This window comes from Diadema antillarum, unplaced genomic scaffold (assembly GCF_040938485.1).
Source record: "Diadema antillarum isolate AM-2024a unplaced genomic scaffold, OU_Dant_1.0 scf00000077, whole genome shotgun sequence".
Classification (NCBI taxonomy): domain Eukaryota; kingdom Metazoa; phylum Echinodermata; class Echinoidea; order Diadematoida; family Diadematidae; genus Diadema; species Diadema antillarum.
In genome coordinates this window covers 1,100,382-1,244,560 of record NW_027270966.1, presented here as the reverse complement: position 1 = coordinate 1,244,560, position 144,179 = coordinate 1,100,382, and the positions used below count along the sequence as shown (strand labels likewise).

General features: G+C 37.3%; 1 protein-coding gene across 1 annotated transcript; it reads right to left on the bottom strand.

Moving 5' to 3' along the window:
* Positions 1–41,322: 41,322 nt before the first annotated feature.
* On the bottom strand, positions 41,323–123,717 carry LOC139717569 (uncharacterized). Its single transcript, XM_071629075.1, has 27 exons — positions 123,516–123,717; positions 94,822–94,876; positions 91,643–91,815; positions 85,680–85,775; positions 79,227–79,364; positions 77,854–78,028; positions 75,722–75,762; positions 71,828–72,010; positions 71,165–71,230; positions 69,615–69,786; positions 67,868–68,035; positions 67,510–67,600; positions 63,030–63,150; positions 62,363–62,436; positions 61,782–61,899; positions 61,210–61,313; positions 60,237–60,345; positions 59,792–59,893; positions 58,810–58,928; positions 56,862–56,928; positions 56,133–56,218; positions 55,576–55,744; positions 55,043–55,126; positions 52,796–52,844; positions 51,820–51,878; positions 47,627–47,740; positions 41,323–44,060 (listed from the first exon to the last, which is right to left on the bottom strand). Exons 1-27 carry the CDS (start codon positions 123,534–123,536, stop codon positions 43,962–43,964), a joined length of 2,853 nt encoding a protein of 950 aa, XP_071485176.1. The 5' UTR covers positions 123,537–123,717; the 3' UTR covers positions 41,323–43,961.
* Positions 123,718–144,179: the final 20,462 nt, after the last annotated feature.

Below are 144,179 nucleotides of genomic sequence, written 5' to 3'. Positions count from 1 at the left end.
GTCCCTGACAGTCAAGGTACAGTCGACAGTAGCTACATTAAATAAACATAAACATTATGACATATTATATACCTCCGCATCGTTTATCCTTAACAGTGTCCTTCTAGTACGAATGTTTTACGGGAAAGGGCAAGTTGTGTGAACTTCTTCCGGGTCAACCATGTACCGGTTCCGACTGAGTTTACTAGACTTTACCGGCTATGTATGGGGAACGGGCGTCAACGAGGCAACTGATTGCAACAATTCATGTACTCAAACCAAGTGACAGAGTGAAACAATCCTATGATTTTCATAGTAAAAACGTTGTTACATTGAGATGTTGAAGAAGAATACCTATCATATCACAACGAGACTTCGAGATTTGGAATGAGATGACAGTATTAGCTGTTTGTTTGTTTATTATTGTTTATTTTTGTTGGATGTTGGTAACAAACATCATACGTGCCAAATCTGTGTCCATCTATTCTAATCTATACTTATCTTCTTTAAAGCCGCTTCTTTCAGCCTAACCATTGAATTTCAATTGAATTATGGTATAATAAAAGTGCCTTTATTGTTAACGGATGTATAAACTGTATTAAACTAATGTATATTGTAGCCATACCATAAAGTATAGGCATATCGACTAAGACGGATAGTGACGATGGAATAATATAGGGGTTTTTCTTTATTAGTTTCATACTAACATATCAGCACCATAACATGAAACGTACATTGGAGCGTGTGAAGTGAAGTCTATTCGAGTCATCATACGTTGATCACGCTTCTGTTTCCATGCCTGCTGAACCTAGTATTAGTTCGTTATTGACGTGACGACATGTGTGTGTACGTGGGTACGAGGGAAAGTGTGTATGGATGCGAATAAGTAGACATTGATAGTTTTTGTGTTTAAGTTAGTATAGAGAGAATCATAATGATGACTATGACATGCAAATTACCTCTCATTTTTTTTCGGTTGTTTACTTTCAAATCATCCGTTGTTTGATGAGCTCTCTCTTGTGATTGCGAGTTGAAAGTTCTAAAAAAAAATCCATTGTAGATTACGATCATTGCGCTTTTTACAAACTTAATCGAAATCTTAATAGAGTTGATGCAGTAAGAAATGCCGAACCCGTATGAGTGAAAATCATAACCCGTGTATTTTCAACTGGCAATGACCAGCTGATGACAAGAAAAAGGTAAGGATAAGGGAAACTAACATTATATTCATTATAATCCTAAGAGAGAATGCAAAGGAAAAAAAAAAACAGCTTTTGACAGATACTGATATTGTATTATTTTACCATATCGTCGGTAATATTCTCAATAAAAAACACTCCGCAATTAACAATATTCAATTCGATTCGAAGTTTATTCCATTTTTTCTACATTAGCTATAAGGTACAGTGTAGAAAAGGATAGAATAGCAAATAGAACGCTTGCTAGTCATGCAATTAATCTATTTCATTTCACTTCATTTGGAATGTTGTGGCTACCCAGCAAACAAAGAACGTTTTCAGAACGTTTTTTTTTTTTTTTGAGGTTCCGTACGTCTTCGTATAAAATGGACGTTTTTAAATCGTATATACAACGTCAAAGTGGGGACTTAGCATTTACCGCAAAGCACAGGTTTTTTTGGAAAACGTTTTAAAAACGTTGTTATTATGTCTGCAACGTCTTAGTCCTTCATAAACGTCCACTAAACGTTCTTATAATAGGTCTACTACGTCGACTTCGTATTTAATGAACGCTTAAAAAACGTTTTTATTTGGTCCGCTGCGTGTTCGTCATTGGTTTCTTTATCATGAATATTCATACCTAATTATGAATATTCAAATTAAGGTATGTGTGATCTAATTTTAGTAATCATGTCTTCATGTATTACAGCATTTTGGTGGTATAAAAGAATATGATACAGATTCACCATTTGGGAATAGGGTGTTGGATAGGTGGCAAGCATAAGGATAGGATAGGATATATTAAAGGGATCGTATAGTTTTGGTTGAGATCTAATTTTAGGTTTCTAACATTTCTTTGTGAGATAATGAGAAATCTCTTATGAAATATGAAAGAGCATGTAATTCCATGAGGAATTCAACGTTTATTTGATGAAAATTGGTTTTGAAATGGCTGAGATATCCATAACAGAGCGATTCTTATAAGTGTGGGACCCACACTTTATTACAATCACTTTGTTTTACTTTGTTTCAGTCATTCCAAACCTGATTTTCATCAAATAAACTTTGAATTCCTCTTAAAATGGTATGCTCTGTACTATTTCATAAGTGCTTTCTTGGTATCTCACAACAAGTTAAAAGCCCAATTCTCATCTCCATCAATACTGTACTATCCCTTTAATCTCAGATTGTGTATATACAATCTTATAACTGTATTGTTTCTGTTGAAATACCTTGTAAAAAAATAAACATTAGACATTCTTAAAAGGTTTTCTGGACGTTCTAGACGGATATGAAAGGTTCTCTAAACGTTCTGGAACGGGTCATGGGACATTTTAGACGTTCGGACATCCGCATCCGCAAAACGTCCAAAGAGCGTTTTGAATATTCGTAAAAGGTTTCACAGACGTCTATAACGTTCAAAAGGTTTTCTGCAGGTCCTTAAAAATTCCAAAAAGTTTTTTATTGGTTTTCTAAACGTAAAAAAAAACCACGTTTTTATAACGTCCATTTGAAACGTTTTAAATACGTCGAAAGCCTTCCACTAAAAGACGTTCTGAACACGTGTTGACAAAACGTCCAAATAATGAACTTGGAAAGTTTCAAGAACGTTCAGAAAACGTCCTTGTGTTAGCTGGGTAGATACATTCATAAAAGGGCACGTGTTACATTGTTTCATTTGTTAGACGTTACGGCAGAAAAGAAAAAACACACACACAAAAAAACTCGTGTGTATGTTTGCAAAATTGATATCATATGTTTCACATGAGCTAAATTCTTTAATATTGTCTGATTCAATGATTATAACGATAAGTGATCAAGGTTATGAATTATGGTAATACAATATTTCTGCTACAAAATACTGAGCCCTGCTATTTCTTAGCCATCACCACTACAAGTAATACACAAGTCAGTAATAGCAGCAGTTACATTTGTAATGAAATAGTATTGATGATGATATTGTTAATGACACAATAGTAGTTAAGATTCATACTTTTATCCATGGTTATTATAATATCAGTAGCACCATTTGATATTAAAAGTTAACATGAGAATCTAGGATCCATAACATTAACTTGTGCTAAAATCAGACATTATCTTTACGCCTCCAAACTGTTCCGTAAATACATCACTAGACCAATAAAATGTAACTTGTCTATGATTACGGCCGCTTCGAAAGTCGACTTGGAAAGTGATTTGCTTAGTGTGTCTTACCATTATTGACTAGGTTTCTAGAAATTTTCTTTTATCGTTGTAATTATGACATACAACATTTGCACATATGTGTATGTATATTATACATATATATATATATATATATATATATACATATATATATATATATATATATATATATATATATATATATATACTGTACATCTGCAGTTGGATTCCATTGTGTGGAATCTGGTTACGCAACGCAGCTAATGTTAGGATAAACTTTGGTTTACTGCGCATCTCAACGTTACGCTGTTATGACAATATCTTGATTTTATGTCCCAGTTTTATTTCGTTTCTGGATTTGATGACGTCTTTTTCTTGCAATAAAAAAATACTTAAAAGGTCTAGTCAGAGGGAGATTTGTCATGCACTTTGTATCACTCCAATTCGTAACGTCATTACAGTTTAGTTTAGGATCACAAGTTTAATGTGCGTCTATTTGTCTCTCTGTTTGAATGTCACTGTCTGTCTGGCTGTCTGTCTCTTATCCGTCTGATGAAAAATACGTAATGAAAATTCGAAGGTTTGAATATAACATATTTGTGTAAACATTATTGCTACAGCGCTGCTCATAACAACTTCCAATGATCCGTACAGACCCTTGTCAACTTTCCCCGTGCTCGACGCGATGATTACCTGGCTTGTTTTTTGATGCTGGCCGATTCGTTCTGGGTAGACTTGTTGATGAAACGCACAACCATTGTCATGATTATGCGATTCACTTGGGGATGGCTAGTAACGGATCAGTGGGGATCAATGGGAATGCTTGGGGATGATTGTTCCAATCCTTGCGGGATTCATCAAGATTACAGTATATATCTATTGTTATGTGAAAATTATTTGCTTCAGAATGGTCTCATATTCAAGTAACATGCAATTCAATGTTTCTAGGTTAGCATGCCTGTACAGTGACGGAGCGATCGTTTACATTACTTCAATATTATGAGATTATATTCCACATACTAAGAATGTTGCAATAGGATTGGTCCAGAGCTGATCACGTGATGAAGCGTAGTTTTGCCAATCACATCTCACCTGAGAAGAAAAGTTCGTTACACTCTATGTTGATAGTCCCTTTTGTTTCGCTGATCTCCACATCGTCCACACAGTCGTAACGCAAGATGAGTACGCGCGAAATAAAAGTGCGTTGCACTGTGGACTATCATGTGGCCTAGGTCACTTGATAGTACACAGTGCAACGCACTTTCACTTCGGTGCCGCAGCAAATTCATTGTTTTGTCATCTACGCGCATACGTAGCCTAAACCCTATTAAGGATACCTAAAGACAGCTAAAACGATGTGGAATAAAATGGGAATTTCTAGGACCCTAGATGTTGAATATAAAGCAAATAATCAACTTTTAGTTTCAGGCAATGAGACAAACTATCACTTCCTCGGCGATCTGAATGTGTACGCTATCTTTCCTCAGCTGCGCTTCGGAAAGATAGCTACATCCAGATCGCCTCGAAAGTGATAGTTTGTCCCATCACCTTCACCAACGTTGATTATTTGCTTACTATTCTGAAACAACAATAGATATAATATGTACTCTTAAATAAATCCCACAAGGATTGGAACAATCATCCCCCATCATCCCCACTGATTCCCACTGATCAGTTACTAGCCATCCCCTTTAATGGATGAACAGATACAAAGTATGACTATTATATAGCCTACTCACTCTCACACGATAATAAATGGGGGTAGAGACCCCAAGAACAAACATAAGAGTAATTACCGCGAACGTAAAATTACTACTTATCATGCGACGGCAGGATATTGCAAACTACTTATGTCCGCGTGATTTTATCTTTCGGAGATGTTTAATAGTGAAGTTTAAAGGAACTATGCAATGCAAATGCATATTGATTTGAGTCATGACTCATGTGGCCAAATGAACTAGATACATGTCATTGCTACGTTTTTTATAACAGTTTTCTATCTTTTCCCTCACATTACTTTGATTCACCCCCTTCAAAAAGAAAGAAATAATCAAAACCAATACTCTGTCATTGCCATCTTTATCCATCATTATTAACCCGTTGAGGACGAGCCGATTTTGCTATAACACGCATTTTTCATAGATACCTGCGCGAATATACTTAGGGCTTGTCCTGAACCGGTCAAGGATGACGTTGGATTGCAATTTTCCCTCGACTGAGCATCGACAACATGACGGTATGAAGCATTATTGCGATAGCAATGAAAACAATGGTTTTGTGAAGTTAGAATCGATGGCCAGGAAGGTAAAGAAAACAACTGATGTGCATTGAAAAATACGTTTATAATCCCCATATTATGTGTGTGCTCTGAATGATTACATTGATTGAGATTATTTAATACAGACTAGGTCTCAACTACGCCAAGTCAAGCTGGTTAACTACCATGTTTTGTCTTCTTTATTTTTTACCGGTGTTCAAACAGAAACAGTGAAGAATGGATTCCAGCAACGTTTCAGATCAATACGTCGGAGTAGATCCAAAACTGTCCTCTTCAGATGTCTGTCTGTCAGTATAAGGATGACGACATTGCACCACAAACTGCTGTGTAGAAGAATTGCCGCCAAAGTATACCACCACTGAGGGGGTGAAATCCCGAAGAGAGGAACCATTATTAGGCTCACAATCAGTGGAACCCAGTACTGGTAGAAGGAAACTGTGATGAGTAGCACGGTGATGGTTGCCTTCAAGGACTTTCTCAGCTCGCGGGCTGGTCTTTCGCGGCCTTTTACACGCCTGATGTGCAGACGAGAGGACGTGACGGAGATATCTTTTCCCACCTGACTTATTGGGTTTTGTTGGTCCATTTTTGGTCATCCAGGATTCGATTGTCTGCCACTAGTGGTAGGTCGAGCTGCCTTGGTTGCTGGTTAAGCACCTGTCGATGAAGACGTCGAGCTATCACCAAGGTGTGCAAATTCAAGCCTGTTATTAGTATAATCATTCCCGAACATGTCACCAAACCGATTACGATTAGGACCTTAAACGTCTTGTAAAGATTTTGAACAGAATCAATATTACATTCGAGAAACGCGGTCATTATTTTTTCGTAAAATGAATTAGGAATAGGAGCACTGGTAAGTGACGTCAGCGTGAACAAGAAGATACACATCATGGCGATGTTGGCTCGGCGAACGGTGATCAGACTGCTGTATCGCAGAGGTTTCGTAATCATGATGTACCTACTCATGTTTATTAGCAAAGCCACACTTTGACTCGCTTGCATGTAGGCAACATCTATGAAACCCATCCGCACCAGAATCAGCGGATTTTGGAAAATCGTTGAACAGGTGCGGGCAATGATACCATACGCACTGTAAAGCCAATTCAGAATGGCAAGAAGTCGAAAGAACCGCTGCGATATGTCGTCAAAGTCAGCAAGTGGATTCTGCAGAGCAACCAGCAAAAACAAATTCAGTATGTTTGCGACTCCAAGTTGAATGAAGGTAACAATAGACAATGCACTTTCATGAAGAGATTGCTCGATCAATCCTGTAAAGTTGAACGTCTGACAAATATCTATTGTCGACATTTTGTGCGCGACCCTCCGAAATCAACTTGTCAGCAAACTAAGCAACTTTATTTTCCGAGTTAAATATAGGTGCAAACATGCTGTCGCAGAGTTTCTCTCTCAAAGCTTGTTGGCATTAGAATGTAAAGTAAATAAACGTTGTATAGTCACTGCTCTTCAACCACAATCTCCGATGGAAAAGTGAATACTTATCAAGATAGAATAGCGTCAATCTCTCAAATTAATTGCTAATGATGATAATGATTATGCGCGAAGTTTTCTACCACTTTTTCTTCATTGACGTCTCCTTCTTATTCAAGCTTAAAACTTCTCCATACATCGATATTCACGACTGACTCTCTGCTATAATGAATGCGACGCTAAAACAAAAGGAGTGCGTTTGTCTGAGCAAGCGGAGTATGTGTTGTCATATTCCCTTCGACGCCATTTTATGATTGGGGGGTAAAACTGAGAGGAAGAGCAGTGTGGCGCTGCGATTACCCGGGGAGACTCTTAATATTAATATCTCTATCTTGACGCCCTGCTATCCCTTATTGGACATGATCAAACACACCGTTTGATGGATCTCGGTTTTTGTCCGTTTTTGATAGTCGAGACTATACAGTGATCACTTTGCGCCCACGTTCAACACACACACGCACACGCATACACACAGTGGCTGTCACTACTGAGAACGCCCAAACGCCGTTTTCCTTGGGTTGGGGGGGGGGGGGGGGTGCATGCACCGCAAAAGCACATTACCGAGTGATTACAAAGGGAATCACATGAAGATTTTAGGCCAGTAATAAATGACATGGAACACTCAATTATAGGCCGCGACCACAGAAAAGGGTCCTTAGGGCATAGAATACCGAAAATGAGTTTTTACCGGCACACTGCAGAATAAACTCTGACGTATTTAGATGTGACAACCGTTTTTTATTGTAATTTTTACTCCTAAATGCCCCAATTATGACATTTGATAAAGGATGTTGTGCACAGAGCCTGCCCCTATATGCGTACGCGCGTAACAGCTACTTGCAGCTGATCTTTTTCTTTTCTTTTTTTTTTTCCTTTCTTTGCGGGTGTTGGTTTGTCAAACTTCTCGGGCCCGTTGCATGAAAGTTACTGTGTTGGCAACTTTGCCATCCAGTTGTAACTGCCATGGCAGTAATACTCTACAGCCCAATAAAACCTCGAACTTGATGGAAGTTACCATTGGATAGGAAAGTTACGATAATGGTAACTTTTATGCAACGGGCCCCAGGACCACTTTCTGGCGTTTGTGTCCGGCAGGGCTCCTGCTGCCGGACCGACAAACACCAAATGAACCCTTGTCCGTGGACAATTAGCAACTGCTGCCATAGGCACGGTGTTCAAAGTAAATATGTAATTGGCTGATTTAAAAGCCCATCACTAACCTCTATAAAGCTTTCTAACCACCTAGACCCTTTGGAAATTTTATGCCAGACATTTTTACTTTGTCGCCATAAAAATTGCCAATCTCAATCTGGATTGCTATTCCCCTTTCTCTGCACACCATGGTTTTCAAATCCATCGAATAGTGGTTGTCCGATTCAATTGACTGTAATTTTGTCTTTAAATAATTAACAGATACGTCGATTACGTTGATACAGTCAGGTTTTTTATTTCACCTCGTGTCATTTTTTATTTACCCTGGACAAAAAAAAAAAAAAATGAACCAGTGACTCATCATGATTTTCTGTCATATTCGAAGTAGAGAGGTAGAGAAAGAAAGAGGGAGCGTTTGTAGATTGGTCCAAAATTATCTTTTTGATAACGATGGTAAGGTTAACTGCATTGTTCAACATCGTTTCAAGGCAGAGCGAAACGTTCTCATCAGATAATCTATCAAGAAAATGTCAGAGGGTATTAATCTGGGATTTACCATACTAAACTTTTCCCCGTGGGCAGCTGCCGGGATGAAAACCAAAAACCAAAAAAACAACAACAACATAACAAACGCTAGAGACAGTTGAAGAGTGGAGCGATATCTCCTGTTAAGCACATAACATATTCATATAATGATAACCATATCCTACAAATGAGAATATATATATATATATATATATATATATATATATATATATATATATTATATATCTCATACACGCTCACAAACATGCACGTATATACCACATACCCTTTACGACATGAATGGAAACTCCTGGGACAAGATATAATACGGGCTCTCAAATGAATTCTAAACCTTTTTTTTTTTATTTCTGTAAATAAACTCCTGATATTCTATACCTTTGAGGGCAGTGTTTGTCTCTTCTCTCCTATGAACTTTGACGCTGTTTTAACAACGTGCAATAAAGGATGTCAAATTTGGTCTTCACCTGATAAATACATTATTTGATTACCAGTGTACCAATAACTGTATGCATGATTTCATATTCCTAGAGAAGTCCCGTTCATGGCCAAAATGAATGGTTAACCAATCTGGTATCTGCGTTTTTGACTTCTTCTCCTACAGAACAACTTCTTATCAAGTAAAGCTTGAAAGTTGGAATCTGTAATAGTTTACTGTCATATTAATATTTAATCAAGACAGAACCACAAAGTAAATTCAGTTAAGAGTGTATATTCCTGTAAAGAATTTAAACATAAATTGTACTAAGTATAGTTAGTTTATTAATGTTTTATATCATGCGAACTTGGGATTCATTTCGATTCTACGGAACAACAGCAACAACGACGAAATAATCAAATGCCTGATTTTTTAACATTCATTGTTTTGTTTCCCTTCAAAATATATAATTTAAAAAAAAGTTTGTGGCTCCTAAGATATTTATAAATTATAAAACCTTTACCGATATAACTTGATAATACGAAGCTCCGTGACGTCATCTATTTCTACATTGCAAAGTCCAATACAAGATCTACTCGGACCATGGGCATTTAACATACAATATGCATGACCTAATCAATGTAGGCCTGCTTGGTTTTTTTTTATCTTAACCTAATTTAGTCAGTAATTAAATAAAATATGTTATCGTACTCAATTAGTGTGCCTACTAATCTTATTAGTATAATATTCTATATCAATATTTGTTATATCTCTTTATCTTTTAGTGAGATGTATCTGTACATGTGCTCTGAACTTCAAAATTTTCTCTAACCGAAGCAACATAATATTTTAGACTTGTGAAAGAAAAAAACACACACACAACCACAAACACAAAACTAGTTAAAGAATAAAAGAAAACGGCAAAAACCTACATTGTTGGGTTCGATCCCATTTTTAACCAACTTCGATATAAGACCAAATAAGATGCACTATATCTAAAACTTAGTATACTATTACAAACATTGATAAAGATTAAATAGTTTAACATATATGCATAGGTTTTGCTTTAGATTATCCACGCATATGTGAGTAAATAATGTGTTGTCTCGTGTGTGTGTGCGTGTGTATGTGTGTGTGTGTGTGGGTTAATATGCGTGTTCGGTGCTTGTTCGTGTGTTTCTTGTGTGTGTCTTTTTGTGTGCGTGTATAATATCTATATTGAATATATATAATACACTGTATAGTGAATCGCATATAATAAGATGAAGCATGTCTTCCATGTCATGAGATGTTCATAAGATATTACTCCACGGTAGATGACACGTTGAAAATCGGATCCTCGAGTATGTCGTCCTTTGTGAGATCATCATCTTTCGGACCGTTGTCATGGTGGTGCTTCTTGGTCAACTTCCGGGTCACGTGACGCTTCTCCTCCACTTTCCAATTGTCATTTTCAATGATGCGATGCGTGACTCTGACCTTGATTTGCCATAGTAACAATCAAACAGTGCATAATTGTGTATAGGATATTATTGTCAAGAGAAGTGATAATATTGTAGGGTCTAGTATGCTAGTCTCTTTCACGGGTGATATGAATATCATTATAATGATCAGAAGACAATTTTAAAACATATTTTAATTTCATCGACGTTAGAAACGTAAAAAAATATCAACAGGTTTTTGTTTTTGTTTGTTTGTTCGTTCGTTGTTTGTTTGTTTGTTTTTTGTTGAAGAGTCTGGCTGAAGGGAATTCTCTCAAGTAGCCACAACTTTATACAAAAAGCACAATGTTGAAAAATAAAAATATATCTGGTTAGATCTGGTTTCTCCCTGTGCTTTTAGTAGAACCCTGGTTGTCTTACCAGTTATTGAATCTTACCTCCTCCATACAGTTGGTGTTCTCTAGAATGGCGCCAGGAATGCATTCCTCAATAGGTGTTTCAGCTCGAAGAAGCTGTAAACACGACGGGAGAATAACATAAAAGAGAATTTAAGGTGCAATTTTTGTACAAAAAGCCGGCGACGCAACACCGCTTATTGATTTAGTAAAATATACAATGAAATCAGAGAAACGGGATTGTCGAATTCTTATCAAAAGCCGATGCAGTATTCAAATATCATGGCGTCTATAAACTTCTGCATATTGTTATCGAGTAGTTGTATTTGCCGCAACGTCGACAAACAGCTACTTAATGAGTGCAGAGTACACTTCATAGTTGCTGAAGCCATTAGCTTGTAATTGTTTATGCGTATAGTATAGCAGACGTGAACAGGGCGTGGATGCCGCTTTTCTGTGCTCGGTTCCTGAACGCTCTTTTTGCCAATTTCAACATCATCATATTCAATATACCTCTGACGACAGAACATAAAAGCCAGTGGGAAATAAACGGACTGGGAGCAAATAAAAACAAATATGCAAATGTAAACCGCAATTGTAATCATTACCGGGACGTAATAAGACGGTGCACAGTTAACAAAGACTTACCTGGACTGGTTGCTTCCGGCGTCGCCGTGAAGGGCGCCTCTCAGCTTGGGACTCTGAATAGATGGACACGATGCCAATATTGCCAAAATAAAGAAAATTATAATGGAGCATGAAGTGTTGCTGGGTATTAAAGTGTCTTTAGCGGTAGCGGAGAGTAACGTTTCCACATTTGTATTGACTGTACTTGTATTGATTGTATCGATTGTTTCGTTTTGCACGTTGCCAATGTCATTCGGCTGAGACTTTTAAAAATGTATTTCGTCGTCGCTATTTTCCACACGAAAAGGATGACATATTCTGGAACGTGTGTCTTGCATATTATTGTACTCTACATTTCATTGGACTGTTCCTTGAAAGTTTGGATTCTATAATATAGCTTGTGTGGACATAGACACGAATTTGTAATTTCGTAATGAAGACTACTTTGACATTTTCGAAATATGGAACTATACTGAACGTACGGAAGCAAAAATAACTGGACGAAAATACAAAGAAATCACAGTCAGTCGACAATAATGACTACGTTGAACACACAGATATAAACACTATGTTTCCTCCACATACCTCCGCATCGTATATCCTCAACAGCATCCTTCTGGTACGAATGTTTTACGGGAGAGTCAAGGCAAGTCGTGCGAACTTCTTCCGGGTCAACCATGTACTGGATTCGACTGAGTTCACTGGACTTTACCGGCTATAGATGAGAGACAGGCGTTAACGAGACAACTGATTACAACAATTCATTTAAGCAAGCCACGTAATGGGGTTAAAAATGTGGTGGTTACCATGGTAACAGCTTTGTTGCATTTAATTACAGGAGAGAAGTACCTCTCATGTCAAAGAGTAACTTCCAGGATTTGAATAGGCTACAGGTGTTTGCGCTCTTGAATTCGTTTGAGTACCCTACAAGCTTTGCTTTTTAGTGGGACCCTCCATTTCCATTCTAATCTTTGTATTATGTATATGTATATACCTTAGAAAAGAAATTTCTGTTGTTACTCGTGACCACTTGTACGTTTTCTCTGAAATTGTTACAAATATGTTCTGTAAATGTAGGGCCTATTGTATATAATTTTCCCTGTTTATTCAATGGAAATGGAAATAAAATTGAAATTGAAAAAAAAAAGTTTATGTTGGTGTTATTCTTCCTACTCAAAAGGCTTCGGGGCGGCTTTCTTGTGCTCACTTCATTCAAACTGTCTGGTAGATCATTTTTCAATTGTAGTTACATGTTTTCTCTTCCCAGTAAGCCTTGCCCGTTTTTTTTTTCTGAAGACCCAAACGTATATATTTTCTACTTGTCCAAATCCCAACATTACGCTACACTCTCATCAATGCTATTATGATAACTGTTAGTAATCTATTACGCTATATCCCGGAGTATTTTGGTCTTATTTTAGTTTTCTTTATTTAAGTCGTATATTGTATCCCTGCTCTTATCTCTATCTTCACACTCGATTCATTACTAGAACCTTCTTTTCATAAGTTTGATTTTAAGTAGGTTCCATTAGATTTCCTTAGTATTAATGTCTGTGAATGTTTAGGTTCAAGCTTTCATTGTTGACCACAATGTTCTATGTTTCCAATGATATTATTAGCATATGATGCGGTTTTTTAATTGAGAATATGAAAATGAATTGAAAAAAAAAACACAAACATTGATACTCTTTTGTTGAAGATATGGTAAGATATATAAGTGCAAAATCTATGCGTCCACATACACTATAAACGATACACACACTTGTTTATATTTTTTTTTCTTTAATGGTATGAATCTTTTAGCTGTATACCGTTGAATTTCAATTAATTGATGGGCATCACAGAATGTGTATGACTTAATTGTGAACGGATATATAAATTGTATTAAAGAAATGTAGCTCTACGATAAAGTAGACATGTCACCCAAGGCGGGCGAACAGTGACGACTGAAGGAGCAATATTACGTTTTTAATAATGTCATACCAATATATTAGCGTCATAAATGACAGAATATGATACTTACGTTCGAGCTCATTCCAATTGTCGTGCGAGAAGTGAAGTCTTTTCGAGCCATCATACGTTGATCACGCTTCCGTTTCCAGGCCTGCTGAACCTATAGTATCCGTTCATTGTTGGCATGAAGGATGCGTGTGCGTGTGTGTGTGTGTGTGTGTGTGTGTGCGTGCGAGAGAGAGGGTACGTGTGTAGATGGGTATACGTGTACATTTATAATTTTCGTGTTAATGTTTGAGTAGAGAGGATCATATTATGACATGATAAAAGGTGACAACTATGATATCAAAATGACTTTCTTTTCAGTCGTTTACTTGCGAAGCAGTAATGAGTTCTTTTTTGTGATTACAAAGTACAAGACCGAAACAATTCAATGTTTTGATTAGAGTCACGACGCCTTTTACAAGCGTTAAAAATCAGAATCTAAAAAATAGTTGATGGAATTAGGGGCATTGACTTTTTATTATGTCAGTTCCAAAACGATATGCCGACCCCGATAGAATACAAAGGAGAAAAAAGGACAAATACTTATATATATATTATATTATTCCACCTTTAATTTATCCTCGGCTATAATTTTGATCAATATTCAATACACTCCGTAATATCATCAGCATTTAACTTAATTCAAAATTTGAACAATTGAACAAATGAACATAGTACATGAGATGCAATACAGTGTGATCCATTGTCAAATGCCATTCTTTCAAAACAAATATGCCTATCATAACAGTGAACAGTATAAGTTTAAGACATTTTCTGAATGTATCATTGCCAAAATAATTCGGCTACACTAGTCATCCGTCCTACCTCCGAATTCATGAGGCAATGAAAGATGAAGACGAAAAGACCCTGGAGAGAGTTGCAAATGGTGAAGAGATACTGGAAAGCCACGGTGCGAGAACTGACTCCAAGCATTCCGAACGTCCAGGTCAGCCCCAGCAGTGGAAGCAGGAAGATGGCGCCTTTTACACCAGCTCTTTATATTGATATTATTGACATTGATAAATAGACACACACATACAAAAACACTGTGACAACTGACATCAGTATCATTATTCCTAACACAAACGATTTCTCCTTTTTATTTTACTTTTTTTTTATTGCCAGTAGGGAATAACTCTCACCTATGATATAGATTGCGCACAATCTTGTAATGCATTATAAATCTAAACATGCAAAATATTTGCCATGCAGTAATAGAATAGCAAAATAGAACGAATGCTAATACATTCTACTTCCTTTCATTTCATGTGGAGCATATTAGTATTATTCACTATAGTAGGCCCTGATACTGCGCGCTTGAAAGAGCGTGTACCGTTTGAGACAGCAACAGCTACCGTGTTTGTTTATTTGTTCCATTGTTCTAACTTCTCATTATGTATCACACAAAATTCCCTTGCATGAATCAGAAAGTAAAATTTGAGTAGTGACTGGTGATTACGGTCAGTTTGATGTATTATCGATATGTCGTTAAACCTGCTATTACTTATCCATCGCTACAGGTGATACTCACAAATCAGTAATAGCAACAATTACATCAGTAATAAAACAGTACTATCGATGATAGTGACAAAGACAGCTAGTATAGGCAAACGTGAATGTGGTATTTATGCTTTTACTGATGATACTATGATTTTAGCAGAACCACTCGTTCTTCTAGTCATACGTAAGAGTTAAGGTTCCATTACACTTATTTGTACTCAAATCAGAAAATATATACTTCTCCAAACCGTTCCCTATGGAATCCATTGCAAAACAAATTAAATCCCTCCCGTATACTGTCACAGTGGCCTTGAATGTAGTCGGTTAGAAATAAAGTGCTTGAAAAAGATCGTCAAAATGGTGAAGGCAATTCGTGTGCATTACGACGGTATCACGTGAAGAATAAGAATTGAAAGTGGACAGGTGACTTGGAATGTGATTTACTTTGTGTCTCACTAATAGATTTTTCTTTTTCAATCATACATGATATAAAAAATAACACATTTCTCCTTTACTGTCCCCAGCATATATGACTTTAGTTACTTACCCCAATAACACATAATGGTATTTGACATCTCAAAATGTCATTGATCATAAGAAAATGCATAGGCCTACTACCATTATCACTGTACAGCAGTTTTATCATCCTGAGTGGACGTCGTGTTTGGCTATCAATAGTGTTTGGAATGACGCCAGTTAACTTATTCATTGAGCATCTGACCATAACGTTGTAATGATATCTGGATTTTATGTCTCATATTTCTTTTCTTGTATTGATGACGTCTTTTTGTTTGTAGTAAAACCATATTTTTGTACATAGGTAGATGAATTTGTATAACTATACTTGTTTTTAATACATTCCGGATCCAAGTCGTATATATCATGGGAGACAGTTTGATTTTAGATTGCACGTATGTATCTGTCTGTCTGCCTCTCTCTCTCTCTCTCTCTCTCTCTCTCTCCCATCCGGATAATGAGAAAATACATACTTGAAATGAAAAGGCTTGAATATGTATTTATTAAAAAAAAAAAAAAACATTTGGAGGTCATAACGACTTTCAATAACCAAACATTCAGATAAGTACGCGAATTTGTCAAATTTACGCACCGATTTAAGAGACCCATGTGAAATTTCAACTTGCCCAATGCGATGATTACCTGGCTTGTTCTTTGATGTTGGCTGATTCGATCTGGGTAGATTTGATGATAATTCTCACAACCATTGTCATGATTACGAAATTCACCTGGTGGATGAACGGATACAACGTGTGCTTACTCACTCTCGCACGATAATAAAAGAGGGCGGGGGGGGGGGGGAATAGAGACCCCAAAGGCAAACATGTCAGTGATAATTACGAACATACAAGTACACATCATGAAAGGCAGGATATTGCAAACTGCGGCAGTCCGAGTGATTTTATATTATTCAGTGTTTTGCGCAGTGCACATGTAAGTTGACTGATGGAGTTGATCTATGGTACCCTCAACATCATCCATGTAGCTAAAAGGGTGGAATGCTTACGTTTTGTGATAATTTTTCTACAATTTTTTTTTTCAGATTACTTGGATTCCCCTAAGAAACCAAAACACATAAAACGAAAACAAACAAACAAGCACAGACTTAGCGTAATAAATTTTCATTTCATTTTCATCTCATTTTATTTCATTTCAAACAATTTAAAACATTAACATACACACAATAACACAATATCAATACAATGTATATAGTAATATGGAAAATAGTGTGAAATTAACACTACTATTACTTGCAGCAAAGTTGCAGGAAACTTAGGATGATTTAATGATACTAATGAGATATTGAAGGGACTGGGTCTGTTTTATAGGAGGACGGAGAACATGCATTTAACCTATTTGGCAAAAATACAGTGCATGTTCTCTCACATTATACCCTCTGGACTATTTCACCATTATCAAGATTATTGTTGCCTAAAAATCACTTTCTGAAATACGGTTTTATACACTTTAACTTCAAACAATTTTGTCATTCCCAGTCTTTTATGTTTTGCTCTTTCTTCCGTCATTGGTCGAGATTTTAGAATGATGTAGATGATGTAAATGTCAGCAATCGGTTGAGATGAGTGTTTCTACAGATCATCACATTCTTTCACCTTTCTTTTTATTAATAGATTCGATTCAAATTTTACAGCTAATGGGAGACTCACTCCTTTGGAAACTCCATCTGATTTCTGTTTACATTTGTTTTAAATGTGATTTCGTTCATTTCTTCCTTCTGTACATATTATAGAGGACTTCTAAGATTCGGTTTGCCATCCTGAAAGTCCCCTTCCACAATTTTGTCAATGCAAATTGTAAAGTTCATGAATTGCATTATTAATACATTCCTAGCGTATGGTATACGCGGCTTTCCTAAATCCTATAAGTGTGTTTGTTGGTTTGTTTCATTTTCCTTCTAAGAAGATGGCTGGATACTCCACATTCAGCTGCACTGGCTGGTCTCCATTGGGTCGAGTTTGATGTATAAGGCGAGACCACTTCACCGGATTATGCGCCCTGCTATTTGCGATGAGTATAGAAAACGAATAAAGCGGAATCTTTCATGTGCACGGGTTTTGGTTTTCTCACACATGAAACTTTTATGTCTTGCAAATGACATAGTGTCATGCCTCTTACAAGTCTTACTAGAGGGACTGTCTGATGCTCAGTTAGACTCGGGAATCGAACCCGTGTCTTTTGGATCTGGCGGCAGACGTTCTACCTACTGAGCTAAGACCCTGCCCCTTTCTTTTTTTCCAATCAAAATCGACTGTTTAAAAAGGTTAAGTATCGTCACATCATTTCGGTCCTAACCAACTTTAAATGATTTATTGGTTTCTTTGATATCTACCCCAAACATGGGAAATTTGAAAGGGGGGGAGGGGCAGGGGGATATGCTAATTAGAACTGTCAAGTGCGGATGAAGGTGACAAAACTCCGACGAGAAGTGGTAGTATCAAAATGTGTAACGTCGCAACGACCGACAATATGGCGGTACAAAATCTTAACTGCGATAGTAATCATGGTAATGAAAACCATGTACATGTAGTTTCCGACAGTTGAATCGGTGGCCAAGAAGACAAAAACAACAACAATCGATGTGCATTCAGAAAATATTTGTCCTCTGAATGATAACATTAATGGAATGTTGCATTCACAAAAAAGAGTCCCTACAACGCTAAAGTTAAAGTGTTGACCTATTGATATTCAAATAGAAACAACGGAGAATGGATTCAAGCAACGTTTCAGATCAATGCGTCTGAGCAGATTTCCGACTGTCCTCTTTAGATGTCTATCGGTCAGGGTGAGGATGACCACATTCCACCATAAGCTACTATATAGAATTGTCGCTAATGTATACCACCATTGTGGGGGTAAAATCCCAAATAGAGGACTCATTACTAGGCTTACAGTCAGCGGGACCCAGTACTGGTAGAAGGAACCTGTGATGAGTAGCACGGTGATCGTTGCCTTCAATGACTTTCTCAGCTCTCGGGCTGGTCTCTCGCGGCCGTTTGCGCGCCTCAAACGCAGACGAGAAGACGCAATGGTAATGCCCCTTTTCGCCTGAACTTGTGGAGGCTCGCTTGCCCATTTTTGGTCATCCAGGATGCGATTGTTTGCCACTAATGATAGGTCTAGGTGCCTCGGTTGCTGGTTAAGCACCTGCTGATGAAGACGCCGAACTATCACCAAGGTGTGCACGTTCAAGCCAGTTATTAGTATGATCATTCCCGAATATGTCGCAAAACCCACCATGATGAGAACCTTGTAAAGATCTTGAAAAGAATCAAAGTTACACTCAAGAAGCGCGGTCATCATTCTTTCGTAAAATGAATTGGGAATTGGGGCACTGGTTAGTGACGTCATAGAGAACAAAATAACGCTCACCATGGCGATGTTGGCTCGGCGAACGTTGATCAGACTGCTGTATCGCAGAGGTTTCGTTATCATGATGTACCTATGTATGTTTATTAGGAAAGCAACGCCTTGACTCGCTTGCATGTAAGCAACATCTACGAAACCCGTCCGAACCACAATGAACGGATCTTGTAAAACTGTTGAACAGGCGCGAACAATGATACAGTATGCACTGTACAACCAAGTCAATATCGCTAGAAGTCGAAGGAACCGCTGTGATATCTCGTCAAAGTCAGCGAGAGGATTCTGCAGAGCAAACAGCAAAAACAAGTTCAGTATGTTCGAGACTCCCAGTTGAATGTAAATGACAAAAGACAATGCGCTGCCTTCGAGAAAATGTTCGATCAAGTCTGTATAGTTCAATGTCTGACATAATATGTCAAGATTCGACATGTTGTACCCATTCATATCCGACGTTATCTTGTCAGGAAAACGATAAATTTTCCCTTCCGTATCGTGATGTAAACATGCAGGTACAGATTTCTTCCTCAAAGTTTTTTTGGTTTTATGAAAAAGATCAATAATTAGCCACTGCTGTAAAGTTCAACAACAAGCAATGTTCTTTGAATGCTCACTGAATACATAAGTAAGACGATGGCATGGCGTTGCACTCGCCACTGTAGGTCCTCCTAATGCTTATGCGCAAAGTTAAACATGAATGATATTTTCCGCCTGTTCTCCTCTGCTTTTTCTCCGTTGTCGTCTTCTTCTTCAAAATGTCTTATTACATTGATTGAATTTATTGAACATCGATTTTCATTTGTCTTTGGTATGAGAAGCTGTGCTAAAACGAAATGAGTGCGTTGTCAGAATAAGATGACTGATGCGCCCACCTCTTTGATTCCATTCATTAATATGTGAGCTTGTCAGGACGCGGATGTTCGTGTATATGAAGTGGCATGCTAGTACTAGGAACCTGGTCGGACGCAGTCAATCGTTGTCAACCATCAATGAGAAAAATTATGAAGAGGAAGAGCAGCATACTGCGATAAGTACTTCGGGTGCTTTAAAATCCGTATATCCCTACCTTGACGCTGCCGTCCCTAATTGGACATGATCAAACACACCGTTTTGATGGATCACGATTTTCACATGAATAATGGAGAGATCACTTTGAAGTCCCGTTTACACACACACACACACACACACACACAGAAACACACACACACACACACACACACAGACACACGGACACACACACAGACACACACACACTCACTCACACCCACCCCCTCCTCCACACGCATACAATGGCTGTCATTACTTGCAACACCAACACGCTTTTTTTTATAAAGTCCGCCGCAAACTATTTTTTATTCTATTTGCATTTCACTATGATTTTACAATGATTTTATGATCACAAACTTATCAATAATGTAGAAGAAACATAAATCTTTCAGAACATATGGGAAAATCACAATTGACTGTGGTGCCCTATTTTTTTCAATGCAAATTTTTAGGTTCATTATTTGCATTGTCATTATATTCCTAGCATATGATTTGCTTGGCTCGGCTTTCCTCGTCCAAATTTTGATCGCGACCAAAATTTGGACGCGAAAATCAACTTCCTGACACCTTCGGCAACTTGTCGTGAAGACATCGTCAGGGCATCCCGCCTATCCGAAACCCTTCCACCCATTCCGCAAACGCTCCTGAAAGAATCCTGCGGTGCTGGTAATTTCGGGAATGAAAACGGAAGGCACCCGGAATGTTTTGATACAGCCAGGTGCCGATCATGCGGATCGAAAAATGCAAGCGCGCTGAGCCGCTGCGGACATGTGGTCAAGACACGAAAGATTCAACAGATTCCTGCGAGCAAAAGGATTTTGAAGTTGAAAAATCAATACCGCGTTATGCCTATAAAACATGAAAACACAAAGAAGGGGAGGGGTGAGGTCCCCATTTTAGCCACGCAGCCGAACCTCTCTTCCTCTGATGAGGGACAGGTAAATGTCAGCATTTCCCGGCGTCCAATGAAGAAAGCAGAGCATGCAGTAGGCAGTGGCTACGTTGACAACAGTAACTAGGAAGAAAAGGAAGCAACTTCGTCCGCTTCTAGTGATTTTTGTTTGTTTGTTTTATTTCGTTCTTTTCAGAGATCATAATTATTCAGTTGAGGTATTGTTCATAATTGTCATTACGGGGAACATCGTTTTGTTCGTTTAAAAAATGTGGCTGCCCAGCTAAAAACCCACAAAAGTGGAACTATAGGTCATAATCGTCTTATTTATACTTAGGCCTATGTCAAAGTACTAAGTTCAAAGCTTTAAGAAAGTGATTTATTAGAATCGGACCATCCTAACCAATTCAAAGGGGACCAGGAACAGTGCTATCTCTCATCTCTCACAGCATGTATTTGAAGCAATAAGGCAAAGTGAATTTCGGCTAGTGTGACCTCCATGACGACTAGCAGTCAAATGAGTAAAGTCGAAAGTCGGCTCCCAGCTTAGAACCTTGCCCTATTTCCTTATACTTTCCGCATATCTAACTTATGTTGTCGGCAAGTTAGCCTGATTGTCCTCATCCATGATTTTACCACTCTTTATGTAATCCTAGATATTTCCGCGCTGTACGGCAACGATTAACATAATTATTACGGGGCATTTCGCGCACTTCCTGAGTGATTCCTAAAGGACACTCCTACCAATGTCCGCAGTCAGGCCGCATAGATTCCTAGGAATGTCCCAGGACAAGCCGATTCGCACATATTTTCTGCGTCTGACGCGGAGAGGATGCCGAAATGACAGAAAAAAATTGCTTCCGCAACCCTTCCTAGGCTTCTCCGCGCCCCAGTGGACATCAGCCCTAATAATGCGCCCAGCTCTTTGCAATGAATATAGAAAATGAATAACTGAATGAAGCGGAATCTTTTATGTGCATGAGTTTTGGCTTTCTCACACATGACGCTTTTATTTCATGCAAAGGGTAGTGTTATGACTCTTACTAGAGGGGACGGCATAATAACATACAACAATGCTCAGACTCGGGAATCGAACCCGGGTCCGTTTTGATCTGACGGCACACGCTCCACCGACCAAGCTAAGACACTGTCACTTTGTTCTTTTCCAAACAAACTCGATTTTTTTCTCTTCAATGTTAAGCATTTTCAAATGTTATCAGTCCCCGAGCCACTTTAGATAGTTAATTGGTTTCTTTGATATCTACGTCAAAACATGGAACATTTTGAATGAGGGAGTAAGGGGATATGCAAATTAAAACTGTCAATGCGGATCACGGTATTAAAATTCCAACGAGAAGTCGTGTAGCATCGAAATGAAACGTCGCCATCACCGACAACATGACGATATAAATCATAATTACGACAGTACTGAAAACAATAGTTTATGACAGTTGAATTACCGGAAAAGAAGACAAAGAAAACAATTGATGTTCATTCACAGAATATTTGTCCCCAAATTATTACACTGATTGAAATATAGTTCACAAAAAAAGGTCTCCACACCTAAAGGTCTCGACAACGCAAAGTTAAATGTTTGAACTGGTTCCATGACATTTGCTCCCGCGACAGTTGCTCTCATGAAATATCTGCACGCTTAGCCAAACATAAATTCTACCCACAAATAAAACCCTAACCCTAATCCTAATCCTCACATCAAACTAAACCTAAAACCCTATCACAAACCCTAACCCTAACCCTAAGTCCTTGGAGAAAATAAGACCGGAGCAATTGTCGCAGGAGCATATGTCGTGTCACCGTTTGGACTACTGTATTAATATTCAAACAGAAACAACGGAGAAAGGACTCAAGCAACATTTCAGATCAATGCGTCTGAGCAGATTTCCGACTGTCCTCTTTAGATGTCTATCGGTCAGTATAAGGATGACGACATTGCACCACAAACTGCTGTATCGAAGAATTGTCGCCAATGTATACCACCATTGTGGGGGTAAAATCCCAAATAGAGGACCCATTGCTAGGCTCACAGTCAGCGGGACCCAGTACTGGTAGAAGGAACCTGTGATGAGTAGCACGGTGATCGTTGCCTTCAAGGACTTTCTCAGTTCGCTGGCTGGTCTTTCGCGGCCGTTTGCGCGATTCAAGCGCAGACGAGAAGACGCAATGGCGATGTCCTTTCTCGCCTGAACTTGTGGGGGATCGCTTGTCCATTTTTGGTCATCCAGGATACGATTGTCTGCCATTAGTGATAGGTCCAGTTGCCTCGGTTGCTGGTTAAGCACCTGCCGATGAAGACGCCTAGCTATCACCAAGGTGTGCAAGTTCAAGCCGGTTATTAGTATGATCATCCCCGAATATGTCGCAAAACCCACCAGGATGAGGACCTTGAACGTTTTATAAAGATCTTGAACAGAACCAAAGTTACACCCGAGAAACGCGGTCATCATTCTTTCATAAAATGAGTTAGGAATAGGGGCACTGGTTAGTGACGTCATAGAGAACAGAATAACGCTTATCATGGCGATGGTGGCTCGGCGAAGGTTGACCAGACTGCTGTATCGCAGAGGTTTCGTTATCATGATGTACCTATGTATGTTGATTAGTAAAGCCACGCCTTGACTCGCTTGCATGTAGGCAACATCTATGAAAGCCATCCGCATCAAAATAAACGGATTTTGTAAGACCGTTGAACAGGCGCGAACAATGATACCATAAGCACTGTACAACCAAGTCAGTATCGCAAGAAGTCGAAGGAACCGCTGCGATATCTCGTCAAAGTCAGCGAGAGGATTCTGCAGAGCAACCAGCAAAAACAAGTTCAGTATGTTCGAGACTCCCAGTTGAATGTAAATGACAATAGACAATGCGCTGCCTTCGAGCGATTGTTCAATCGATTCAGTAAAGTTAAATGTCTGACATAATATGTCAAGATTCGACATTATGTGCCAACCCTTCCGACGTAAATTTGTCAGGAATATAATCAATTTGCCCTTCTGTGTCGTGATGTAAACTTGCACGGACAGAGATTCTTTCTCAAAGTTGGTTGGCTTTATGAAAAAGGGCAATGATAAGTCACTGCAACGAACTTCGAAAGCAGACCGAATACGTAAGAGGATGGCATGACGTACCGCACTCGCCAATTTAGGTCACTCTAATGCTTATGGGCGAAGTTTGAAATAATAAAAATGATAATTCCTCCTCTTCCCCTCTGTCTTTCTTCGTTGCCGTTATCTCTTCCAAGTGCAACAATTCTTATTACATCGATATTTACGTATCCTTGCGATTGATATACTACTCTGGTAAAAACGAAACAAGTGCATTGTCAGAGTAAGATGAGTTGATGCGTCCTCGTTTTGAACGCCATTTCATGATATCGGAGTTTGTAGGATGCGGATCTTCGTTCATATCTGAAGTGGTGTATATGCGAGTACTGGGAACCTGGTCTGACGCCGTTAGCCGTTGTCAAACATCATTGAGGACAAATTACGAAGATGAAGAGCAGCATAGTGCGACAATTACTCCTGGACTGTTGATATCCGAATCCCTACCTTGACACTTCCGTTCCTAATTGGACATTGACCAAACACACCGTTTTGATGGATCACGGTTTCTTTCAAGTTAATGGAGAGACCACTTTGGAGCCCCGCTTAAACACACACACACACACACACACACACACACACACTCTCTCTCTCTCTCTCTCTCTCTCTCTCTCACACACACACACAAACACCCACACACATACAATGGCTGACATCACTTGTAACACTGAAACGCTGTTTTTCTTGGATCGGAGCGGGGGAGGGGGGAGGGGGTGTCTGCACTGCAAAAACACATTACCGAAAGTGATTACAAAGTTAATTGCGTGATGATGTAACTTGTAGATGCACCAGTAATCAAGACTAAGATATCAACTAAAGATATTAATAAACCACAAATGTCCTCACTTAGACAGTCATACACACTAACACACACATGAAATCGAACAAATACATGTTACTCGAAATGGCCAGTCACTATGAAAACCTGAACAGAAAAAAAAAATCCCGAAATAGGATATTAGTGTTTCCAAATTATAAAAACTCGAACGAAGAGTAAACGAAGTGTAAACAAATGGAACCGCAGCAGCAACAATAGCGACCTTTAAACCTGTGACGCGAACGTTTAAAGACAACATCTCCTTCCTGGCTGGACAACGGAAACAACTCCCTCTTGCATGTGTAGAACACTGTTTTAACCTTACAGCGTCGTCTCAGAGTTCTCGTCACAGATCTTAAGCGCGCTAATAACAACGACGTATTAAATACACATAAAGGGTCAACTCTCATTGAATTATGATAATAACAAACCAATATTATGAGATCACAACTTGATTATACTCATGTATACTGAGTCAAAAAAAGATAGTGAATGAAATGTGAATAATCGAAGGGATATTGCTCCGATCTAAATCCATATCCGACTATATAAAATGCGCTGTAGTAACAGCTACGCGCTTAATTGCCATGCTTTAATACACAGACAAAACTTTCCATTTTATTCATGGCAGTCAGAATTTTAGATAACTAGATAGAGCATGCAGCTCTACAAATAAACTTGAAGATTTTGTGGCTTAAAATGGTGTGATAAACATACCGTGATCACTCCTGCGGCCGGACCGACAAACGCCCAAATGAACCCATCGTCCGTAGATAACCAGCAACTGTTGAGATAAATAATTTAGGAGACTGATTCAAAAGCTCATTAATAACCTCTAAGCTTCATAAACACCAAGATCTTGGACAATTTTATATCAGACATTTTTAATTTGTAAAAAAAAAACACCTAGCAAGGCTAAATTGTACTGCTTTTGGAGCAACATAGTATGAAACTTGCTAAATTTTTCAATCTATACAATTAGAACGAAATGATTCTTTATACAATGATTATCAAGGTTGAGATAAAAAGATTAACTTAAGTGTGTAAGAGAAGAGATGAGATAAAATAAAGCAAACGAAAGAATACGAGGTTTTCACATAACTAAGCAGTGACGCATTGCAGTAAACCTGCTCAAAGAAAAGAAAAAAGAACTGGTAAATTCAGAGGACATGTTTTTCAACTATAGCTACATTTCAAAATCACTCAATTTCATAATAAAATCAAATTATGCAGCGTATATCCAGTTACACTTTTACAGTTATAACTTTACCTTATTTTTTGTTTTATTTCTATTTGTGTACATCTGATGATACCGTTTTCCTGGCTTCAGCCACAAATTTAATGCTCTGTCAGGCACTGTAAATGTTTGTTGATTTCCAATCGGATTTCAATGACTAGATTACAGTGCATGGCATTACAACGAACCCGGTTATGAGGAAATTCCGGTTTGATACAACGAAGTAACATTCAGGTCGCAATATCATCAGTCCTATACGTTTTATTGTTCATTTCATCGGTTACATCGAAATTTTGATTTAACGAAAGAAAACTCATGGTCCCGAGGATTTCGTTACAACGGGAGTCGACTGTTACTACAGTGTACTTAAAGAAATCAGTGCAAATAGGGAGCGTCTTGTTAATTGCTCAATTAACACAGGCGACCATGTGATTGTCATAATTTACCCTCGCTTGGAGCCGTACGCGGTGTGATCAATCGCCGTTGTCACGGCAACCACGAAGGCGGGAAACCCCCAACCAATGACGGTGTAGCACTTCCAGCGGCTGGACTCGGAACCAAAAACCCTGACTATCAAACTGTAGAGGTGGAATCCTTCCACCATCATCCAGGAGAAGACGGAGAGGTAGAACAGGTGGAGGAAGATGGCTACCACTTTACATGCAACCTGAAAGTATGAGAAATAATGCAAACATAGCATATAATAATTATGTGACCCTGCATCACAAAACCAACAAAGAGTCGCCAGTCATGAATTTTTAATTAAGGGCACATTCTAAAAGAGCAGACTCTAAGCTTTAAAATGATGTATGAATCAATTCAAATGGACTTTCCTTACCTATCTAAATATTGGAAAGAAAGCACACACTCTAGAAAAGTGTGATATGAGGAAAGAGGCTCTGAAGAACAGAGTCTATTCAAACGCTTAATCTTTACCAAACCGCGCTATCCATCTGTGCAATGAATGGGACAAAAGAAAAATTAGTAAACCACCGGAGCACCAGCGATGAATGGATTATCAGATTACGCTGAAATTGAACATTCTGTAGCACATTCTGTCCATGATTGATGCGAACTTCCAAAGCAGTAGCATCATCCTTTCAAAAGTTATGAGAGTTCAATGTAAAGATTGTGCAAAGGATTTTCAAGAAATGAAAAGGGGCCTCTAAGACAAACCTGATCTCACTACCTTACAACAACAACAAAAAAAAAATATGGCGGTGGAAAAAAAAACAACTGCTGAAAACACAGTTTCCCATTCATTTCATGATTTCAAACTTACAGGTAATATAGAAGAACAGTTTTTTTCAGAAAATAACTACGAAAAACTCAAGATTGACTTGGGTGACCCATTTCGCAAAAAAAGTAAGAACAAAAACAGAAAATGATTCCCCATCTCAAACGAATTTATGCCATCCCTTTAACATGACAGCGTCTTCCTCACCAAATGTTTACCTTATCGTGCACCTGCCCGACACCGGCGATGAATAAGAGATTTGAGACAATGAGAGCAACGACCAGATTTTTGTGGATGAATATTCTGTCCGATCGGAGGGAGCTGATGAAAGTAATTGGATTTTAGGAGTATTAAGCAGGAAGACGTAGAGAATGAATATCAATGTCACACATTTAGGCAAACTTCAAACATGATATACTACGAACGTGTAGAGATCAAAACGATTTATCCACCTATTTTCATAGAAAATAAGTACACTTCCAAAAAAAAAAAAATCGTCATGTGATTACCATTTTTGAAAGGTATCAGAAAGAAACACACACAAATAGTGCGAGCCATACATATAGGAGCTGTTACAAATTGTCCCCCCCCCCCCCAGTATCATTATTCTTTGAATACTATGATGTCCGTTTATTCCATGAGTAAAGCTAAAGTTTTATGTTATACTTATTTGAAGAAAATGATAAGACTGATGCTGGTAAACGCATTCATACGATTAACGATATTAGCGATGATCATGATGATGATGTTGATGGTAATATTCATCATGATAATGATAATAATTAATGTAATAATGAAATTATACGATGCAAAATAGTGATTACAATAATATAATTATGATAAACATTGTCCTTATTGACTGTCGTAAACGTACGGGAGATAGGCGTAAATGACAAGTGCGAATACCAAGGCTACCAAGGATATGCAGCAACCAAGGTAAGTTAGCCATCGAAGAGCCACCGCGTCCTTTTCGGCTATCTGTTGTGAAGAGTGAAAGGGGGGGGGGATGCAAAAACAAAGACAACAACAATAACAAGTGAGAGAAATAAGAAACTAGTTATTTCGCACATGACGAGTTGCTGATGAGGAATAATCACAGGGTTACAAAAAACAAAACAAAAACAAAACAAAAACAAACAGTGGATTTTGACCGTATCATGTGCGATGTGGCACTGGCTTACAGAGAAGGGGGAAGGCACCTGATAAAGAAATACTATGCGTTGATATGAAGCCATTGATATCGTCCAACATACTTCCTTTCGATAATGATGATATGTTTAAATTCATTATTCAACAATGTTTACTGGCGGAGGGTGCTGCAGAAAAAAAGGTAATAAGTTACATAATGCTTTCGAATGTAAATCGTCTGCGGTTTACTATATTACACATTATCCGTGTACAATTGAATAGTAAAAAAAATCTTTCTGGAGACGGTTTATGCTTCTTTTTTGTGTCCATATTTTTTTTCAAAAGATTTCACTAACCCACTTCTGTGATATTTTTGTTTTCATACAATTCAACATGAATCAGGATGAAATCTCCCTGTGAAGGGGCTACTGATATAAGTCGGAGAGCCTCTAAACAGTATGATAACAAGTTATAGAAATCACCTCGTGGTCGGTGACTTGCATCAGGATGGCGAAAGACGTCGTGTGATCACACTCGCAAGTCGATCGCCAGCTCGACGACGAGTTGGTTTGAAGGTTGCATCCTCGGTCTGACCATTGACTGAAGGTGACGCGATTGATCGTGAAAGCGAAGCAAAGGCCAAACAAAGAAAAAAAAAACCAAAAACAAACATTATAGATGATGACTGGCGGGGGAGGGAACATACCGAATGTTCCACCCGAAGGGTTTGAAATGCTGTTGAGGGAGGTTATAAATCCCGAGACGAAGTCGAGGGACTTAAAGCCTCCCGAAATAGCATTTCAAACTCTGAGGGTGGAACGTTTGGTACATGTCCCCGACAACAAAAGTCATCATCTGTTATTCTATATTGGTTAGTCAAATACCATCATATGCAATGGGTTGCGGTCATCTGCTTTTTCGCATTGTATATGGAATAGGCAAATTTCCTATCGATTGCGTGAAAAATATGATCGTTCAATCGTTTGGTATCGTTTGTCATTTGTTACGTGAAAATGTTTTCCCATTGGAGAACATTTCAAAAATGTTCTGCCCATGGGCGAACATAACCAATGTGCCTCCATCACGTGACTGTGTTTAGCCAATCACTAACCGGTATTTCACTAACCCATTTAATTTAACACAATGTATCTCTCTGGTGTGAAGAATATATTAAAAGGAGTAATGGCTTAGCTCCCTTTAGCGCGTGTATTGATTCGTCTTCGTAGGTACAACTGCACTGTTTCTCCATTTGTGTTTGTGTGTGTGTGTGGAGGGGGGGGGGTGGTTAAAATAATATTACCCTACACAGTTCAAAACTACACTTTAATCTTTCAATACGGTCAGAATAAACATATGCCGATTATCAAGGGCTACCAATTCAAATAGCTAAAGCTTCAGGTAGGGCAGAGAATCTTTGATTTTAATACCTCACGATACGGTGGCAAGATGCCGTAGTGTCGTATGTGAACATTACACTCTTGACGGATAGATATGAAGATGAACTTTGACTTACGACTTGTCTTCTTCCCAAAAGACACATTTGGGCTTGGACTCTCTCTCAACTGCCCTTCCATCAGCATCCATCGTCACGTTTGCAGGGAGTTCCTGTTGACATTGAGAAAACAAAAACAAATGAAAGAAAGTCGTTTTCTACTGGCATGAATGCTGATTTCTGTTGCTGGGCATTTCGGATGACAATTTTAAGAAATTGCTCGGGAAACCCATTTTTGGTGTAACTTGTATGCTCTGCGTTATGCTAAGAATGGGAATGAACTAACATGATAATGACATTCCATCATAATCAGTCTATGTGGAAATCATTCTTCTTAAAAGTTGAGTTGCATTCCTAGTTGATAATCATTCTAAAGAGATGTATTGCTAGCAAACTTCGCCTACTATTAGACCCCACTGACACAATTCATCGTGATTTCTTTATTCTGTTTTCCCGTCTAGTTAAATTAGATTGTTTTTAGTTGCTAACTTTGTAATTATTGTTTTGCTTATTTTTGTTTTCATAATCACCTCTCTGTGCTCCATTGAAAAGGAGACCGGGACTGAATATTTGCTCTCTTCGAAAGACACCGAAAAACTCAGGAGTCCACTCAGCAAGACTTGACGAACAAGTAGTCCGCCCTCATTGATGACGTCTCTGAGGAAAAGATGGTTACCAAACGTGATTGCACACCATGTTTCGAATTCAATGATTTTGCTAGCGAACATCATTATTAGTATGGGTGAAGATTACAATCATTTATATGATAGATGAAACTCCAAATTGCTGTCACTTACGCGACAATCATTATTGCAACATTTATCGTTAATATGTATTGCTGTTTTCTTTGTATTTAGGCCTCCGTGTTTTATGGTCAAACATTTAAATTCATTTCAATTCGATACCATATTGTTATTCCGTTAAAAAAAAGCAGTCCCTCTATTCACATCATTCAATCATAATCAATGTGCATACAGAGTCTACTCTTTTCCATCGATGACAGGACCTAGTGTATAGGCCTACACATGATTCTCGTTACGCATATTTCGATCGTCTTCAGGCTTTAAAACAATTACGAGTGTACAGAAAAGTGAATAACTACCCATACATTTTCTAGCACCTGTGACATTGAGAACTATTAGCTTTGATTCACCTACCTCAGGGAAAGCCAATGGGATTAATGTTTTGAATGCATTGCATTAACACGAATTGTTACTTTTGACCGAAAGCGCCTTCACCTTGTCAACTCTAAATTGGTGATGTTCTTTTCTGCTGCCTGGTCAGACACTTCGCTGTAGATGACTGCGACAGAAAGAGTTCCTGTGTGTTTGTGACAGAATACAGAGGAGAAAATGATATTACTACACAGATATCACTATGAAAACGATATACTACACACCTACCTAGATGATCGTTGCGGTTGTCAAAGCCACACTTGTTATCAATGAAAAAGACCAGCCTGTTCAGCATTAGTGAATGTTTACATATTGGCAAAGCATGCGAATTAACCCGTTGTCTATAGGAACCGGGTGCCCCCTGTTTTGATGTAAAGGGAATTCGAGTAATTTCCGAGGCAACGGGTTATTTAAAGAAGATGCCACTGACAGGCCCTATAGATTCTACCTTCGACTCTTGCGACACTCTGACTGTCGAACTTGATGGCAGCAGTGAATTCCAGGGTCGCGGCATCCGCTTCGCTCACTCGCCCTGACCCAGAGCCGCGCTCAACGGCAAACCAATCATCCGCCTGTTCGGTGTTGATGCCTTCTGCCAGCACAACTAAACATGATAATAATAATAATAATAATAATAATAATAATAATAATAATAATAATAATAATACTAATAATAATAATAATAATACTAATAATAATGATAATAATGATAATGATAATAATAATAATAATAATAATAATAATACTAATAATAATGATAATAATAATAATGATAATAATAATAATAATAATAATAATAATAATAATAATAATAATGATAATAAACACCTTCACAGATGACAAACAATTACAAATCTGACTCCTCTCTTTCTCTGTGAGATCACTGATTTCTGCTTCAGATTTCTTTCCTACTTCTCTTTCCCTCTCATTCTCAATGAGCGAAAGAAGACTTTGGTTGACTCATGGGGCGTTGAAATCGATTGCAAATATCTTTTGCAGACTTTGCAATATTGATAGATCAACACTGCAAGTTGATATTGATCGCAACTTTTTGTTTTCGAATACCCTCAGACATATGTCATTGAACCATTGAATAATCGTGAGCAGCGTGCTTCTGTTGTTCTTGTATTTTATTTCAAGACCGAGGCAAGTACCATTAGTGTCATCATAACTTTATCCGAGCGCTTTCCCTTTTCAAAATTTCAACATTTCCTGCTAAGAAGTTTAATAAAGGAAACATAAACAGACTTGATATGCAGTTATATAAACCGTTGTTAAAGGTCCTTTCAATTAACAACTTGAATGGCTTGATCCGTTTCGACACAGACGGGTAGATTAGGACATGAGGTATAAAGGTGGCATCTCGACTTCTTACCATTGTTGAGAACGACTGCCGATGCCTCTTCCTCGGCTGCCAATCTTTGTGAGTACGAAGTCACTATGTCCTCGCCAATCATTGTAAACTGCATGATGTCATCCAATGTCTACAAGAATGAAGAACAGAGAAAACAAAAGCAAAATCATGGAAATTATAATCATCCTTACACCTTGAAGAAAACGCCAGGGTGATAACGAAGGGAGATTGCGCACTGCGTAACTTCATTTGTGAGACTAAAAACGTGAATGTGTTATTGACAATTATAGTTCATTTCATTTCATTCACTCTCACCGCCCTCTAATCCTTGATGCAAAATGCGTACCTTGGTAATGGGCATTGTAGGCTTCTAATTGTCGTCAAAATGTTCTGTGTTGTTGTCACTTTTACTTTTCCTTGCCCGTACATTGTTCTATTTGTATACCTTATTAATAATGGTTTTGAGGAATGCATACTACAATCCTCTTATTCTTTCATCGTCGTAGGTTTATCATAGTATATTTACTATAATAATTGAATAAACACAGTCTTAACTGCAGCAAACACGCTATTAGTGTCTTAGAAACTGCGATAGAAGGTATTGGAATACTGCGCGTGTTTTACTATACGCTCAGGCCATACATTACCGGATCATCTAACAGTTGTTGCAGTCGATGTTCGATATACAGGACCTCCTAAATGACAACAAGGAAATCAATGATTGCTCATTGTGTGGGGAATAATAAAAACAAAACAGAAAAAAAGCACGAATATAGATAACCCAGGAAATAAGTTTATTGAAGAAATATTTTCTTAATTGGTTTACTGTAAAATTTGACATTGACATTACAACAGACTTTAAAACTGAAATAATGATAATTCATTGATTGATAATTTTCTCTGCGATTGTTCTTTGGACATTTATTCCGTACTGCTAAGATGACTCATTTTTGTTCCGTGTTCCTGACTGCCTTCAAAAGTTAAACTGTATATCTTGGTGGGGGAATGATTATGTGTTTGGTTCTACTGAGCCCTTTATATGTTATATCATTTACGACTTAGTCTGATATCTCACGTAAGACTTTCTGGCTAGAGAAAGATACAAATACATTATAGTTTAAATGTAAACAGACCATAAAACATGAACACCATTTTTCACTTTCTAAAGAGAGAAGTATTCTGGGTTTTTTTTTTTTAATTAAAATGCACCAGCTACCTAACAAGAAATATCTTTAAAGATATAATGTATTATCAAAACTATCACATTTGTAAATAAATTTCCTTGTTCTTCAGCCGATTCAATCTCTAAAATCTAAAATTGACGGATATAGAAGTATCATATTTTACTTGAACAGCGACGTCGACGTCAAGATCTGGTGCGTCTCTGGCCGTGGCCGACAGTTCTTTGAGAGTCGCCAAGGCGATGGCAAATTCGGCCTCCGTGAGAACGCTAGTTTTGGCTTTCACTACTTCCTCCGTGGCTGAGAGGAGCTGGGAATGCGTGAGACCCTCGAAGGATAGAAGCTTCCATGCAAAGAGGAAGTAAAAGAAAAGGCGAGAGACAAATGATTTTATACGGCAGTAGAGAAAAAATATTAAACCTCATTGACAAACGGTCTCTTCAACCTGTATACTTAAAGATTCGTCGTCATGAAAAAAAAAATGTACTATTTACATGATTATGCACTGAGAACTCTTGTTTATATGTCCATGATTTGTGAATATGTTTTACATCATCACTTAGATGGTTCCAAAATTGTGGTCCTGTATTACAAATAAAAAAGGTATTCTGGGCGAGGATGGTGTGCAGAAAAGGTAAATGAAACTCATTGAATGTTCTTGTCGGATATATCACGTACATTATGAAAGCTGACATTTCTACAAAATACATTATCAAAACTGTTGATAAACAACTCATTTTTTTCTAATTATACATAAATTGTTCTAATTGATATAAACATAAACCTTAAAAAAGTTAACTATTCAAAACAATTCATCACTGTATTCCAGCGTATTCATGCTATTGCTATCACCTTAGACAATCTGACAGATATGATATCTTTCAGTTTGTCCTACTTCGTCTAATTATTACAAACTTACTATACGCAACAATGGCTATAAATCGGCTATAAAAGCAACACTGTAATGCCAACTCAACCGATTACAAATCACGTCATAAAACAACATTCTATTATTTTGCAGTAATACGTATAAGATTGACAAATAGATATTTACCGTGCATATATGTAACATTTTTCTCTCTCGATTATCAAATAATGATAATTATAATAGTACTATTACTTGTACTTTTAAACACTTGCCTTCTCCAGATAAACGAAGTCTGGCGAGTCTGGAAAGCATGTAGAATGACGAGGCAAGAAACTAAAATAGTTAGTTTTCATTTGGTAATGCATTTATTATCAACACTTAATTCTTATGTTATGATAAGATTGACAACGTTCAATTTGTATACAAAACAAAAGCAAAAGTACAATTATTGCCTTTGTTTTTTGTGTTTATGAATAGATGGCAACATGATATAGACCTAAAAGAAAATTACAAAACAATTCAAGGGCATCATAAAAGGGTAATACGGTAAGACATCTTGATAGTTATGACAAGTAGCAACAACAGTAACAACAAAATTCGAAATCCAGGTATTTCTCTTCATTATTAAGAGTAACACGTGTTCAAAGTTCAAAATTCAAAGTGCAAACTTATTTTTCATTTCCATCGAATAAACAAAACAATTATATACAGTGTATGAGTAGAACATATATGGGATAATTGCAAAAAACGTAAATTAACAAATTACATATAATAATGAGTAACAAAATGACGAAAACATATCTGTATTCTTTAATATATTCATATCCAAGGTACAAATGGAATAAGGATTGCATGAAGGAAGGAGAAAGTTACAGGTAGACACATCTCTTCAGTTCTGAAATTAAAAGTCATATCATTTAATACAATTTCGTTCTTTCTTATAAGAGGAGAGACAAAGGATTAAACATGACATTATATCCAAAATATCATCATCAAAAATCTTGGTGATAGCTCAAAACGTGAACGTGGAACCTGTGAAAAAAAAAAATCTACGAAAAAAAAATTTAAAAGAAAGCGAAACAAATGATGTTCAACACGAACGTGTATTTTGCTGGCTAGAACATCCATACATGTATTAGCAGCACGAGCATACCGTAGTAGTCATAAACGAAAGTTAGTTGGCAGTTTCTACATTTTGTGAAAAAGAAACAACAAGAACAAAGACAGACAAAAAGAACACGCGTATAATGAAATATTTCCGAAGTATAAATAAAATCTTGTAGAAAATCTGAAGTCGGATTCAGGTGAGTAGGTAAAAGAAAAAAAAAACTGACCGTAAAAGTGAATTCATAACAAAACACTTCAGATCCCATAATAAAATAAAATCGTTACCACTAGAAGACACGTTTTCAAAACTTAAATTTGCTATGTAGAATATGCAACAAATGATTTACATTGCACAATGTGCGATCAGGGGAAATTCGGACAAAAACAAAACAAAAGAAAAAAAAACAAAACAAGAAACATATTGCGTCATGGAGTGGTCAAGTCAATTCATAATGCCATTTTTTGTTTTCTGTGCTTGTGGTTATTGAGAACTTGAGGCATTTTCAGACTTTAACGAGCAGGCCAGCAAATGGTCAAATATACAACAAACATGGGCCAAACATTCATTTCAAATTACACCAGTAAAAGTCAAAAAGCAAAACATATTTGAAAATGAATAACCAACTGTGCAAATTCAATGATACCGTTTAATGAGACGGACCGTCATTATTGTATATTGAAACACAGGAATAACATTGAAACCCACATGGGAATATTATGGGTGAAGGCATGCATATTTGAATTTAATAGAAACGACTAGGTGATAATGTATATCTATTTCACGCATAGATGACGATTTAAAGAAATGTGTAATTAACAGAGAAAGGAGAATAATCATTACATAAACCATCACCAGCTACAATAAACGGTTGTGCGCGTTTACAATCGTATATATCATATACATATGATAGCAAATGGTTTTCTCTGAGTACAGATAATTATGTGCACAGATGTGTGCATATGATAGAAAGAGAACAAACATGATTTCGAACAAAGACGCAGACCCCCTCTCCCGCTGAAAAACGAAAAAAAAAAAAATAGAATAAAAACAATGTATTCTTTTACTCAACACTTGCCTTGGCTAACTTCAAGTTCCTCCCTGCTTGCTGGTATTTTATTATACCAATTGTCCCTAGTGTTTTGCCATTTGATCTCGTATATTGGCGTGATGGAATCTACATGACTTGTCACTCGGATTTTTTTTTTTTTTTTTGGGGGGGGGGGGGGACGAATCGTTTATCTGTCTGTCTCTTTGAACTCCTGAGAAATTTAACATTTTAGCAGCTCTGAGACGGGGTGCATCCTTTATTTGGAATGGGACGGAACATTTATGGGTGAACTTAGAAGAACATCAAATTTCTCATCCGGTCCCTTCCTTTTCAATCTAGTGATACAGATTTCATGACGAGATTACGTTCTCAGTAATTCCCTCATCATGACCTGTCTTACGTGGTCTGTAAACGCTAATTATCTTAAAGGAGACCTCCGAATGATTTTCAGATTTTTACATTTGAACAACTATAAATGAGTTATACAGAGGACAGAGTTTCAGAATTTTTGATGATTTGGATGAAGAATAAGAATATTTTCAAAATTTAGAACAAATTGCAATGAACAAGGATGATGACATGGCAACGTCACCATAAGAATGCATGAGTTGGGGCTCAAGGAAGCAGAACAAAAGAAGAAGGCATGCATAGATTATACACAGGTGAACTCGCAAGCAAGCTGTATTGTAATGGAATTACACTGCTACATTTCTGGAATATGTGAACAGATTGTCGTACATACCATTAACCGTAGTGGAATGTTGAGCATTATACACCAGTCACATTAAGAATATCCACAATCATTTACAAAAATAGAAGCATTCTTAGAGGAACACTTCAGGTCAAAATTCATACTACTGTAGACGTTTCGTCATAGCTGGATAAGAAATTGAAAAAGTTATGGCATTCCAAAGTTTCACATATATACACTGGAAATGCTGAATAGGCATAATTAGTAGCTACCACATTTAAGAGTAACGAAACGCTTATATATTATTCTAATCTGATGTAGATAAACGCGTATCAAAACTTATATGAATGTAGTGTGGAGATGCAATACATGAATATTTTCTTCTACTACTACTATTTTTTTTCTCCCCCACAGTGAACATTTCCGACGGATCTACCTTTTGAAAGTTTATGAAATTTCACAGAGTACTAATCTAAAGGTGAAATATTTACAAAGAATGATATCTTTGCTCGCATAACTGGTCATATTATGTGTCATCTTGAAGATATTACCTGTTTCACCAAATTGACCGTACAACTTCACTAATTAGTCTCGAGACAGACAGGTACAAAGTGAGATTTTATCGCCCTCTCAATGTCAAATTGCATAGTAGGGTCCACGTATGACACACACACACACACACACACACACACACACACACAAACACACACAAACAAAAACACGTACGCCCACACCCACAAACATGAGTTTACCCACCGAAACGTGATTTAAGGATGCAGAAATACTAAATTTGCACTTACAGAATGCCCCTCCTCCGATTCCATCAAAGAATAAAACATATAAAACATATAAAAAAAGAATAAAATAAAATCGAGGTATCAAGATCACACACACGTAATGGAAATCAAGATTCTTTAGATGGAGATAGTATGCTTATAATCCAAATGTAAGAGGTAAAAAATCAGATCATCACAGCACGAGCCCCAGATACTGGAACACAACGTCCACTGTCAGTTAGGATCTGCTGACTGTATCACACCGAATCACACTTGTCACCTCCATCTGAAATCGTTAATCATTTTATACTCGAAGAGGCGATCAATATCTCCCGCAGTTGACGTTGTCATGGCAATAATTTACGGGGTAAGGATCAAGCATAAACGTAGAATTACATGTAAAAGTGGCAAATTATGCTTTGCTCGCTATTCATTCATTAAGTTACGGATGGTTTCCTGAGATACGATGTAAACTACGGAGACAATAAATGACAACGTGATATGAGATCTGAATCAAGAAATCACCCAATAAAAAACAAAACAAAACAAAATGATCGATAGCACCCCAATTACACGGAGAGCCAAGCAGGTCATGTGAAATGTATTAAAAAAGCCACTCTGGTGTTTGCATCGAAAAATGAAAAAGACAAAGAAATCTGTCTGCATTTATTAAAGCAGTAGCAGGTGCAACGTGTGCACCTCCAAGTGGTTGAGCCGTATGTTTCTGTTGTTTTCTTCTTCTTCTTCTCCTTAAGAGTGACAAAATTTATTTCGATACACGTATGACAAAATATGCTTGATAACTATAACTACAATAGGTATTACAACTGGCACTGATTTTTCTTAATATTTGATTGGTATCGAAGAAGAATATTCAGGGAGGGGGGGGGGGGGGACTGGCTTCTTTTGCTAAACTGTGGTCATTCAGAATTTATGTCTGCAATTTGAGTATAAACACAGGATTCATACAATGGTGTGACCCTATTCCAATCGATTCGAGATAGGCTGATAGAGTATCGCATTCAAAATTAACCTTTTTATCTAAATCATTTCATTCTCCTCCCTCTCCATCCTTCCCCCTCCCGTCTTTCTCTCCTCTATGAAGTGTATGGATGCTATATCGGTATAATAGTATATGTGAACCACTTAGGTGAATATATATATATATATATATATATATATATTATATATATAAATTATATATATATATATATGTATACATATGTATATATATGTATACATATATATATATATATATATATATATATATATATATGATATATATGTTATGTATAAGTTCCTTTTGGGTGATTAACATTTTTACGTAGACGTTAAGGAGAAAAAACTGTGTGTGCTTATTGTTTTCAACAATATTATGAAACTCTATTCACTCCATTCTTTACTCTTGTCAAGCCTTGATACATGATTATTTTCAACATAATAAAAAGGTCAGATCTCTTTCCCTCTCTCTGTCTGTCTGTCTGTCTGTCTGTCTGTCTCTCTGTCTCTCTCTGTCTCTCTCTCTCTCTCTCTCTCTATATATATATATATATATATATATATATACACACACTACTACTACTACTACTATTACTACTAATACTTCTCCATGAGCTGGAAAACATCTTATGATCGACAGACGTTCTAAGCATAGTTAACAAGGACATCATGAGAAAGTTAAACTTCTCTTGAACTATAAGATAATCTCTTCAAAATCTCGATGAACCAAAAACTCAATTTCCGGCACATACACCAAAATCCAAAACGCATTCGTCCATAAAACCTTCTGCCACATATATATATATACAAAATGCAAGCACCAGATGCGTAATCGGAGGAAATTCTGTGCTCTTTATTTCAGGAAATTGTGAGTGAAACAATGTTACTAATTTCTAGTTACATTATGTAGCACTTAAATCTACTGAAGTAAGTCAAAATGCAGTTCATGATTTGAAGGCCTTATTATCGCTTTTCTTATAATAAAGTAATATGCATTAAGTTAAATTGTATTTACCGCGTTAGAAATGCAATATAATTGAAAATGTAGAAGTTGTAAAATAAAAAAGTGTGAAATTCTATATATTCATCTTTACCTTTGTCTAAATTAGTCCATCGGATGTTAAACTCTTTCCAAAAACACATGAGCGAATGCGTTAAAAAAAAGAAACATTTTGTTTCCTTTCTTTAGCAGTGACGAATCATAATGAAATCTATTTCTCGTTTGAGATATTGGAACAAGAAACTTCAATTCAAATAGTATACAATATGCTCATAAGCCCAAACTGACAATGATACAACACCTGGTTGTGTAGCTGTTCTATGCAAACGTGAAACGACTGATAATAAATGATTACTAACAACAACATAGAAACAAGAGGAAATGTCTGTAACAAGGATCGGGTGGTGTGGGAACTGTTGATAGTTTCATTTCTCAAGAAAGGCACTTGGCTATTTTCAGTAAGGCGCACTTGGAACTTTTTAATATCATAGCTACCTTTTTTCCCACTTTTTGAATGACTGCGTCCGTTTTCTTCTTCTTTTTTTCCCCCTTCCATTCTTCTGAGAATAACAAAGAAATGTACATTAAAACGTGGCTTTGTGGCCACCTGTCTATTGTGCCCACCTGCCGCATAAGGCCACTTAAAGCAATTCCCTTGAGAGAAAAGTCATCCTATATCTTCTCTATAGCGGTCATCTGCCTATAACGGTCACCTTTTTCCCCGTCACCCTTGGGTTGTGGTATCGACACATTGCATTTGTCTCTTCCCCTTCTCTTTCAACTTACAGCGCTCTTCACAGATTTGCTAAGGTCAGAGAGCACCTAGACTTTAGATTATGTGGGCAGTCTGATTTCAGCACTATCTGCGATTTAATTTTTGTGGTATCGCATTGTCTCAGCAAAGGTGCCACTGATTCTTGCCAAACTTTTATGCAAATAGTTAAATTGGTCGGCAATAATCGACATACATTCATTTAAATCGAACTTACTTATCACACAATTTGTCTTCCTCCCAATGCTTTCTGCACAAGTTTTCTAAGCTTTAAATGGGTAAATGATTTGCTTTCATCTCAACCAACATTTTCTCTACATATAACAATGGCAATTAATATTCAATTTCTGTTATTTATCTATTCATTTACACTAGTATTATTATCACCTTTTTTCACCTTTTTCTGACATTGTGGCAAGCCTCTATGCTTAGAAACGATATTTCTTAAAGACACTTTTCTTTTTTTTTACCATAGATGGACAGAAATTAGACGTGGAAATTCAGACATTGCTGGTTGGGATTTGCTTTGATACATAGATAAAGTGGATGGAAATACCATCAGCTATCCAAACGTTTGTTACCTTTAACCCTCTGTGCTATTTTTCTTATCCTTCCTTATGTACGTACGTAAAATTTGAGCGTATTTGACTCACTGGCACCGAAAATGTTAAAAAACAAATTGCACTTAAAATAATGTTACCATGCTACTAAACCATGTAAACTTTGCTTCATTCTGAAAATAATATGCACTAAACTGTTCATTCTTCTTTCCTCTTCCTCTTTCTTCTGAGCGCCTAGAGATTTTTTTTAGTGTGACTAAATATTGTAAATGATAATCATTGTTACCATTATTATCATTATTATCACAATTATTTTGTCATTGCTAGTATCACTACTACATTATGTGAGAAAGCGAAAATATTTATGAAAACTCTTGGTCCTGACAGATTTTTATTTCTAACAGCCCTTCTTCCAAGCTTCATTTATGCCAGATAATTATGAAAAAGCTCTTTGTAAGCATGACCGTGCTACTCAAGACTTTCCTCACAGTGAAAACCTCAGTGTATACAGTGTATCAGTCGTAGGTACAGGAGATTTTTTCTTTTCTGAAAAGGACATATTGAGATAAAAGCAGAGCATAGCCTGATAACTCGTCAGTACTGGATCGTGATGGACATAAGCAGGCAATTAATAGGCCTAAGTCAGCATGTGACATGAATAATCTGTGCGTGCATGTTCATCCACTATAATAGCTCTAAAATATACATTATAAGCTCAACATATACATCATTTAGAGAGTTTTGCACTCGAGACATAATAGGCCACATTTTTGTGCAGTCTGTCTTTTTTTTCTTAGAAATTTCGAATATGACACCATTATGAAAAAAAAAATAAAGGTACACATTTCTGATAAATGGAATATGCGATGCTGATGTCACAAACACACATAAATAAAGATGAAAGACATAGCGGGTACACTATCAAATGCAGAAGACCAAGAAGCCACATTATTGTATTCAAAGAAAGACGATGTCAAATCAGCAGCTTAATGCACAGGTAAAATTAAGAACGACTCATTATTTTGTGTTCAAGGTAGCAACATGATAATTTGATTCATAAATTTGATCTTTTCAGAGCTGCGTTTGTATCAGTCTTCAACAAATCACCCTTTTACCCTTGCATTTTCTTCCAATTGTTACTTTATACCTTACCGTCTTGATTTTGACTGAATTATTTGTGCACACACATTATTTAAACATTTCGTTCCTTGGTGATTTAATTTGTCAATCAATGAATAAATAAATATATACATAACGATTTTCCCGCGCATTCCCGCGCGTTTTTCTCTTCTCTATATACCACAATATGTGAATATGGATTGTCTTTCCTTCCTTCCTTTTTAATTATGATTTGCCCAACAGTGAACAAAGATACTCCTCATACATTACATAACCTGGTATTATCGATTTCATTTCGAATGTTCGACACTCTTAATAGATGCTGAACAACTTGTGAACCCGTAATGTTGTACAAAAACGTTTGTTCCAGTATGCACAATTTTTGTGCTCACGAGTGCAGCGGTAATACCGGTTTCTTCCAAATAACCGTTATATACTGCTTAATATTGAATGTAGATAGCATTGACGTGGATTTAGAAATATAAAACAAGTGCAAACCGCTATAGAGTGAATAATAAACATTCAAATTACGAAGGAAAGTCAGCAAATCCTTCTTTTTAAAGTATGGTACTCTCAAACTATAAATTTTAACACACGCTACAAATGATCTTACATTTCCAGAGGATTAATAAGCAATGCTATATCTAATAATATAACTCATGCATCTTTTTTTTTTGTTTTTTTTTTCTCTCTTGTTCATGTGAAGGATCAGGTCATCAGTTTGTCTCAATTAAGAAATCGTGTAACAAAAATTAAGTGTATGCAAAAAATCCAACATCTTATGGTCTAAATACAGCAAAATCTCAAAGCTTGTTTGCTCTTAGATAAAACGACCGATTTTTTTTTGTTCTCATGCAAACGAGGACATGATTGCTATTTCAGTGTAAGATTGAAGACAAAAGGAGTGATCAATTACAGAAATTTAAGTGGAATACGCTTGTCATGGTCTTTTGTAATGATTTCAGTTGCTTGTACGCTCGCGCATAGATCATTAATGTGCATTACGTTAAAACAACGCTTTGTTTTACATTTCAAATATTCTTTGTCCAAAGTGTTGATTAATAATCATACCTACTTCAATCTTAGGACTAGATATACGACAGCCAAAATTCATGATTATTCATCCATAGATCACGCAAGGAAAGAGGATTCAAGTGCACTCAATGCCAATAAGTCGTCAAAACGGTGTGCGAAATTGTCAAAATTCCAGCGACGATCAGCCGCGTGTCATCCGGTACTATCGATCACAATGTGTGATTCGATAGATCTCTCGGTTGCGATTACTCGGCGGCCTCGACTCGAACAAAAGTGCGCGTGACCTTCCGCTGCTCGTTGATCTTCCATCCGTCCTTCTTCAACTCGCGTTCGGTGGTCACCTCCTGGAGACGGAGAGGTGAAGATAGAAAGATGAAATGGGACAAAAACATACACATGTGAATTAGAAAAAGGGCCAAAGCAAAAAAGGAAGAGATAAGAGAACAACTTAAGATAGAAGCAAGGTCTCAATGTGGTAACCAAGGACATAGAAACGAAGCTAGGGTGAGAGAAAAAATACATTTGTGAGATATCTTCTCTCAATTCTTCTCATGTTTGATGCTGAAGTATCAAACTCATGTAATCATTTCCTTACAGTATTTTGATGATTATATAGATTGATAGATAAATAAGTAAATATATATATATATATATATATATATATATATATATATTTATCTACTTATTTCTTTATTTCTTTATTTATGTATTTATACAAATATATTCATCCATTCTGTATGTGTTATCATTTATTATCACAACATGGCCAACAGCGTCGTTGACATTTTTGGCAGCTGGTTTTGAAGATTTAGCGATGATAGTGTCTATAATACTACATTTTTTATACTGTTAGGCTTTGTTTTCAGCAGAAATAAATAAGTCTGAGCAAGGCTCTTGCAGCCAAGCAGAGAAGAAATTTGGGAAATTACGTATAGCTTGTACAACAAATAAAACACAGTCTTTTTTAATCAGTCATATAAAGTGGTGAAGCCAAAGAGCATGCATACAACATGTAATGCTTTTTTAAACACAATCGCACGAAGCTCACATGCTGTGCAGGTGCAGTGTCAATAATGGTACCAAATCATCAGAGAATAATGATAAAGAAAACGATAACATTAAATTATATCAAATCAGCACTCAAGCCCATCGGCAGGAAAGATAATGACAAGAATGAAGAAAACAACTGCAAGTCCATACCACGTGCACACTTTGTTAAAAAAAGAGCAAACTCAAGCAAAACTGCTGAAAAGAGAATTCTAGAAGAACTATATCTAAGACATCTTGTCTGAATTTTACATCTAATTCAACCATCACACCGCAAAGATGATGAACATGCTATAAACCGGATGACATGTTCTGAATCTTATACGCACAAATATTTTGCGGCTATAGGGCAATTTGTACCAGGACGAGATTTGAATGAATAGGCAAATTGTACCACAAATCGATTGAGTCTTGAGCAAAATCGATCTCTGTTGGAAAAGCAACAATAATTAGGTTGATTTGTCAAGTGCCCAATATTGTCAGAGCCGTCTGGATAAGAACAAAAACAAAATGTTGAAAACTATCATTTTGCTCAATCAACGAAAAAAAAAAAAATAAAGCAACGAAATTTCCAGAGGTGTCTAATTTAAAAGTGCAGTGATGTATCACTCTGAAAATTTGATGAGGGATAACGAAGGAAATTTCTCCCATATACAAACACATGCACGTGACCGAGAAGTGCCGGAAGACAAAACGAAAAAAAAAAAGTAGGGCCTAATATGACTGAGAGGTTGGTTTTCTGCCCTACATTGTGTTCATGCTGTATTGACAAATATTGCGACCAGTAATTCATCTTCATTTTTTTTCATTTTTTTTTCGACAGGGTTCAAACATTAATTGATGTGTAAGACTTTTGACATTACAACTTTTTGCTTATTTTTTTTTAATGATGGGTACATTGCTCTATAGCCGCATTGTTTGTTGTGCAGTTATATTTATATTTTTTCCTTATCATTTTTACTGACGTCTTTTGGTACGTATGGGACCGAGAGTCTGTTCAGCTAGAATTCTCTGTAGCAAAGCAAAAATAAAAACTTCTATATCAAAGTCACCGCTCGTACAACAACGACAAAAACGCTGATGTCCTCGCCTCATTTCTGTAAAAAAGGAATAGTGTACACAAAAAATATAATCTTTGCGATGTGTTGGACTGAAGAATTTATATACAACGTATATAGAAAACGTATACGACGGAAGTACAACCAAGATAAACATAACAGTTAAACAAGCCATTACTGATCCCACCCCTTTATTTATCAGGTGTTCATCATCTTTTTTTTTTAACAATTTACCCTTTTAATGGTACATCTTATGACTGTATATATCTGATATTCAAGAAATGCGAGACAAGGCAATTGAATGTTATAGGAGAACCATTTTCTAGCTTTGGCTACCTGGGATTGCCGAATCAACAAAATGCAAGAAAGAAAGAGGTACCAAGAAAAAAGAGTCAAGAAAATTCCATTCAGAATGTGACGTTTGAGACTGAGTTCCCCTAGCGATCATCGTGTGCCTTCTTTCTATGGGCAGATTGAAGCCAGAGTTGCATTAAAGGGACTGTACAGTACCGGTTCAGGTGAGGATTCAGCTTGTACATTTTGCGACATATTTAGAAGCCGCTCTATGAAATGTTAAAGAGAATACAATTCTAAGGGGAATCAAAAGTTTACTTGATGCAAATTGGTTTTGAAATGACTGAGATATCTAAAAGTAATGAAAAACAAAGAGACCCTAATCAAAGTCGTGGCCTGTCGACTTTATTAGGATCGCTTTTTCTGATATCTCATACATTTCAAGCCCAATTGTCATCAAATTAATCAATTGAATCTTTTTTGAAATTACATGCTCTTTCCAATTCATGAGTTTCCGATTATCTCATCAACAATGTTATAAACCTGAATCCTCGCCTCAACCAGTACTGTACAGTCCCTTTAAATATCACACCTTAGAGATAACAAACTGTATCTAGCAGTTCCAAATATCATATTCCATTTTATAACAATAGGCGCTTGCGCACACACACTAAACACCAACTCCACACATACTACAGGTTTCGTACAATTCTATAATGTACATTAAATGCCAAAAGTGAAGAATGGGTACATGTTATGTCGTCCATACCGTATATTATTATTTCACTGTGACAACACTTACTATGGACAATCCCAACATAAAACATGTAAAAGGGGAGCATGCAAGGTAATTCACCCTAATTGAATTGTCTGTTGCATCAAAAGTCTATTAAATTCTGAATGATGGGAAGGGTACAAAATGGCTGCTGGCTCATGTATAACAAGGTAGCCCCCACTTGCAAGACTTGTGGGATCTGTTTGAGGTATTAACGTAGGTATGGACCAGCTGAATTCATAGAGAGGTTAAATAACAGTTTATTGACTGAAAAAAAAAAAACATCAGCAAGAACGACAAACAACCCATGAATATTGCGGTACATGTATATGACTTCTTTACTGTAATTGCATTTATTTTCATCAGAGTAAGATCGGAACCTTGTATTAATTCGTACATGTCAGTCGTGAAAGCCGAAAACAATCCGCATTTCACCTCCAAAATGCTAATCCGAGTGCCCACAAGTGTAATAAATCATGGCAGTCAATTAATTGAAAAACAACAACAACAACCCGAAGGTAAAATCCATTTCCCCAAATCTTGATCTTGCTGGTCAGAACCTTTGAAAACAAGAATCTGGAGACTTGCAAGAGAGGGCAAACCAAGTAGTAGTCAATTATCTACAAGTTGCCACGAAACACTGTGAAAGATGTTGCATGGGGCACATGCTGAATTAGTTTGGTGATTATAGCGGTATGGGGCGGGGATGGTGGTAGGGGATTAGACCAGGATTCACCTGTCGAATGGTGCGAGGGGGTGTGTCCTCCATTGCTTCTTCACCAATCTGTCCGGGGAGAGGAATTTCATCGTCCCTCTTCTTGTTTCCCTCACTATCAGCTTTACCAGATCCCTTTGATACAAGGAGAAAGAACCAAAGAACCAAAGAACCACGGTTATTCGAAGTACTTGTTAAAGGCATAATTTACCATTTGCAGATGAAACAAATACCTAATAGTAACATTAGTGCTTTAAAATAGTTCTAGAATATGAGTTAGGGATAGAAACAACCACTGTAAAAATTTGAATCCATATAATCGATGTTAAGTATCGTTAAATACACAAAATGTGAATAATAGTTATATACATGCTTCCACACTATAAAACCGTATACAGTTATGGTTTATTGAGAAAAATGCTGGTATCTCCTCATACTTTAGGCTTTATTGCGGAAATTTTTATATGGTATGATGTTTTGTGATACAACAGACCTACAAATACGTGTATGCATCAAATGTGATATCTTGAACATTTTTCAAATCACTGTTCCCAAAGGTAAACTGGACCTTTAAGAGGGTGAAGAGAATATCTCATAACTGATAAAGAAGACAATGGGAAAGTGAACATATTTGCCCGTAGAATGACAATCAAAGACACACACAAGGTATGAGAGAAGAGATGAATGGAAAAGAAAAGATTCGAAATGACTTCACAGTGTGGTAGTCAGGTTATTTGAAAATCGTTATTCCGCACTGGATACCCCTCTATTGATTGGTATCCTTTAACACAACTCCATCACCACCAAAAAGAAGAAAAACAAAAGAAGGATATAATACCAGCTCGTATAAACATTAATCAGAGTAGTACATGACATATATGACATGTTTTTGTTCTTTCCCTGTTATTTCATTTCACTTCATTTAATTTTATTGTTTCTGTATGGTACAATATGATCAACGCTGATCACTTTCTGAAATAAACACATGATTCATAATAATTCATGGCTGATTTTGCACATGACAGGTAATCAAATCATTGTGACAAAGAACGGAGACATAATGATGATAAACAAAAAAGTCAAGGTACCATACAGAAGGATCCTCAGTAAGCCGAGCTTGATATTGGGGCCTCGTGAACAAATAAATAAATAAACAAACAGTTTCAACCAACTATCGGCTTATTTAACTACAACAAAAGCAAACTAGTTTTACACAACAAAACAGTTACACAACAAAACATACACGGATATGTACACAGGTGATGCCAAGAAATATTTAGTCTTTATCTATCAAAACATTCTAAATCAAATCAATTATTTATATGTAATTTGTATACCATTCGTGATCCACCGGTGTTTTTTCTTCTATTTAACATTTATTTGTTTTAAAGGCATATTCTTATCAAAATAATAAAAAAAAAATATTCAGAAAACAATCATAGGCAGAATTAAATTCTTCGCATGCAGAAACGTCTCTCCAAGTTTCTACTGCCAAATTGTTCTTTAATCATTTAATTTAATCAGACGTTATATTACGTTGAACATATTTGGTAGACTGAAAAGATCTTTTTGAAATCAAAATGGTAAAAATCACAAAGATTGGAAGATGATCAGATATATCAGCATAAAATATACCTGACTTTAATGTATCTCGTTGCATATTGATAAAAATGTTGTCTATCAGAGAAGCTCACTGAGGTGCAACTCTTGTCAGTTTATCAATAATTGTATTATAAAATGAATGTGATAATAAAATATTAAGAAAGGTTGAAGTCGAATTATTTCCAGTTGCTAGATCAATATTGAAATCACCCATCAAACAGCACATCTTATTGTAAGAGTTAATTTTCGTAAGCAGGGTTTCTAAGTCCTCTACAAATAATTCCAGGTTTGTATTTGTATTTGTATTTGTATTTTTTTTTTTTTTTGGGGGGGGGGGGTCTGTAAATTACACATTACATGATAAAAGAGTTACCAGTTGTCACATCAACTTGAATAGAGAGTATTTTAGCACTGGATAAAGAGAACTGTATGGAGGACAGAAAATGAGAAAAATTATCAAAGTTTTTTATAGGTTTTCCCGGTAAATTTCATACTTTTGTCACTCAAATTCATTAATGTGCATTCAAATTCACGCAGCGCACGCACGCGATAATATTCGGGCATTCAAATTCAGAATCCCAGCGATCAATTTCATTTATGGGCATTCTATTTCGTTTTCGTGAAATCAAATTCACGATTGGGCATTCAATTTCAAAATGCGAGCACCAACTTTCCTACTCGTGCATTCAAATTCATGCGATAGTCACGTGATAGTCCCAAAGAGCTTGTTTGGAGCGTTCAAATTCATTTTTAGGCGATCAAGTTCCTACTTCGTACAATCAATTTAACGAGGAAAATGGAGTAGACTTTTAAGAAAGAGAAAAGGGCCAACACAACCAATAAAGGCTTGCATATAGTGTAATTATGATTGTTTACAGGTTCTACATTGTTCTCTGTTCATGTATTCTTTGTTTTCCATCTCAATAAGTTTCAAATTGCAATGTCCAATCAGCAGTGCATCCAAACAACACAACGACTAGTAATCATATTTCTTGGTGATACTGCATGCTGACAACGCCCCAACACCAACCACATAATCATGATAATCACAATTCATCAATTTAAAGACAAACTGACACACAATGGTCTCACATAGTCCCGCAAAAGTAAATCAATAAGACAGCAATACACAACAAACAACACGTATAAAAAGTATCAGTTTCAATAGAGTCGAAATTGTTTTTTTTTTCCTCGAAAGTGTCAACCAACTCTCCGTATTATGCTCGTCTGTAGGCCTATACAGTGCCTAATTTTTGTTTGTTTGTTTCATTTTTCATCGAAGAAGATGGCTGGATAACCCATATTCAGCTGCAAATGCTGGTCTTCCATAATATGGGGTCGAGTTTGATGTTCTGGTCTTTGCGATGAATAAATGAAGTGGGATCTTTTACGTGCATGAGTTGTGACTCTCTTACACATGGGACCTCCATTTTATGTCCAATCCGAGGGACATGTGCGTGTATATTCCTATTTGCTAAGCGCGAGTTCAAAATTGTCAATGAACAGGTGGACCTCTACTGCAAAATAAATAATCATCATAAATCCCAATATATTCAAAACCAAATGAGAAACACATGCATACACGACCCCAAACTAACTAAATTCAGGACTTCATTTAAATTGAATGCAGTTATTTGGAACATGGTTGCCTATTCACGAATTTGAATGACCGACGAGATTCCGTCGCCAGCTTGACATGAATTTGACTGCTCATTGATGAAATGCGTGCTCCTCTCTTAAATTTGAATGCTCCGATAGTGAATTTGAATGTTCCGATAGTGAATTTGAATGCTCCGATAGTGAATTTGAATGCTCCGATAGTGAATTTGAATGCTCGGATAGTGAATTCGAATGACCGGATTTTGAATTTGATTGCTGATTCAGTGCTGCGAGCGTGGAATGCGTGAAATCGAATGCTCGGAATAGGAACTTGAATGACAAAAGTATGAAATTGACCGGGAAAACCTATACTATGCTGCGAGTATTACCATGTAACAAACTTAAATTGGAAGATACACTATAATCTGACATTTGATGATTAAATTCGTGAGGTACAAAATACCTACAGTTGCCATCTATATCAAATTGTTGATCATTTGTATGAAGTACAGATGTAACGAAAGCATGACTTTGCTACAGAGTATCGAACGAGGAGGAAGTAAGAGGGAGAGGAAGAGAGGGATGCATCACAAGGCACATGAACTATACTTACAATACAAATAGAAACAGAATATATCGTCAACATTTGATTATGAAGTATGACAGGATGAATTGTTCCTCTCCACTCTGTACAGAAACAGCGTAAATGTAAGTGCAAGGACTGTGTACTATACATAAACCTTCTTCGTGAAGAGATGTCGTATGTAGAACTTTCTTAGAGTCAAGCTGTTTTGAACAACAATCTATTACACTTAATGATAATACCAAGACTGATTGAGATACATCATAGGTAACAAAATAATTGATTATATCAATCAATTATCAATAGTAGTGTTTAGCCACTGACAGAGCTACCCTACTGACACAAAACAAATGAATAGAATAAATAAATAAATAAATAAATAAATAAATAAATAAATAAATATTTTCCTGCTAGCGAATTTCGGTAATACCTTTCCAGGTCGAAGAACTGCAACTGACTTCTCCTCAGTGTCTATAGCACTCTTTCCATCTATATATATATTTTTTTTTTTTTTTTTTTGAGAGGGAGTGAAGAGAAAGAAAAAAGAAAAAAAAAAACGATATGTTACTAAAATCAGTGAACATTATACTTGCCTGGAAGTGAAATAAAATAGTATGCACTGAACAGTTGAAGAGCAACAGATTTATTGTTATAGGCAGCGTGGAGACGCACAGAAGGGGGAAAGTGGAAGAAAAGACACGAAGGAGAACGAATAAACTTGAGAACAACAACAATATTGCTAATAAGATGTAGGGGTTCATGTCATGATCTCGACACGAACTCATCATAAATCACAGACTTAATTGTGTCGAGTTCGTGGACCTGTTTGCCCTGGTCGTGAGATTGGGGTCATCCCACGAGCCCGACACCCACGAGTTCGACATTAAAAACAGGTCCATGAGTCATACAGCTTACGAGTCATACAGCCCATGAGTTTGACACTAGGCAAATAAAGCCCATGAGTTCGACACTAGGTAAAAACAGCCCACTAGTTCGACAAATACACCACGGGGCTTAATGTGTGGGTCTCGTCGGCCTTGTTAGCTTAGTGTCGAACTAATGGGTTGTATGACTTATGGGCTGTATGACGTGTGAGCTGTATGACTTGGGGCTGTATGACCTGTGGGTGTCGGTCTCGTGACGTGAACCCATGAGATTGTGGACCTTATCTTGCCTAGTGTCGCATTCACGGGCTTTATTTGCCTTCGAGTGTAGCTCGTTAGCCGGAAATTTAGTAGTTGTTCAACCCGTGGGATGACCACCCTTTATCAACAACGTGAACATACACATGTAAATCGCCTGACGATAAAAATTATTGTCTCCACGTGGATGTCTATGATGACATCTTTGTGATAAAAGGACAATGAACCACACAGAAATAAACAAACCAAACAAAGTACAATTACCTTTCATGTCATTCTTTCCGCTGCTGGGGTCATCGCTGGATGGGTGCACCTGACAAATTCGTAGCAAAGTCATAACATATTGCGCGAGTTTTCACAGTTTTCACTGATTTACCACAAAACCATGATTCAAATTTTATAGCCAAGTGTGCACGATGAATAACATAACGATCATAACTACGAACCAAGTATCAAATAATTGACCTATAATGGTATAGGATGACAAATAAAATCAAATGATGACTAACAACTTCAAACAATGCCACTTTCGTCTCTAATAACTTTTGAAAGGATGATGATATTTCATAAGAAGTTAGTGTCGGTCATGTATAGAAAGTACTTCAAGATGTAAAAATTTTCAGTTCTAATAGTTTGATAATCCCTTCATAATGGTGGCCACGGAATTTTATATCTTGTTCATTGTTCCTTTCATGCAGTGAGCACGGATGGGTGAAAATACGCACTTGACGAAACGCAAGACATTAAACGGGATGGCTAGTAACTGATCAGTGGGAATCAGTGGCAATGCTGGGGGATGATTGTTACAATCCTTGTGGGATTCATTTTAGAGTGCATTATATAGCTACTGTTGTGTGAAACGTATTTGCTTCAGGATGGTCTCATATTCAAGTAATGTGCAGTTTAATATTTCCAGGTTAGCATGCCTGTACAGTGACGGGGCGATCGAACTGCACATTTCTTGAATATGAGACCATTCTGAAGGAAATAATTTTCACACACCAATAGATATAACATGTACTCTGAAATGAATCCCACAAGGATTGAGACAATCATCCCCCAGCATTCCCACTGATTCCCACTGATCAGTTACTAGCCATCTCCTTTAATCCCCGTTGTTATCCTCTCTAAACACTTTTCCAGAATATATTGGTCATATACCAGCAATATGCTTTCCATTCTTTTAAAAAGATGGGTTTGAAAAGTCAATTTGTATTGAGTTATAATAATCTTAATATGATGCCATGTTGAAGCTTAGGGTGTGCTCGTTTATAATCCGCCCTTAATTAAAATCCTTGTATTGAGTTTCTTTTTGTGTGTGTGATGGTGGTGGTGGTTTGGTGATGCAGGCTCACTATTTATAGTATGCTTGCAGCAAATGACAAGGGATATTTCTTATATTCAGTTGTAGATGTATTATCCGGGATTTACAAGAAAGAGTTGCATAACAACACTGTTTCAGTCTGGCGGAGTTTTGTTCTTGTTAAGTAATCACAATCCTAATTTAGAAACCTTTGTAATAATGGTGATGAGATATTGTCACTTTTGTTCGGAAACACTTATTATTCCTTAAGAAATATCTTGTTCATTTATTCACAATACAGGTGCCACGTTGGACAAGAGCATTTCTATCCCGCCATTGAATGAAATACGATAAAACAAAATAGCGAACTAACAAGTAAATACACTTTAATAGTATATGTGATATGCAATACTGTATGACAGATAAATGTGACAGTACACCTCAAAACGAACATAAAGTCGCACACACTGATTTTGCGTGAGGACTGAAAATAAGTGAAGTGGGTCAACCTAGCCGAACTTGACTTTTTCATATTTTCTAAAAGAGTGGGTCTTCTTTTACATTATGCTAAAATTTGGGATCATAAAACGGGCAGGAAAGTGTGTTTTTTAGCAGTTTATCTCGAACATTTTTGATAGAATAGTGTGATTAGGTGTGTCTTTAGAATCCCTTTTTCATTTTTGAAAAACCTTGTCCACACTCTTCACTTTCAACTCTAATAACTTTTGAAAGGATTGTGCTACTGCTTTGAAAGTTGGGATTAATTATGGACATAATGTGTTAATGAGGCATGCTTAATTTCAATTTAATTTGATAATCCTTCCATTGCTGTTACTCTGGCGGTTTACTTCCTGTTTTTTGTCCCATTCATCGCACAGCCAGCACGGTTTGGTAAAGATTAAGCGCTTGAATAGACACTGTACTTCAGAGCCTCTTTTCTTAGTTCACACTTTTCCTGAGTTTGTGCTTTCTTTCCAATATTTAGATAGGTTAGGAGAGTCCATTTGATTTGAGTTATACATCATTTTAAAGCTTAAAGTCTGTTCTTTCAGAATATGGTCTTAACTAAAAATTTGTGTATGGCGACTTTTTGTTTGTTTTGAGGTGCAGGGTCACAAATATGGATTATGTATATATCTGGGTGATACCAGAAAACTAAATAAACTAATCACTGTTTTAAAAAAAAAAGATTTTCTACTGAATCTCACCTTAATTTTCCGGGTTGTAGAGATCCCTGGACCTGCAGTGGACCAGCCCATTTTTTCCTTCTCTCTCTTGAGGGCGTTCCGAACCTAGAAATGGTGCAGAGAATACAGACTCTGGGTTGAAAGCATCATCATTTGTTAAAATGAAGACAAGCACACGACTATATCCGTGGATCTACTCAACTGTATATCATGGTTTGTGTAATTTATTGCTACTTGTATTTCAAACTTCAAATGGTTCAGAAAGCATCATGCATTAGCGTAAAAGTGAAAATTGAAAAGAACAATTATTAACAATGTGAATTTAAGAAAACAAAAACGTATGAGGTCAATCCCCCCCCCCTCCACAGAAAATTACTTCCTGCTAAATACTGGTTAATGATAAGGTGAGAGTAAAGATTAGGTTTAGGTTAAGAGTTTGGGTTAAGGTTATTATTAGGGTTCAGGATTAGGGTTACCAAACACGGTTAGGGTCAAGGTAAGCGTCAGGGGTAATTGTCCAGAGGGTAATTGCGATAACGGATGATCATACTTGCCTCTGAGTTGAGAAGGCAGTGGAAAATAAAGAGCAGAATGCCTTGGGTGCTGTTACAGATGACGAAAAGGTACTGGAATACGATGGTGGTACTGCCAACAGCGAAGATCCCCAGACACCACGTCACGCCGAGAATGGGCAGCAAGGCCAGAGAGCCCTTAGCCGCAGCTCTGCCGGAGAGAAGGCAAGAAGTATAATGATTATAGAATTTTGCAACGCTATTCTTACTGAGGTGCAGACTTTGATGGTTTGCTGTGTTTTATCATTATTTTGTTAGTTTGCTTTATTTCGTTGATTTGCTATATTTCAGTACTTTCCTCTCTTTGCTTTATTTTTTTTCTCTTCCTTTCTTTTTCTACTTAAAACAGTAACAGACTTTATTTTATTCCCATCTGTTTCCCTTTGTTTGAAAGCTTTACCTTCATTATGTAATGGCTTTCAATGTTGAGCTGTGTTTTCTTTTCGTTATCTTCATTTATATATAAGTATACTATCCATTTTCTTATATATGACAGTACAGATGGATCAAACAATTACGCAAAATACAAAGGTACTTACTTGACTTGGTCAACCGGACAATCGACGTTGATGGCAGAGGAGCGATAAATGATCCGCATGACCATGACCAAAACAAACATGTTGAACTACGTGGTAAATAAAGAAAGACAGTAATGTTGATATATAAATCAAGATTATATATATGATACATGTATATGGCAACCCTCTTGATTGTTTAAATTCACTTCTTCTTTTTTTGCATAACTATATCTTAGTACATCAAAACGACATTATATTAATCAGTGTGTGTTTGACTTGTGATCAGGTGAAAGGCAGAAAGACAAAAAACAACAACAAAATACAATCATTGCCTTAAAGGAATGATACATTATTGGTAGAGATGACGACTGGGTTTTTTACTCTTTTGCGAGATACGACGAAGCCATTTATGAAATAGTAAAAAAGCATATCAATAATTCTATTAGAAATTGAAAGTTTATTTGGAATGGCTGAGACATAAAAGCAAATTAAAACATTGTAATCGTAATGACAGGTGAGTCTGAGTCTCGCCTTATATTATAGGTCTGGATTGCCCTGTTTTGGGTATCTCAACCATTTCAAAACTAATTTTCATCAAATAAGCGTTGAATTCATCTTGGAATTACATTTTCTTTAATATTTCATGAGGTGTTTCGCATTACCTCATCAAAACTTGTTAGCATCCTGAAGTTAGTTCTCAACCATTTTTTTTTTGTTTAGTATAGGGTCCCTTTAATCCTTATAGCTTACCAGAATCACTGCTATGACTGGGCCAACGAATGCCCAGATGACGGGAGACCCGGTCCGCATCCAGCACCTGTTACGAGTATGAAGAGAAGAGGGAACAGCATATTAAAGAAGACAAGTTAATTTTAAGGTTTATTTAAAGGATAACAGGAGTGTCTGCTGTCCTGAAGCTTGAGCTAAATCAAAACTCGCAAGGTTCACTTGAGGTTCACGATGCTTGTCATTTTATGTGATGTCACATGAAAACTGTGAATCAAGGTTCGGCAGTAGTGAATAAGTCCTCCTTTCTGTTATCCTTCAGCAATGGAATATGTGTTCCGTTCGAAGAGATATCGATCTTTGAATAAATTATGGAAAAAAATGTTGATAATAACCTTTCTTTCACACAGTACAACTATTGCAATGTATCACTACTGTGAGTTTTTTTAATTATGGTTGTTTTCTCTGTACAAATTGTATGCATTGTTTTTTGTGACCCAAGAAAGTGAGATTTATGTTTATATATTGTGGAAAAAACGAATGATTTTGAACTTGAACGTGAGCTTAATCACTTCTCAGTTTCCCACAGGTTAACTACCGATATTTTTTATAGTAATCGAACGTCGATGTGTCGGCTGAGAAGGGCGATTAAGGTGCGTCGAACACTAGTGGCAACTTAACGCCATTACCGTTCTCAGCGTGTTTTCTTAGTTGTAATGATCTCTCTCTCTCTCTCTCTCTCCGCCTGCCCGCCACATTGCTATCCATGTACATTTCCCTTTGTTATTTTGTTAATTATCGGTTTATTTATTTTGTCAAAGACGATACGTGAATACGTTTGTATTATAATTATCATTACTCTTCTGGCGCTTGCTTCTCTCTATAATGTGAATAAAAACATTAAAACAGAAAATAGATGTGTTTTTCAGGAATGCACATAATTATATACACCCATGGACACATGTATATATATACGTGTATATATATATATATATATATATATATATATATATGACCCTGCACCTCAAAACAAACAAAAAGTCGCCAGACATGAATTTTTAGTTAATACCATATTCTGAAAGAACAGACTTTAAGCTTTAAAATGATGTATAACTCAAATCAAATGGACTCTCCTAATCTATCTAAATATTGGAAAGAAAGCACAAACTCAGGAAAAGTGTGAACTGAGAAAAGAGGCTCTGAAGTACAGTGTCTATTCAAGCGCTTAATCTTTACCAAACCCTGCTGGCTGTGCGATGAAAAGGGACAAAAAACAGGAAGTAAACCACCAGAGTAACAACAATGAAGAGATTGTCAAATTAAATTGAAATTAAGCATGCCTCATTAACACATTCTGTCCATAATCAATGCCAACTTTCAAAGCAGTAGCACTATCCTTTCAAAAGTTATTAGAGTTGAAAGTGAAGAGTGTGGACAAGGTTTTTCAGAAATGAAAAAGGGATTCTAAAGACACACCTAATCACACTATTCTACCAAAAATGTTCGAGATAAACTGCTAAAAAAAAACACACTTTCCTGCCCGTTTTAGGATACCAAATTTTAGCATAATATAAAAGAAGACCCGCTCTTTCAGAAAATATGAAAAAGTCAAGTTCGGCTAGGTTGACCCATTTCACTTATTTTCAGTCCTCACGCAAAATCAGTGTGTGCGACTTTATGTTCGTTTTGAGGTGCACGGTCACATATATATACGTGTATATATATATATATATATATATATATATATGCACACACACGAACACCCACCCATGCATACACATACACAATTATTTTGTAAGAGACTTCAACCGCGGACGTGATAATTTCACTTACACACATTAGAAGACAAATGAAACACGTGGTTTCACACACACACACACACACACACACACACACAAACACGTCATAGACATAAAGATGTGAAAACGTACAAACAAACAAACAAAGAAACACAAATCAGGGAATAACTTGCTTCTCTTCGGTGCCATAGTCGTCATACATTATTCCGACAGAGATAGCGACGATAATGATTGGTGCTCCCCAACCAACCGCCAGGTAGTAGGCCCGCTTACTACCCTCCGATCCAAACACCTGTTATGACAAAATGAAAATCATTGTGGTATATGTCACTTAGATCTTGGATTATGTTAGCATAATTAGCTTAGATTGTGTTTGCATCCTCTTAGAGACACACACGCACTGATATAATTTTTACGTAAATAACTATAACTTTAACTATATGTATATATATGTATATATATATATATATATATATATATATATATTATCATATGTTTGTGTGTGTGTGATTGCGTATGTGAGGGAGTTTATGTAATGAAGCAGATGTTGATAGATTTGACCAAGTTGATCAAGATTTTTTTTTCTCTAAGAGTTATGCAGAATTTGATATAATTTTGGTTATAAAGTATGCTCTGTAAAAAAAAAAATAAGGTATGTTGAAAAAAAAAGAAGGTAATTCAGCAGCACACGATTTTGAGTATGAAGCAAATATGGACTGGCTTGATTAAGATGATCAAGATAGCTTTTTTACTGAGAGACATGCATAAGTTTATGTTATCTTTCATATAGGGCCTACATGGTAAGATTTGCAAAAAATAAAAAAAAACAATAAAAAAAACCACAAGAAACATACATTACATTTTGCTGTATGCTGAACACACACACACACACACACACACACAAACACTCATGCATTCCTATGGTTAAAATGCCATGTCATCATCCTCGTTCAGTGTGATTCTTCCGGTTTCAGTATTAGTTTCTCTGGTCAAAGACCACACTTAACTCCAGAAATCTTAACATGGAGCTGTTGATTTACGTAATTTATATATGATGTGTAATTATTAGAACCGTCTGGACTTTCCCTTTAACACTGTTGTTATTTCAAATCAACTAGAAATGTATGTGCTTTCTAGGAAGGTGGATCAGCTTACCTTAACCAACATGAGATAGAGGTGTATTCCCTCGATCAACATCCAACAGAAGACAGCAGTGTACAGGTAATGCATGAGGGCTGCCACGGCTGTACAAAGAATCTATCCACACATAAGTGGGAAAAACATATTTAAGATGAATGTATTTTGTATAATCTTATGATATTCATTATGATTCATAACAGTCAAAGACTATTGGACGTGTGTGATAGCCATTCATTATGCAGTCTTATAAATGTTAATTATGTAGAATGTCCTTAATCACGATCATGGTTCTTACCCAATGCATTTAGAAGTAATTCATTCTAATATAAACAGCCTTGAAAAACAAATCACTTTAACATTGCTTCCCTGCTTTACTTTTCGAATTTAAACATCTCTACAGGTGTAGTTCTTACATTATTACAGACGCATTCATATAAACGCATGGCAAAACAGCACTCACAGGTATATCTGTCGCGTGATTAATGCCCGCCAAAAAGGTGATATAAGCAAGGAGAAGAGCGATCATCAGGTTGCGATGGATCATATTCCTCTCTGAAGCCCTCAGTGCTCTGTTTAAACATAGCGAAGATGAATATTAAAATCGTGTACCTTATTTAGATATACGTGTATTTCTGAGCAAAATCATACAGGTACTTAAAACAAGCAAACAAGGAAACAAGTATACAATCAAGCAATCATACAGAGAAATTATGACACACACACACACAACAACAACAACAACAAGTTTTTGCTGGTTTGTTCTTGTCGTTTCCTCATGGAAAGAAATATCCCCTTTTAATTAATTTCCTCTCTGTCATTATCCACACATCACTTCATGGAAACCATAGCGATTTATCAACTTTGAGCAAGTAGGACAGACTACCGGTACTTTGAAAAAGTACGGACTGGGGGGCGTTTCATCAACGAATTCGTCGGAGGTTTTCACCGACAAATTTGCTATCAGCCAATCAGACGCAAGGATTTACACTGACAACTGTTAAAAGTTAATGAAATCCTTGCGTCTGATTGGCTGATAGCAAATTTGTCGGTGAAAACTCCGACGAACTCGTTGATGAAATGCCCCCCAGGACCTACGTTTCAATGACAACATTATAATAGCAGAAACAGAACACTGACAGTTGGCTTGAAAGCCGAGTTGAGAGCAGAACAAATTAGTTCTACGCTGCCACAGCAGAAATCAATGAACTGCTCGAATATATAGGGGGCCTAAGCATAGACCCTAGTATGGTCCATGATATAAGCAACCAACGGGATCGACGTTCATATAGACAGTGCTAACTTGGACTCTGACCCAGGGGAACATACGGGAAGGGAGAGGGGGTGTGGAGCTGCCAGGGGACTTGGACCGTGGACCTCCTCACAGGGGGGTCTTGGTCTTAGCCATGATAAAGGTGAGTAGAGTCTGTACGTACCCGACGGTGAAGAAGATGAAAAGGGCAATGACGAGGCACATGATAGACAAACCGATCCCGAGGTAGCTGAAGAGACCGAGAGCTATCTTGTTTGATTTGCTAATCTGAGGTTGTAACATTGTCAGAAAGTCGAAAAAAGAAAGATAGTGAGAGAAGGGAGGGGGGGGGGGGGGTAAGAAGTGGACTTAGCTTGCTTTGGCACTCACTTTAAAACAACAGAAACATCACAAGCAAATCGATAAATATCAAAACTGTTCTAGTCTGCATACTGCCCTATCAAACCTCCAGATTAATTACATTATATTTGCAAATTCTGAAATATACAAGAGGTAGATCTCTAACATCGTAAATATAGATGTACTTGTGATTCTAATAATTATAATCATTCCCATTGTAATGGCTATTTTCAGTGTGATCGCCATTGGTATCTAGAATATTCTACTACCTGTTACTAATCTCCTAGACATGAAAATTGAAACTGAATGAAATTTCTTTAAAAAGAAGATAAAAATCTAATCGTTGTTAACTTTTGGAAAGCAATTCAACCCAAATGGAGACATGACAATACGCACCTCAAATTCAACAACCTGCATGAGTACCGCAAAGCTGGTGGTGTGGCCGCATTCACACGTCGTCTTATTTTCATTACTTTGACTGTAGTCCGTGACACATCCGCGGTTGCTCCATTTTCTGTAGAAATAATGCATATTTTTCGTTTATATTTGCTTGGTTCTTGGTTTTATATTTTTGTTCTATTTCTGCAGTTTTCCTCGAAAAGCAATAAATAAGATAAGTATAAAATCAAATAACCTACAACGTGACACAAAGTTATACATTGAAAGACATAAAGTTCCCACACTCCAATGGACAATAATATTTATGTAATTGTGGGTACTGGTATTTTATTTCAGCCAACATTTGCGGTTATATACGTGTAATTATGAATTCAAATTCACTGTCATATCAGTCTATATGGAAACAAATGAAAGTAGCAGTTATAATAAGACAGGTTCATTGAAAAGATTTTTATCTAGGAGGAAAATTGTTTTTAGTGGCCGTATACAGCTGGTGAGCGGTACAGACATTATTATGGTCGCTAAGACAGATTTGACTGTACCTAATATTAAATGTACACCTATGTAAAGACACCAACCTGTTGTCCGTTAACCACGAACAGGTGGAGTTCATTTCACTTCGCAGGGTTGCATTCGAATACGGCTTGACTTGCTGTTGGAAAGATATGAACAGTGCAATTATTTCAACATGGCTGATATCATTCAATTTTGAATTGGCAGTTCATATCTACAAAATATACACAATCACTTGTTGATGAACAGCAAATTCAAGGCATGACAACAACACAAACGATTACTCTACTTCGCGATTATAGATAAATGTGGTATAACTATACTATGTTTTGACATTGGTTGAAAGTATCGTTAAGGAGAGAAATCAATCATGAATATACATTAATTTTGTTAGAGTAATATATTGTGTATTTACTTCATACGATATGTGAGGTAGGGCGTTTTTGCTAAAGAATGTATTGGTAACTTTTGCATATGCTACATAATGCTGTCGCGACCGGACCAGTTTTGTAAAATGAATAAATGAATAACAGCTGATAACAGCAGAAATAAAAGAAGTCTTGAATCAGGATGTGAGCCTCTTTTATGTATAATTCTCATAACGCTGTAATCTTTCCACAAATAATTTCTAGAAAGATTTTAGCGCACAAGCCCTCCGCTCTTTTCTGTTTTTGTATGTGTAAATATACAATAAAAACTGTGTGTATACAGTATGTAACATTATGAACTTACTTTGATGTTAACGAAAGACAAGTCAACAGGGACAATTCTGACATTTCCCCTCAAGTAGAGCGTAAGAGACATGACGTCAGTATTGATGAAAGACTCTTGTTTCAGGACTCTCTCATTTGTTCTGTCAAGAGACAAGACAAATTGCTGAAAAGCATTAGTGAAACATAACTCAAGTTATCACGGTTTAAACAAGTTTAAATGAATAAACTTAGTAAGAGAAACATGATTGTTTAATTCATTGATGCTAGTGTCATCTTTCTCATAGTACTACACACAACAATTCGCTCAAACTGAACGGAGAGAAGGATCACTAGCAATATATAAAGCCAACCTTATCCGTCTTACTGCAGTAAGCGAAGCTTAATGACAACAGAAAAAAAACCCCTGTAGTGTTGCTACAAATGATTCCTATACTATTTAACAATTGGTAACATTGGTGATATTGATGGTGGTAACAATGACGCTATTATACAGCCAGGTCGATCAATTCTCCTCTTTTGGAATTATTGTAGACCGTGTATCAGATCAAAACTGGATAAGCAATGAAACAACGAAGGAAGAACAAGTCAAATGCGTAAATGTGATTCGCCCATTCGCGTAGAACAAAATAATATTTTTCTAACCCCCGGAAGTTCATTAACTCCGCCTATGACCTTTGACATTGAGGTGGCCTTCAACTCCTCAAATGACATTTACCACTCAAGTTTGGCAACAAACGGACATATGGATCAAAAGTTATGAGCCGTAATCCCCTTAAACGCGCTGTAAAACCTTAACATATTGAGCCCTAAAAGTTCGTTGACCCCTGTCTGTGACCTTTCTTCTTGTGATGACCTTCAACTCCCCAAGGGACATTTACCATCCAAGTTTGGTCACAAACACGGACATATTCATCAAACGAAATGAGCCATAATCGAAACGCGCCGGAAAAACTTAACATTAGGCCCTAAAGTTCATTGACTCCTGCCTGTGACATTTGACCTTGAGGTGACCTTTATGTTTGGTAGAATGTGTAACTTTGTATAACCACTCTTCCGTCCAAGTTTGATTGAAATTGAAGTCTTCAGTAAAGAGTTATTCAAGTATTTGTAGCGTTACGGACGGACAACGGACGGACAGACGCCGCAAGCGATCCCTTTAGTCTCCCTTTTACCTCCGGTTGGCTCAAAAAAAGAGAGAAAAAAATGCCATCTTTCATTTCTGAGAGAGACACTGCCCCTCCTAAGTTTTAGTCTTTTTTTTTCCTTAGTCCCTGGACTTCCTCTTACCAGCTATTTCTAATAAAATCACCTCCTATATGAGCAATTGTTGTTGTTGTTGTTGTTGTTAGTGACTGCTTCACACGATATCCTATGATGTCTGTGATGTTTTACCTTATAAAAAATAAAAGGTACATGTACATGTATCTCACGCAAGAGAGGAAACGGGTCAAGGATTATACATTAACACATATTCTTTTTCTTTTTTAAGGGAGTTGTGTCTGAATATCATATGTGACCCACAACCACAAAACACACAAAAAGTCGCCAGACAGTGATTTTTAGTTAGAGGCAGAGTCTGAAAGAACAGACTCTAAGCTTTAAAATGATGTATAACTCAATTCAAATGGATTCTCCAAACCTATATGAATATTGGAAAGAAAGCGCACACTCTGGAAAAGTTTGAACTGAGAGAAGAAACTGTGAAGTACAATTTTTTTATTAAAATGCCTTATCTTTACTATGCCGTGCTACCCGTACCATGAGTGAGACAAAAACCTTGATGTAAACCCTTACAACAAAACTGAAGGGATTATCAGATTTAGCCGAAATTAAACATACTTTATTAACACATCTGCTTCATAATTAATGTCAACTCTCAAAGCAGTAGCATCACTGCTTCAAAAGCTATTAGAGTTGAAAGTGAAGAGTGTGCAAAGGATTTTCAAGAAATTAAAAGGGGGGCTCTAAGAAAAACCTGATCACACTACTTTACCAAAAAGGGGCTTGTAGAAAAAACTGCTGAAAACCCCCCCTTCCCATTCACTATATGATCCTAAACTTAGGGATAATGTAGAAGAAGAATAGCTCTTTCAGAAAATAGGGAAAACACAAAACTGACTCAGTTGACCTGTTGCACCTTTTTTTGAGTCCTCACATGTAATCAAGGGGTGCGACGTTTTCTTTGTTTTGTGATGCACGGTCACTTCTATATGCAGTCAAACCCGCCATAGGGACATTGTACATTCATATTTGCAAATCTGATTTAGAACTATGAAAACATTTTAAATTTCGGCTATCATGGCAGTCAGAGTGATTGGTGAGCTATCACACTTCGGATTTTATGTCGATTTTTTTTCAACCTATTTTTCTTATTCTTATTCAACTTATTCTTCTTTTATCATTCTTATTTTACTTCTTCGTCTTCGGGGGGGGGGGGGGGCTGGGGTTGGCACACTCACCTCGTCTATTGTTCAGGGTGAAAATGTGTGTAATAATGATGTATACACTCAACTAAAAAAGAAAGTAAACACTTTTTCGACTTCAAAAATTTTCATGAAAGATTTTGATGAAGATCAATATGATATATAACATATCAAAGATAGTTCAATTGGCTATCAACCTAGTCGGCTCAATATATTACACATGAGTGAACACATTTGTTGTTTTTTTTTTCCTTCAAGGCACAAACGTGAAAATTTTCAAAATTGACCAATGAGACCCTGCACCACAAAACCAACAAAAAGTTGGCAGAAATGGATTTTTAGTTAAAGAGGAAATCCAGTCCAAATGTGTTAGTCTGATAAAAAGACTATAAAACCTTATGAGTTCAACAGTAAAAATTTGACTGAAATTCGATGAAAGAAATGGAAGTTATGACATTTTGAATTTTGCTAATTTCCGCAAAACAGTTCTTGTACAAGGGATATGAATTTGCCAATGAGTTTGTGAGTGCTTACCATGTCATACCCTCACAATTTTCCATTGACCGTATACAAAAACATGGCAAAAAATTCAATGTTTCTGTCATTGAAGTCTGAAACATGACGTTATTCCTCGCTGACTTACTTCAGAAATACTGATTATTGAAATGAATGCAAAAATCGTTACTAAGCTGTGCTACCTGTGCGATGAACGGGAAAAAAAGAAGAAGATGTAAACCATCATAGCAACCACACTTAAGTGATCATCAGATTAAGCTGATCTTTAGCATGCTTTATTGACACAGTCTGTCCATGATTAATGTCAACTTGCAAAGCAGTAGCATTATTTTTTGAAAAGTTATTAGAGTTGAAAGTGAAGAGTGTGAACAGGATTTTCAAGAAAAGAAAAAGGGGGCCTCTGAGACGTACCTGATCACACTCTACTCTATCAATAATGGGTTGTCGAAAAACTGCTGAAAACCCACTTTCCCATTCATTTTATGATCCCAACCTCAAAAATGATGTAGGAGAAGAATATTCTTTTAGGAAATAATTATGGAAAACTAAAACCTGACTTGCTTGACCAATTTCACCTACTTTGACTCCTGACATGAAATCAAGGGATGCGACTCTTTGTTGGTTTTGTGGTGCACCGTCACGTTATTGTCTTTCATTGCAAATGTCCTTGAAAATATTCAAAAACTGATAACAAAAGACCAGTTAAACACAATCAGCAATGAGAGACATAAATGAAAAAAAAAAAGTTTTGTTCTGTTCATCTCTATATAAACTTCAAACAATATCAACGTGGGAAACTTAGGAGGGGAAAAATAAGAATTTTCTGAGAATCCAAACTTCAAATAACATGGGGAGTAAGGGTATAAAGATGGTTAAATGAACAAAACATATTCATTTTATTCATTCAATTTGATAATTCATTAAATCATGTGGCAAAGTCAAGAAGCATAATAATTGGCAATTTTCCTCATTTGAGAAATCAATTCAAAATCATACCGAATTTGTTGATGCTGATTCTTCTCTCATTTCATTTGAATTTCGATTTGACAGTACATTCTTCATTTAACACAAATATTTTGAGCCTTTATTGAGCCTTCGGTCTTCAAAGAAATCAGAGAGGTCAAAGGTATATTTTTGCAACTGAATACATTTTTTTTCATCTTGAATTTGTCTTTTGTTCTTATTGTTACATGGACCAACATTTACGCATTAATGACAATGTTCATTTCTGCATTTTTTTCTTTTGTGCCTAGGGAGAGAAAAACAAAGGTGTTCACCCACACGACCGGGCGTAAAATTTTCTCTTTATTGCCTTAAATACTCAGTTGATAGCCAATTAAATCACCTTTCACATGAAAAAAAAAAAAATTCTTTGAGAAATATAAACTTTAAAAGTTGTTACTTTTTTATGAGTGTACATATACCTTTATATTATGTACATATATATATATATATATATATGAGAAAAAGGGACAGACAGACATACAGACACACAGAGAGAGAGAGAGAGAGGGGGGGGGGAGGGAGATAGAGAGTTTTCCTGCACATTTCATTTTTTACCCTGTGATGGATCCTGATGTGTTATACTCAGTGTTCTGGGGTGTCTCGATAGTATCATCTGCCTTGATCTGTATAGCAGTAAATCTGACCTCTATAAAGAGAGAAGTAGATAACTGTCAGTATACCACACAAAAAGAGCGTTTCAATGACAGAAATACAAATGAATATCATTTAAAGAATGACAAAATAAAGAGAGAGAGAGAATAGAAATTGATATCATAATAAGAAACGTGCTATGAAAACACACAAAGCAGCACAAAACCCAACACTTACACACACACACACACACACACACACACACACACACACAATGCATATACCCCCCCCCCCCCCCCCCCGACTCAATGCTTGTTCTTACCAGAACTGTTGATGTTTTTCCCGAGAAGGTCTCGGAGATTCATTTCAGCATGCACAGACACCAGCTGCTCCTCCGAGACTTCCTCGTCGCCGTCAGGGACGAGAGTTTCGAGATTGATGTCCAGTATGCCATCGTTCTCATTGATCTCGACAGGTGAAGACACAATCACTGAAATTGACATTGACATATTATACAAGTTTAGCAATGATAACAATAATGATATTACTTTATTGCACCAAATGCACTCTGCCGAGTGCTCAACACGTCATAAATGCAGAGCAACGCTATGACATGATGTTATATATAAGTATATATATATATATATATATATATATATATACAATATACAATATGTATTCATACATAATATCATATAATTCAGTAGGTTGTCCATGTGTTGGCAAGATAATAAGATAAAAAAAACCATGTATATATATATATATATATATATATATATATATATTATATAATATATATTCATACATAATATCATAATTCAGTAGGTTGTCCATGTGTTGGCAAGATAATAAGATTAAAAAACAAAACTGGAGCAAAGTTCATGCTGTATTCACCAACGATTTATTTCTGCACACACATTTTCGAGAAACTCTCTCTTTCCCAAGTCTATCAACACTTGAAACCGTCGGAGAATACAGCATAAACTTTGTTATAGTTTTGTTTTTTATCATATTATATATAAATGAAGATTTTTTTTTCGCAAAAAAACCATAAGTCCATATTTACCAAATGGAGATATTTGCGATTAATGGCCAAGAAAAAGAAGGAGACTATTGTAAACAAGAACTTTTCTGCTTCTTTTGGCCATAACTTAAAAAAATCTACCTATATATGTAGTGACAATATATCATTTAAAAAGTATTATTTTTACTTTCATGACAGAGACCGTATTTCAAAATCTTCAAAAATGGACTTATCGGTTTTTGCGAACAAACGCTTTATGTGTAAACTTTTTCATAGATGTACTAAAGTATTGTTCTATGTTCTCTTTCACGAGGAATATGTCTTATCGTTTCGTTTGATACATTACTACAACCTATATGCTACTCACGGGGGGACTGCATTCTACAAGCTAGGCTTTTTAGCAGTCCCCTCCATTTCCGACTTTTTTCTGTATTTCGATTCAGTTACAGTTTGCCCATGCATTTCTTCATCTAAACTATTTTCTCTCATTGTTAACTAATGACGTTCCTTTTAATCTCATTTGAATATGCAAACGTCATATTATATACTTTGCTCGGAAATGAAATCAATTGAATTGAATTGAAATGAAATGAAATGAAGTTTACCCTATAGGGGACTGCATAATGCAAATTCCACTTTTAGCAGCTCCTCATTTTTCATTTATCCGATTTAAATGAATAAGATAATAAAAAGTGAATAGATTAACAATGAAATTATTCTACAGTGCTATGTTACATGAAATGTATTTTCATTTTTGCGAATGGAAATGGAAGAACATGATTGAATGATTAAATTTATACAATTTCAAATATTATGTACATATTACACGAGACAGACACATTAGCGAAATTATGATAGTTTCACCACAAAATAAACAACATACCTATTCGTGCAATTTAAAAGAAAATTCCTAGCCTTGATGTCATAATGCATTTTCACAATATCATATCACATTTGAAATAAAAACAAACAAGCAAACGAGGAAAAGAAGAAAGTATGTTAAATTTGCAGCAATGATTTATTAAACTATGCAAGATAGACTAACCAATTGAGGGTGTGGTAGCAACGATAGTTTTATCGCCGGCTTCTGCCGTCACCGTCCCGATGGCGCTTTCGATGATGAGAATTGCCGATGCCTGCTGATTAGCCAATCTCTTGTTCTCCTGCTCAGTAGACGCGTAACGATTTGCCGGGGTGGTGAGTCCCGGAGCTACCGTCTGTTTCGAAGAGAAGAAAATAACATTATGACATTGTTGTTTTGATTTTTTTTTTGTCCTGTTTTGTTTGAACACCTCGCACAAGACAACACACAGACAGACAGACAGGCACAAAAAATACACTTTTAATGTTTTTTTTAATTCGAATTCTGTTTAATATCAAAATTGTTTTTACAATGACACAAATACAAACAATGCTTCCATGTAGATCCATACAAACAACCTCCCAAAAAGAAAAAAAAAACAAACAACAAAAAACAAAACCTACGAATATGTATCAAACAGAGTTGCAATACATATTTAGATATAGAGTACAAAATTCATCTCGAGCAACTTTTTTAAGCTCATAAGCATTTGCTAAGTCTTTCAAAATAAATAATGAAAGGACGACATGACACGAAAGCCTTTTGTAAACTCGTATAGCATAATTCATTTCAGTGAACGATCGATATCGGTATATTTTACGTTAAAATGATAACCCTTCAGCCCTTTATATCTGTTAAAAAACGAAAGAAAATAATCAAATAATAATCTTGCGGCATTAACCAAGTGATCCACATCTATGTTCCCTATTCCACGCTAACCACCAATCCCCACCCCGTCTCAATACGCTTTACCCAGCCCTGTCCTCCTCAAACATACACAATAAATATACACATACACACGGGCCCTCACCAACACAAACACACACACACACACACACACACACACACACACACACACACACACACACTCAGTCTCACGCACACCTATCCATAATGAGAAAATACAAATACAAAAAAAAAATATGATTCGAGAAACTCGGGGTCTCATAGCTTGGCCATGTTGATGGGATGAATTGTAATAATGATTGCGACTCTGCCAATGATGCAATACAATGTAAAGGCCCAGTTTATCTTTGGCAGCAGCGATTTGAAAAATGTTCAAGATATCACATTTGACACAAATGTGTGGGTCAGTTGTATCACAAAACATCCTTCCATATAAAATTTTTGCAATGAAGCCTAAAATGTATGGAGATATCACAATTTTTTCTCATTAAAACACAACTGTAGAGCAGTTTTGTGTGGACACATTTTTTTGTAACTACTGTTCACATTTTGTATATCTAACAATACTTAACATCGATTATACTGGTTGAAATTTTACATTGGTTGTTTTTATCCCTAAATCACACTTTAGAACTATTTTGAAGTTCTAGATCTGGGTTTTTGTTTCTTCTGCAAATGGCAAATTATGCCTGTAATGTTTATTAGCTCCTTCAATTCCGCTGAAAGTCATGCCGATTACCATAAGACGAACCATAAAACATATACTCTGAACAAAGAAAAAGGAAGAAGAATAAAAAAAAAAGAACTCTGTAAATTCAATTACTCACCGCTGTAACAGTCAGCAAGCGAGTGGTCACCGTTTCCCAAACTTTTGTGGCTACTTCGGCTAGGGCCTGGATAAACATAGGTGAAAATTAAAGTTCTCTACGATTCTAAATTCTCATATAAAATGACATCTCTTACAGAATTCAACTCTGCGATTGGTCTGTATAGTGTCACTATCATGAACAAACCTTACATTGCCATAATGTTGCTGATTTTTTTTTTTTCATCGATAGTGTATGAAATCAGTATCGGCCTCACTTACAATACTTTATAATGAGGTCAAATGCAGTACATTGATAGTTTATGCAGCATGCACCTGTCACAAGTTAACATCTTTATTGATTTCATTTTATAAAGATTCGTTTCAGCCCATTTGTTTGTCATGCCTATCTTTGGTTTTATTTTCTATCTGTTCCGTTAATGCTGTTGTTCCTGTAAATATCATGTCCTCATGTCACCGTTACTATATTACTTTCTATTACCTTATACGAACATGAAATCACTTTGAATTGAATTGAATTGATTACATTGATGTAAAACAACACACACACACACACACACACACACACAAAAACCCTCATACACTATTTGTGAAAAATGTTGATTGCATAGATAAAAACTATGGATTCCCCACTCATGCGAAATCGTTAAAAAAAAATACCAACCTCTGTCAGGTTCTGGGCCAGCTCTGGTTGATCGGACAGGTCCAAAGTTCCGTTGCCGACTATGGTGAGGGCGTCGAGAAAGAGAACGGTTTCATCTTGGGTGAGCTCGTGGGTGTCATCGAGGGCATCTATAGACAAAGCTATGCCTTCGGCTATATTCAACGTATTGTTGGTGGCGGAGAGCTGCGAGTTTACAAAAACGATAATAAAGAGAAACTAGAGGAAAGACACGGAAGCCTTCTGTATAGGCGGCTGAAAGAAGACTATAGGCAGAAGTCATCTATGACCTATTTACACCATGTAACAAGCTCAAGCAGGACAAAACCAAAACAAAACGAATAAGATGAGCATCAAATACACATCAAAAACAAACAACATACCTACAGACATGAAAACATGTAAACTGATAACCTATTATACGAATAACAAAATAAGGTTGATATTGTTCAGCATAAACGAAATTGTCTTTAAAGGAGATAGAGACTGCGATATGTAGATAGGCCTACTTTTGATATTTCATCTAGTGTCAGTTTTGATTATGAGTGTAAAAACGGCAGCAAACAGAAACAAATAAACCCAAAGAGAAACAAAATAAACCTACCGTCGCTACAGGACGGAATTTCAGTGTTTGTTTGCTTTTCGCTTAAATCTTTGTTCTATTTAGCTTTGGTTTGAGCCGTAATGATGCTGGATGATAAAAAATCTGCCATTGAAAATTCTGGTGCACAGAGTTTCCAAGTTGACTTTTATAACAGTAAGCCGAGGGGAGGAATTAAGGAATTGAAAGTTTGTATACTTACTATACACGTATTATTTCTATATGAAAATGTATAGTGTCATAAATTTCCCCTGAAAAGTAATATTGCAATCCTTTTTTAGTCTAGTTTATCCACTAGTATTTATCATTGGTTAAAGAAATAAAGAAGAAAAAATAGAGGTGCGCGTCCGCCCACTTTAGGTTCGTAAGGGCGCCAGCCCCCTCCCCCCCCCCCCCCTCTTCCCCTCCATTTGCGGAATTCCTAGACCCGCCCCTGACTATTTTCTTGGTTTATCATTGTTGTTCAGGGCAAGGAAAGTCTTTAGGTTAACGTAGAACTGTTTTTCTGCTTTAGTAGTCTCAAATGAGATTCACATGGTGGAATGACGTAGATTGACCTATGACTTATGTGTAACTTTAGAAATTTGTGTTAAAGTGAGTCGTGTTTGATCATAATCATTTCTTGGGTCTTTTTTTTCTTTGCATTCATGCTACTGCTATAATCTAAGTAAATGAATCGTATGTCTTATTTCTATTATTACATGTAGGCACACAACTCCTGAAATAATCATACATTTGAATATCCTGTTTGTTTGTTTTTTTTTAGTAGTGTACTACAATGTTTTAACAATTAAGCAATAATACTTTCAGAGATAAGAGAGTTGTGCTTACTTGATAGGAATAACAACAAATTTTACTTCTGTGCTTGTGTGTGTGTGTTTTTAAACCTTTTCGTGTATACTGTCAACAAAATTATGAAGTCATCACAGCCCCTCATGTTTGATGAGCTATTTCTGCCATGCGCCGTCTTCGAAACACTTTCACCTTTAACACCCAATATTTGCTCAAATACCCAAATTTGATGTTAAGGGCATGCACAAACTTGCTTGTTTGAATTTACTTTTGTTATTACAACGCATTTGAAATTTGCGTTACATCGCACTACAGTTTTCCCTAGCGTTGCTGGTAACCTTCTCATAGGCAATGAAGATATAGGTTTACTCTCGAGAGTTTTATTGAAGAACCACCCCCCCCCCCCCCCCCAGCAAACACTCACACAAACAAATCAAACTGTCATTTTCTGATCTGGTCACGTTCAAATATTCGTTGACCTGCATTTTTCCTTTATCTTTTATTCATTTGCTCTTTACCATATCATTTTCTAATCGACGCAAAAAGAATTTGCAGGCCGTTTTATGCCATTGGTATATCTTTTTTCACTTCTGTTATTGGTACTATTATTATTTCTTTGTTTCCTGACAAGATTGAAGCGGCCTGACGAGAATGGAGACCGTGCTTATTAGCATGCTGAATGGAATGGTGATCGAGACTCTAGCCGAGGTTGATTGTGAAGGCATATTGTTAATTCATTAATACCACTTCGTTTTAGTCTATTCCACCCTGGAAGCCATCGTTGCAAACTAATTGACTTAATGGCATATAGCGTTCGCCTCGCCTGACTGGTCTTATACATTATGTATACCACTTCCTCTCCCTTCACGCCAGGCTGATGAGAGTAACCTCGATTCAAGGATTTTTAGGCATTAAAACCCGTTTTGTTTCTTTCCCCTCCCTTGTGTTTCCATTGAAGCGTTCGATCATTTTGTAATGTGATTTTGTTTGATTGTTTGTTTTCTTCTTTGCAAGATCATGCCTTTCTGCATTTCAGTTGCTTTTTTTCTCTCTCTCTTTCTTGTTGTTGTTATTTAGTTTCACTGTAGTTCTAAATTTCTAATAAGAATAAAAAAGAAAGAAAAAAAGGAACAAAAACAAGAGAATAGCTCCACTGATGCAAATGTTTCATTTTCTCCCCCTCTAGCCTTCTCTCCCATAACAACTCACAATCTCATGAAGATTTAAGTAGACAGACGAAATAAGAACTAACTTCTAAGGGTTTTCAATCGACTCCAAAGTAATCATGAAATATAATCAAAAGCTAATGTTATAGTCTGTCATTTCTTAGATTCAATTAAAACATCATTTATGGAAATTTAAACATTTCTATAATTGAATCAGAAATGAATGTATTTTGAAGCAACACACACACATAATCACACACAGACACAGACACACACACACACACACACACACACACAACCAAAAAAAAAACAAAAACAAAACAGGCGCGTAAACTGCATTTTCTGCCAGAGAAAGCTCTGTAAAATACATTTGAAGTTTACTACTGTCTGTCCTGGATGATAGGTATAGACACTCTACGGTATGGTGCTATTGAACAATGTCAATTTTAGGAGAGAAGATTTTTTTTTTACACAGAAACAAAGATGATGATAATGTTCTTCTTGTTCTAACTAAATTAGTGTCACTGGAAAGTCATGCAGTAAAGCGCTATTGCACTTGAGCAGGTACAGTGCTGTACAATATCGTGTTGGCAGTAAATGCGCTGATTAAAATGTTTCAAAGGGTTTTCAAATAATACAGTTGGAATCTCGGATGAAAACAAAAAAAGATACATGACATCTTATTAAACAGCACATAATGTAGTATTAAGAAAGAGGTAAGAGGCCATATGGGCGCTGGAAGTAGAATTATTGACGGTACATGCCATCTGAAAGAATGTCATGAAAAGTTTAGCAAAATCATGCCGGATAAAAAAAGCAAGTGGGTAGATATTTTAATCGATAGTGTTCGCTCGTATCAATTGAGTCAGCAGAATATCAAAGCTATCAGAACAACAACAACAACAACAACAAATGTGCAATCATGTAAAACGATGTGTATATACTGATGTAGGCAGACATACATTATCTCTATGCAGTTGGCCATAGGAACAAAGCTGAAATCGGAAACAAGTAGGCATTTATTAGCAGAAACACATGCAGATACAAAAGAGGTACAAACTGACAAGGACATGCAGTTATTTGCAATGCAACTTTTATGAGATCGCCCGTATATTGCCAATATAAGAAGTGTATATGGCTTGCGTGAAGACAAAAGCAACAACATCAAAAAACAAACAAACAAACAAGTACACGCACACACACACAAACAAACACACAAACAGAAACTGTCCTATCGAGTGGTAGCCATGGACAATGTAAACACAAGCGGTGCTTTGCAGTCCATCTCCCGCAAAGAGTTGAAACGCAAAACAAGAGGGGGGATGCACCATCAGTTACCAAGTTGTTCAAGTAGGAGAGTGCAGGGTCGATATCCTTGGCTGGATGGTAGAGAGAGGGGGTGAACAGTGAGAAGGCCGACTTGAGTACCTCTTTAGTATAGTTGTGTCTGTTGTTCATTGTCAGTTACATAATGAAAAAAATCTACGATGTCAATATGGATACAGTAACTGCAACAAAGGAGTTGCCATAGTACCGACCTTTAACAGATACGTTTTAAAGTAATTGATTCCAAGGGGCAGTCATGCGTATAGAAAGAACAGCAGAAAACTCAGCAGCAAATATCCTTGATATGAGAAATAAGAAAAAATATTATTTTCTACTGGAGACACAAGTGGCAATGTGTATCTTATAGCAATAACGATAATTAGCTATGTACACACACACACACACACACACACGCACACACACATACACATACACACACATGTATAAACAGGTGAACTGGCGAACGAATATTTACATAGGCCCTAAATTTGATGTGTAGCTTTCTGGATGACAAGTGTGATGAACACGAAACATGCACTCACAACACAGACTCACAAGAAAACACATAGTTTATCAAGTAGCCTTCTGCATTCGGAAATCGGCATGTCTGAGCCTACGGTCGGTCACACCCCCCCCCCCCCCCCCCCTCCCCCGCCCCCTCTCAACATTAGCCTCTCGGTGGCCGGAGGGAACATATTTTGCCAGTTTCGGCTGGGCACCGGCCGGCGACCGACCGCGCACCACTATTCTTTAGCTGCTGAGGTTTTACCGCGAGGTCAAATATCTGAAGAATTTGTTCGCAAAAACCGATAATTCCATATTTGCCAAATGGAGATATTTGCGATTAAAGGTCAAGAAAAATACAGAGAATAATAAGACAATTTTTGCTTCTTTTGACCATAACTTTAAAAATGCACCTTTGAATGTAGTGACCAATATATCATTTAAAAGGTATTATTTTGTACTTTATGACAGAGTCCGTACTTACCGGTTTTTGCAAACAAACTCTTCATCTATATAATATTGACTGGCCTTGAGGGAGATATCAGAAACTATTGCCAGCATTGAAAGAATATTCATCTGGTATGTCCCTCAAGGCCAGTCAATATTATGATTATTACCTGTCCCCTATATAGTAGGCAAATTAGGAAAATATGTGAATACGGCTATACACTACGATATACACTTTTAGATCAAGCCAAATTTGATTACCGATAGATCATCACCAACATGTCGAATAATTGCAAAATTGCTCATCAATGTATATCATTTAACTCCAACTTCCAAGACACATATGTTGTTGCAATAGGTGAACTTAAGACATCTGAACATATTTAGATTGCGTTTGCTTATGATTCGGAGAGTTGTAATAACTGATGGTTACTGTGCAGTTACTGAGCACAAATGGACTAGTCATTGTTTGACGCGTAGTGCTGCTGGAAAAGTGGTCGACCTGGTATGAGTTGATTTATTGGCGTTCTTCTGCGGTGCGTGTTTCCCGCGGATTTGTGAATGTCTCCTGCCTCTTTGTGATTGACCGGAATGTTTTCACGTAAAGTGAGTGGCGAGCCCCGGATGTAGGGTGATACCAACTAATATCGCCCGCTGACGTCGACGACCGATCAAAATACCAACTACAATTGCCCCGCAAAACTACCTCATATACATGTAGGTAATAATTCATAATAACGCCAACACAATTATCATCATCTTACAAAAGTTTCTTGAAGTCTGGTGTATACGGACACGCCGGTGTGTTATGTGTGTGTATATAATGTTATGTCCGTCTATCTATGTCTTTATTGTCTTTCTGTGAAAGAAAAGAAAAACACACTCTACTTATGATGAAATTTACCACTACTAATCTGGAAACGATACAAAATTGCCTAACTAAAACTTAACGAGTAATGGCAGCTTGATTAAGAGATTTTCGTAAAAAAAGAATGGTGTTTACAAGATGCATACATGCTTAAATAAATTGATAAATCATTAACTGACTAGATACAAAAGTACATGGCTGTCCAGCTATCAATTTCATAGTTTTATGCAAATGTCACTATTGTACTCTTTAATTTTGTCAGAAATAAAATGGAATGGAATGATATGAAACAAAATAAAATGAGTCAAAGAACTTTCCTTCTTACCGATCTCATTGCAGCCTGTAATCTGCAGTTTGAAGGAGCTACCGGTAGACACATTGCCAAAGTGAACGAAGAGGTATGAAGCCTTGAAGTAGGTCTCCTCCACGTGTCTGAACGTGCCGTCGGTGAAGTTGAGCTCGTTCCAAACCAGGGCGATGTCTGCGTTCGGGGCATAGTACTAGAGCAGGGGTTAATATCATGTATACTACTTACTTTTATATCAAAATGCATATTCATTTATGCTTGTATATGTTTAAATATGTAATTATGTCACGTTTCTCGTTTCGATATTGTTCCATTAGCCCTCAAGAATTATTGTGGCACCTTATTAAAACAAAATACAACATTTCTTATAACCATTTGTTTGAGTGGGAGGTTTCACGAGAAGTTTTGCGGGAAGTCTATAGTCACCCGCTGAAAAAACATCGCGATCTTATAATCTTGGCAATCTTTAAGATCAAGATCTTAAATATCGCGATCTTATAAACTTCGCGATCTTTTGCCAGTGTGAGCGCCGCTTCAACAATTACATGGATTAAAAAAAAAAAAGCAATCGCGTTCCTGTCCACTCAAGCTTGAACAGACGATAACATTATTTATCAGTTTAGGCATGTCGACTTTTACTCTTCCACCCTCACGTCAATACTCTCTCCCTTTTCTATCAATCTATCTATCCATTGTTTTACCGTGTTTCAATTGTATCATTTTCTTGAAATGATAAACGCATACTACATAGAACAATGTCTTTGTTTTAATCATAAGAAGAACTGATTGCTCTTTTCGCACTATTAGATCGTTACTCCATAAAATTAACAGAGCAAACAGTTGTTTGTTTGATTTGACCGTCTTTAACATGGTAATTTTGGACAAAACACCAATGTAAGGTTTACAGTGCATTTGATTTGAATGAAAAATGCGTATTTTGATTCCATGAACAAAATCTATATATTTCTCACAAATGACAAGCAGCATACAGAAGAAGGACTGCTATTATTGATAAACGGTTCTTTGAAAACGTGACAGCCCAGAGAATGTATGTGTAGAATACGGAAAGTATACATAAACGTTTATTGCATGAGCCTTATATTCAAGTACATAGATACTTAAGACTATGGTCAATTTTGGTACGGTTAATTTTGATGACGGTAGGATGATGATGTGAGAAAATTGTAATAATAAAGATGATAAAGATATTGGTGATGATTAAGATGATGGTGATAAAAAAAAACTGTATGCACAGAAATATCGGTAGTAGCGTAAACAAAAGTGAGACATAGACATAGAGAGAGAGAGAGAGAGAGAGAGAGAGAGAGAGGGTAGAGAAAGAGAGGAAACAACAAGAACGTTACAAAGGGTACACATAGATTTACGCTTACCCCTGGGGTGATGTACTGCCAGAGAAGGGTGTTCACGGTGGGCTGGTCATTGCATGGTACGGTGTAGCCGTAGGCCACTTCAAAGTTCACCCCTGTGGAGTCTGTGTTTGCGCCTGCTTCGAGAGTCAAGGTCTTCACCTGTTGATGTTGTCGAATGCAGCAACATTTAAAGGGATCATATGTGACCGTGCACCTCAAAACGAACATAGAGTCGCACACACTGATTTTGCGTGAGGACTGAAAATAAGTGAAATGGGTAAACCTAGCCAAACTTGACTTTTTCATATTTTCTGAAAGAGCGGGTCTTCTTTTAGATTATGTTAAAATTTGGGATCATAAAACGGGCTGAAAAGTGTGTTTTCTTAGCAGTTTATCTCGAATATTTTTGGTAGAATAGTGTGATTAGGTGCGTCTTTAGAATCCCTTTTTCATTTCTGAAAAACCTGTCCACACTCTTCACCTTCGACTCTAATAACTTTTGAAAGGATAGTGCTACTGCTTTGAAAGTTGGCATTAATTATGGACAGAATGTGTTAATGAGGCATGCTAAATTTCAGTTTAATCTGATAATCCCTTCATTGTTGTTACTCTGGTGGTTTACTTCCTGTTTTTTGTCCCATTCATTGCACAGCCAGCACGGTTTGGTAAAGATTAAGCGCTTGAATAGACACTGTACTTCAGAGCCTCTTTTCTCGGTTAACACTTTTCCTGAGTTTGTGCTTTCTTTCCAATATTTAGATAGGTTAGGAGAGTCCATTTGATTTGAGTTATACATCATTTTAAAGCTTAAAGTCTGCTCTTTCATAATATGGTCTTAACTTAAAATTCATGTCTGGCGACTTTTTGTTTGTTTTGAGGTGCAGTGTCACATATAGTTTTGGTTAAGACCTAATTTCAGGTTACTAACATTTTTGGGTGAGATAATGAGAAACCTCTTATGAAACATGAAAGAGCATGTAATTCTATGAGGAATTCAATGTTTATTTGATGCAAATTGGTTTTTAAATGGCTGAGATATCCAAAAAAGAGTGATTCTAATGAAGTGTGGGACCCACACTTTATTACGATCGCTTTGTTTTACTTTGTTTTTGAATGTTTCAGTCATCCCAGACCGAATTTTCATCAAATAAACTTTGAATTCATCTTTAAATGGTATGATCTGTTCTATATCACAAGTGTTTTCTTGGTATCTCGCAAAAAGCTAGAAGCCCAATTCTCACCTCCACCAATACTGTACTATCCCTTTAACCCTCGCGTACCCGAATATTATTATTTCTACAAGAATTATTCCTACAAGAATTATAAAAGATTGAGAAATTTCTTCGTAAGATAGATAACTTTCAAACTCCCTTTCATGCAGATGCTGTTGTGGATGCTATTGCTAGGGTTATTGTATACAGATCTGTTTTCAGTATAAAACATACTGAGAAGTATGATGTCTTTGTGAGTATAAAGATGACCATTATCAAACACTACAAAAATTGATGACGAATCTAAAACTGATGAATATACACCCATGATGTACATGATTCCATCATTTTTCAATGGATTTAGCGCCTATTGGAATCAAACTCTTCAAATATGAAATGAACTGTCTTCGTTTTTCACCTTTTCTTTTCCCTCAACCATACCTCAGCTGGTGTAAAAAAACAAACATTCACAAAAACTCCATCACACCACTATTGATTATTATATTAGAGTAGTTGAAGTTCATCAAGTAATTGAAAACTTACAGCACTAAGATTTTATAAGCATAACCGTAGAAATTGCAACCGAATGATATTCAGCTAAACGCTTTTTATTTTCCCAATATCATAAAACGATTAGGGACTTTTGAAAAAAAAAAATATCGTACTTAATTAAAATCTTCAAAAGTACAAATGAAAATATAAAAGTAAATGCCTTAAATTCCAAGACTGACCGCGACATAAACAAAAGAAATGTGGAAATTAACTTATATTTTGGCTTTGCCACAGTGAGAAACGAAATACTTAAAAAAGCGAACTATAAAGCTGAAGGTATCTGCATCTGCTGACGCTCAATTATGCAAAGTTTAATCGATAACCGTATGCGAAAGTCAAGTCATCGTCTCCTTCTGCATTGGTCTCTCAAGTAATCCATTGCTACTTCCTTCTATCATCTATCTCTACCATGGACACGATTGGAAGAGTAACAAACATTCATATACAGAAGTACTTTCTTCATTTTTCTACTCATTATCACATGCATTTTGTTAATTTACGTGTTTGCACTCATTACTATGTTCTGCTTTAATATACATTGTACTATTTGTTATTGTTTATTTGATTGAAACAAAGTAAACTTTAATTTGAGTTTTGAATTTGGGGATTACACTAAGTTAGCGCCATCTTTCTTTGTTTTCGAGTGGTTCACCATATACAAACTTGCTTTTTAGTGGACCTCTCAATTCTTTTTTTTTCTCAACTGAAGCATAACTTTATACATTTGCCTGTGTGCATTCTTATGTTTATCTGTATCATTTATCCTTTGCAAAGTCGAATGTTTGTTTATGATATAATTCCTAATTTATTCTGTGTTATGTTTGTTGGAAAAAGAAGAATGAAAATGAATGAATAAAAATAAAAATTGAAAATGAATTGTTTGTTCTCATCCCATCGTTCGCTTGTACTGTGACCATAGAGAAGATGATTTCTGTAGCTAGCATCTATAGTAGCTAACATCAGTATTAGAAAGGCTTCCGATTAATGAATCTCTTAGACAAAATCAAAAACGATATAATAGATATAACTATGCACGGAAAGCATCCGGCTTTCGCGGTAGAAGCATGGTGGAGTGCATCTCCCGTGCTGGAAAGAACACAGTGTCCCACAGTGTGTTCACAGTGTGTTAAATAAAATCATAGCCGACTATGTGAAAACGCACGAATTTAACAGTGTGAAGATAAAAAAAGACAATTCCACACTGTGGGGTAGTTTTCACAGAGAGTTCACATAGTAATGCTTTGTTTCACACTGTAAAATGACTCTCATTGTGTTCACAGTGTTAAAACGCTCGAATTTTGAAGAAGTTTTACACTGTTTTCACAGTGTGCATGCTTCTTACACTGTGGGACACTGTGTTCTTTCCACCAGGATCAATCAAGACAGGTCATCTTGTCTGACCCACAGAGTGATGTGTAACCTTTTTAATCAAAATCATTGACAATTTACATAAGAGTAACGGTATTGAAGAACAACGTCTATATACACGATTATGATCAAATTCGTGTTGTAATTCTCTCAACACTTTGTACTTGCTCTTGACAACGGGTAAATTGCACATATTGTAATGGCAACATAATCAATTGCGAAAGCAACAGGCATTGCGACGGGACGGATCAGTGAATCCCGAAGGCCGAATATTCCATCACACAAATTACTACAAGTTGATGCTGAATGTTGTTAAAGGCAGAACGCGATTGCGTGAAACAGTCATTACACCCTTAGCAATCTCTTATCATTTTGAATAGCCTTGTGTGCATAATCACTATAGATACAAACACATGCACACGGACCCGGCGCGCACACGCACCTGCACACAAGCAGTGAAGAAAACAAATGAAGGCGTAAATGACACTCCACCTCGGTATTTCTGTTCTTTCTTTTTTTTAATAGAAATGCACGTATACATTCAGAGATTCAGAGAGTCAAATTCAAATATTGTCCATTTAGGAAATTCTTCTTGTTGGCATGTGGGCGTATACACATACGTAGAATATCTGCATATACATACATGTATACATACGTAGATTCAGGTACATGTACACATATAAATAAATACAATTTTCAATATATACACAATCATAGAAGCATAATTCGATACTCACAATACAATAAACGCATACGTCATAACAAATTTATTATTCATTACAATTCATCATATTTATCGATCAACAACAAAACAAAAAATCAGAAGACGTGAAGCCCGTCCTTTCCGAGGGAGTGCATTTTTATGTAACTTTTGCACACCCACACACACACACACACGCACGTATTCCAAAGGATAACACTTCGCGTCACGCCATTTATGACACATGTACATCACTGGATACATACAGGTGAAGGCAAACAAACGCATGCGCGCACTCACAAACATAACACACATACACGTTCGCACACACTCACACTCCATTTGATCAGTTACACTAAACTACTACAATTATACACATAAGACCGTCAGGAGAGTTTAGGTATCCTACATCGTGCACTGACGTCATGCACCATTGAGCATAACGCACCAAAACACAGGCACACCAATGCACATGCATTCATATTTGCAAACAAATTAAGATAGAATATAGATACGAATACATTAGTCAAAATCCCAGCTTTGTGAAAGGATCAGATTTTAGCAAAGGGTTTGTATAATATTGGAGAATATGAGAATAGGGTTTTTAACTTTTTGCGAGATATCAAGAAAAAAAAACTTATACAGTACAGAGCATGCCACTTTAAGAGGAATTCAAAGGTTATTAGATGGAAATCGGTTTTGGAATCGCTGAGACATCCAAAAACAAAGTAAAACAAAGCAATCCTAATAAAAGATGTGTCCAGTGTTTCATTAGGAGTGCTCTTTTTTTAATATCTTAGCCATTCTAGATAAAATTTCATTCAAATAAACGTTGTAATCCTTCTTGGAATTACATGCTCTTTTACATCATTTCCATGAAGGTTTCTCATTATCTCTCCAAAAAATATTAGAAACCTGCAGTTGGTGAAGTCCACCGAAAAATATACATTCCCTTAAAGGCAAATTTGAAAGAGGATGATAATGACTGGTTTCAATAACAATTGTACAGGCATTAAAACTATTCCGAATGATATGATTTGGAGAAAAACAAAACATCCAACAGCTATTTTTAAAGGGATAGTACAGTATTGGTGGAGATGAGAATTGGGCTTCTAACTTTTTGCGAGATACCAAGAAAACACTTATGATAAAGTACAGAGCACACCATTTTAAGAGGAATACCAAGTTTATTTGATGAAAATCGGGTTTGGAATGGCTGAGACAGCCCAAAACAAAGGAAAACAAAGTGATCGTAATAAAGTGTGGGTCCCACACTTTATTGGAATCGCTCTTTTTGGATATCTCAGCCATTTCAAAACCAATTTTTACCAAATAAACATTGAATTCTTCATAGAATTACATGCTCTTTCATATTTCACAAGAGGTTTCTCATTATCTCACCAAAAAAATGTTAGAAACCTTAAATTAGGTCTGAACCAAAACTGTACGATCCCTTTAACATTTATTTTTCTTTCAAATTCACCAACGGTGCATGTTGTTGAACACTCATAATATGCACACAGAGAAAGACATGGACTTACACATAATGCTAAATGTAAGTTGTGTAATCTAGATCTTATACAGAAGTTTTTTGTTTGAATCCTAATGCTAATTCATGCTTTTTATTTCGTCTTGTTTGGATTTTTTTTTCTTTTTACAAATCCAGTGGGATCGAAAAGTATACAAGTGAAGAAATAATATTTTTGTGATACCAGGTGAGTAAATATGTCCTTGTCAGATTTTTAAATCAAATATTCTTTTCTTGACGGTAGGAATTATGGTTATCCTTCCCATTTTTTTTTTCTTCATTAAAGGAAACCAAAACCGAAAGGAAATGTGGATTGAGTGAAAGCAGCGACATTTTTTAGAACAAATCAGCCAAATGCATAAGTTATCATTCTATCTAAAAGTGTTGATGTTGAAACCATTGGATGAGGAGACTACGCGAGATTATCGTTAAAGAAAAGCCTCATATATCTTATAAACGGTTGCAAAATTTAACACCCAGTTCTTAACTTTCACTAAAAAGGCTTTATTCTAAATATCGCCAATTCTTCACATCGACTGCCATTTGAAAGTATATCTATATACGGTGTATCTATTACATATATATATATATCTTGGAACTTTCCACGTGTTGGACTTCGAATGTTGGAAGTATTACAAGAAAGAGTCTCAAGTACATACGGATTGTACGCCATGAATCCAACGATTACAATTTTTTTTATTACAAAATTTTCGGTCTGCCTCAGACCTTCGTCAGTGCAAAGACAATGATGGACAATGATACACACGGATCATAAATTCATGAATCATGAATCGCATAGCATTGTTGTTATGATTCATGTTGTTTATCATTGTCCATCATTGTCTTCGCACTGACGAAGGTCTGAGGCAGACCGAAAATTGTGTAATAAAAACAATTGTAATAGTTGGATCCATGGCATACTTGAGACTCTTTCTCTTTATATTTGTTATATTATGTATTTACATTATATGTTCATTTATTTTTCTAATTTGAAGAATAGTCCACAGGACTGGTGAACCTTTACGCTATATAGCCACTCCTGATATAATAGGTATATAACTATATTACATACTGCTGTATTGTAATGATGATTGTATAGTTCCATGTTCACTTACCAGCTGACCGCCATCCAAAAAGACGACAAAGTAGAAGTCAGTCATGCAGTCCACGTTGGTGAACACAAGCGAGCTTCCTGCGTCTTCGAACGTAACCTGTTCGACAGCAGATTGGAAATGATTGAATTATAATAAAAAAAAGAACATCACAGGTGCTTCATACGGTTTCACTATAATACTTATGATGCGACCATAAGGACCAGGATATTTAAAGGGGTATTCCAGGCGATTTTCAACATTTCACATCACGTAAAACGTATATCGACAGCTTCATGTATAGATTTGTCGAATTTACTCTGGTCCTTGAACAGAAAAATTAATACTCTAAAGATCTTAAACAAATTACACTGAACAGTGTTGATGACATAAAAGCTTCACATAATCAGAAATCTGACAGTGTAATTCCATGACAGTACCGTTTGCCTAACAAGTTCACCTGTGTATAATCTGTGCATGCCTTCTTCTTTTGTTCTGCTTCCTCGAGACCCAACCCATGCATTCTTATCAATTGTGAGGCTGCCATGTCATCATCCTTGTTCAATAGAATTTGCTACGTATTTTGAAAACATTCTTATTCCACATCCCGATCACTATAAATTCCGAAACTTTGTACTCGGTATAACGAATTTATAACTGTTCAAATTTAAAAGTCTAAAGCTCATCCGGGAGTCTCTCTTTAATAACTGCGACCCTATTTTGGAATGTACAGAAGAATGTATGGCCATCCTTCATTCCCTTTTTAGGTAGTTATCAAAATTGGAAGAAAATCGTTTGTCTGTTTTCTTTTTGTTTACGTCGACTACGTTTGTTTACGTCGACTACGTCGCAGTTCGTCCTCTCTGCTCTATTTTCTACTTTTTGCCTATGGCACCAGTATTTTTTATTCAAATCGAAACCCTCATGTTTTACTGAATACCATAAATACTGAATTAAAATCAGTATCTAAGTGGATTCAGGCTAATGAATTTTCATTGAATTTGACCAAGACAAAATTTATGGTTTTTAGCAATATAATCAATATTTTACCGGGTAAGTTGGTTGTAAACGACGTAGAATTGAACCAGGTGGAATATATAAAATTCCTTGGTCTTTATATTGATTGTAAGTTGACATGGAAAGTTCATGTTGATTCTTTGCGTAAATTATTATCAAAAAAATGTAGGTGTTATGTATAAGTTAAAACAGTTTTTTTTTTCCTAAACATGTTCTGCATTCATTGTATTCTACTCTATCTTTGCCTTATATAGGCTACGGAATCCTGGCATGGGGAAACTGCTGTACAACTAGACTTAATTCTTTATTATTGATACAGAAAAGAGCTATACGGATAATAAACTTCGCCACATTTTTCGAACACACTAATGTCTTATTCTTTTCCAGTAGAACACTTAAGCTCCAGGATTTATATCATTTTAATATCGGGTCATTTATGTATCAATTAAACTCAGGTGGTCTCCCTGATGTGTTTTCTTCGATGTTTGTCAAAAATACTGAAGTTCATTCTTACCCTACTAGACATAAATATTCTTTTCATCTTTCTCCTGTACGAACCGTATCTGCTTTAAAAACAATAACCACTACAGGACCTAAATTTTGGAATGAGTTGGATAGAGAAATAATCCAATCTCAGTCTCTTTATTCATTTAAACATAAACTTAAACTAGTTTTTCCGAATTCATATCTATAGCTATTCTTCAATCCTCCTCGATATCCTCTGTTCATACTTCACATTACTGACATTATCGATTATGTAACATGTGCCTCGCTCGTGATTTCTATATTATCTCCTGAACTTCCTTTGTACACATTTGGTATCTCTGCTCTTGTACACTGCATCTGACTTGTACCTCGCTCGGGTGATCACGCAACTCTCAAGAAGTCTGTGCCGCGGACATTGTTTTCTTTGTTTTGTTTTTCTTTTTACTTTTTGGCATTTATATTTCTCCAATTCACAAATTGTCATTCCTTTAATTACATAACCAAGTAAGAAATAGTCTCACATCCGCATCTGGGAATCTACACCCTACAAGCAATGCTTCTATGTAGATTCCTCATATTTAACATGTTCTTATTGTCTTATAAGCTGTACTTGACAATTTATCCAGGCTTTTGTATTATGATGTTTGTGTTTTATTCATTTGTTGAAATGTGGAATATGGAACAATAAAAAGAAAAAAAGAAAAAAAAAAGACTGATTACAATGGATAAGGGCCAGTCATGGGCCTGCCTAATAGTGGAATTAATGAGCAGTTTTGTAGGTAAAAGGACAAACATGCTTTCACTAATCTTTTTTCGTCAGCGTGATATTTTAAAGATCTAATGGTTTTGCCTCTCAAACATTAACACACGCCGCTTCTGAAACAAACATATATCATGTTCCTATCGCTGTCTTATAGTTTGTTTGTTTTTGGGTTTTGTTCTTTCGAGGAAATGACTCTGAAAGATAATGGACAGCTAACTAAATTATGTAGGGACCAAAAAAAAGACTTAAATAACAAAATTAAGCATGATAAATGATTTCCTTGTGCGTGTTTTTGCTTGAAAACGATCAAACGCTTGGATTTACGACAAAAAAAATATTCGAGTGGGGTATTTGTTTACTCATTTATTTTATTTTTCTTTATTGCTCATAAGGTTTTGTGTTTGCGTGATAAATGGTGATGATACTGAGAGTGTGTGAGTGTGTGCGTGTGTGTGTGTGTGTGTGTGTGTGTGTGTATGAATGAATACATGTTATGATTTGCATGAGATGTGAAGAAAAATAGCCAGACGAATAGTGTTAGGTGCCAATGATACCTCTCCTAGACAATTCCCTGGGATAAAGTTTAGAGGCAGTTTAAAATCTGATTAAAAAGAATACAATCTTACGAGTTCAATGAAAAAAAAAGCAGTTGACTGAATTCGGATGAAATTTAAGGAAATTATGAAATTTTGAAGTTTACTTAATTTCTGCAAAAGAGTTCTTGCACATTGGATATCGATATGCAAATGAGTGAGTTCACCATGTCATAAACTCATAATTTTCCATTTATCATATATCCTGGTTGAAGAATTTCAGAATACTGAGCAATTAGATATGTCAGGATTTGAGCCTTGAGCATAATTGCGTTGGACTGAAAAAAAAAGGAAATTTCATTTTTTTTTTTGACTTACTACTGAATTTTTATGTCAAGTTGTGTGTGGATGACATGGTTACTTTGATATTCGAATATTCATATGTGACCCTGCATTACAAAACCAACGAAAAGTCGCCAGACATGGATTTTAATCATGAATTCAAATGGACTCTCCTAACCTGAATCTAAATATAGGAAAGAAATCACAGACACTGGAAAGTGTGACCAGAGAAAAGAGGCTCTGGAGTACGAGGTCTATTCAAGCGCTTAATCTTTACTAAGACGTGATAGCCGTGAGTTGAATGGGACAAAAGCAGGGTGTAATCACCGTACCAACGGCAATAAAGGAATGATCATATTGAGCTGAAATTAAACGTGCTCTATGAACGCATTCTGCGTGTAATCAGTGCCATCTTTTAAAGGAGTAGCGTCATATTTTCAATAGTTATTAGAGTTGAAAGTGAAGAGTGTGCAAAGGCTTTTTTTCAAGCAATGAAAAGGGGACTGGAAGATATACCTGATCACACTACTCTATAAAAAAGGGGCTGTAGAATGACTGCTAGAAACACACTTTACCATTTATTTCATGGTCCCAAAGAAAGAAAAATGAAAAAAAAAAACCTCAAGATTGACCTTGTTGACCCGTTTCACACTTTTAAGTTCTCAGGTAAAATCAAGGCATGCGACTTTTTGCTTGTTTTGTGATGCATGGTCAAATATGCACCACAAAACACACAAAAAGTCGCCAGACATGGATTTCTAGTTAAGGGCAGATTCTGAATAAGCAGACTCTAAGCTTTAAAATGATGTATAACTCAATTCAAATGGATTCTCCAAACCTATATAAATACTGAAAAGAAAGCACACACTCAGAAAAAATATGAACTAAGAAAAGAGGCTCTGAAGTACAGTGTGTATTTAAGCGCTTAATCCCTACCAAGCCGTGCTGCCTGTGCGATGAATGGGACAAAAATCAGGAAGTAAGCCACCGGAGAAACAACAATGAAGGGATTATTAAATTGAGCTGAAATTGAGCATGCCTTATTAACACACTCTGTCCATAATTAATGCCAACTTTTAAAGCAGTAGCGTCATCCTTTCAAAAGTTATTAGAGTTGAAAGTGAAGAGTGTGTACAAGGTTTCTCAGAAATGAAAACTGGACTCTAAAGACACATCTAATCACAGTATTCTATACCAAAAATGTTCGAGATAAACTGCTATAAAACATACTTTCCTGCCCGTTTTAAGATCCCACGTTTTAGCATAGTGTAGAAGAAGACTTGCTCTTTCAGAAAATATGAAAAAAAAAACAAGATCTGCCAGGTTGACCAATTTCACCTAATTTTCAATCCTCACGCAAAATCAGTGTGTGCGACTTTTTGTTCGTTTTGTGGTGCACGGTCACGTATGGACTGTTCACGAACTGTTTCTTTTAAAAAAAAAAATGTCATAACCTCCTTATTTTTCGTCAGATATCGATCAAAATCTTACCGTTTTGCTCTTTCTTAATATCAGACTTGACTTTCCTATTTGGATCATCAACTCATGTGGCAGATATTGTCAATCAAATAGCCCTCCCCCTCCCAAACGTTTCGTACTTCTAAAGAAAATACTGAAATGGTTAAAGGCATATCTGACCATTCGCAGATGGAACAAAAAAAAAACCAGTAATAGTGCTTTACAATTGTTCTAAATTGTGAGGTAGGGGCAGAAACGAACACTGTAAACATTTAAATTGGCAAAATCGACGTGAACAATGTGAACAATATTTGAAATACAAATGTTTCCATACTAAACCATCTACAGTTAACGTTTGCTGAGAAAAAAACCCCAGATATCTCCTTATATTTTACGCTTTATCTCGAAAATCTCATATGATAGGATGTTTTGTGATACAAAAGACCTAAACATATGTATTAATTATCATATCTTGAAATTTATTAATCACTATTCCCAAAGGTAGACAGGAAATTTAAGGCGAGCAACATTCATATAATATGTACCTGGTTAAAAGCCAAATAATACATCACATGCATACACGCGAACACACACACACACATAATTTATATATATATATATATATATATAATTATATATATGTGACCGTGCACCTCAAAACGAACATAAAGTCGCACACACTGATTTTGCGTGAGGACTGAAAATAAGTGAAATGGATCAACCTAGCCGAATTTGACTTTTTCATATTTTCTGAAAGGGCGGGTCTTCTTTTACATTATGCTAAAATTTGGCATCATAAAACGGGCAAGAAAGTGTGTTTTTTAGCAGTTTATCTCGAACATTTTTGGTAGAATAGTGTAATTAGGTGTGTCTTTAGAATCCCTTTTTCATTTCTGAAAAAACCTTGTCCACACTCTTCACTTTCAACTCTAATAACTTTTGAAAGGATAGTGTTACTGCCTTGGAAGTTGGCATTAATTATGGACAGCATGTGTTAATGAGGCATGCTTAATTTCAGTTTGATTTGATAATCCCTTCATTGTTGTTACTCAGGTGGTTTACTTCCTGTTTTTGGTCCCATTCATCGCCCAGCCAGCACGGTTTGGCAAAGATTAAGCGCTTGAATAGACACTGTACTTCAGAGCCTCTTTTCTCAATTCACACTTTTCCTGAGTTTGTGCTTTCTTTCCAATATTTAGATAGGTTAGGAGAGTCCATTTGATTTGAGTTATACATCATTTTAAAGCATAAGGTCTGCTCTTTTAGAATGTGGTCTTAACTAAAAATTCATGTCTGGCGACTTTTTGTCTGTTTTGAGGTGCAGGGTCACATATATATATATATATATATATATATATATAAACCTATGGGACAAACAAGTATCTTACCCCATTGGACAAGGACGTGTCGTTCCCGCAGGTAATGTTTGAGAATTCCCTGGTGCTCAGCTCCCTCTTCAGGAGATGACATCCGTCGGGGTCGGGGACAAGGGTTAGGTCCACGGTTGGGCAGTCATAGAGTTTAGGCATCGTACACTTACAATCACTGCTCTCCACCGCACCTGTCACATAAATGGATTGTAATTGCCTTCTTTATGTCCAGTTATAGATGCATCAATCAGATTCTACCCATTTATAAAAGCATTTCCATGCAAATGGAAGCCACCGTAACGGCGTGAAAGCCAAAGACATGGCTCTGGATTTGGACTTACCTATTAAAGGGACTGGAAAGTGCTGGTTGACATGAGGATTCAGGCTTATAACAATTTTTTTGCGAGATAATGAGAAAGCTCTTAAGAGTTTGTAAGTTAACAAATGATTAAATGTTCATCAAAGATAAAAAATGACCTTGAGATAGCTACGATATTAAGAAAAAAAAACGATCCTATTGAAATTGACAACCCATAACTTTTACTACATGTAGGTTCTCTTTAACTACCTTGTTTTGGATCATTATTATCTCAGTCCTTTCAAAACAGATTTTTGATCAATTTAATAAAGTTTCGATTCCCTTTAGAATTGTATGCTCTTTAATATTTCTTTGAGTGATTTCTGAATATCTCGCAAAACGACACAAGCATAATCTTAACCTCAACCAATACTGTATAGTCCTTCTATGAAAGTTCAAATCCAAGCCCCGTGAAAGAACAAAATCTTAAATACCATCAAATGGAGTATTCTAAGTAGTAATGTTAAAGGGAACATAAACCCAAAGAGCATCATCTCCTCATCCAGTGGTTCCACCACCAAAATTTAAAAAATTCATAACTTTTGCATCAATTGCCCAAACTTTTCTCCAAACTTTCATTGATGTGTTCTACTAATGTTATTGCTTTCACTCATTCCACATTGTTCTTTGGGTTTGAGTTCCCTTTAACCATTATTACGAATTTCACTATTTGTCGGCCAGTCTTCTTAATAAAAAAAAAAACATCACTTTATCAGCGTAACGGCATAACAGGCAAACGTAACGGTACGACATTGTATTGTTGGCGTGATAGACAAAATGATATTTAATAATTTCGGTGGTCTTTTTTCAGATATGACCTAAACTAATGAAGTTATGTTTAATGTAAAAAAAAATAGATCATGCATATAATTATATTCGTTATACATAAATAATCATGTTTATTTTGCTTGTTATCTCTTCTCTAAGCTCAAGGAACAAGTGAATACTATACTATAATGAGCTACCTTTAGGTCTGATTGTTCTTAAGAGGAGATTAAAAAGAATAGATTCTCGTAAGGGCAAAACAACAAGACTATCATATTTTCTGTTTCGCTTCTGTAAGGGTGAGAGCACATACATGACAAGGCCAACCCCTTACCACCGTACCTCTTGGAGACCCATATCACTGAATATTTAACGTTGGTGATATCCTTGCTAAGGCTGAGGAAAAAATGGCGCCATTTGCGAAGCAAACTTAATGAGAAAGCCATTCAGTTGCATCATCTATATGACCTTGTGTTATCAAGCGCGTGGCAAACACAATCGGTCCTCTGTATAATTAACGGTTAGAATGGCAGCAGTCTTGTGTGTCAGACGATACGGTGGGTGAATTAAGCGCCACGGCAACCTTTATCTACAGCCATTGTAGACCACAGAATCTTCTCGGCGACTTGCAAATAACAATGAAATTGCGAGCACACGCGAGAGCATCGGAATAATTCTAGTCTTTTCTTCAGGCCTCTCCAATTGTATTTAAAGGGGATGGCTTGTAACTGATCATTGGGAATCAGTGAGAATGCTGGGGGATGATTGTTCCAATCCTTGTGGGATTCATTTAAGAGTACATTATATGTATCTATTGTTGTGTGAAAATTATTTGCTTCAGAATGGTCTCATATTCAAGTAATGTGCAGTTTGATGTTTCCAGGTTAGCATGCCTGTACAGTGACGGGGCGATCGTTTACGGCCCGTCACAGATATTTACCCCAGTGAATTTAAAAAGCATGTTGGTACAAATGAATGACCTTTCTTCTGCTCATGCGCAAAGTGGAACTGGGACATTTAGATTGATATTTTAGATTCTCATGTCTCATTCAGGCAAGACTAGAGCCTTTATGGATCTATTTTTTTTTTTTTGGGGGGGGGGGGGTGCGGGGCAGGTCTTATCATACGTCAACTTATACTTCTCTCCGTAGGGTTTCGTCAAAAAATTTTAATGGTTGCCGCGTAAGCCCTGAGATTATTTAGATGCAACATTCTACCGGTGTAGTGGCCTTAGCGGTGTTTTTTTTTTTCCTTTTTTCAATCATTCAAGACAAACAGGGTACGAAAAAAGGGGGGGGGTTAAAAAAATAACCTACCATGAGATTGCTCCCTCCCCCACCCCCTCCTCACCACCCCCGCCCCTCGACGGGATAGGCCTAGGTGCTTTTCGAATGGCTAGGGTATACCGATTTCAGAATGAAATTTAAAAACGTGACATCTCACAGACCGTTGCTTTATTATTTCATTTGGATGATTGGTAAAATCTGCTAGCATTAGTCTTGCATACACAGGCACAAACACACTCGCATTAACAAACACACAATTTTTGTGTGACATTTTTTCATATAATGCTTGCAAACTGCTTTGCCAAAGGGACTGCTATAATGCCCTTTATCAGTCCAAAATGGGATATATTGATTTTTTCCCCTTTTGGGAGACTGCCCGGACAACATCCGTTTTCGAATAAATATTTTAAATCATCCAAAGGCAAAGAAAGTGCACGAAAGTGAGAGAAATCACTTAGACAGATACCACTTAATTTGCTGAACAGCCGCTAATGGATCGTCAGTTCCGCAGCTTGTTTTCAATAGTTCTGCTCCAATGCTTTGGAAATGCCATTTGCGTAATTAGTTGCATGACTATTAGTACAGGCTTATCCTCAGATCTGCACATGCCCAAGTCGTAGATGTATACTACACTAATGTATAAAATCTGTTTGACCGACTTTCACTCTAATGGCCACGTACTTTGGCTGATAGTGAAAATTGAATTGACCGAAAAAAGCCCCAATATATAATACTCATTTATAGAATAAATTACGATATTCATATGTGTGGAAATGCGTGGTACTTACACGACTGTGCCAGTGCAGTCTTCAAGCTGAATCCGCAAATGAGAAGCAGCACGACCTGCAAATGCCATAAAAAAAACGTATGAATATCATGAATAGTCGTCAGTGGTCTCTGTAAAAAAAAGAGTCTCCTTCGTACATTTATTCCCGTTGATAATTTAGGTTAGATTACTTTACGTCAATTCATTGAGTATTAAAAACTTGATCGTATGATTATTATCAAACATCAGGCATATTTTTTGCTGGATTATAATAAAGCGTTGTATAATTTTGATATGAGTGCAATGCATATCAACACGATGCACCAGTGTTGTGCCAATTGCTGCTAAGGATGTGGAGTATTTGTGTTTCTTTTATGTAGCTCGATTACAAGGCTACTCAAGATGAAGATACTTACCACATGCCAAAACTATATTTGTGTATGGATGTTCTATTCTAGGTCTGAAAGCTACGCCATACAAGTTTAGAAATGACATAAAACAATCAAAGTAGTGAGCATGTTTGTTTTTTTCTTCTCTCTTTTTCAGTGTCACTAAAATTACTCCAGATAAATGCATATCATTATGTGTGTGTCTGTGTTTTAGTGTCACATGCGTGCGTGCTTGTGTTTGTGGCGTGTCTGCATAATAATGCTCCTCGACACCTTTGCAACAACGATACATGTATTCGTCAGCTTTGGTTTCGCTAATTAGTAATATAATCAAAAGTGAAACAAATGATTTCTTTGAGTGACCTCGTGGGATTTGTTTGTTTGTCTGTTTGTGTGTGTGTGTGTGTGTGTGTGTGTGTGTGCATTTCTGTTTCTTTTGCTTTTTGTTTGCGGGGGAATGGATGGTTGGTTGTGTGAGTTTGCCAATTGTGTTTACAAATAAGGTAATGACTCTGCTAAATGCACATTGCGAAAGCAGTTGGCCTAATCAGAGAGGCCTTGCATTTGATTTGGTTACCCTTTCCATCAGACTGATTACTTAAGAGCAGTGAAAGTAGGAAATTGACAATTGACTGCTGGTGAAGACGAAGTGACAGGAGACATAATTACACCAAATATTTAACCTCGATAAAATCAAAGATACACACTTATACATAGGATTATCCTTATCAGAAATCTATCACTGCTAGAAACTGCAAAATGATCGAACAGATCGAACGATACTGCTTGATCTACCTTTTCTCTGTTTGTTTGTTTGTCTGTCTGGCTCTCTCTCTCTCTCTCTCTCTCTCTCTATTGCTCTCTCTCTCTCTCATTTTCAATCTTTCTCTTTCCCTATTCCCTTTTTGAAGCTCAGAGACGAAAAACCAAAGCGAGACATAATTATGAATAAAGTGTATTGTTTCACGCATGATTATAAAACCTACCATTTCACTAATTACTTACAACAATTGTCAGTTTACATGTAACTATATTTTGCACTCATATCATAATATCAAAGGGCATGGCTAGTAACTGATCAGTGGGAATCAGTGGGAATGCTGGGGGATGATTGTTCCAATCCTTGTGGGATTCCTTTAAGAGTACAGTAGATATCTATTGGTGTGTGAAATTTATTTGCTTCAGAATAGTCTCATATTCAAGTAATGTGCAGTTTGAGGCCTCGTCACAGTACAGGCATGCTAACCTGGAAACATTAAACTGCACATTACTTGAATATGAGACCATTCTGAAGCAAATAATTTTCACACATTATTATAAATGTACTCTTAAATGAATCCCACAAGGACTGGAACAATAATCCCCAAGCATTCCCACTGATTCCCACTGATCAGTTACTAGCCATCCCCTTTAACCAAAAAAAAATAAATAAATAAATAAATAAATAAATTAAAAAAAGATATATATGTATATAATTATATATATACACATATATATATATATATATATATATATATATCAAAATTACAGTCAGTGGTGAACTCTAACATCCATAGTCTGTAGTCTGGATCGTTGAGACAGTGCAGACACATAAAAAGTTATGTCAAATTTTAGACTTCGGGATGTGTGTTAATGAAATAAGCCTATATATAAATACATATATATATATATATATATATATATATATATATATATATAGTTGAAAGAAATTGAACTGAGGTTGGATTTCTTTCAACTATATGCATCCAACAATGCGGCACCTCGTACGTTCGGGACCCAGGGAACTATTTCTCACATTATATATATATATATATATAAACTATTCATTGAACAACATAGCTAGCACGATTCCACACAGGAATTCAGTTGATAAATTTTGTGCATGTCACGCCATTTTTTTTTTTTTTGGCCCATACAGGGATGTTTGTAAAATTTGTGCACATTTCCGTGCGCTTAGTAACACCAGTATTAAGCGCCTTATAAATGCAATAATTATTATCATTATTATTATTACTATTATTATCATTTTACTTTATGGAATAGAAATGGTTAAGGATTACCGTGATACGGAACAAACTCAGGTTTACACGGTGTGGTTTATGTGAAAATGTCTGAATTTCATATTTCATTTCATTTTATTGTTTCTGTATGGTATAATTCCCTTTAACAGCCATAGTTGTTAAAATGGGTTTACAGACGGCAGCTAACCTTTTACTTCCCAGGAGCCGCCGGCAGGTGGCCAACCTTGGTGAGGCGTGGGAGCGCGCACATGCAATGTATTATAATGTTGTTAATTTCAAACAGACCGCTTTGCGGTTATGATCAAAAATACGGAGACTTTCGTACTCAGTCGCCACGTCTGCACTCAAGCATTGCCGCGCCGCCGCGCCTGGCGACACTCACGCCAGTAATCGCTCGCATTTCAGCATTCGCATGGGTCGTTTGACATCGCATTTAAATCCATGATTTTAGATATGATGCCTCAAACCGATTTTGCTCAAATTTCGTGAGTAACTAGGAAACTTGTGAAGCTTTATGGACATAATCAAGCGAACTGCAGCAGTCCTTTCATTTTCGCGTTGCATTGCAAAAAAGCGTGGAGACTCCTTATAAGGGGTGCCCCGGGGGTTACTTATAAGGGGGACGGGGTTACTTATAAGGGGGACGGGTTACTTATAAGGAGGGGCCCCCCTTGTGAGTGGGTTTCCCGAACTGATGCCGCCGCCTCCATCAACACGAACCCACACGGTTGTGGGCCAGGATGGAGACTTCTTACTCGTTATTCAAACGCGCAGGATGCTCAGTCATTATGGGAAGGTTGTTAGTAAAGCTTTTAAATGGGTATAGGTCTAGGCTAGGCCTAGGCCCCTTAAAAAAAAAGGACAAAGAGTTATACTTATGTCGAGGAACTTGAAATCGGGGTATGGTTGTATAAAGTGTATGGTATAATGAACTGTAAAAGAAATTGCATTGTTCCGCAGCGTAGGGCCTTTCAAAACTCCGCCATTTCATAATTTTGGTGTTCAGGCTGTGGGGTTGGTCCCAAAGAAGACCCCGGGCGAGTATTGAATGATTCATGATTTAGTCATTGGATAGTCATTGGTGTATGTATGTTAATTGTTGAGGTGAAATCAGTCTTTCGTCTGTTGCTAGTCCATTTTGGGGATTTTGAATTGTTAGGGATGTGCATTGTTAGCAAGTTTTATTATGACAGGTACATGCCCATGGGCTGTTCGATCGTTTGTTTAACCTTTGGAAAGTTCAACACGTTTCTTGAACTGAAGGAGGCCGCAGGTTCAGGGACGTGTTGCATTGACTGGACGGCGTCTTTTTCGTGGGGACGTCTGCCGTTGAATATGGGCACCTAATGTATATTTTTCAGTCCACGTGCGAACGCCTTGGAAGTCTCCCTAGATCTAGCTATCTATTTCTCAGGTGAAGATGGAAGGGTTGGTAACAACTATCAATTTATTCAATAGGCTTTGAGATAGATTTTGTAATAGGTCAGGTGAGAGTGCCTCAAGATTAAGGGGTCCTTTTTATTAGAACTGATCGGAGTCATTTTAAGTGAAATGGTTCAATCAAGTCAATCTTAAGTTTTGTATATTTTTTTTGAAAGACCTATCCTTTTATATTATTTTTCAGTTTGGTATCTTAATATGAATGTGAAAGTGTATTTTTGGTAGTTTTTCTAAAACCCCTTTTTGGGGGACGGGTATTATGATTAGGTAGGTTTTAGAGGCCGGTTTTTATGTCCTGAAATCTTTTGTACACTCTTCACTTTCAAGTCTAATAACTTTTGTAAGGATGACGCCTCTGCTTTGAAAGTCAGCAGTAATCATGGTCAGAATGCGTTAATAGAACATGGTTAATTTCAACTTAATCTGAGAATCCTTTCATTGTTGTTGCTCTGGTGGTTTATGTACCTGTGTTTTGCCTCTTTCATGGCACAGCTAGCATGGCTCGAAAAGATTAAACGCTGGAATAGACCGTGGACTTCACAGCCTCTTTTTTCAGTTCACATTTTTCCAGAGCGTGGCTTTCTTTTTAATATTTTGGTGGGTTAGGGGCGGCCAAGTGAATTGAATTATACATCATTTTAGAGCTTAGAGTCTGTTTTTTAGAATCTGTCCTTAACTAAAGATTCGTGTCTGCCCCCCCCCCCTTTTTGTTCGTTTTGTGGTGCAGGATCGCATCTGGAGCGCAAAGTATTCCATTTTCCTATTGGCCTAGACAGATTTTGGGGCATTGGATTTGGTGCCTATGTCTACGGCTTGTGGTCGCAGGGCAGATGGCTGGAAGGTGTCGGCATTCTGAGATATTCCATTGCCCCTTTTAAACTTTTCCCCCATTGTTGTTGGAATACATTTTTATGGGTATCTCACTTGGCTAATAAGTGAGTGTGTTTCGTCGGATAATCAGACCATGGTTGCAGTGATATTATTCACAGGCATCCAAATGTCCCTGGCCTTCGTTTAAATATGCAATTGTTGAGGGAGCTGGTGTAGTCATTTTTTTTTTGTTATAACATACAATCTAGGGCGTGTTATTTTCTAGGCGTGCAAAAAATAAGATCGCTGAGGCTCTTTCTTGTTTCTGGCAAATTGCAACGGATTCAGATATGTACCCAACGCCTCCCCCGAGCCATTTATGGACGAATTTCAGCTAGAGTCGTTGGATTTAATGGGGAATTTAGGTTTTAAACACACATGCGATGTATTGGTCAGCACACGAATCATTTAGTAAGTTTTTTCGTAATTAATTTTCAAGGAGAATATGCATCATTTTTATTTGAATAGGTTCCATTAATCATTCTTATTTGTTGTCATTCCATTTGCGGTCTTCTGGGCCCCGTGTCATGAAAGTTGTCAGCGCTAGCGCTGACGAGTTGTTAGTCACTGAAAATTACCATAGTAACAGTCGGTGACAAGAGCGTCTCAACCAATCAAAACCACATATTGAGATAGTCAGCGCTGGCTATATTTATGAAACATCCCACTGGGCGCCCAGATATAAATAGGCACTTCGGAGTAGTCTGTCGGTTATTGGAGGGTGCCGTAGGCGGCGTTTCCTGGACTGAGATGGTGTTATTCTGTTATGTTCTTATTTTATTATGGGAAGTTGCTTCCTTGTTCTACAAGGGTGCACGTTCTATGAAGCAGTGCTTTTCATAGTTTTCTTAACAGTTGCTTTTTCGGGTTATGAGGTTTGGCGAATTAGCCAGTATCTTACGGTCAGCAACATTAACAGGAGCCAGCCTTAGCATGAACTAAAATGTATAAATTGAGTCTAAAACTAAGGTTAAAGGTTAAACGTTGCGTTCGATATTGTTTCATACAATCGGTGAGAGAGGGATCAAAACAGTAATGAGGGGCATTATTTCTAAATTTGTAAGAATATATGTGCTGCCGGAAGTTTTGTTTTTGCTTTTCACTTTAGATCGGGCGGTACCAGCTGTGTTGATCGTTGGTGACTCCATGGTGTTTTGGGCCGAAGACAGGCAGCATCGGAGGGGAGCCGGACATGGGCCTTGGAGCCAGCGTGGCCTGGGAAGGCTGTAGAGGGCTCAACCTGCGTTACGTGCCGGACGTAGTTCATGGTCTCCTCCGAAGAGACAAGACCCTTCACCCAGCTTGAGTTGCGCAAGCTAGTAGAGGACATTTTTCAACAGATTCATGCATTATCCTCCCCACACCCAGTTAATGTGGTTAGAAATATTACCAAGGAGGGAGCATTGGGGCTTTATGACCGAAGAACAGCCAAAGCTAGAACGAGGGCGGCTTTAATACCATGAACAAATGGGCGCAGGCGGTGTGCGACCGCACCGGAGATTTTATAGTACTTCACTCCATAATGTAGTACGAGAAGAAACATCTTTCTAGAGTCAATGGGGCAGGCCTACACTTTTCGGCAATAGGTATTGAAGTATTCCTGCGTAGCCTCAAGCAAGCCTCGTAGGGTAGTCTTGTATTCGGGGGGAAGTGGGGTCTGTCCATTTCTAGCGGGTTATTGAGTAGGCTCTCAGTAGAGCACCGGAGCATCACCTTCGATTTAATATCATGTGTGTTTATAATGCTGTGGATATGTATATCATTTGCAGTCATCTGATGTCACACTCACATTGTTTTAGAGGAACTATCAGTTTGGGTGTTAACCCTTGATTTTAACGCATTATAAAGCAACGTCCACAGGTAACATGAATGGAATATTTCAATAGGCCAATGAGTATAATAGTAGTTGTTAGTTTGGTATAATGTAAAGTACCTGGTTCGTAGCAGTTAATAGCCCATTGTTCGGTGGCCTAAGCTGCACAGTGTGACATGAATGGGATAATTTTGGCAGGTTATGGGCATGGTTTGTTGTTGTGTACATGCATAGTATTGCTTGAAGTACTTGGTAATGTGGCTCGTTTGAGTTGGTTATAATTAGTTTGGTCATTGGCAGATTTTAGTACGTATGGAGGATCTCCTCGCGAACGGCTTCATTATTTGAATGTTTGTCGGGGTATGAATGGTGGTATAAAGTTACCTGTGAAGAGGGATATGCATGTATGAACTTTGCGACTATTGAAGATAACATGGCGCTTGTAGTTATCAGTTTGGTATAATGAGAAATAAATGTAAACTACATATACCTTATTTGTATTCAATTATGATTGATATGTCGTAACGCTTTCTCTGCAAGAGTTACGCAGGTTTGAACTTTATGACCATCGAGCAGAATATAGTACTTGTTGGGAACAATGTGTACAGTACCTATAGCTTACATTTAGTATAAGAAGGATATGCCATATGCATATGGAAATACTAGTAGTACTATAACCCTATCGGTGCCAGGTAAAAATGGCAGAGGTAAAAATGGCAGAGGTAAAAATGGCAGGGGTAAAAATGGCAGAGGTAAAATGGCAGAGGTAAAAATGGCAGGGGTAAAAATGGCAGAGGTAAAAATGGCAGAGGTAAAAATGGCAGAGGTAAAAATGGCAGAGGTAAAAATGGCAGAGGTAAAAATGGCAGAGGTAAAAATGGCAGAGTTAAAAATGGCAGAGGTAAAAATGGCAGAGGTAAAAATGGCAGAGGTAAAATTGGCAGAGGCAGAAATGGCAGGGATAGAAATGGCAGAGGTAAAAATGGCAGAGGTGAAAATGTCAGAGGTAAAATGTTAGAAGTAATGAGAGCAATTTCGTCGGAGATAAACGTATGAAGAGGTTTTGAATGATAACTTAGCCAGAGCAAACTGTATTCATCGAATTATCAAATCCAAACTGCAGATTTGAAGAATGTTTATTGAATTATGTTTTAAAAAGATTAGAGCACTATCATTATTCTGAGTTTGATACAGCATGACATTCTGATGATACATCAGAAGCAGGTACACAGTGAATTGTCTTATGACTTCTGATAGTGAACAGTTTTTAATGGTTGCTCAGCAATGTGAACGCAGGAGGGAATACAGATCATTCTTATTGATACACAGAAAATGGGGAAAAGTGAATATGATATCACTGGCAAATTACGTCCCGTATAACCATACTGTTGGAAAGACATGCATTTTTCTTCTCTTTTTTAATGCGGGGCGTGGACTTTTTCTTGTCTGTATGGTTGAAGATCACCTATTGGAAAGCAATACGTGAAGTACCTGGTTTAGCAAATATTTAATCAGAGATGATATAACTTTTGAGCCCAGCTATTAGTAAAATTGCATTTACATTGAACATCTTTAATTAAAAAAATAATGATGCGCAGTGTGGGGCACGACATATTTCAATCTGTCTTAACGGATAACGTACTATTATGTTTCTTTGGAAATATAGATATTTCTCCTTTAATCATGCTATTAATGAACATCTATTAATGAACATCTTTAATTATCATCACACAATGAAGGATTGAAAATCTAGGGCAGCTAATGTTACTTTATCGGATTGTATACCATGTTGTTATCATGTTGTTCTCGGGGTGAAACCCGAAAACTGTGGTATCATAAAGTTTCATGAGTAATAAATATAAGTTCATTTTGCACTACGATATATTCATAAGCATTATGCCCTTCAGCATGGTGTTGTGGAGTTTGCCTGTTATATCAAAGAGGTTCTCTCGCCTTCTTGATGATTATAGTTTACCTCGTGATGGTTACATGCCATCATCATAATGCATGGTGAATATCAGAATTGTATAAAATCCGCTAGGTTTGTTACATGCTAAATAATTCTGGACTTAAAAATTACTTATATCTGGCTTACGTTACAGTCAACGGGTTTTCCTACGAAAACATTCAGGTTTCCTAGGAACCTATTTATCTCACAAGGCCTGATCACGACATAATGTAGAAGTAAAATTACAAAACGCAAAAAAAAAAAACTACAGCAGATGTATCGGCAGACATAAGTAAGCTCTTGCGAAATATTTTATTACATTGTTCAAGTATCATATGGCGCAAAAACAAATATCTCGAAGTTTAATGAACACTTTGTGGTCACTTTACAAACTTATGCCTATTAAGAGTGGAGACGAACTTTAGCAATAGACTGTTTTGTGAGAGTAAAAACCGATAGTTTGCCATGGGATTTCTTTCAATCATTGTTGAACGAATCTGTAAATGTAAATGTTTGATGCCTTTCAAACTTAGCTGTTGCCCCAAAGCATGGGCGTAAATCCAGGAACACATCAGAATCAGGTCAATAGCACCATGAGACCCAGAGATATTCGCAATTGTAGATTTCAAATGGCGACCATTTTGAAATCCAATATGGCGGACATAAAGAGAGAATTCCAAGTGGCCCAACATCGGAAAATGTTTGCAATATGTTAATGTACATTTGTGCCAAATTTGGTGCTTGTATCACAAAATGCACGATAGGTTTCCTAAGCTGCCCCACTAAGAGTATCTAGTGATACCCCTTTATATATAAAACATTTTCGTGTAATTAATGATTTGTTTAACCCCTAATTTTGGGGGATTGGGACATCAAGCGGGGAGAAATGAGACAACCTAGAGAGAAATTGGATAACCATCATGACCAAAGTAGGATTTACATGTCGCGGGGAGAAATGTAACACTGCCCTATTAAATGGCTTCCAGTGGTAACAGAAACAGTAAAAGATCCCTGCCAATTTTTCATACCTGCGTGTCTGTTATCAAGCGATTTTATTTTCAGAAGTTTGCACACTTATTAAAATGCCTATTAACATAGTATAGGACCTACCAGATCTATAGTAAGTTTGATATTTTACTGACTATACCTGTAGAGCTGTATAGTGGTTATAATAAATATGTCCATTTTCAGGTGTACCGAGGCTCATCTTTTTACTGATATGCAAGCATTTTTCAAGTTACTTGAGTGTCCCATATTTCTCCCCGTGTCCCATTTCTCCCCGGTCTCCCCCGTGCTTTATTACAGAAGGCACGAAAAGCGCGTATATTGCGAGAAAGGTGTCAGAAACATGAAGAAAAAAAAATGTCACTTTTACCTCGTCCTAAACAACTAAATTTTTATCAATGGTAATTTTATCTCTAGCATTTTGACCACTGACATTTAGACCACTGACAACTTTAACTCTGACATTTTTACCACTGACATAATTATTTACCTCTGCCATTTTTACCCCTGCCATTTTTACCTCTGCCATTTTTACCTCTGCCATTTTTACCTCTGCCATTTTTACCTCTGCCATTTTTACCTCTGCCATTTTTACCCCTGCCATTTTTACCTCTGCCATTTTTACCCCTGCCATTTTTACCTCTGCCATTTTTACCTCTGCCATTTTTACCTCTGCCATTTTTACCCCTGCTATTTTTACCTCTGCCATTTTTACACCGAACCAAGCTATCCCCAAAGACGGATCACGAGGAAATTTTCGTTCCACGTTACGCGCGTGGTCCACCTGCACAGTGGCGGCGGGCGGTGCCCGTGTGGCGGCAATTGATAATTGTAGGAGCCGCTGTGCCATGTACCCCGTTAACAATTTGTGATTTAATGTACTGCTTTAGCGGAGCTCATGGGAAGGTTTCATGTTTGGAACTTGTTTGAATAAATTTGAAATGAAATATTGGCCAGATTTTGCATCTTGCACTATTGTGAATCATTATGTATAGCGGGAAGGGTCACGTACGCGTCCCGCCTGTGAATGGCGCCGCGCGTCATTGGATGCAGGGGGCTTATTGGGATCCCTTCCTTCGCTAGGGGGGTGTCGTTGGGGGCTCGCCTGTTCTATGCAGCGGGGTCTTCATATACACCCTTAGCAGGCAAGGGGGGATTCGGAGGGTGCTTGTCTGTAGGTGGCCCTTATGCAGAAAGCATCGGTGAGTTGGCATGGATGGCCATGCTCAGTGCGGATGGATGCATGTATACGATGAGAAAGAATGAATGTGACACGAAAATCCCGGGTCCTTCCAGAAGTGATGCTAAGGTAGTACGTGTACAGTACCATCATGACATGAGTTGTGATCAAAACACATATCCAATTTTGAAATAATTCTACCAATGACAATAGTATTGCCGTGGTATTTGTAATATGATGTGTTTGCTGATATGTCTATTACTATGGTATTATGCAACCTGGTAGTGTGTTGCAGTGATATGTCTATGACTATGGTATATGTAACCTTACAATGGGTGGTACTGATTTGTTTATTGCTATGGTATATGTTACCTGATTTGTTGCATTGATATGGCTATGGTGATGGTACAATGTATATGTGAACTAATGACGTGTTGTACTGTCTATAACGGCATTCGAAATTATCTCCATTAAACCTTTTTTGCAAGCTACAAACCAAATCTAAAGTCTTGAGGTGTCGTTAGTGGTGTCTGTAATTCCCTTTAACAGCCATAGTTGTTAAAATTGGTTTACAGACGGCAGCTAACCTTTTACTTCCCAGGAGCCGCCGGCAGGTGGCCAACCTTGGTGAGGCGTGGGAGCGCGCACATACAATGTATTATAATGTTGTTAATTTCAAACAGACCGCTTTGCGGTTATGATCAAAAATAGATTCGGGGTGGCGCGCACTCGAGTTAAGCGTAGCGGTTGGGAAGGGAAATGCATACCCCCTTCATTATGCACTTGGTTTTAATGGCGATCGGTTCATTGTAGCTCTTGGTTCTGCATAATTTCATTCCCCACCCCTATTTTCTTCCCTCCCAATAATTTACTTTTGACGTTATGATTCGATGCTTTTAATTGTATAATATATATGTGGATCGAAGTATCAAGGGGTGATATAGCGATTTAAGTAATCATTGGATCACATATTTAGCACGAGAGTGGTCAGCTAAGACGGATTGTTTTTATAGCCGTTATTGTAGGTACTATGCAGAGATGTGAGAAGGTCTATGTCAGAGCTACACACGTGGGGCTAATTGAGGTAGTTAGTGCCTATAAACATGGAAGTTGATCTGGTCCCCAGACAAGTGTAACTTGTTGCCGAAGCATAGCTTGGTAGTTTGGGGCTTTTCTGCCCGTTTTCCGTCACGGAACGGTTTTTGGGGCAGTTTTTCACCCATTCCTGGGGATCAAATTTATGCTGGGGTAGTCATGTTTTGGAACTTGTTTGAATAAATTTGAAGTGAAATATTGGCAAGATTTTGCATCTTGCACTATTGTAAATCATTATGTATAGCGGGAAGGGTCACGTACGCGTCCCGCCTGTGAATGGCGCCGCGCGTCATTGGATGCAGGGGGGCTTATTGGGATCCCTTCCTTAGCTTGGGGAGTGTCGTTGGGGGCTCGCCTGTTCTATGCAGCAGGGTCTTCATATACACCCTTAGCAGGCAAGGGGGGATTCGGAGGGTGCTTGTCTGTAGGTGGCCCTTATGCAGAAAGCATCGGTGAGTTGGCATGGATGGCCATGCTCAGTGCGGATGGATGCATGTATACGACGAGAAAGAATGGCGGCAATTGATCATTGTAGGAGCCGCTGTGCCTATGTACCCCGTTAACAATTTGTGATTTAATATACTGCTTTAGCGGAGCTCATGGGAAGGTTTCATGTTTGGAACTTGTTTGAATAAATTTGAAATGAAATATTGGCCAGATTTTGCATCTTGCACTATTGTGAATCATTATGTATAGCGGGATGGGTCACGTACGCGTCCCGCCTGTGAATGGCGCCGCGCGTCATTGGATGCAGGGGGCTTATTGGGATCCCTTCCTTCGCTTGGGGGTGTCGTTGGGGGCTCGCCTGTTCTATGCAGCGGGGTCTTCATATACACCCTTAGCAGGCAAGGGGGATTCGGAGGGTGCTTGTCTGTAGGTGGCCCTTATGCAGAAAGCATCGGTGAGTTGGCATGGATGGCCATGCTCAGTGCGGATGGATGCATGTATACGATGAGAAAGAATGAATGTGACACGAAAATCCCGGGTCCTTCCAGAAGTGATGCTAAGGTAGTACGTGTACAGTACCATCATGACATGAGTTGTGATCAAAACACATATCCAATTTTGAAATAATTCTACCAATGACAAGAGTATTGCCGTGGTATTTGCAACGGCGTAGCCAGGATGTCATCTTAGGGGGGGGGGGGCGGTTAGTCTGCGAGGGAGCGAAGCGACCGAGCCCGAGGGAGCGGAGCGAGCGAGGGGGGAGGGTGTGGGAGGGGGGTGTCCCCCCTCCCACGGTAAGAACTTTCTGCATTTTGATGTTGTAAATGGTGCAATTTGATGCATGCTTTTGCTCGTTTTATAACCCGAGCAAGCGGAGCGAGCGAGGGGGGAGGGGAGGGTGTGGGAGGGGGTGTGCCCCCTCCCACGGTGAGAACTTTTTGCATTTTGATGTTGCAAATGGTGCAATTTGATGCATGATTTTGCGCGTTTTATCGACGTGAAACAGTAACATTAGTGCTAAGGTAGCAATATATTTTGATGTAGATTATTATTGAACAATTTGGCTATAATATGTTATGATTAAAATAATCTCCTTGTATTAATTCTTTTCACTGAATATCATGAACACGACTGAACCCGAGCAAGCGGAGCGAGCGAAGGGAGAGGGGAGGGTGTGGGAGGGGGTGTCCCCCCTCCCACGGTGAGAACTTTTTGCATTTTGATGTTGCAAATGATGCAATTTGATGCATGTTTTTGCGCGTTTTATCGATGTGAAACAGTAACATTAGTGTAAGGTAGCAGTATATTTTGATGTAGATTATCATTGAACAATTTGCCTATAATATGGTATGATTTAAATACACTTCTTGTGTTAATTCTTTTCACTGAATATCATGAACACGACTGAACCCGAGCAAGCGGAGCGAGCGAAGGGAGAGGGGAGGGTGTGGGAGGGGGTGTCCCCCCTCCCACGGTGAGAACTTTTTGCATTTTGATGTTGCAAATGATGCAATTTGATGCATGTTTTTGCGCGTTTTATCGACGTGAAACAGTAACATTAGTGTAAGGTAGCAGTATATTTTGATGTAGATTATTATTGAACAATTTGCATATAAAATGGTATCATTTTGAATAATCTTCTTGTATCAATTCTTTTCACTGAATATCATGAACGCGACTGAACCCGAGCGAGCGGAGCGAGCGAAGGGGGAGGGTGTGGGAGGGGGGGGGGGGTGTCCCCCCTCCCACGGTGAGAACTTTTTGCATTTTGATGTTGCAAAATGGTGCAATTTGATGCATGTTTTTGCGTGTTTTAACGAGTTGAAGCAGTCCCACTTGTTTGAGGTTGCAGTATATTTTAGTGTAGATTATTATTGAACAATTTGCCAAAAAAATGGTATCATTTAAATAATCTTCTTGTATTAATTCGTACACTGAATATCATGAACGCTGTCTGTTCAGCAATCAAACAGAAAAAGCATGCACACGAGGGTGTAGATAGGGGCATATCCCCTCCCACACGAAGGTGACTTTGCGTTTTCAGACCTGAAATTCAGCGATCTGGTGCAAATTTTTGGTGTAATACTTTTTCATCGAAGTGTTAAAATCACGGAATTTAGCTCTTATTCCGAATGTGCACCATCTGTGTGTCAGTGTATAAAGTCTAGTGAAGTAGAGCTTAGGGGGAGGGGAATTCTGCCTCCCGCTCGCGGACCTTTTGCGTTTTTAGAATTGAAATAAAGCGATCTGGGTATAGCCACAGTCTACTTCTATGCATGGCGGAAGGGGGGGGGGGGGGGAGGAGGGGCGGGTGAGCAGGGAGAAGGCGTGGGCGAGTGTTATCTCCACCCTTCCCTTCCGATGGAGCTTTTGCCTTTTTAAGGTTGAAATTGAGATATCTCGTATACGCATATTTGATGGAATCAACATTTGGGAAATCAAAAAAAAAAAAAACTGATGGGGGGAGGGGACTGAGGGAGGAAAGGGTCGATTAAAAGGGGAAATTCCCCTTACACAAGAGGGAACCTTGAGTTTTTGGAATGTATGTGATAAGTCTTGTGCACTCAGAATTATTCATAATTTTTTTTTGTAAATCTAAAAAGTGTACTAAGCTAGGGAAAGAGGCACAGAGGGGGGAGGGTTTGGGAGGGGGCTACCCCCTCCCAAGCACGAGAGATTTTGCATATTTTGAATTGAAATTCAACGATCTGGTGCACACTTTGAGTGAAATATTCAAAAAAATATCTTATTTGATGAAAGGTTGCAAAGGAGACCCGCTTCATGTGCATGCATACAGTATACACGCATTTTTTTTCCGCCTCCCAAATCCCCGGTCCAAATCTTAGAGGGGGCGACCGCCCCCATCGCCCCCCCCCCCCCCCCCCCCCTGGCTACGCCAGTGGGTATTTGTAATATGATGTGTTTGCTGATATGTCTATTACTATGGTATTATGCAACCTGGTAGTGTGTTGCAGTGATATGTCTATGACTATGGTATATGTAACCTTACAATGGGTGGTACTGATGTGTTTATTGCTATGGTATATGTTACCTGATTTGTTGCATTGATATGGCTATGGTGATGGTACAATGTATATGTGAACTAATAACGTGTTGTACTGTCTATAACGGCATTCGAAATTATCTCCATTAAACCTTGTTTGCAAGCTACAAACCAAATCTAAAGTCTTGAGGTGTCGTTAGTGGTGTCTGTAATCAACTATATTCAAATCAATTCAATTCAAAGTTTATTTCATTTTTCGACAAAACATATGATCACTATGATCACTTTCAGAAATAAACACATGGTTCATAATAATTCATGGCTGATTTTGCACATAACAGGTAAGCAAATCATTGTGATAAAGAACTGAGACATAATGATAATAAAAAAAGTCAAGGTACCGTACAGGAGGATCCCCATTAAGCCGGGCTTAATATTGGGGCCTCATGCACAAGGAAATGAATAAACAGTTTTAACCGACTATCGGCTTACTTAACTACAACAAAAACAAACTATTTCACACAACAAAACATACACGGTTATGTACACAGGTGATGCTATTAAAGAAAGAAAAACAAAGAAGAAAGGGGTAGCGATAATGAAAGATGTGAGAAAGAACAGGAGAGAGAGAGAGAGAATAGAATCTGAATTATGTGAAATTCGGACATTTTCACATAAACCATACTATGTTTGAATGAATGAGAATTGAAATAATGACAACTTTCGACTGGTATTCCTACATAAGCCATTAAATATCCAGTTGTGCACACTGCGCATCGTCGTTCGTCCCAATATGTACGTGGGTGGTGATGTGTATCAACGTTATCTCATTATGTTGATGTTCGCGTACGTTCTTTTTAAGGTAATATTTCGATTTCAGAGTATGAATAAGATGCATTAATTTTGATAATATCGCGTCATCACACGGGCCTTGTCACTTCTCTGACGTGCGGTTAATTGCCTGCCTTATTGTTTTGTTCTAATGTTAATGGAAAAACCTGTCATCCCTTACAAAAAAGAAAAAAAAAGATTCGAACATGAGACAACAAACTTAAAGGCATAGTACTAAAAAATTACTTCGAGATAGTGATTCAGATTTTAACTTTTTGTGGGATAATTAGAAGCTGTTCTTTTTTTTTGGGGGGGGATTTAAAGAGCGTACGATAAATATAAGGTAAGGCGGAGAAAGGCGGAGACATCCAAAAACAAAGAGGTCTTTATAAGAGGTGGGCCCACTTTCTATTGGGACCACTTTCTTTTACTTTGTTTTTAGGTATCTCAGCCACTTAAAAAAACGATTTTCATCAAGTAATTGCAATTATAAATAATTTTCATCATAGAATTGCATGCTCCTTAATATTTCATACAAGTATAGTTCCTAATAATCCCGCGAAAACGTTAAAAGTGGAATCCCCATCTCAAACACAACTAACTATCCCTTTAAAGCAGACATCTGACGTAAACCAATCACGCCCCCCCCCCCATTTTCTGTACATAATATTTTTACAATGAATTTCCAATTTTTGCCCAAATAGACTGTAGTAATACAGAATAACATTTGTGCAAAACATTTATAGACACTGAACCAAATTGAGCGTTAAAAAAGAAATAAAGCAATCTCGAATTCTCAAATTGCAGGAGTGGCAATTGGCAATGATGTCACCGTATCAAAATTTTGCCATTCTGATTAGTTACCAGTAAGAATGTCTCTTAAGGCTTAATTTCTCCCGGGGGGGGGGGGGGGGTGCATGTGTAGCACCAACTGCAACACCACTTTGAATTTGATTTGCTTTCATTTCATTCAGCAGTTTCTTGCCATTCATTGCCATACACGTTATTAAGGAGAAATATGCCATGCAATAATTCATAGTGCGAGATCATTACTAGCGATACGCTATAAAGCCACTATCTACAGCTCCAGTGCTTCAAAATAGTTTTAAAATGTGAGTTAGGGATAAAAACAACCAGCGCAAAATCATTAAACAGTATAATCAATGTTAAAGGGTGTGTACAGTTCTGGTTGAGGTGAGGATTTATCTTTTAGCATTTTGCGAGGTATTCAGAAACCACTCTACATGGGATGTCAAAGAGCATGCAATTCTAAGGGGTATCAAAACTTTATTTGATCAAAATCGGTTTTGAAATGGCTGAGATATTAAAAAACAAGGTGGAACAAAGAGATCCTAATAAAAGACGTGGCCTGTCGCCTTTCATTATTTTCACTTTTTGAATATCTCAGCCATTTTGAAAACCAATTTTCATCAAATAAATGTTGAATCTTTCTTAAAATTATATGCTCTTTCATATTTCATAGGAGGTTTCTTATTATCTCACTTATGAATGTTATAAACCTGAATCCCCACCCCAACAAGTACTGTAGAGTCCCTTTAATCGTTAAATAATAATAAAACAAATGTGAACAATAGTTTTATTAATATAGTTTCTAGAATTAACAGTCTACAGTTATGGTTATTGAGGTAATCCTTATATCTGGGGCTTTTATTGCACATTCTCACATGGTAGAATTATATATATATGCCTTATATGTGGTAATTCAAACATTTTTTTTTTCTAAGCACTACTTCCAAAGGTAAGCAGTGGCTTTAACAAAAATAATAAATCTACAGTTTCAGAAAAACATCTTGTTGTTGCAGCCCTTTGTAACAAAATATATGAAGAGTTTTATTGTATGGTAAGCGCCATTTTAAACATTTTAAAGTAAGTCAATCAGCAATCAAAATAAAGCTTTCCAATGATAGTTCACTTGCTGCATAATAAAGAATATGTTTAAAGACATGATAATAGTCTCTCATATTTTCTTGTATTTTTCAAGTAGTCATATAACCGCAAATATCAAAAATTATTTAATACTGAGGGAGTTAACTCGTTTTGAAATCAGATACTAGTACTTCGGATCATGGTTACAGGAACTACATGATGTGCTTAGAGAGAAGAAGAGGAGAAACTAAGGAAGAAAGAGGAAGGTGGTGCACTGCTTTGAGTGGAATGTAGGATACGAATAAACTATTTCATCCATCTACATTACCCACTCAGAAGTTATGTGTTTTTCACGTAGTACCTAATACTCTAAACACAAGCACTGCCGGTGGTTGAGTTAGTTGATCGATCATTAGGCTAAGTTAAAGGGGTCGTATGGTTTTAGTTGAGACCTAATTTCAGGTTTCTAACATTTTTTGGTAAGATGATGAGAAACCTGTAACGAAATATGAAAGAGCATGCAATTCCATGAGGAATTCAATGTTTATTTGATGAAAATTGGTTTTGAAATGGCTGAGATATCCAAAACAGAGCGATTCTAATAAGTGTGGGACCCACATTTTATTACGATCTCCTTGTTTTACTTTGTTTTTGGATGTTTCAGTCATTCCAAATCCGATTTTCATCAAATAAACTTTGAATTCCTCTTAAAACAGTATGCTCTGTACTACTTCAAGGGTTTTCTTAGTATCTCGCAAAAAGTTAAAAGCCCAATTCTCATCCCCACCAATACTGTACTATCCTTTTAAACATTTGCATAATTGTTATTACATTGAAAAAAAAGTTTTTGGAGCTATTCGGGTAGACAACAAATATCACTGCTACCATACATTGTTACTACTGGTTCAGTTAGGCTTTGACCTACAACCTTCGCTAAGATTAAACCAAAACTAAAGGTTTCTGCCAGATATGAACAACTCAGGCGTCTTCCAAGTTCAAACTGGGGTGCTCTCTTCAACGTTCATAATAAAATTATTTCTGGCCCATGTCTTTATATCAGCTGAGCATGGACAATAATTCATCGTTGCCCAGATGCGCCATCAACCTATTCCTGACTCAGTCCAATTAACCAAAGAGTGCGCATTTCCAGTCCCAATGGACAATAACCCTTCCAATTCAATTGTGGAAGAAAACAAAACAAAATACAAAAACAAATGCACGACTAACCCGAAAGCTCATCTCTTTCTCTTCCGATATCCTGTTCGAAAATGAGCCATGTTTGACCTCCAGGAAATTATACCGTCAATTCCAAGAAAACCTATGAGGTAAAACCCCCTGAAGAGCAGCATACTTTATCCGAAAAGCATAAACCTCTTACCTAGAAGATCCTCGTTTCTTCGTCCTACAAATTGCAAACTTTCAAGAAAATTCTGAAGGAAAAAAAAAGAAAGATGTGAACATGCGGCGGTTTAATTGGGTACTTAAAAAATAATACTAATAATATTGGCTCACAGTACGTCTACACACTGATTTCCTCCCATTGTTGACTTCATCAAAAGAAACCAGATATTATGAATTACCATTTGTAATCGAAGGACCAATGATTAAAAATTGCTGATAAATCACCCCAAATTAATTATTGATTTTCCGAAAGTTTCAGGACCCTAACCTAATTAATTCATCGGTTAGTCGGACATTTATTATCTTATTTCAGCTATTATGGAACCAAATAAGAAAGGTTCCCTGTGACCATAAAACAAACAATACCTTAAAGAGTCTGTAAACATAAAGAGGCAAATTTTTGCCTTTCTCACAGACAAAAACAGCTTGAATAAGAATGAAATGATCCCTTTATCCTGATAGAAACACCTTTGCTTGTTAGTTTGGAAGAAATGGTGGATCTTCCAGTATTATTTGAACGCTTAAACACTTTGAAATGACAATACACTTTTCCCAATAACTTTTCGTATATGTGACTCTGCACCTCAAAACAAACAAAAAGTCGCCAGACATGAATTTTTAGTTAAGACCATATTCTGAAAGAGCAGACTTTAAGCTTTAAAGTGATGTATAACTCAAATCAAATGGACTCTCCTAACCTATCTAAATATTGGAAAGAAAGCACAAACTCAGGAAAAGTGTGAACTGAGAAAAGAGGCTCTGAAGTACAGTGTCTATTCAAGCGCTTAATCTTTACCAAACCGTGCTGGCTGTGCGATGAATGGGACAAAAAACAGGAAGTAAACTACCAGAGTAGCAACAACGAAGGGATTATCAGATTAAACTGAAATTAATCATGCCTCATTAACACATTCTGTCCATTATAAGTGCCAACTTTCAAAGCAGTAGCACTATCTTTTCAAAAGTTATTAGAGTTGAAAGTGAAGAGTGTGGACAAGGTTTTTCAGAAATGAAAAAGGGATTCTAAAGACACACCTAATCACACTATTCTACCAAAAATGTTCAAGATAAACTGCTTAAAAAACACACTTTCCTGCCCGTTTTATGATACCAAATTTTAGCATGATGTAAACGAAGACCCGCTCTTTCAGAAAATATGAAAAAGTCAAGTTCGGCTAGGTTGACCCATTTCACTTATTTTCAGTTCTCATGCAAAATCGGTGTGTGCGACTTTATGTTCGTTTTGAGGTGCACGGTCACATATAGAGTAGGTAAACGAGAAAGTATGAAGCAATAATTCATTGGAACTTTATAAGTCACACCATATCTTGGTTTATTCATTTTCTTCCTTTTTGTTTTGATAGTTATCATATGCAACATTCTACACTATGTTGTCTTAAAACTCTCAAGAGTTATTTCAGAAAATGATCTGCATTCATGGTCATACTGAATGAAATTTCATTAGAATCACAAGAAAATAAAGAATGGCGACCTTTAAGTGATACTGTGAGTGGTGCGCGGTCCTACGGGACCATTTGTCCAATCATACTCATATGGTAGTAATTAGTACGTCACTGCTATAAATCATGAGGCTCCGTCTTCCTGGCTATTCACGTCCCTTTCACATACCGTATAATGTAACCATGGCAACGCAAGTGGCGTGATGTTGGCAGCACACTGATGCCATTACTCCGTGGATTTCTTAAGCCACAGGCTGGTATAGTGGCAAACTGTTAAACAGTCCTCCTCGATTTGTTACATGCCTTTTTGCGACCACCAGAATTGCGCATTCCAAAATGGACTTGTTTTTGTATTTTCCTCCTTTTTTGGTCGTACTTTCCCTCTTTTACAAATCAAACAAGTCTTGAACTATATTTGCGTGATTCTTTACTTTCAAAGAAAGTTTATCTAATGTGGGCTTTCTGTTTGGTTGGTTGGTTTTCTTCATCTAGGGTTTACTGCCCTTGTAAAGGGGATGTGCTTGTCTAGTTTTTGTTTGTACATTTACCAGCCTGAAGATCTTTGTTTATAATGTAAATTGTAAAGTATAATATTTATTGAATCAACTGCCTAAAAAGTTGTTGAACAACTCCCTGACATCACGGACGATGCAAACTTTGACATAAAGTAGCTACTCTTTGCATCTATATGTTTGTGCCAAACAAGGTATAGACAAAACATGCATAAACTTAATTAGTTATTCGGGTAAAACACTAAGAATTAGACGATAGTTTAAAGAATGCTTGAAATAACACCTTTAAGTAGGCCTATGCCACTTTATGGTAGTTGAATTTGCCAGAATATCTCACAAGGTTCGAAAACGTTGCGCGAGCCAAAAATTCACGGAAGGTCTGAATACTTCTGTTGTATGTTAACGATTAGGATTTCTAGTTGTTGACATTTCGTTGGGCATTTATTGCTTCTTTACAAAAAGAACACTCTGAAAGAGGCTTGGTCTGATGATTAGAGATCAAAATTATTCCAACATTTGAATGTTTTGAAGCATGACCTCACCTGCGCTCAGGTCTTTGTTATTGTTCCTTTCTGCCATGATTTTTCTCACTCTTTCTTATACTTCCGTCCAAGTATTCCTTACTTTTTAATGTGCATCCTTTTTTGTTCTCGAGTAATATTTACCTTTTTTGAAATGATTTGTTGTTTCGCAGTAGTTAAGTATAAATTCAAAGTTCACCATAATTGTGTAAGTCTTTTCTTTATGCATCTAATGAGGTCCAAAATATCAAGTTATGCTTGCTTTATTAAGTAATCCTTCATGGTAGTTTGATTTTTCTTGTATTCTTTGTACCTATTCTCCAAAGATGATGTCTTCTTTCAGGTGCAAAGTTACCCATGATAAATGAAAAAAGCAATGCATATATTTTTTTCTGAGGGGATTTAATTTGTACAATGCAAAAACAATAAACGAAGTGAAATGAAATGAAACATATTGACTCAGATATTGTGCACGAATCATTACTGGATCGTAATGACATGACAAGTGAGTCAACTGTACAGAGTTATTCACCACAATGAGTTTTCTGACATAACAATACTACTTACTTGTGTCAATGCATGCCAAACAATGTATGCAAAAACTAGTTATTTGTTTAATACACTGTCAAAGTACTGTCTTTAATAGTATTATTTTGCGAAATAAAGTTTAAACTACACTTCATAGTAATGGAATCTAACAAAATCTCCCAATTGTTGTGAAAAGAAATCACGGTAGGACTGATAATGTGTGTTGAAAATAATCATTGTGGATTGCAGTTGTTGTCATTTTCCTAGGTAACAATATACTTGCATTGGAAAAACAAAAACTCAAGTTTTGAAACTTGGCAGTGACAGAAGAATTTTTTTTCTCATCCAATTTTAACGATCCGTGCACGTTCCGGTTTAATTATTTTCCTTCATTCCATTTGATAACCAGGAACAGGGGAGGTGAGACCTCCCTACGAGAGGTATGTGATATGAGACTGTACATGAAACCCTGAAACAAGATCTTATCAAACCGGTAAACCGTAGTTTGATAGAGTTGGATAATTGTGATGCCATCGAGGAATATGGCAATTTTCATACAGATCCGTGACTCGCCCCTATTTCAAAGGGAATATGTTGTCATTATTTTTCTTTTGATGAGTATTCTCCTGCTTGTCATGTTATCATAAAGCGCCAGTGCTCATCAATGCATGACAAAATGCCCCACTAACACCACAAGAATTTACTCTTCATTTTGAAATAGCGTCATATGAAAAAGAAAGGAAATACTCGAAGGGATTTTATGTTTATTCCAAGGAGGGTCACCTGCCCATAACACATGAAGAAAATTCCATATTGTGATATAAATCTGTCACAGATTCAGTCCGTGTTTAACTTTTCATACCTTGGTCAATGGTAAGTTGTTAAAATTTACCTCAAGAAAGCGTTCAAACAAGTGCCTCAAATATCAAACATTCGTAGTTGGGTGAGTCTTCAGTCATAACCCGATTTCGGCTTAGATTTCACGTGTAAAGAGAAAAGGAGTTTAATGAGGTAAGATGAGTAAGAAAATTACTCAATTCACTAAATGACGAAGTAAACCTCGTGTATATTTCATTTATTTTGCATGCACTACAAGATGCGGGCAGGAGAGATGAAAATTGTTGTTTGCAACCCCATACTGATGACTGATTCTACTCGCAGTTTCACAAGCCCAGGAAAAACAGTTTTCATAGCATCCGAATATGCAAATTACATCATATAATCAGACAAGGTGATCTACCATTTTTCATTATTTGGGACACTGAGCAATGCTAACCGCGAATCTTTTTTTTTTTTTTTTTTTTTGGTCTCCTGTATCGCAGAATTATTGTTCCTTGCTTCTCGGACAAACTATTATTTTAGGCTTTTCAATTTTAGGAAAAAAAAATATTGTGGCTTATTATGGGCATGCCGCATGAGCTAATGACGTCTTTGTTCGCCTACCGTAGGTCCCTCTATCTGTTTCATTTAGTAGAATTTCCCAGCGAAGCAACCTGTCTCCGGCGTTGCTGATGAAGCAGCTAATTTCTTTCTATTAAGCGGAAACTCTTTCTCATTAACCTCTTCCAGCGATTGCATGTGATAATGATAGTCGCATGCATTCCTATCTTACGTACATTTGCGTAATCTTTCTCTTGAAGAACAAGTGCATGAATTATTGCATTTGAATAATGCATAAATTGATATCTGCTCGTCTTCGTCTTGTATCGTCATGAAACTATAACTGTAAATTGAGGTTAATAATTTACCATACTTCCAAACATTTCCACAGTTAGAATCAAATAACTTTGCAGTACCTTTCCTCAATTGATCAAAACAAGCAGAAAATTAGATCTAATTGAATTAAATCGAATGTAATAAAATCAAATCATTTTTTTTTTTTAAGGACTGCTAAATGCATGCTATATAAGCACAACCAGCGTGGCAAGAAAACAACAATCCAAACCAAGGCAATGAAAAAAAAAAACAAACGGAAAAACACTTCACAATCTTATCTTTCAGTTTTATATTCATTTTTTGTTTCACTGTTTTCACTCATATATGGGCTGGTTTTCACCATGTTGTTAATTTAGAAACAGAGCTTCTGTTTTTATAGATTTGTACATTGGATACATGGAATATCGGTGATTTACGACATTGGGCAGGGTCTGGGCAAAGAACACTAGATGTCTTTGTAGACTTTACGAAACTTCATGTATCTCTAACCCGGTTTGACTCGGAAGATATTGATTGTGCATTTTGTTTCACCTTTCTTTGATGACAGCATTACGCACCTCCAAATGTATCATTTTTTTTCCACGAAGAAAAACGAGCGTTTCTCATTCCGCATTGCCCCCAAAAAACGAAATATATGATTTTTAATAATACTGTTGACACTTTGAGTATTTGAATGATTTTCATTTAGAACGAGTTTCGCATTTTAAATTCCTTGGAATTATTGTTGACGATAAACTTTCCTGGAAGTTACATATTGATTATATATCCAACACAATCTCACGTAATGTAGGTGTTATAAATAGAATGAAATTGTATATTCCACAAAAATCATTACTTATGTTATGTATATTCGTCATTGATATTGCCTTATCTTAATTATGGTGTTTCAGTTTGGGGCAACACTCACCAGAACCTACTGGATAGAGTGTTCCTTCTTCAAAAGAAAGCTCTCCGTGGCATCAGTTATCCTTTCATACCCTCCCACTCGAATTTTTTATTTGCCGCTAATAAGCTGCTAAAAATTAAAGATTTGTATTTATTTAATTTGGGGCAATTTATGTATACGTACAGCAACAACTCACTCCCCTCCATTTTCGATTCTATGTTTCAAAGAAATCAATCATTCCATGACTATCCCACTCGACGTTCCAATGAATTTCAATTACCTCTTTTATGAACAATTCTTGCTAAGAACACACTCATCTATACTGGCCCAACTTATTGGAATTTTCTGAATAATGACATAAGAATTGCACCCTCTATATTTTCATTTAAGAGGAGATTAAAGTCTTTCTTATTGCAATGTTATGTTCCTACAGAATTGAATCAGCCTGTTGGCTCATTTTAATTTCTTTTCGAAGAATTTTCATTACCAATGATATATTGTCACATATTTTCTCGTCCCTGTTGTCCTGAGACACTTACAGAGTAGATTCGATTCTACTTGTATTACCTCCGCATCTATTTCTCTCTATTTTTCCATATTTCCGTATCCTTTCCACGCATCCCATTATCTTTTCGATATAGTTCTGACGAGGATCGCTGGATCTGTTTTGCCTTTCTGTCCGTTGTATTGTCTTCCTATTATGACAGTCTTGTCTCGATCTGTCTTGTATAAGTCCCCCTTTGTAAGTTTTGTCGTCCCATTCTCGTTTAATGTTCATTTGCCTGTGTATGTGTGTCTGTCTGTTACTCTGTCTTCTTATTGGGCTTCCAGAGTTTCTTTAATCTGACTTTATTCCCAATTTTTCCCCTTTTTGCATCAGTTCATTTTCTAGTGACATTCTGTACCTGAGGAGCCCACAAAAGCATTGCCTCTTTAGTGGGTCCCTCCATTTTTCGATATTTTGGGTAATGTTATATCGTCTATATCACTTCAGTCAATTTTCATTACAACATTGTTACCCCAAGGTTCCACAGTTATGTTTTCTCAATTTACTCTGTTTTGATTATATGTAACCTTATTCTCTGTTACCAAAGAAAGTGAAACGTTTATGTTCTTTTCGAAAAATTAAATAAAGTTTGAATTGAATTGAATTGAACTGAATTACAAAGGAATTCGGCGTAAATTCTCCTTTACCTTGAAACTGAGTAATAGTGAGACAAGGAATGTGGCAACGATGGGAAAATGAAGCAACAACAACAACAAACAAATGCGACCGTGCATCACAAAACTAACAAAACGTCGCACTACTTGATTTTACGTGAGGACTTCAAAATGGTGAAACAAGTCAACCAAGTCAATCTTGAGGTTTACATATGATCTGAAAGAGCTATTCTTATCCTACATTATTCATAAGTTTGGGTTATAAAATGAATGGGAAAGTGTGTTTTCAGCGGGGTGAGTTATTGTATAACCCTTCTTTGTAAAGTATTGTCATCAGGTAGAGGTCCCTTTTCACTTCTTTGAAATTCTTTGCACACCCTTCACTTTCAACTCTAATAACTTTAGAGAGGAAAATGTTACCACCATGAAAATTGGCAAAAAATTATGGACAGAAAGTGTTAATAGAGCATGCTCAATTTCATCATAATTTGATAATCCCTTCACTGTTGTCGCTACAATTGTTTACATTTTTTTTTGTCCCATTCGTAGCACAGCCAGTACGGTTTAAAGACGAAACACTTGAATAGACCCTGTACTTCACAGCCTCTTTTCTCAGTTCACACTTTTTCATAGTGCGTGATTTCTTTCCAATATTCCAATAGGTTAGGAAAATCCATATAAATTGAGTTATACATTATGTCAAAGCTTCTGCTCTTGTAGAATTTGCCCTTAACTAAAAATTCATGTCTGGCGATTTTTTTTTTTTTGTTGGTTTTGTGATGAAGGGTCACAAATGATTTTATAGGAATTAACAAACCATCAGTCAAACTATTAGAGTCCAATGAGCCTCCAATGAGACATCGTGATGAATCAAACCCATTTTCTTCTAATTAATTCGGATACAAACGAATCGGTCAAATTTCGTCATTGAGAAGAGTAAATTCAACGCCGACAAAAAATCTGTCTGTTGCTGAAATATCACTTAGGCCTACCTAATTTCAGTAACCTTGATCTGCCAAACGAATATTTCCAAATTAAATCTTCTGTCCGCTAGACATGAAGCCACGCACGTTTTGTTTGATGATACTCGATCGTCATACACAAAATTGCATCTTTATAATCCTTTTGCGCTCTCCAGTCTGTTTTGATACTTGTTGTTTTACCTTTTTGGCTTGTTCTTCTTTTTTCATTTTCCATCTAAGAAGATGGCTGGATAGCCCATATTCAGCTGCAATAGCTTGTCTTCCAGGTGGAGGTAAGGCGGCACCATTTCTTCGGATTAAACACCCTGCTCTTTGCAATGAATAAATGAACTGGGATCTTTTTATAAGTGCATGGATTGTGACTCTTTCACACACGGGACCTCCATTTTATGTCCTATCCGAGGGACAAAGTGTTTTGCCTCTTACTAGAGGGGACGGTATGATTACACACAACATTGCTTAGTGGGACCCGCGTCTCGAACCGGAGTCCATATTATCGTGAGACAGACGCGCTATCGACTGAGCTAACTCACCGGCCCGTAGTCTGGGTGAGAATTCATCTGGCTCATCAAATCGCCATCCTAATCATCTCCCTTGGTATTGTAGGGAATCCAGATTTCAAATATCATGTTGTTTGTATTTGATTCTATTCAACGTAGGTAACTCTATGACCGTATTCCAAGTAAGCCCTCATGAAATGTCTTTACTGAAAAGTCCACGAGGAATGCGGTAGGATAATGGTAAAGCGATGGCAAGTTCTATAATACAGAAATCAAATGTCTAGCATCGTTAGCATATGTTTTCAATATTGCTGAAATGATATTTAGTAGTCTTTAACATTGCATTAACAGAAGCAATCAGATTGATGTATTAAAGGACTACAATGCATTTTCCAAGGTTTACCAGTACTTGATAGTAAGGATGATTTATTCGATCAATTTGTTATCAGTATTAGGCCTACTTAAGTGCGACTGCAGTAAAGGAAATAATGATATCACTATAAAGAAAAAAAAAATATGTCTAACGTAGATTTAACATTTGAAATTTCAATACTCAAATTACTCCATGTTATGAATATATCGTATGAGTACCTGAAAACAACAACAACAACAACAACAACAACAACAGCAAAATGACCGAAATCCATTAGAGAGAATTTCGAGAAAAAACCCGAAACAAATTACATCTAAATCTTGGTGACTTTAACAGTTTTGCAAATATCATGCACACAAATTGAAATGTAAAAAAAAAGTCATTTCAAAATTATCTTTAGTTTACATTACATTGCAAAGGGTCTCCATTAATGAGCATACACAAATTTGGCTATTCTGATATTATGTTATTATATTTATATACATACAAATCAACAGTGCAGTGTGCATAACTTACTAGTTTTGTGTTTTTCCCTATTGTTTACTATAGCTTTGTCATTCCCTGCTTACATACATTGGGTTCATTAAATTGAACAAATTTTCAATGAAACAATCCTTCTGCCTTTATTTTCTTGGTTAGTAATCTGAGTTCATGCACATTTCTCATTACTGTCATTCAGAGAGTTTATAAGTTACAAGCACTATGACAATGTCACACGGTTGTAAACTGTTTTTTAATTACTCACGATTTGCGGGACCCTCTCCATTCTCCTAAGTTTCGATTTTCTTCAGAGAAATGAGGTGAACAATAAGGACGAAGTGATGTAGAAATATCTGGATATTCGATGACTTTGACACTTTGATTTTGATTTCAGCAGCTAGTCTTTAGGCTTGACCTCACCACAGCTCAAGTGTCGCGGAAATTTGTTTGAAGGGACTTTGTTGACGACGGAGAAATATCCAACGACGACGTGGAGCTGTTGCTGTTCGGGATCTAAACGCCTATCACGGCTCATAAAATTTAGAGATTGGGGCGGGTATAATCGACGGGCTGTGCGCATGTCCAGATTGCATCGTGGAAAGCGTTTATTAGTGTTGCCCGGGCAACGGGTATCAGCTTCCCGGTGAGGACGGGACAGGGCACCAGTTTTTAGCGATGCTATCCTTGATGATGATGGTGTGTTTGTACGTGCTGATGAGATGGTAACTCAGTCGTCCAGCAGCAAGCGCGAAGCACGCTTCGAGGTTTGCTAATGTAATTGCTTTATTGCCGGCAAACTGTCGCACAGACCAACTACTGGGCACCGTTAAGTTAATACAGGCTGACTCTACACATTTCATCTCTCACACATCATGTTGAGCTTATCACAATTCGCATCACTATCTACTTTTCCATAATGAGATATAGCCGGTTTGAGCAGGTTGTGAAGTCTGTATAAACTTCATGCTGTGTACAATCTGGGTGATATCAAACTATTCTTTTTCATCTATATGATGCTGTGTCTTATTACCACACAGTTGTGCACCCTATTAACAAAACATTGTGAACATTCACAGTTCTTATTACAAAGTACTTAGATATGTTACGTAGAAACAACAGCAAAGGCATGGGACAAGTCATCACGATAACCTGTGAGAAAGGGGCAAAATGTGATGATTCGGTATGAAATGTAGGAAAACTGAAATCTCTTTTTTATAACACTAGGTCATTTAGACATTTTTTTTCATGGTCCTGTCATTTTTTAGCATATTTCAATATCCTCCCCGATCAATTTCCCCTTCCATATTGGTCTGCTACATTTTTTTATAGAATAAGTGCCATATATTACACTCCTTCTACTCCTCTTCTCTCTCTCTCTCTCTCTCTCTCTTTCTCTCTCTCTCTCTCTCCCTCTCTATCTATCTCTCCCTCTATTATATCTCTATTTCCTTATCATTCGAAATACACTCATCCTGCAGTTGGTATGACTGAGATGAGATCACGAACAACTGTGTAATGCCTTCTCAGAGCCATTCAAACACTTATTAATCATTCCGTTTGTTACTTTCTCAAGAACTATTTATGGAGGATGTGTATGTGATATTAGCTGTTTCTTTTTGTGTTTTGTGTGTTTTTTTTTAAATATGTTACAGTATGCTAATCAGGGACGTTCTTGCCAACTCAATTAAATTCGATTCATCTCCACTCACTAGGTTTCCATCACATTCACTCATGTAACAAAGAATAGTCCCTTGATATTTCTTCACCCTATTAAATCGAAACATAAATTCAATTGTCGCAGTAGCAAATGTCGTATCACCATTCATCAATAATACAAAGTAATTTGAACAGTATAGAATAACACTTTAATGGGATTTTGAACTGTAATGATTTATATGCACGCTTTCACGACAACATATTTATGATGGTCGTGGACCCCGAGAAGCGCAGCTTATGAAATGGGTCCATTAAACATAAAAGTATTGAAATTATAATCCTTTTTTTGACATAGCGATTGAAAACAAAATTACAAGAAAAAGCCTGATGATGAAGTGTTAAACTAGCTGTATTCTCTATGTAATCAAAGAAACCATTTTTCCAATTCTTCATATTGATTATTTCTTGAGATAATATAATTCATAGTTATTCCCTATTTCTTTAAACCTTCCCTTCAGTATGCCTTTTGAAATAGCTTTGTTATTTCTTCACGATTAGAGCTCGTGAACACATTGGCAGATGTCTTAGCTCCTAACGGTAGAGCTAGCTAAAAATCAGTGCAATATCAAAGAAAGGAGAGAAAGAATAAATCTAGTGTCCAATTATCAACTTTCAGCGATGGCGAGCTGAATGTACAAGGACCAACCCAAAGTACATGGCTTTTAGTATCGATTGCAAATTTGAATCAGCTCTGAAGTAGAGCAATCTTGGAAGTCTGCTGCAACAAGCATGCAAAATGTTAGACTAAAGTCTTAGATTTTGCCCTACCCACAATGCCGTCTGGATGCGTATAGGCGACGTCATTTGGCTGTTATCACTAATATAAGGCTCCATACCATGAATTAATTTATAATTTGCTTAAATATCAATAGACGCCCGCGACACACACACACACACACACACACACACACAGGCACACAAAATGCACATGCGCAATTATGTCTAAACAACGAAAGGGTTTTTAATGGAGTAACGCAAGTCCTGGTGTGGCGAAATGCATTATGTTTGAGAGCAGTTCAGGTAGGACCTTGAATCGTATGGCTCCTGTCATTTTATGCAGCTTTTACCGCACAACACCACGTTGAGCACAGTCTAATGGATGCTCTGGCATTGAGGGAAATGTACATGATGGATCATAGGATCATATGTTAAGAATATTGCTTTATGGAATTATTTTCATTTCTGATTTATTGAACCCTCCCCATCCTGGCAGTAAGTTATTTGAAGAATTGGTTTTAGATTTTGATATAAGTTCACGGGATAGGAGGAAGTATAATTTTCTGATCAAAAGTATTCCGGAAGATTGGTTGGTTTTATCGGATTTAACTCCAAGTATTATATTGGATAAAATGAAAGTAAAACTTCTTAGTATTACGAAAATTCCTCGATATGCTTATGGTATATTATTAGAAACTTGTATCCCCCCAAGACAGATGATATTTTGGGAAAATTGTCCTGATCCCGATCAGGAGAAATGGGAAAAAATTCATACAAATAATTTTGGATCAACCATTATCACCCGTATTCGTTCTTTTTATTTTAAATTATTTCATAGAGCGATAGCTCTAAATGAGTTTTTATACAAAATTAAAAGGAAGGATTCACCAAACTGTGCTTTTTGCAATATTGCCCCAGAAACTTACATACATTTGTTATGGTTACTTTGTTGGTTTAATTGTTTGCGGACCCTGTGGGAGCTGGAAGTTTGTTAGACGGATTCTCTTTCGATTTTAAAGTTTGTTTGTTTGTTTGTTTGTTTTTCGCCAAGCCTCAACTCTTTTTCCTCCACCTCTCTCTCCCTTCCCCTCTGACAGAATGCGATCTTTTAAATCGTTTTGAAAATATATGTATTAGTGCAACTGGTAATCTTATGGATTTGTATTTTTTTTTTCTGTCGGAGGGGGGGGGGCGTATAAGCTGCATTTATTGTTACTATCAATTATTTATTTATTTATTTACTTTTTTTCATTCATGCTTGATTTCGCTCATAAATTTGTCTAATCATTTGTAATATTTTGTATATATCATGATTTTGTTGATTCAATAAAACATGAAAAAAAAAGAATATTGCTTTATCATAATTGGAAAATCTAAAACCATTGGGGAAAATACGGACACAGGTTGAAGTAAATTATACCCATATTGGATATATTGTACAATTTATATAATACCTGTTCGGGGTTTCATTCTGTGCATAACCAGAATAATGATTGCCTGAAAAAAAAAATAACATCATGAGCCATGTCAGAGTTGAAAAGATTAGTGCCTTGCCCAGCGTCTGAGCAATTTGTCTATGTTGCAGTGAAGGGACATTCAAAGAACAACGGGGGAGCTTGTTATTATAACAGCAAGGTGGATTGCGTAACTGGGTGTTGTCTATTGAACATTACAAGAGTTTTGTTTTGATGTTTCAAAATTCGGGGTCATTACTTTGAACTTTTGCAAGCTGCAAACTGGTATATTCATTTAAACTCCCTGTGTATGATGATTTTCAGGTTAATTTTTTTTTCCAGCAAAGTTCCTGGCAGACATTTCTTATGGTATCATAATTAGCAATCACGGTCATCCCATACTCCAATCTGCAACTATGGTCCCCGCACATGTACCCGTTATGGTGACAGGGCTTTTTCTGTTATTCCTCCATCTCTTTGGAACAACTTCCCTCTTTATATCCGAAATGTTGAAAGTGTTGGTAAGTTTAAATTATTTTCTCAATCCAAATTGTTGTTGTTGTTGTTGTTGTTGTTGTTATGTTATGTACACAAAATCAATGAGACACAAGTTATGGAATGTCTCGTTTATTACACAGTATAGAATCGCATGAAGAAAACGGCGCGCGAATGGATGTTTAAAAAAATGAGGGCTATTAACATAAAGGCGCACCGCAAATGTTGTGTGACAAGGCATGCTTTTGGTGAATTTAATTCTTGCGCATCCATGTCCAATGTTTCATAGAATTATTCACAGCTATCTCCAAATCTCCGTCTTCGCCAAATGTGACAAATGAATTTGCAGCATTTGCGTCTGTATGCATGGGCGTGTGTACCACGTGTGTGCGTTTGTGTGCGTGTGTGTGTGTGTGTGAGTGTGTGTGTGTGTGTGTGTGTGTGTGTGCAACGCTGCCGCATTGTGACAATTAGGCATATATTATACACTCTGAAACACTTAGGTGGAAACATTTAACACGCAAACTAATATTGAAGCCGTTATCATAAGAACGGTTGGAAAACACACACACACACACACACACACACACACGATCAAAACCTGTAGAACAAGATAGAAAGAGAGAGAGAAAAAAAAAGAGAGAGACATGCACGGAAAGACAGAGAGAACAAAGAACAATGATAAACAATCATCTACTTGGATTGGTATCCTGATGCTCTGATGAATCAAATGGCATTGACGGTGAAAGAAATGTATAGTCTGCTCGACCGCAGAAGGTATCTCAATCGATGCCAGTTCCCATTGTGTCAGATTGCAAACAAATTGTTGGGGCACGCCATTCGATATCTCGTATTTCATTTTCGTAGACCTAGCAATCACTGGCTGTAAATTTAAATGATTCCAGTGGTAAGAATATTGTTGGGTGAGGAGTCAATAACGTTGATTGATTGATCACGTAGAAAGTGGAAAGTGAATATGGGTAAAGGGATATATATGTATACATACAATCTTGTATACCGGTACCAATAGAAATAATATCAGGTAACGTTTGGATGCAGCTTTGGCATGTTTGGGAGAGACATATGGAAAATGTGTACTGAGCATTTTAAAAAGTTAAAGCAAGGGTTAAATGGAAAAAAACGTTGTCTCCTTTAGATCTAGTGCCCCCGTAATGTTCTAATTATAAACCACTCGTTGTCTCCATAAGGTAACATAAAAAGATATTCACACACCACACACACACACACACACACACGCATTATCATATATATATTTCAAATGGTTGTTTAATACCCTCAAGCATTATCCCCAATATATATATATTGATTATGTATGTATGTATACATATATATTTATATATGATATCCATTACTAGCTTACATACATGTTGCACATCAGACAGTCCAGCTAATATACCCCAAATAACAAACATTGTTATGACTTACCATTTGAGAATAATTCCCGAGGTTGATTTCGCGAGACGTATTTTGGGACTCCACCTACGTTTCCACCACTTGTGCGTATTATTATATTATCACTAGTCTGTTTAGTGTCAGATTGTCAACTTTTATAATAAACTAAAATCATGGGCAATATTCTGTTTCAGATTCTCACTCTGAAATTTCTAGAATTAGGCTCACCAGTTTGAACTTATAAACAATTATTCAGTCAAGATGTCTTTTGGAATTATCAACACCACCCCCCCCCCCCTCTTCCAGGAAGATCGCAGTGCACTGTATATGACATTATTGTCGATTTTCATTTCCTTCACATAAAAAATAAATACAAATATTCAGTGAACAATCCTCTTTCATGTTTTAAATGCAGTTTTCTGAAAATATGTACGAAACCCACCCTTTTCATAACTGCATAAAGAACTTTTTACAGTCATCTTTGAGTTCCCCCAACGATAACAAGCAAAAAACAAACAAAAAAAAAAAATACCGCAGTTTGTGCATTCCCCAAGGGAGATAAAGTATCTACAAAGCTAGTGAAATTAATGTTGTTAAAATTTGTCTAAAAGCACAAACTTCAGCGCACATGTAGACGTAGTACAAGCAGATTTAGATATTGAGCCCTTCAGAGTTCTGACATTTTCTTTCGTATAGCGTTGCCATTAGATTTGTTTTTAGACACAAAAAAAAAATCATTCATTTCTAATTATATCAAACTAAAATCTGAGAAACGTGACTAGATTCATCGGTTTGATATTTCAATTGTAATAAGAGTCCCACTTATTCTGTTATGTCCTCTGTTGTTACCATGGTAACGAATTATTTTGATAAATATACATATTTTCAATAATCATACTAAAAAGTGATGCAAGTGACTAAATCTATAGATTTCGACTTTTTTATTGAATTGCAAATACAGTTAATGTCATCCTCCGACGTCTTCTCCCATTGCCGTGGTGAGGAATAATTTAAGGAGAAACAACACATAAATTTCTCACAAAAGAGTATCAGATGTGACAAAAGTGATTGAAAAATAGATTTTAGAGTTAGCAGTCTGCGCCACTCGAAATTCCACAATCTGGCATATTCATCTAGTGTGAAAGCATAAAGTGTTTATTTTTTTTTTTTAAGTTAGACTGTGTTTGCTATCCTGGTCATCGAAAGCAATATTTCCTCTTTAATGAATGGTTGCTGTGACGATGACTACGCAAAAAAAGAAAAGAAAAAGAAAAATGGCTATTTACAATTTAGCTGTATATTTTCAAGGTAAGCGTCACGCCTAATAGGCCAGTTGCCATGACAGCACGATGATGGAAGCTTTTGGTATATGCTTGGTTTACAGCATGTACCATCAATAAAAATTGTTTGTGCTAATGTACCGCACTTGTAAACTAACCCATCAATAACACAACATCCCTTTCCTAATTGACTTTTCACACATGCCTGTTTGCTAATAAAGTAGTAGTAGGCAAACGCCTCAGAAATGTTGCCATTGTAACATGATAATACAATTGTAAAAGAAAAAATAAAAGGATACACCTGTGTTTCCGTAAAATTAAACAACACAAAAGTATACGGGGACTTACAATATAATATCTTCAACGTTCTCAAAACAAACAAAAAAATGTCTCTCTCCCTTCTCGTATGTAATCATTTCTGTTAACGTGAGCCTCGTTTGATCCTTAACCTATTGATGTGACGTAATATGGGTGATCTAACATCTTTTTTACCTAATGCATGTGCATTATAACATAAAGACACAAAATGTAGCGTACGGCCAGGAAACTTGCCCGTAGCTGTTTACGGATATAAATTTACAAATATTGGACCTTGACCTATCTGCCTTCTATTGCTAACTGCGTGTCCTCTGACTCCAAAATATAATTAAGGTCCCTATAAGGCTTCTGATGATCCATTGCAAGTTTGGTTACAAAAAAGCATATGGTTGCAAAGTTATTCAAGTTTTTCTGTTAAAGCATTACGCCCTGACGGACAACGAATGGAGGGGCGACGCGTCGCCTCTCCATTCGCGACGGGCGGACGACGAACGGACGATGAAAGGACAGACGGACTCAACTGACGGCCGGAAGTCGGGCATTCAGATTCCTATAGGGCTTGCTCCATCTCGTTGAGTAGCAACAAATTCATAATTGTTCGATTTACTAATAATGCAGGGGATCAAAAACTACATTCCCATTTCATTGCACAAACTGTTTTTCTTCTTCTTCTTTCTTCTTCTTCTTCTTCTTCTTCTTCTTCTTCTTCTTTGGGAAACAGTCCAGAGGCTGTGGACTTTCCAAAGGCATCTACATTTCTCTCAAAAACTTATCTATTGCATACTGAAATAAGATGCAAAAGCTCATTATTTTCAAGCGGCTTGGGTACCAACAACATAATGACCAATATCTCAGTTTGTGTAAAAAAAAAAAATGCAGATACTGCGTTTTTCGGGTGGGAGGGGTGGGGGAAGATAGGCAGCATGCATTTTCTGTTTTGAAAGTATGTATTACCGTTGTCTGATACAATATCTAGTATGGGCATTTATCAAAAGATAAGTACAATTAGATGGTTGAAAGGTAGGACCTTTTTTGCACTGTTGCACCTGATGAACTTCTTAACCTAACCAAATTCGTTACTGTTTTACTTAAATATACAATTGACATATCTCATTATATTCCAGTCAAACATAAGTCTGAAGATGCGTTAGGGTAAATATCATAGCCATCACTAACAAGCTTTCATCCCTAAAAAGCAAAACAAAACAACAAAAAACAACAAAAACAAAGACGAACAAAAACACGGGACAAGTCTAACATCACTGCAAGTTTCAACTTGTGGGCATGATTTATTCTGATATCAAGATAAATGTCTGTATGTATTTCCTCGCAGCTATTCACTAACCACAGTAAATAATATTAGTCCGCGGAACATCCATTCTACATCGCTTTCAAATCATTATGTTTGTCATACTTCTTGCATATCTTGCTCATCTTTTTGCTCATCTTTTCATTTATTTGTTTGATGTGTGCTGTGTTCCATCGCATCTCAATCAGTACCTGTCAATGAAATTAAACGTGGCCTACTTTGATGGAAAGTGTTGTTTGTAGGTTCTCTCTGCCCAAAGGACCTATACAACATCATAGGAGTTTATGTTGTTTTTCCTCAATAGTTGCAAAATCTCTCATTTTTTTAATGGAATGTTTTCATTGCTAATATAATTTGCAGGCCAAACGTAAATATTACTATGTATTTATGGTAAAATTAGGACCCAAGAGAAGAACACGTTAATATATTTTGAAATTCGGTGCAATGGACGAGGCGGTCGTCGGATTGTTTATATATTAGTCATGTTCTTGTATTCTTGTGTGTGGTTTATCTAAATGCCGAAATAAGAAAAAGACAAATAGACAAGTAATTACCTTCACTTGACATTGGAAAAAGGTCTCAATGCGATCAATGAAAAAAAAAATTAGAGTAAAGGTAACATCATTGTACATAGAGAAAAAACAAGAGAAACACAAAGAACGGCAGAGAAAGAGAGATTAAAAAGTTACGGTTAAGTTACAGTGACAATATTGATGGATAGAAGGATTACGTAATTAAATCCTTATGCTTCTCGCATTTACATAAAATAGTTATATCTCTATACGTTCAATCCAATAATCAATATATATATGTGGTGTCGTGGAAAGGAAAGGAATCTCATGCATACCATGATATCATTCAATGTTGCATAACTGAGTTTTAGATTAAACGAACTTTAATAGTCACAGCATGTGATATTTGAAACTCTTGATCATACATGCCCAATACAATAGGATTATTATGGTTTGCAATCATTTTAATGATTTTATTGAGTTATTTTCTTTAACGTGTTTCTTTCTTACAGTAAGTGGTGTTTAAATTACATTTTTCCCACGTGCCATAATATTTCACATACTTACGTTGGTTTATTGTACGATTGTGATGATTTAACACACACAAAATATACAAAACTTTTTTCTTTCAAATGCCTTTGAAGGGCATCAAAATTTACATCTAAAAGAAGTTCGGTGTCCTCTATTCGCCACCACAGAACAAAGGTAGTGTTGAGTCTTACATAATGTCCTCGAAAAAACGTTATTAGACCTTGTTTTGTTCGTGAGTTTTAAGTCACAATGTATAAAAATTAATTACTGCTTTTTACTGAATTTTGCAATCATCAAATTTCTCTTTCACGCCGTCGAAGAACTCATCGAGGGCATCCTTTTCTTGCTGTTCTCCCTCCTTCTCTTCGCCAGATTGGACTTCGTTCGTCTGATCCGGTGACGCAGGTCTCGATGTTTGCGTTGAGGGTGCTCCTGCAGTTGCTCCTGGAGACAAGCCAGCAAGGCCAGACGGTCCAGACAGAGCCCCCGTGGAGGGTCCATTGCGAAGTCCAGCGGCTGTCCGCTCCGTGTCTGTTACGTTGTCGTCATCCGATACATCCGAGGACAGCAATCTTCTACTCATCAGTGCTCTCTGCAGCTCGGCGTCCATGTCCTTGCTAAACGAAGGAGGGCGCTTTCTTCCTGAGGAAGCTGCTCTGGATCGACCTGGGCCACTTGTTATGACCTTGGAAACTATGACAGAGGAATCAGCATCCTCGTCATCAGTCGAAAGAATCTGGGGTCGGATGTTTCGACTTTGTCTCGGTGATGGCGTGGGGCGAGGAAGACTGGCCATGGAATCTGATGAGGGTTCTCGGGTTAGTCGTGTGGATTGGGACAGTTTGGGTGACGTTCTCGGCACGGCAACTGCTGTCTTGGGAGGTATTTGAGGGAGAACTTTTACGGCATTCGGAGAGGGACCTGGAGACGCAGGAGTGGAAGTTGGGGATCGAATAGAGGGTACGCGAACAGGCAATGGTGATGCGGAACGGACAGATGGTACACGAACGGGTGGTTGTGATGTTGAACGGACAGAGGGCACACGAGAGGGTGATTGTGATTCGGAACGGATAGAGGGCACCCGGAAGGGTGATTGTGATAGGGAAGGGCTAGAGGGTTCCCGAACTGGTGGTGGTGATGTAGATTCGACGGGAGGTATTTGAACGGGCGAAGGTGACGAAGAGCGGATGGAGGGTACTCTCTGTGGCAATGGTGTCGTAGAGGTCCCTGGGAGTACTGGAACTGATGATGGCGACGCCGAGCTAATTTGTGGTACACGTACTGGTGTCGCTGTTGTCGATCTGACGGATGAAGCACGAACAGGCTTTGGTGACACAGGCGGTGGAGGACCAGCGTTAGATGGGAAACGACGCACGGGTTTTGCTGGACCAGGCCTGAGCCCTAATCCCGATGGCACTCGTCTTACTGGCTGCGGAGAAGATGTTGCAGAAGAGGGGTCACCTCCAATTAGTGGTTCATTTGATGCTGGTAATGGAGAGACCAAAGGTGCCGTAGAGGGAGTTCGTCTCACAGATCTTGGTGTGGATGTTGCCGAGGACACGGTGTGCCGTATCAGCACAGGGGTGGAATCGGCCGATGACTCACGGGGCGACGTCGATGGTGGTGTGGCTATTACCAGCGGTGCCACGGCTGGAAGACGAGGACGTTCTCGTGCTGTGGTAACCGATTCGTTACGCCTCGGCAGGGTGGGGCTCGGCAGTCTATCCGTGTTCCTCGCTATTCCCGCACCTGTGTTGTAACAAAGTGTTTGAAGTGAATGATGGAGAATGAACCAATTATTTTAGTCACAGTCAGTACTGCTTAGCATAACTACAATGATCTAAAACTGTATAGTCCTGTAAAATTCAATATTTCATGGAAAGGTGAGCGGTTGCAAACTGAAGTGAATGTATGATCAAGTGGAAGTAACTTTAAAAGATCGGATATTCTATGCATGTCTTGGTTCTTTACCTTCTTTATACTTTTGTCTTCTACCATCGAAGAAATAATGCATTAACAAAAGAGCACTGGTATTCACCGATTGATGGTCCTGGTGGAAGTGTCACGCGTGAGTGTGCAGATGGCGCTCCGGTAATCTTTGCACTGCTAAAGGCAGGCAGAGAATCTACGTAGGCGTTATTATCGTAATAGTGCCTCGACGCCGTCTTGGCTGTGCTGCCATAACGAGGGTTCTGCATACTGCGGTAACCATCATGATGCTGTCGGGGCAGTACTGCAGCTGTGCGGAGCCTTGGGTCTACCGGTCGCTTTGGCTTGCGGGCGCTTGGGGGGGGGGGTTCAAACAAAGATGGAAACAAGTAAGTTGACCTCCTTGAATATTGACGATTCTCCAATTTGTTCTACTTCCCATTTTCTTAGAGAATATATCTGCACTGACAATATTTACAAACTTCCTTGGTAGATTTTTTTTCTCCTCCTATTTCATCTCACTGCTATTTTGCTTTGTCTCCTCCTCCACCTTCTTCTCCTTCTCCTTCTTCTTCTTGTTCATTAGCATCTTCTCCTTTATCATCGTATTCTCCTTCTTCATTCCCTTGGTTTCAAATGTTGCTCCACTAATCCGTTTACTTCGAGCTCCTTGAATACTCTTTCCACAGCTACCATGCTTTCTATGAGGGTCTAGCTCTTATCTGCACTGTACCTTTATTTTATAGATTTGTTTTTAATTCTAATTCTTCAATGCATTACGAGAGGACAAGTTATCACAATCATCTCTGCTGTGACTACTCCAACATTTGACAGACATATGACACAAAGAGTTAATACTAACAAGCAATGGCAATGATCAGTGGCAATTACTTCACATTCTTACTAGTTTACCATCATTAGATTGTATTACTCTCTTGCGCTTCCGGAGTACACAACAAATAAGTCTTTAAAAATGCATGTACATGGTATCTATCTTCTTTTATACAGTATTCTCTACCACTGTTATTACTAATCCTACTACTACACCAATGCATTAAAGTACTCCTACTACAATTTCAAAAATATAAAACAATGTGCACCTTCTCCTAATGATGACGTAGGCGATGAGGATGAGGACGAGAACGACGAGGACGATGAGGATTGAGACCCATGCCCAGACTGGAAAGGAGTCTAAAAGGATCGTGACGATACCAAAACGAAGTAATCTGTCAAATGCCATGTCTTCTCAAACACGAGTGTGCCTAGAAACACAACTGTTATTAACCCACAGCATGCTCGTCACAAGCAGTGTCATAGACTTGATACACGCAATATCGTGTTGGTGCTGCTGGCTATAGTAGCGTGTTTATCTTTAATACTTGTTGTAAATGGAACCAAACTGGTACATTATACACGTAGAGTATAATGCAGCAGTCACTACGTTTGCATTGAATTGGTCTTAGTCGAGCACTACAATCATGACAATCAAAAGTTTGTATAGTCCAGCAACATGAAAAAAACAACACACAATTTGGAGTTCTTGTTGGGGGTTAATATGATTGCTTTCACGTGCAGAGGTTCAATATCGACAAACTATATCTACAAAAATCCCATAACCCCAGTACATGTAAACGTAATGGACTTACTGCTTGACGATACACCACCGGGATCAGTACCTATACACAGTGTTAAAACAACCATTCAATATGAATCCGTTACTACATAATATAATCCAGTTTCCAAGACATATTTTTTTATGAAATCTAGTATTTTTTCTTTTTTTCAATATGGTTTACTCAATTATCATTTGGAAATTAAAATTTGATTATAAAGTCGCATTTTGTTCTTTCGTCCATTATTTTGACATGGCAAGATATTAATTGTTGGATGTTGTTTTCTTTTTCTTACATGATATCAGCGCTTACACCATGTAGCAACATTCAGCTTGAAAGGACAAACTTGATGATCTCATAGGTTAGATGCATACCAATGAGAAAAAAGAAATAAGAAAAAACAAAACAAAACAAAACGCTAAAAGGTAGCCCAAGTAGAGTGCTGCTTCTGCAATCAACATTCGACTCCATAAGAACAGGAACAGCTTCGAAAACTTTTTCCCGTGTCAAGTCAACCTACTGACACCAACCCATTCATGTTTGAGATTGTTCACTGGTATAAATCAGCTTAAAACTACCGCCGTCATTATGATACTGAGCTTAAAGTTACTTAGCGTGTGCCCATTCGCAGACTTTTTTTTTAAAAGCAGTGATATTATATCTCATCATACAAATCCGTAACATACAAGAAAACAACTACACCACATGAGGAAATAGTCAATAAAAACATATCACAACTGCATGGTGGTATCTCGTGGCGTGGCGTGGCGTTCGATTTGAAATCAAAATAAAACATACGTACAGACGAACAAAGAGAAACGACGCCGTTCCGCGAGAACTCACCTTCAAAAAACTGGCAATGTCTGCCGGTGTAGTTCGAGACGCAGATGCATTCATAACCCCCGAAGAAATTAAGACACATGGCGCCATTTAAACACAAAGGGGTGATAGTTGAGCATTCATCAACGTCTATAAAAATGAAGGATACGTGTGCATGATGTAGCAGTGTTTATACTGTATAGAGATAGATAAGAGACATATAAGGGGTAGATGTGTAGGGGAAGCCAACTTACTAGCCAACATCGCTTATGACGTTTCTTGATAACATGATCGCTTCCTTTGTTTTTCTTACAGATGCATCAATAGTTTATATAATTTTTAATATGAAGAACTTAACCGCAAAATCGAGCTAATTCCATTTTGCTTTTAGTTAGGATATTTACGATTAAACATGCAAAAAAGCAAGGACTATGATAACATGAAAATATGGGATATTTTGAATCATAACTCAATCAGTTCACACCGGGACACCCACTTCATTCAATGGCTGCTCTTCTCTGGTTCAATCCCGCTCTATCTTATGATGAACTTATCATAAAATAAAGTTAAAAATTGCTCTTTACCCGTTTGGCAATCTCTTCACGAATAAGCTTACACTTTGTTAACTTGAACTGAAATGAAATGAAATGAAAATGAACTGAATTAAGAGGATGGGGGTTCGAGTTTGAGATGAGAATGAGGATAATAAGATGGAACCGCTGTCATTATCACCTGAACACTCGGGGTCTGCTCCTGTCCAAACGCTATTTGCTTCGCACGTCTTTCTCATTGTGGCAGGGTTGGTAAGGGACAAGCCTTCAACGCAGGTGAAATTGACTATTGTTCCCAAGGAAGTGTCGTCCGTGCTTCTAGTTACGTTTGCATAGTCCGGCAGCATGTCGCAGCTAGAGTCGTCTGTATTTAGTGATAACATAGTCATGTCTGTGATTTTCTGGAATTTACTTTTCTGAGCGGCAGTGAATCATTTGATTAGCCTCATTTGGAAGTCTCGTATGTAGAGACACCTGAATTATAATTATTATTCATTTATTATTGCGCAATGTACATACATGTATAAGATCATTAAGATAAAGAAAATGTCGAGTTAATAATCAGCTAGTCCACAGACACAACACTGCACTTCTTTCCGTAAAACGTCCTAATTACTCAGATAAATGTGGGGAAAGACAGAAAGTCTGCGGATAAAGTCTCCAGACATATGATTCAATTTCAAGTTTATTCCATTTTAAGAACTACTCGTGTTCTGACGAAGAGGGGGTGCTTCTTCTTTTAGACTCGTCATTATTACGTCCCACGAACAGAAAAAAAAAAGTCACGGCCTTGAGGTTTGCATATTTTACAAGGGACGGTACCTATTAAGCAGTAACAATGGTTTGGCGTACATAACGGAGGAAAATAACAGCTGTTTAAGAAAAGTGTAATCAATGTGCCCTTTGCTGCTAGGCGTTGGCAATTTGAACAGTGCAAAGTACAATACAAAAAAGCCGTGACGCAGGCCTGTATGCCAATCATAAATTTATTCTAAAACTGCAAAGCACTAATGCACATGATAATCGTTTAGGGATAACAGTTTTTGATATGGTTATATGCCTCATAAAATTGTCATTTAAGGAGGGCACTTCTTTCCAGTTAAAGCATATTATTCCAAAAAAAAAGTGTAACATGTCAATGAAAGCGCGTTTCCGAAAAAAATATGTTGTTGTGATCCTAATTTTGAATAAGTAAAAAAAAAATCATACAGATACAAATACACCATATTGGGCATCCTAAAGACTAAAACAGCGACACCGTTGTTAAAAATATGTTTGTAACAATTTTTTTAAAAATCTTTTACATTTCTCATCGGCACTTAACAAGTGATATATCTTAAAAGGAGCGTTAATAATTCATTTAAAAAACTGTCAAGAAGGTGGAACGTTCGTACCTTGGCAATTCGGTTCTGTCCCATCCCACGTTCCAAGAGAGGAACAAGTTAAGATGGCATCATCACTGCCGATGTGCCGATATCCCTCCGCACATCGAAAAGTAACAACGGTGTTATAGTCTCTGATCAAGGTACTGGGAGTTGCAAATGGGTAGTCTTGCAGCATTGGACAGAAGATTCCTAAAATGAACAGTGCATCCAAACAAAATGAAAGATAAGTATTCAACGAAACGACTGCACTTCGATACTTAAACTTTGACGTAGCCTATTATTGTATTGTGGAAGCTAGATTTTAGAAACTTTCGAACTCTGATGACATGACAGTAGTTGTGCGATGTTTTCAAAAGCTTGACAATACATACGTACATACACACATACACACACACACACAAAGCGGGCGCACGCACGCGCCCGTACTCACGCGAAACATAATTTGAAAACTATACTGTTACTATAAAGAGATACGACATCAAAATCATAAGTGGTTAACTCCAACTTTTTTTTTTTTCTTGGAAAGTTTTGACGGCGACATGAGTAATCAGGATTAAGTGTTCATTTTCATTGACGTATCAAATTTATACAGTACTCTCCACATAATCGGGTAGGCTCGGATAGAGCGTTTCTTACCCGATTAAGCGGAGTACCCGATTAACAAAAGAACAGGTGTCATTCACATTTGACACACACAATGTGTATTTACATGCATTGCCAACTGCACCAAACACCTACACTGTATGCTTAACACGCGGGCTTGCACGGCACATTATAGGCCTACATACCTTACACTTGCTCAGTCACGAGCAATAATTTGTAGGCCTATTCTTTTTATGGACAAAATGTCTTCAGAATACTTTGTCGTTTGACTATAGACTCTTCGCTAACACGCAGGCGTTTTCCGAAATGAACACGTCTCTTTGCGTGCACAAGTCACGTAGAACGTCGGGTTACTTTTCGAGAAGTGACTGGGGAAAAGCAAAATCATGGAGCTGGTGCATGACCTGGGGGGCGTTTCATCAACGAGTTCGTCGGAGTTTTCACCGACGAATTTGCTATCAGCCAATCAGACCAAGGATTTCATTAGCTTTTAACAGTTGTCAGTGTAAATCCTTGCATCTGATTGGCTGATAGCAAATTCGTCGGTGAAAACCCCCGACGAACTCGTTGATGAAACGCCCCCCAGATTTTCGTTGCAAACTTCTCGTATTGTGAATGTTGTCGCGGAGCAAGGGGAGAGCGCAAGTGTGTTCAACTCCTGTCTGTCTATGCAATTGTGAGTGCCAGCTACATGTCTAATGTTCGTTTTCGTGTGGTAAGTCGGTACGTGTACATGTGTCTTTATGCTTAATCACTCCCCAAATGATCGATCTTCTTTGCAAATTAAGCTGAAAATGCGATTAGCCGTGGGAAATTTGACATGCATGTGTTTTCTTTAAAGTGTTATATCTGCGATAAAATGTTGGTAGAAATTTGATTAGAAGAAAGTTATTTACCCATTTATGCGGAGAGACAACCTGATTATCACGTAATTTTAATGTGCATTGGAACTGACTCTGACATTACTACACAATTAAATGGAGTACCCGTTTAAGTGATACCCGATTACGAGGAGAGTACTGTATTTGGTTATGACTTCATATTAACACAAAATTTGAGAATCTAGTACCATCCAGGTATGCAAAACAATATTTATGAATGTGATAATAACTTTGATTATTGCTATGATGAAATAAAGAACGAAAAGTGCAAGGGCACTAATTATGTCAACTGAAGATCTAGTGATCATGATGATAGTAAAAGTAATTGCAATGATTCATGATATTTACTGTATATCGTCGGTTGAGAATGATAAGGGCGTTAAGTTGTCACTAAACCCATAGTGTTCAAGACCACTTAACGCCCTTCTCATTCTCAACAGACGATATTCTTTGATAGTGGGGCTGTTAAGCTACTGTTGTCTAATGTATGGTATTACTCTAATCGACTGTAAAACATTTTTCGTGGCTATTAACGTGATTACGAAAGGTATCTAGTTAATAACTCACGTTAGTTTTTACATAATACTATCAGTCAAATGAAAATCTGAGCGTAACACCAAAAATACAACAAAGAAATTCATTCGAAATCAAGCCAGTGCTTATGATGTCCGTGTCTTGTTGTTGTTTTTGTTGTTTATTTTTTTTCCTTCAAATAGAATAATTTCAAAAGATAAGGGTGTGACGCCCTGAACCCATTTCTTCCGCAATTCGAGATATTTTTTTGCCCCGTCGACAGAGAACGGACAGGTTGATAATCCACCTGTGCGAGAGCAGTCAAGCGATGCATATATCCCCCTTTCCAAGGTCAACTACATTGTGCCATCGAACAATGAAAATATCGATCGGGTGCGAGGTATGAAAGGAGCTTGCGCTGATCGGCTCATAGACAAAAGGGAAATAATACTGAGATAAACACATTTTTCACAAAAAAAAAAGAGAACAACAATACTGATAGAAATAACTCTTATCTCTTTTATCACACTCATTTTCTCGGCATTATAACACAAAGAAACATGAGTTTAGGCCGCGAAAGCAGGCACTGAGTCTTGTCTTCATCTTGGGAACCAGTATACCAGTTTTCCTTTAAGGCCGTGTCACACCTTTCCGGGCAAGCCTTGCGTGCGACTTCCGAAGAACAATTTTTACTACCCGGAGGTCCCTGCAGATTACCCGCAGATGACCCGCAAATGACGGTACCTAGCACGTATCTCACCCATAGTCGCCCAGAGGTGCGCACGCAAATCTTTTACCCGCAACCATGTTCAGGCCCTGTCACGTGACCTTTCCGGGCAAGCTAAGCCGGCTTGTTGCGTGTAGGGATTTTCCAGTGTACCGGACAATTTCTGAGGGCGGACAAGGATTTTGGCGAGTCTGTGTATGTGTCTTACTTGCTGGACGCGTTCTACTGAAAATCCACTTGCGGGTATACTGTGTGACCTGTGTACCAGTCGCGTGGGGGCTGACAACTCAGTGAAGGAATTCCTCTGAAGGAATAGCAGAAGTCCCAAAGAATGTCATTATCTTGGCTGCATACTGGGACTGCGAAGTACCTGCGTTGGAAAAAGTTTTGCTGGTCATGCTCAAAACTTGGCTGCGGTTAAATCGGACTAATCTTGCGTGCGCACCTCCGGGCAACTACAGGCGAGATACGCGCTAGGTAATGTCAGGTGCGGACCAACTGCGGAGAGCTCCGGATAGCAAATTTGTTTCCCCGGAAGTCAAGCCGCAAAGCTTCCCCAGATACGGTATGACAAGGCCTTGAGTATGCTCAAAACTTGTTCCTAGTGAGTCGTTGGGGTTCGCTCGCAAAGGTACACGCAGAACACCAGTAAGAGACCCTTACCGGCAGCACCTCGCAGGCAACTCCAACGCAGGTTCTTCTCACTACCCGAAAGTCGCTCGTAACAAAAAACGTATCGGTTTCAAAGCTCTCACTTAGGTCACACGGAATACACGCGAGTAGAAGGTAAGTAGCACGCGTCCAGTAGGTAAGAAACAAGTACGAAACTCGCAAACATTCTTGTCCGCCCGCGGAAAATTCTCCTGCGTGCTGCAAAATCCCGCTTCGCAACAAACCCGCGTAGCTTGTTTGGAAAGGTGTGACACGGCCTTAAAGGAACGGGTTAATATCACACTCACTCTGACAGGTGGGTGGTTCGGCCGACCACGCCCTTCTAGCAGTGCAAACGAGTGGGTTTTGGCCAGCTATCACATACCCTTCGTCACACACAAATGACAAAGTGTCATCTGGCAGATACACCCGAGGGGTCTCTCCGTAATCTCCATTTGCTGGTCTCCCAGGCAACGGACACGTCATGTCATCTGTGAATTAAAAATTCATAGCGCAAAATAAAAATTCCGCGTGTGCACTATCAGACTATCATAAAAACAAATCTTTGATCAGCCCAGAGTGTTGTTCATATACATTATATGCATTGACAGAATTGCCACAATTATGAAAGAAATAAAAATAGGTGTCGATCAAAATGATTGGGCAAAACCCGACACATTTAATCGTGCTGAAGGTGCCTAGCCTTCAAACATGGGTATTTGAAAGAACAAATGTTTGAACTGCATTTTGCGAAAAATGTATCGAAAAAAAAAATGAGTTTGCACAGGTTGTTACAAGGCATTTGTATATTTTTAAAGCATAAGTCTTGAAACATTTTTTTAACTTGTTCATTCTGGTGTTTCATTGGTTTAATTTGTCAACCAAAGAAATCATTTATGAAGATTTAAACGGAAAGTTAGTGTAGTCTGAAAAAAAAAAATATGTGGGAGAGAGACAGGGAAGTGAATTCAAAAACAGACAAAGAGACATAAAGAAATATAACGATGGGGTAAAGGTTAATAAGAAGCTATGGTTTCTGGTCAATGCTTGCGAACAAGTGAGTTAAAGACACAGAAGAAAAATGATAATAACAAATAATAACAATGCAGAAGACCTGGAGTGGAAGAGGATACATTAAAATAAAATGTGTAAGGCTTGTAAAATATGAAACAACAGGAAGAATGTGTCCAATGGAAAGAAACAGGAATAAACTGCTGGGTTGAAATTCATTAACGTTTTATCAGGTTAAATCTTACCACATCTGTAAACCTGTATTTCATACGACCCTCCACATCGCTCTCCTGCGTTCCCCGAGCACTGATGGTGGCACTGCCAGTCCGCCAACGAGCCAGCGCTGGTGTAGTCAGTCCCCGACGCGCCGCAGTAACACTCCGAGCCCGACTCTAGGCCAGCGAAGGCGAAACCACGGTCACAGCAAAGGCCTATGCAAGACTGGACACTTGTATCTCGCCTGAAACAACCTGCCCATTACAATCAAAATGCATTTACAAC

Excerpts from the sequence above, each read along its gene's own strand:
- LOC139717569 (XM_071629075.1), bottom strand. The coding sequence starts at position 123,536 with ATGGAGAGGGTCCCGCAAATC. Across the intron at positions 59,894-60,236 it reads ATCACGCGACAGATATACCT|ATTCTTTGTACAGCCGTGGC; the intron begins GTGAGTGCTGTT and ends ATGTGTGGATAG. Across the intron at positions 44,061-47,626 it reads CCCCTCGCACCATTCGACAG|GAGGTGACCACCGAACGCGA; the intron begins GTGAATCCTGGT and ends CTCCGTCTCCAG.